Here is a 144,179-nt window from a genome sequence, read left to right as displayed (position 1 = left end):
GTGTGAAGGATGTGTGTTCACAATAAAGTAGGCCGGCCCTGGGAATTTGTCAGCTAGCAGCGGCAGCTGGTCGCACGGCCACACACCGCAAAACGAATCTCCCAGCAGATGACGCATCAGGCTCTCAATTTCATGATTATTCATGCCTGATTAGATTAATAATAATCCACCAGCACACGCCTCTTTGAATCAATCTCTAAAATAGAGTCATAACAAGCGTAGATGATCAGCATGGTGGTATGAGGCAATGGGTTTCTGAAGTGCATTTCCAATCTTAAATTCCCACTGGAAACTGGAGATAGAGCATCTGTGTCCTCGCCCGGGTTAAGATTAAATGTGAATAGAGAGTATCCTTGATTAAATTCCTGACTTGTTATACTCAGTGGAAGATCTTTTAGATGTCGTCCTGTAGCCGTAAACAAGTTGTAATACTCTCTCACTGAATGACCTTGGTTAAAATTGGGCTGGAAGGCTTTAGCAGGAATTTGTCTGCCATCCTTACACAAAGCTAAATATTCCATATCAAAATGATTAAAGTCAAACGGATTGAGATTGCGTGTTCCTGTAAAAGCGTCATGATCCAGTAACGCAATCACCACATACTTGGGAAAGACACCTAAGAAAAGATTCTCTTGGTTGCATACCCTTGAATTTTCAGGGATGGAATATGTTTTTACATTCACACGTGAAAGTGGATACAGAGCATTTGCTTTCATTAAAGCTGAAGCGTGCCCCAGTCGTACAGCTGGAGAGACAGTAACTTTTTTGATAAAAAGAGATGCTCCTAATATCCTGAGTTTGTAAGTGGAGTCTCTTGCTGCCATGAGACAAAAGGCATCGTTGGCTCTTGTAAGTTTAATTTTAAGGTCAACAGAGTTTAAAAGAAGTCTCTCGCAGAAAAATATGTCTGCATGCAGGGGGCCTAGGGGACACCTGCAGTGTCTTTATAAAAAAGACCAGAGCTAAACTGGGTTTTTAAAGAATCCTCAGAAAAGTTTAACAATGTCTCAATCATGGCTCTATATGGATGTGTAGCGCTGGATTGTGAAATCATTCGATCTCCGAGAGTGACGTCACACTGACTGAAGATGGTGTTTAACGGGTAGTTGATGAGCCCTACAGGTGCATCATCTGGCAGGTTTGTTCCATTCTCGTTAGTAATTTTCACTCTGAGATGCAACAGCGTATCGTTGAGATCCAGATACTTTTCTCCGTCTCCCGGAATGAAAAACTCAATCGGCCCTCCATCAGTGATTGCTGATAAAGGCTGGATCTCGGTGTAAATTTTATCTTCGATCGATAGCTGTGTCATCGGGGCAGAAAATAAGTCCAACTCTGCCAGCGTGCACTCTGATGATTTGTTATGTAAAAGAGCCATTATTTAAATATATAAAAACTTGCGGATGACTTCCTTCCTCTTCGTTTGTCAGCTGCGACTGATCTCCTTTTTCGCGTTTGTTGTTGTTTTTTAACCGTCCTTAAACGATCACCAGGGGGTCTTGTTCTGGGTCTTTTGGATAAAACCATAATTCCTGAACCTTCTTGACCATCGGTGTGTGTAGAACCACTCATTTTTCTCACGGCTCTACCGATGACATCCGAAGCGATATTTGATGCAGCCGTTTTAAGATGGGGTTTTGCAATTGCAAATCCTTTTTTAACCAGAGGGGATACGAAGCGGAATAATTTTGAAAATAATGATCCAATTCCACGTCCGTACATGACCGGGGCCCCATAAAACCCTGGCAGATTACCGCCTGATTGACTTACATAGTAATTTACAAAGCGATTTGGATCACGTCTCAGATTTAACTGTGCCATGTTCTCTCTTTCCTGCTTGATGCAGTGTTGAATGACCAGCGTAATATGAATGATAACCAATCAATCTTAGAGGTTATATACATATCTCTGGAATAGTTTATACAAATAAAATTTATCTCAGGCTACGTTGTGATATCACCGGTCTGAAGTGTAGTCTTATGACGGTCTTTCCATAGACGAAATTTACAGGAACGTTTTGGTCCGATTTAATTTCTATATTGATATTTTCAATATGTCTTCTGGAGACTGGAAGGTAGTGGGCGGGGTTAAACGTCTGAGTAATCATATCACTGAATTTGCCTTGTACTTTGACGGTCCGCAGTTAAGGTGCAAAAGTGTCGCCTACTATTTGAGGGCTGACCACGTCGCTGTAACAGTATAGGTGATAGAAACCAGCCTTTATATCCGCCGGAAAAGGAGCCAGTTTTGGTTCAGAAACATGAATCCATTCCCCTGGTTTCACGTCCATCATATAAGCTAGAGTGTTGAAGAAGCGTATTTCATACGGACTATTTGCTTCAAATGCAAATCTCTTTTGAACTTTGCTGAATTTAATGCGTAAACCCGATTTCAATTTTTTGAAAAACATTTCCATCTCTGTCTCGAGTTGAATAACGCTGTTATAGTAGCCACTTCTGATCCTTTGCGTATTGATCTCCACATCACCAACCTTCCTCCATTCAAAGTAGGCATCATAATCCGGTAAATTATGCCATGTATGAGGATATGAAATCTCGGCTAATGCAACCATCCATTGGCCTTCTAAATCAATATGTTGAGCTAAATTTACACGGAAACTTGAACTGGTATTATTTTTAAACACTTCCATGCTAGCATTAGATGGAAGAGTAACGTAAAAGCCATCATCCTCTACCTGACGGTTCATGATGCTGTGTCAACTGTGAGGTTTAGTGCAAACCTTTTTTATACGTTTCGAAGTTCATCAAACTTGATCCAACTGTTGAATTTCTCAGGCCAGTTTTTCCAGCGTACAAAAACCTGTTTGACTCCCTTGACCGTACGTTGTTTTAATATTTTTTCCACTTGATACATCTTGTCGTTAAATATTTTTACTTTTTGAAGTTCCTCAGCGTAAAAGGAACCCTCGATAGGTTCTCCATCCAAATCTTTGAGTTTGTATACAGGAGGAGAACGGGGTATCCGGTCATACACTGTAAACACTTCATCCGTAAAACTCTTTTCGTAATTTTTGTCAAACACTCCACGGACCTTGGATATTCTGACAAGATCCCCTTGTTTAAACGTTGTCACTGAGTCCTTGCAATATCTGTTGGACTTGACATCATACAGATTCTGAAACACTTGAAAGGCATTTTCTGGGGTCACTTCCATAGGGCTCATTTTAATGCTGGAGTGGTAGGAATGGTTGTAGCTTCTAGCTAGGTTTTGCAGTACATCGACGTACCGCCGGGTATTGTTAGCTGTAAAATATCTCCACATCCTTGTTTTTAATGTGCGGTTAAATCTCTCGACCACTGAAGCTTTTGCTTCACTCGCTGTGGCAAAATGTTCAATACCGTGTTTCTCCATTAAAACCTTAAATTTCTTGTTAAAAAATTATTTACCGGCATCAGTCTGAGGTTTTTTGGGGATCTGACTTTCTGTAAAAACTGATTCAAATGCCTTTACCACCTCAGCGGCTGTTTTCCTCTTCAAAACTCGTACATACGCCCTTTTTGAAAAGATGTCAATGACTGTTAATAAATAATTATAACCATCATTTTCCATGGCCAGAGCTTGCATGTCACAGAGATCAGCCTGGAACTGCCTCAATGGTCTGGTGACAAAAACTCTGTTTCTCGGGAACTTTATTCTTGCAGGTTTATGTAGAGTATAGGTATCTTCTCCTGATAAAAAATCTTTAACTTTTTCAACCGCAACCTTCTTTCCCGTTTCATCTTGCATAACCCTCCTCAGCCTATCTACACCCCCAAAACTTCCCGGATTTGAAGGGCTATAATATACTTTCTTCATCAGCCGTCTTCCTGCCATCTCTGCCTTATGCTCACTCTGCCGATTACTTGTTAAATAATGAGAAAAAACACACAGGAGGGTAGATATATCCTTATTTTTTTTTATTTTTGTATTTAATATAAACAAAAAACAACCAGAAAACAAAATCAGATAAAATGCAGATGAATTCAAACACTACTAGCTTTTAAACAACACTTTTGGGAAAGGTTACTATGTTCCTACTTTAATTGTATTTAATAGTAAAAAGAAAAAAGAAGAAAAATCATATAATGCAGATTAATTAAAGTACTGGAATACTAAAAATGATACAAGTCATCAAACATGTGAGATCAGTTTGTCAGTCCATAGCACTCTGAAACAGAGTTAAGTTGTTTGAGGTGTTTCTCTTCGACCATACGATCATAAACGTGCGCTATTGCACTGTGGATGCCTTGTACCGATTTCAGTTCATATAAAACCGTCTTGGCAATCGTCTTCACTCTGAAGTCATCCGCTTGTATGCGTCGAAGTACCAGAAGATTCTGAATAGCAGGAACGAGTTTGGGGGTTACGAGTCGTCGTACGATGCGTTGAAAGTTGACCTGGTAATAATCCTCCCCCAGTACCTCCAGGCAATGGTGTTGACGCTGGCTCGGGTGGTTCGTTATACATCCATAGCAGGTTTCTCTGAGATAGTTCAAAGAGGTTATGTTGAATAAATGAAGTATCGCTGTTTTCACCGTATTGATGAGGGTGGTTGAGAACCAACCGTCAATTTCGTCCTCCTGGTTACTCTCATCCTCTGCTGAAGGCTGAGAGTCCTCCATCGGTTCCAGGGTTTATGTAGGGGCTTCGGTAGAGGGTGAGTAGCCGGTGGCTACCTCCTCCTCCACGACCACCTTCATGTCTTCAGGCAGGACATTCGCGTCTACAGACTCAGCCATGAATAGCGGTGATGGTGAGCAGAGGTCTGGAGAAAGCGGTAGATATTTCATGTTGTATCCTGTAGGTGATGCAGGACTGAAGTGGTTCTCTGAGAATGAGGATGTTGAGGTGGATGGTGAGAAGAGGTCAGGGGAAGGCGGATGATATGGTCCAATGTTGAAGCTTTCATCGTGCTCAGGAGAGAAGTGGATCTCTGCTCGGTGGTTGTAGAGATCCCTGTATGGTGTCGGTCCACTCATTCTCATGATACGATTCTCAGTGTCTGTGAGCTTGCAGTTATCCCCCCATATATATATCATAGGAAGGGGCGTGTCCTCAGAAGAGGGTTCGTTCTAAATGTAAAACAGGAAACGTCATCGTTTTTTTCACTGACATGACATCGATCCAACTTCGTGACTTGTGGAAAAGGTCGGAAAGACGATGTCCAATTTCACTCATCTTCTCTGCCCAAGCTTCAAACGGCAGAGCCAGCATTGTCTTGAATACGCCGCAGTCTTGATTGAAAGCCTCCAACACAAACAGATCTGAGGGACTCGTCCAGTTGTTCCTGCGTCTGCTTGCTCGAAAAGACCAGCGGCCATTTGCTGTGGTTTTTGACCCCCACACTGCGCTAAAGAGAGGTTCTCTCTCAGCTATTTCAACATCGGATGGTATATGAAACATTCTCGCCCGTTTTACAGGTCGAGGAGACAGTTCATTTTCTTCTTCTTCTTCTTCCTCCCTCTCCTGCCTTGAGACTGTTTCAGGGCTATCATTAAGGTGCGGGATTGCAAGCCTTAACACAGCCCAGTCGCTGTGGGTGAGAGTACACAGAGCCAGTGATCCATTAAATACCTCATCTTGATCCAATTGATACAGGCAAAGCTCTCCTATTTCATACATGAAAATATAACCCCAGCTGCCAACCAGGCCATATGGCTCCAAAGACCATTCTTCCTGCAGAGTGTCGAACGGGGGTCTTTGTACCCTGCAGATGTAGTATGTTGATTTCTTAGGAGCATTCAATTCACGGGATGAATACTGGTAGACGGTCACTGGGGTTTCGCACAGAAATGACATACCTCTTGGCCGAACCGAGGTCTGATTTTCAACCATGGTTGTTGAAGTTGATGTTGGATCCTCATCATCGGTAGAGTATGTCATGACGGGAATTCCGATAGGTATCTCCGTTGAGGAAGTATATGATGCAGTTGCTTGTTCATCATCATCATCTTGGCACGTGTTGCGTTTCTCCTCCGCTTGACGATAAACTTTCTTAACTCTAGCCATTGTTGAACGGGTGTTCTTTTTTCCAACGAATGCTGCATGTAAAGTGCAGAGTTTTATCTCTGTATTTAAAGTAAACACTAAAGCACGCCCTATTGTTTTCATTGGGTTATTCAAGGTTTAACGATGCTTACAAACACACCCCTCTATTTTTAATTGGTGCTGATGCCAAACAGTTTCCGATAATACCATATTTGTCTTGTTCTATTTATAACAAACACACCCCTGTGTTTTAATTGACTCATTTAAGGTATCGCAACAAACACATCATTGCTAGAGTCAATTTTTAACTTGGAAACAGTATACTGAAGTTCTTTTTTTTTTCTGTTAATCTCATATTCGTCTTACCTCTTTCAGCTGCTTTTCCAGTATGTTGACGCAGAAGCTGAAGGTTTTTCTCGTTCCATCGATGTAGTGAAGCACAATCTTTTAATTTACTTTTTAGGTCTTTTCTATTTTGAACTGATTTAGACTGGCTCATATATTCAATAAATAGGTCCTGCTGTAAAGCAAAATGAACTTACAATTCTGTCAGGTTACACAGTTCATTTATTAGGATTTCATGTGATAGGTCAACATTAAGTTGATTATACCTTTAAAATATAAAAGGATGCATGTCTTTTTTTTGTTTTTTAGATGTATTAACGCCTGAAAAAACATAGATTATTAATAACACCCTTAAACACACCCCTGTGTGTTTTAATTGGCTCATTTAAGGCCTTCCCCGTAACACTCTTAAACACACCCCTGTGTTTTAATTGACTCATTTAAGGTATCGCCCCTAATGACGACAACCAATCACCATCCACTGTTACGCCCCCTTGGACACACCCCCCTGCTTGACCACGTGACCTCCTGCCCACATGGCAACCACATGGCGTCCACATGGCCCCCACCGGAAGTCCCGCCCTCACCGGAAGTCCCGCCCACCTGTCAAAACGTTTGATGAAAGGGTGTACTTAAATTCTCTATTGCCCACCACACTGTGTACATATTTTAAAGATTTTTCAAGCCTAAAGGTATGTAACGCCTACATTTTTCCAGAATTCTTAGAAACACATGATTCAGAACGCCCTTTCCTTCTTTTACCCAGAAAAAACACAGAGGAGTAAGATCCGACATTCTAAACATTTTTAGTAATAAACTGCAAGCACACAGGTTGACAATATTTTTTCTTTGACCACTTTGGAAGTTTAGCTGTTCAATTAAAAACATGTTAGTCTAGTAAACCATAGCTTCATGCTACAGTTCTCCTCTTTGGCTCCCCTTATTGTAGAGCAATGTAACACTACTGTTGTAAAACATTTTCTCCATGCTGCATTTTGACAATCATATATTGCAAATGAGATTTTCTATTCATGCTAAAGACTTTGGGAAAACACCAACAAAATGTTTAACGGAAATGTATGGTAATCCTGCGGGACATGACGATAAAAATGAAAAGATAGGTTCATTCTTCTTATAGCTCAGTGTTTCACCATGTCTATTTTTATGAGCTTTATGAGCTTTAGCATTGAACATGCTAACTAAAGGCTGTAAAGTTATGAGGGAATTCGGGTTTTTGGGATTTTTCTGCCTTTGTTAAAATGCAGGATCTCTCTCTCTCATCACCAATGATGAATCATCAAAAACCAGTGGAAAAATCCAGAAAGCTGCTCAGTAATTATAACTGTCATGATGTGAGGGTTGTAGCAGGACCAACAGTGCAGGCAGGAACTCCAGAGCAGGATGATGAAGAATTTAATGATGACAACAGCAAACTTACAATAACTCACAGGACACAGAGCACAAGTAGAAATACCAATGAGACCAATGAAGAGAGACAGAGATGAGGGAGAAGAGTAAATGAGCAGGAGCAGACAGAGGAAGACACAGGGAGGATATCTAGCAGAATAAAAGAAAAAATTACATAAACACTAAACTAAACCTGGAGGTAAAATAGAATAATTAAACTGAGAGAAACATCTAACAATAATGTACACAGGGAAATTAACCAACATGGCAAAACCCAAATGGCAAAGACTACAATCTCTATGGCAAGACATGTTAGAACATAATAAACAAGGAAAATGCTGAAAAGCATGATCACAAATGATAACCATAACCTAACACCTCAGGATCGTGACAATAAGGGGTAGATTGCTGTAATGCCACTAAAGATTTGTTTCCATTATTATTGGGAAGGATATACAAACCGTTTGACATGCAGTTTAACATAATGTAAAATATATATATTTTTTACAGATCCTATTGTTCACTGTTTTATTATAATTTTGGGAAATCTCTGTCTCAGTTCATATATAAGACAAACTTCTTGGTTGAATGAAAAAAATGTAAATCTAAATCTACCAGAGGTATGAATAATTTTGGACCACCAAAACCCATCTGATGCAAACAGAGATTCACATTGATCTTGGGTTCAGTCTGACTGGCAATTATCTGCAAACCAAATCTCTGTTTTGTTAAGGTTAGGGTTAGGAGGTAACTAATATAGTTACCTGCTACAGGCAAGATATTCTCAACAGTATTAAAACATGTCTTTAATGCCAATTAAGGTTGCTAGCTCTTCCTCAGAAGCATTGTTGTTTTCCAAAGCAGAGAACAAATTATGCTTGGTTGTCTATTTACGCCAGGCAAAAGGTCTACCAATGGCCTAGCCTGTTGGCTAACGAAGGTACATCATCATTTAACTTCTTTAAGAATTCCCACAAAACAAAAAATTTCAATGAAGTCGAAGTCTGGATTTTTAAAGGGATTGGGGTTTGTCAGAAATCTGAATCAATTCCAAAGCTTTCTAAACATACCAACTTTGTACTGACAATATTTGTTTTCTGAGCTCTTCAGCCAAGTAAACCATGTATTGCTTGCAGATTAAAGAATTTGATCTCCAAGTGAGACCTTTAGGTGAGTGATCAATTTATGTTTTTTGATTTACTTTAGCAGGACTTTACAAGTTAGACACTATGTTAGGTCAAAAATGTGCTATTTTTAAATTCTCCCAGTAGAACATGCTTTTTGGACTCTAGACAGCTCGCTTCTAAGTTTGTACCCTTGTTTAAAGAATGCAAAACACTTTCTACTGCCAAAATTAGGGAGCTCAGGAAATAGGAACTATTGATTTGCCTGACCAAATGTGAAGCTTTCTGAGGATCCAAATATGTTAAATGGTAACTAGACCACATTTATACAGCACTTTTCTAGTCATACTGACCACTTGAAGTGCTTTACCGTAAAGCCACATTCACTCAGTCCCACTCACAAACATGCATGCATTCATAAACCCATATGCAGATCTATATGCAACAATGGGTTAAGTGCCTTGCTCAGGAGCCCTTGGACATGTTGTAGGTAAGAAGCTGGAATCAAACCGACAACTTTTTGATAGCAAACAACTACTCTTCCCATTAAGCCACAGTTTCCCAGAGAGGTTTATTATTGGTGGACATTAGTTGATTCAGTTTAGGGTAATCACCTTTATTATTCAAAGTCTATTTGTCCTTGTGTCTCACCAAAATGTGACAGGTGTTAAATGTCAGAGAGGACTCAGTCCCACACATTTTTCTTTCTTTTTAGGTTATCTAGATAAAGGATATTCAACTGGTATTCCAAAGCCTATGGGGGTCATCGTCACCTAAAGACTTGTATTACAAGGATGGATGTCTCCCACTTGCTTTTTTTTTCAACTAGAACATAGATATGGTCTCAGTTTTTCAATTCCTTGCTTCTCTGGGACAGGAGGATTTCAATAACCCCACTAGCAACAGATTATTTTATGTTATTTGTGTCCATGTTTGTTATTTGAATGTTTTGGATAATTGTTTATTGTATTATATTGTAATAAAAAAAAAGACATATATAAAAACACATTTATGAAGACAGTGAAACGTTATGAGAGATTTCTAACATCTAAGTCACGTCATGCTGCCACATTTCGAAATATTGCTACACATTGGCTTATTCACTTTAAGCCGCTTAGCTAATACAATCTGGAATCAATGATTTGAATTAGAAAGTAGACACATTTTTTACAAGAGGAATTGAACTTTAGGGCTTCCCTATATCTGAACAAATTTTCCAGCCAATTTTTTGTGTTTTTGTTGCTTTTTGTGGTTGTTGTGCACTAAAGCCACAGAGATGACAGTGAAGAATGAGTGTGATATATGAAGAGTGAAATACAGCTAAAGTTCACAGCCAGGACAAGATCCAACTGTACTATGGCTCATATTTGTCACCTCTATTCCAGAGTCCCAAGAACACCTTCTGTCCTACAATGCCAATTAATAACACAAACTCATGCTTATTACTTTCTGAACTGTTAATCTAGCAGCAGATGATAATAATCTTTTTTAGTCATGTAATTTCAGCTATAAAAACCAATCCTTGTCATTATCATTGCATACAAAGAACCAGTTAACAGCATGAGGGTATATCAAGTTTTAAAAAGCTATATCCAGCACAGGGTAATTCAACACTGCCCCTTCCCCACCTGTTGCTGCACACTGCAAACAACAGGTAGGAACAAATTCAGAAACCCCACCCATCAGTTTTAGAGCAGAGTGCAAATGTATAATATTCTGAGCAATCAAATTTAGCTGATATTTATTCTATAGTTTTGCTTAAAGCTATTTTGAATCAAAATAACAATAATGTAATAGCAAATAAACAAATTCAATATTCATTATGTGATGTTGTTAATAATTGTTGCTGTTTTCTCTTTTAAATATTTGTGTAAATAGCATGAAACTGTAGTGCTTTAGTCTAGATTCAAAGAGAGAATCTCAAAAAGACCCATGCCTGATAATTAAAGAATTTTATTTTGAATTTTGACTGATTTTTAACAAATTATTTACTGGTTTGTTTTATTCGTGAAACTAAATCAAATAATTAATTTGCTTGAGAAAGATCAAACTGTATTCATTAAATATCAGTGTGCAACAGCAACACACATAAGCATCCTATGTTTGAATGGATTAGTTTGCTCACTGCACTTCAGCTCTTTGACACTGGAAGGCACTCATGTTCCACGGGTGAAACATGCTCTCCTCAGGGGAACGAGGAACATACTTACTAAAGCATACAGCAGGTTGCATTATGATGTAATGTTTTATACATCCTCATGCCAGATGAAATTACCTGACTCAGACTTCGTCCTTGGAAGTAGTGAGGCTTCTTCTCACTCTGTCTCTGCCTGGTACTTGGACGGGGAGGATTAGCAGGCTTGGAGGAAGGCAGACAGTCACAAGAGCTCATCATCATCATCACTACCTTTAAATGTGGCCGTAAGTCAGTTTTGCTGTGTTTGATGCTTTAAGGGAGGTAGCTATATTGCTGTAATATGAAATAAACCTGTCTTGGTGCATTGCTTTGACTCAAACGTGCAGGCACAAAGCATGCTGCATCACCCTGACCTCATTAGAAAAAGGTTTCCCAAAGCCTTCAACCTACTCACTCACTCCTTGGCTTTTATTCCTCCTAGCTGGGGCTCATGAGGTCAGGCTACATGGGTCTCCAGGGCGAGCTGGTGGATGCACAGCTCACATTGTTGATGGTGGCAAACCCAAGAAGACTAAGATGAGAGTGAGCACACGATTCTGTCAACTGTGTGTCCATAAAAGGCTCTGACAGAACTCTAGAAAGAGGTAGAAAGCTCTGTTGCTGCATTACATGAGATGAACAAAAGATTTGCAAGATTTTAGGCATTCACTTACAATAATACATATATTATTATAATTAATTAATGTTTTATAAAGTTTAATAAACAATACTGAAAGTATTCAAAACAGCTGCTTGAAGTTTTTTTGATGTGCAGTAGTGCATGAGAATAAGTTGCAAAAACAAGTTAAATATGAACACATACCATCGTCATTACATTTTTAAATAATGTTAAAAGAAATTATGTAAAATGGAATATTTGTTCATTTTTTGCACTCGTTGACTCAAACAAAAAGTAGCTACTTGTCCTCCATTGTTCTTTTTAGATACTAATAAAATAAAATAACCAAACACCTCATAAAAAATTTCTAGCTAATCTGTTAGAAAGTAGCTAGCTCATAATTTAAACAAAAAACAGTTGCAAAGGATCTTTTATCTTTGGATTCATGTTGTCGACATGATCAGTTTAATTGTAAAAGTCACTTTTCTTTTCAGCCCAGTTTCCATCCCAAAGAGTTCATGTATTTTTTGGAAATGTTAAAGAAATAAAATACTTCGTAAAATAAGGTGACCAGATTTCTGAAATCAAATCCAGGGACATTTCCAGCTCAGAGATTAAAAGAATTAAAGGTTTTAAAGATATAATGAAAACATTGGTACAGTTACGTAGAAGATGGTTATTTAGGTGAGAAACTAGAATAATGGTAATATAATCCTATAAATATTAACTTTTGTTTAATTATTAAACTATTTTCCTCACTTGATAAAATTGTCAAAATTGCTATATTTAGCGAAAAACCAAACTATTTATTCTTGGAGCTACAGGCTAATACCACAGAAGAAGTGCAAGAAGTGTAATGGGCAAGTCACAAAAATCTCCACCTATGGCCACGTCAACGTCAAAATGCACCCGTTCAGAGTGCTCAGCCAGCACCTCCACTATCTCTCCAGAGAAAAGCTATGCTGATGTCCTGGACTCTATTGACAAGAAGCTAACCAGCCTGGATGCTCGTCTCACCCTGGTGTAGATTCTCCACAGGGAATTTCAAGCTCTGAGGGAGTCTCTGGAGTTTAGCCAGGAACAACTCGCTTATCTCACAGCTGAGAACCAAACGCTGAGGGATAGCGTGAAAAAAACTTATCGATGGAATGACGCAGCTGTCCGGAGAAAATAAAAAAATGAAGTAGACCGTCCTGGATATACAGGCTCGGGGTATGCGGGACAACCTTGTCTTCTCCAGCATCCTAGAATGGGCAGAGGAGGACGCCGAATCCACGGTCCGTGAATTTCTCCAGCGTCAGGTGAAACTCCCAAGTGATGAGGTAAAAAACATCACTTTCCATCATGTTCACCAGCTCGAAGTCGAGGAATGCCCAATCACAACCAAAGTTTGAGTACTACAAGCAAAACGAGCAGGTCAGAAGTCGGGGCAGAGAGCTACAGGGAACGAATTTCAGTGTTAATGACCAGTTCCCAAAGGAGATCCTCTATTGGAGGCGAGTTTTATTCCCAATCAGGAAGAAATATATCACCGAAGGCACCAGGTCTACAGTGGCTGTAGATTAACTTCAATGGTCAATGGTCAGTTGTTCAGGGACCAGGAGATCACTCCATGGCTTTATTAGAAACGACAGCAGCTTAATCTAAAACATGTAACACTGGTTAGATAAGAGGTTAGGTAACTGGCAAATGTATTCTAATGTAAAGCACTGCTCAGCATGATGTTTACACTGTTTGATGTAGGCGGGGCCAATGCTGGGCTTTTGGGTGTCCGCTCCTTTTTGTCTCTCATCTACCTCTCATTTACTCTCCTTACCACACCTATCTGTCACTCTTTTTTCTTTCTGTCACACACAAACATGCACACTCTCACACCAACACATATATTTCTTAACATAGCCTTATATCTCTCACCCCCTCTTACCCCTAGCACCTTCTTAATTTTCTCTATCTAATTCTCTGCTATTCTCTGCTTCTGGACTTTATATCAGGCAACCCAAAGCACTAACTATGATTTCAATCTGAAAAGACTCACAAAGAGAGGGATGGCAATTAGAAAAGTTTTAATGATGAGAAATTACATAATTATTTCTTTGGCGCTCGGACCTGGGAGGAAGACATGAATGCTGAGAATGACATGAGCTAAGATGATCATTTGTAAGGCTTAGATTTAAATATGTCTTCTCCCCAAAAATAAGGGCCGAGGCCGGGACGAGGCCTAATAGAGTACTAGAGGGGCATGTATCAAGAAAGTGGAACGAAATAAGAAAGAAAAAGAGAAGCGAAAGCCGCAGGGAAGATTAAAAGCAGAGAAAAGAAGTTTGTAAATAAGCTATGAAGCAAGGAAAATAATAAAGACGCAAAGCAGATGGAAGATATGCCGAGAAGGGCAATGCGAGTTTATAGATATGCCGAGATGGGCAATGCGAGTTGATAGATATGCCGAGAGGGGCAATGTGAGTTGATAGATATGCCGAGAGGGGCAATGCGAGGTGATAGATATGCCAAGATGTGGCAATGCTTGATTATGCTTAGAGAGTAGAGCAAGGTGATAGATATGCCGTGTTGGCAATGCAAGTGATGCAACGCTTGATGAAAGCTTAGAGAGCAGAGTAAGATGATAGATATGCCGATGTAGGCAATGCGTAATTAGAGGTATATCCGCTGAGGATTTGAATAAAAGATATGAAGTTATGAATGGATCAACTAGTAAAGAACCAATAGAACGGGTAATGAAGGAATAAAAAGATGAAGGATGAAGAAAAATGAGATGAAGATATTATGGAAAGCTATGGGGTGCTGAAAATGCCATTAAAGAAATGCAGATGAAGATAAGAAATAAGGTTAAAATAAAGATCTATGAGTCGGGGTTGAGTAATTACAAAGTAAATGCGGGAAGATGAGTAAAGTAATGATATCCATCAGATACCGTTCTGTATTAAACAGGGGAAACGGTATCTGACGGTCCTCTAAATTCCATCAGATACCCTTCCCACTGTATTAAACAGGGGGAATCTGACGGGGTTTATAGTACATTTATAGGACCATTATAGGACCATGTGAAGATGGTTCAGCTTCATTAGCCAGGGGACTCCGTAACAAGGCAACCACCCCTCTGGCAGGGTTTTGTAACTGTGCCTGTTATATAGACATAAACAAGAAAAAAAGACATGCTAGTCAGCTAGCGTTTGCTTACATCATGTTTACAACTACAAGTATTTCATGCACTACCGATTTAGCAGGTTTTACCACTTGAAAAGCATGTAGAAGTCCTGCTTGCGAGGAGAAAAAACCTGCTTGCTCACACTCACAGATCGAAATCCTGCTTGCTCACACTCACAGATCAAAATCCTGCTTGCTCACACTCACAAATCAAAATCCTGCTTGCTCACACTCACAGATCGAAATCCTGCTTGCTCGCATGCGCGCGAGGAGAAAAACACTGCTAGTTTACGTGTGCAGATTCCAATCCTGCTTGTGCGGATCCCTGTTTTTGCTCGCAGAGTTTTGGCAGTAATATGTCTTGGTAGTGTATAACTCTATCAGCTGAGCGATCAGCTATTGCTATTTCAGCGGATTTTTCACCTCATTCAGGTGCTGTCGCTTGCCTGACATTTCGCCACCAATTCTCGTGGCCAGCGGGTGACAACGCTCCACTCGGCCCCTTCACAGCGTCATAGGAGGAGCTTCTATCTGCTGCTTGCCGGTTTCAACTCGATGTTCCTGGGTTCACCAGGGACAGAACCAGTTTGGAGAGTACCACCACCTACTCCAGGAGCAGCGTCTGGATGACGATCACTTTTAGTGGTACTTCCGTCTATCCAGGTCCCAGTTCGTTGGGGGACGAATCAGCCTCCAGGACACCACCTACAGGCGCTGCATCCCCGCTGCAGAATGCCTGCCCATCTGCCTTTAGTAAGTACATAAATCTCAGCTCAATAGATAAACAGCCAGATTGTACTCTCCACATCTTCTAAATATAATAAACATTTTTGTGCCTAAGCATATAGACGAGGACTAGGAAAATACACCAGGGATGAGCTGATATGTCAACAGAATGCAGCATGGTAGCATATTGAATAATTATGTAACAACGGCTGATCGGTGACCTAGAATTCAGGCATGCTGACATATGCATCTGTAAATTTAAACACATATGAATAAAATATCATTTCCTACATGAACATAGATGTATGTATGTGGGATACATACGTGTCCCACATACATACATGTCCTGCCTCGTGTGTCTCTCAATGGAGACAGGCCGTGTGCAGAGCGGAGAGGTGGACAGGCCGGCTAACCAGGTAACAAACAAAATGAATGTACAGGTCCTTCTCAAAATATTAGCATATTGTGATAAAGTTCATTATTTTCCATAATGTAATGATGAAAATTTAACATTCAGTCCAGTGCTGCTTCTCTGTAGCCCAGGTCAGGCGCTTCTGCCGCTGTTTCTGGTTCAAAAGTGGCTTGACCTGGGGAATGCAGCACCTGTAGCCCATTTCCTGCACACGCCTGTGCACGGTGGCTCTGGATGTTTCTGCTCCAGACTCAGTCCACTGCTTCCGCAGGTCCCCCAAGGTCTGGAATCGGCCCTTCTCCACAATCTTCCTCAGGGTCTGGTCACCTCTTCTCGTTGTGCAGCGTTTTCTGCCACACGTTTTCCTTCCCACAGACTTCCCACTGAGGTGCCTTGATACAGCACTCTGGGAACAGCCTATTCGTTCAGACATTTCTTTCTGTGTCTTACCCTCTTGCTTGAGGGTGTCAATAGTGGCCTTCTGGACAGCAGTCAGGTCGGCAGTCTTACCCATGATTGGGGTTTTGAGTGATGAACCAGGCTGGGAGTTTTAAAGGCCTCAGGAATCTTTTGCAGGTGTTTAGAGTTAACTCGTTGATTCAGATGATTAGGTTCATAGCTCGTTTAGAGACCCTTTTAATGATATGCTAATTTTGTGAGATAGGAATTTTGGGTTTTCATGAGCTGTATGCCAAAATTATCCGTATTAAGACAATAAAAGACCTGAAATATTTCAGTTAGTGTGCAATGAATCTAAAATATATGAATGTTAAATTTTCATCATGACATTATGGAAAATAATGAACTTCATCACAATATGCTAATATTTTGAGAAGGACCTGTACTTACTTCCTAAACTTCAGATGAAAAAGTTAAAACTTCACTTGCCACCATTTTATCTAAACAAAACAGGCCAATCAATTGCATACCTTTACCCGCTATGTCTTCTAGGGTCGCCACCAGGCGCCAGGAGAATGTCAACGATTTAACTCTTAGATTAAATTAGAAGAAATAAATTAATTCAAATCTATCTCATAGATTATGTATTACATTTGCTATAATGGTCCCTGATGACTTCTGTTTGACTTATGGTTATTTTAAGTGCAAATAGGGCCAAATGAGCTGGTTAACATTACAATTCATACACTACTAAAAATACCTTTAATAAAGTTCAGTAAATGTGGGGCATGTAGGCTAAGATGTATTTTCTACTTCTGTGTGTGTAAAAATTATGTGATCAGAGTATTTTAATTTCTAAATAACATACATCTTATCAGTTCTCAGGACTTGTAATCTCATTAATTTTTATTCTGTAAGAGTAATTTCTATCATATATTACACTGGCTACTTGCTACTTCTTCTTATGATCATATTCTCTGCTGTTGGTTTCATTTTGACTATAAAGATTTTATGACTTATTTTCTGGGTATAGTTGATTTACATTGTACAATGGTCACTGGTTACTCACATTTCTGAAGATAACTCATTTAGTGTGACCTACCTGGTAAATTTGGCAGTGTAACCTGCTTTGCTACAACATACGGTTATGTGGTGCAGAAGACATTTTGTGAAGTACAGAATGATATAGTCAAGACAAACACGTTGTGCTCAATTTGTAAAAAGAAAAAAAATGAAGGATAATGTAAGTTTCAAATTTGACTCAGGAAGTTCATGTTAAAGGCTGGTTGTGAGTCAGAAATCTAGCTTTAAATCATTCTATGATAATTTTGTTGCCTTATTAATCTTAAGAATTTTGTAAAATGCATTCTTGTTTTGAGTTTTATTTCCTGGGTGGTCATTTCCCTACATCCCACAGTTTCTTTTGTGGGTGCTTAGTAATACATATAAATTATGTTCATGCTGTGATAAATCTCACACTACAAAGGCAACCGACAGCTCTATGTACCACACAAGGTGCCCTTTTTTTCCATTTGAGCACCAAAATGTCTATGCACGCCACTGCTGGGGACAGATCGTCTAAAACGGGCACTGTTACCAGAAATCGGGGACGTCTGGTTACCCTATCGTAAAATATTTCTAGCTAGCTATTACAACAACCCATTGTTGTCAATCAGTCAGTCATTTTCTACTGCTTATTCTATAGTGAGTCGCAGGGAAGCTGGTGCCTATCTTCAGCAGTCTACGGGCAAGAGGCGTAGACTGCTGGTTGCCAGTCTATCCCAGGGCAACACACAAACAACCATGCACACACTCATTCATACACCTAAGGGCAATTTAGAGAGACCAATTGACCTAACAGGCATGTTTATGGACTGTGGGAGGAAGCCAGAGTACACAGTGAGAACCCATGCATGCATGGGGAGAACATGCAAACTCCATGCAGAAAGACCCACAGTTGGGAATTGAACACAGGACCTTCTTGGTGCAAGGCAACAGTGCTACCAACTGCGCCACCATGCAGACCAGCATTCTTGTCCACCTATTACACTTAATTGTAAAATTCACTCTTATTTTTAGCCCAGTTCTGATCTCCAACAGCCCATATAAATTATGGTACTGTTCAACAAAAAAGAAAATACCTGAACACCTCATTAAGCAGGGGTGGGAAACCTCTTCTCTTTCTGGAGCCTCTTACATTTTTTTAAGTCTTCAGAGGGCAACACGGAATTTTTAAACCCACACATTCCAACAATTACAGGTTCTGAAAACCATAGCCATATATTTTTTTCAAATATTAATTTTAAAAACAATTGTAAATCCAGTTTGTAGTTTTGTTTTGTTTTTGAACATTTGCTGTATTTTGAAATGTAAAGAATGTAAAGATATAATACTTCCAGAAATAAAAAGAGGCAGGTAAAGTAAATGATATATGATACAGATAACGGTAATAATTGTATTTTATATTTATGTTATAACCATTACTGTTTGAACTCAAGAGTAAAATATTTTTCTTTTAACTATCTGGTGTTTTGAAAGCTTCAATGAGCAGTTTTTAAAGCTATATTCATGCATTCATCACTCTCATCTAATGTGATGGCTGGAGTTGCTTCTTTTTAGTCAGGTGGCCTTGGCCTTATCAGTGACTGTCTGTTTTGTTCAGAGCTGTTTTTCTGAACAAACTGATGCTTTCAAATAAGTTCGCTGTGTCGGAGAGGTAGCTTTGCATTTCTTCACAAACTCTCCATCTGCATGATGCTTGGAGTTTTTTTCTAATATAGTTACCTCAAAACTTCATCTCATAATGTCTCTTTCTTTCAGTGGTCTTGTAAACACTGATTGTTCTGCACCCAAACTCCAACAAAGCATGGCAACTCTCTTGTTAAGACCTGTAATACCTCTCCAGATACTTCTTCATCACTGACAGATCCTCGACACAAATTTGAATGACGCCAAAAAATGAATATAGCTTGTCCATGTCTTAAAATGCGACATTCGGCATCTACTTCCCTTTTTTGCCAGTTGCCATTATTGAACATGTCACTCTACCAGCTTATCAGCACTCTACCAGTCATGTTTTGCATACTTACCCATGATCCTGGTTCAGATATATACAGTGCTTTCAATAATCACAGAAGAGCCATTAGTTGTCAGAAAATTTCAATCTTAATTTTTTAATTATTGTACATGTTTTTTATTGCTAACATGTTAGCAAGTGGCTTGCTAATAATTTATCAAACAGTTATTTTTATTGGACACATGTTGTTTTTCATCAGAAAGCCAACATTTTGTAGCAATTTTCATTATCCTGTGTAGCAAAATCTTAATTCCCTACAGACAATTTTTTGTACAGCTAAATTAAGATAGAAAATATCCATATAGCATATTAGCGAGCAGCTGGCAAATATTTGAATCAACAATTGGAAAGAAACATTTCCATTTCCATTGGACTTCTTTTTGTCCCAGTTTTTATCCCCAACAACTAATGTATTTTTGGATAAAATAGAACTAAGAAATAAAATACCCTAACAGTAACACCTTGTAAAACATTTTTTAGTTAACATGTAAGCAAGCAGCTAGTTTCTAATCAGAGTCAGGGTCTATAAAGATATAGTTAAATAATTATATATATATATATGTGTATTGTTTTGAATTAAATTTATTTAAAACAAATACATTTGATTAATTAATTTATTAATTTAAAATGTATATTTAAATATTTAGTAGTGCATTTCATAATTGAATGGTATCTTCAATTAATTAATTCATTCATTCGTTCATTCAATCATTCATTCATCTTCTATACCACTTCTTCTATAGCGGGACACGGGGGAAGCTGGTGCCTACCTCCAGCAGTCTATGGGTGAGAGGCAGTCTCACCCATATACACTCTGGACAGGTGTAATATCCACGGTGGTTGTGTGCAGGCTGGGTGCAGTCTGTGTGTTTTGTGCTGTGTTTCTTTCCTTCTACTCAGGGTGTGACTGGCAGGTGCTTCTGTGCAGCTGTTGCTCATCAGGGAGCAATCACCCTGGGCTTTAAGAGAAGTGGAGAACCAGAGGGAGGTGCCAGCTCATTGTCGCATATAGCGTGGTAAACAGCTAGACCTCTGCTGCTCTGCAGTTATTTCAACTGATCTCTGACTTTTTGTGTTTTCTCCTCTGCCTCTTAGGAAGACATTTTTGCCGGAGATTCTGTGAATCTTTTGTGCTTCCGGTTAATTCTTGCCATGTTCTGAGGTTCAAGAAAAATTCAAGCCTTCTTCCCAGACCCAGGTTTCTAGAGCTTTGATTCTCCTGCTTCTGAGAACCTTCCTGTCCACCCTCCCACAGAAATACCCCCTTTATGGAAAGGATCAAAAGAAACAAAGAAACATTTCCCTTCAGCTGCACCCATCTGCCAGCCTCAACCATTGTGGAACAGCATTATTCCTCCTAGGTTTGGCTGAGAGTTCTGCCTTCGTAAGTCTAAACCAAAGAAACTATTAAGTATTTTTGCCATCTTATGCAGGACTTCTCTAAGCCTCTCTTTTCTCCCTAAGTGAGACCCCAATCCTGTTGCTGATCCAGTCCTGGTTCCTGATCACACTTACTCCTGTAAAACCTAATAATGTCACTATGTTCGAAACAGCTCTGACCCACATACAGAGAAAATCTCACTGTAGGGAGAGAAGTGAAGAGAATGGATGAGTACGGGTAACGGAAGGTAAGACAAAACTAAGAACAAATAATTATCATGAATTTGAGATCGGCTTACTGGGTTATGGTGGTCAGGTCACCAGGGGAAATGAGACTCAAGATCTAGGTCTTAAGCGGAGATATCCGTAGAGAGTTCACTTGGTGCTGTTCTGTGTGAGCTCGGAACAAAGAAACAAGTTCGATGTGCTCTGGTTTACGTTGGAGGGTGAACAGGGTACGCTTGTGGCTTGGCTCAGGAGACGGAGAGAGCAGGAAAGCTGCCAGCTTGATGTGAATCACTGGAGACTACTGGTTTGATCTGGGAGACATGGAAGGTAGGATGGATACGAAGATTTGCTGGTAGGCGAAGACAAACAGCAGACGGATTGATTACCGTCTCGATCTTGTAGGGACCAATGAAACGAGGTGAAAGCTTCCTAGACATAGACTTAAAGGGCACGTCACGTGCCGACAACCAAACCTTTTGTCCAGGCTGATACTCCGGTGCAGGTCTGCGTTTGCAATAAGCAAAACGCTTGTTTTGATCTGCAGTTCGATTGAGTCGAGTCGAGTTCCAAATGGCCTTACAGTGGCGGACATGTTGGTGGATAGAAGACACAGTGATTTCTTTCTCATCAGCAGCAAACGGGTGGCTGATAGCCCAGTGAGGCCTCAAAAGGTGAACTTACAGTGGCAGAGGAGATGTGTGAATTTAGTGCATATTCTACCCAGGGTAGATATGCACACCAGTCAGAAGGGTTAGTGGATGTGAGACAACGTAGGGTTGATTCTAGCTGCTGATTTAGCCTTTCGGTCTGACCATTAGACTGTGGGTAGTAACCTGAAATCAAAGAAACTCTGGCTCCAAGAGCTAAACAAAACTGTTTCCAAACCTGTGAAATAAACTGTGGACATCGGTCAGACAAGATGTCCTGTGGGATTCCATGGAGACGAAAAACGTGTTTAGTGAGGAGTTTGGCGGTTTGAAGGGCTGAAAGAAGTCTTTGAAGAGGGATGAGAAGGAAGCTTTAGAAAAACGGTCCACAATAGTGAGAATAGTTGTCATACCTGAGGAGAGAGGAAGACCAGTAACAAAATCCAGAGCTATGTGAGACCAGGGATGACTTGGGATGCTCAGAGGTTGGAGAAGACCAGCAGGAAGCTGGTTGCAAGACTTATTCCTAGCACAAGTAGCACAACAATGAACAAATTTCTTCACATCTTTATGTAATGTAGGCCACCAAAACCTCCTTTGGATCAATGCAATGGTTCTACTAACACCTGGATGAGCCAAAAACCTAGCTGTGTGTAGCCAATTAATTAATTGAGCTCCTACTGTTGATGGGATGTAAACATGGTTATGTGGCCCATTGCCAGGATCAGGTTCCTGTTGTTGAGCCCTTAACACCGTGTCCTCAATCTCCCATCTGAGTGCCCCGACCGTCCAACTGGGCAGTATGATGGGTGCAGGTTCCCTCACTAAATCGTCTGTGGTGAATTGTCTGGAGAGGGCATCAGGGTTAATATTCTTTGGTCCAGGCCTGAAAAAAATACACAAGTCAAAACGAGAGAAAAAGAAGGACCAGCGAGATTGACGTGGGTTTAGCATTTTGTCCGACTGTAGTTAAGCCAAGTTCTTGTGATCAGTCCAGACTTGGATGGGATGTTTGACCCCCTCAAGCCAGTGGCGCCATTCTTCAAGGGGCAATTTTATTCCCAGCAGTTCTCTGTCACCCACGTCATAATTTCTTTTAGTACTGCTGAACCTGCGAGAAAAGAAAGCACAAGAAAGAAGTCTCCCATCTTCAGAGTTTTGTGACAGCTCCGACCCCAATATCTGAGGCGTCGACTTCCAGGATAAACTGTCTTGAGGAGTCTGGATGGACCAAGATGGGGGCACGTGAGAACTTCTCATTGAGAGTACAAAAAGCTGCTTCGGCTTTGGATGTCCAGGAAATAGAGATCTTTGAAGAAGTCAGAGCAGTTAGAGGTGCAGCAATGAAGCTATAGTCCTTGATGAAACATCTGTAAAAATTGACAAATCCCAAAAAACGCTGCAAAGACTTGCGTGAGTCTGGCACCGGCCATTCTAGTACAGCTCTTATTTTTTCTGGATCGGAACATACCTGTCCACCCTCAAAGATGTAGCCCAGGAAGGTGACTGACGACTGCTGAAACTCACATTTCTTGGCTTTTACGAACAGGCGGTTCTCCAGAAGACGTTGAAGAACTTGGCAAGCGTGTTTGCGATGCTCCTGCATATTCTTAGAGTAAATCAGAATGTCATCTAAGTGTACGAAGACAAAAATTTTCAAAAAATCCCTGATAACGTCGTTGAGCAAGGCTTGAAAAACCACAGGAGCATTACATAGTCCAAAAGGCATGACTAAATCCTCAAAGTGACCCAACGGCGTCTTAAATGCCGTCTTCCACTCATCCGCCTGGCGGATCCTGACCAAGTGGTAAGCGTTACGAAGATATAACTTAGAAAAGACTGTGGCACCATAAACTGGTTCAAAGGCAGAGGTGATGAGGGGAAGTGGGTACTTAATAGTGATCTGGTTTAGGCCTCTATAGTCTATACAGGGATGCAAAGAACCATCCTTCTTCCCTACAAAAAAGAAACCCGCCCCTAGTCGTGATGAGGAAGGCCGAATAATACCTGCTGATAAGGAATCATTTATATAGTCCTCCATTGACTTCTGCTCAGGACGTGAAATGTTGTAGAGCCTGCTAGAGGGCAGAGGTGTGCCGGGAAGATTAATTGCGCAATCATACGGCCTGTGAGGAGGTAAGGATAGAACCTTATTCTTGCTAAACACTCCCTTAAGATCATGGTATTCTAGTGGTACCCGAGTTAGTTCGATCCTCTCGTTCTCACTGCTAGCGTGTGGAGGCAGATTAAGGAAAAAGGCTGATCCAAGACAGGATGAATGACAATCAGCAGACCAAGACTCTATGCGACACCAGTCCAAATGTGGGTTATGTTGCTACAACCAGGGAAAACCTAAAACTAGAGAACCTTGAGATACTGGAAATACAAAAAAGGATGTATTTTCTCTATGATTGCCGGATAACAATAGTTCCACTGGTTTAGTTCGGTGAGTTATCTGTTGTAGTCTCTTACCGTCTAGAGCTAGAACTGAACATGGTGATTCAAGACTTTCCACTTCTATACCTGCCTGGTTTACCAAATCTAAATCTATAAGATTTTGTTCACAGCTGGAGTCTATAAGTGCAGAAACAGTCAATGTACGCTGACCAACTAAAAGAGTAGCAGGCAAGCTGAATCTGGGGGCTTTACAATTTTGGGCTTGGTCCACCAACCTCCCCTTCAAAGCCGGTGGACCCTGTCTTTTAATGGCCCGGGACAGGCAGGACAGGTTGCTACGAAATGATCTGCGGACCCACAGTAAAAACATTGCTTTGACACTCTGCGCTTCTGTCTCTCCTCAAAAGATAAATGTGTACCTCCTAACAGCATGGGCTTGGGTTCTGTAACTGATTGCTGGGGTTAGGCCTTTATAACGGGTGGAGGATTACTCCTTAACTGGGAATGGTAATTAGTCATTTCTGTTCGGGCTCTCCTTCTTTCTCTTATTCTGTTGTCTATCCTGGTTGCTAATGAAATAACCTCATCTAAGGTAGGAAGCTCCTCGACCATAGTTAATTCATCCTTCAGTGGATCGTCTAAGGCATGCAAATAGGTAGTTTATAGAGCTTCATTATTCTAGCCAGATGTAGCTGCCAATGTACGGAATTCAATTGAAAACTCTGTAATGGGTCTGTGACGTTGCTTTAAGGCCCTCTACTTTCAGCCAGCACTGGAATTGTCTAGTACAGGCGAAAAAGTTTTTCTAAATTCTTTAACAAAGTCATCAAAAGTACAACCAAACTCCCTGCAATCAGGGAACCGGGCTTCGGCCCACTGCAAAGCTTTGCCGGTCAGTAATCCAGTAATATATGAAATCTTTACATTATCATGGTGGAAAGAGTGGGGGATCGATTGAACACTAAAGAACACTGAACAAAAACCCCCCGCAATTCCCTACCTCACCAGAGAATTTTTCCAGGTTAGGGGATGTGACGTTACGAAAATGGAGTGACGCTAACTATTCTGGAAATGCGGTTGCGCCATCTGATGGAGTGGTAGATGAAGTACCTAGCGTTTGTTGTAACATGGTAGTGATCTGTTCTAGCTGTTGATTGGTTAGACGTTGCTGTTCTGTAAGGGAACGGAGAGAAGAATCATGGACTTGAATCCGGTTAGCATGTTCAGAGAGAGTCCTCCTGAGTGCTTCTGCTGGGTCTTGTTGGCGAGAGTGTTCTGTCATTATGTTCGAAATAGCTCTGACCCACATACAGAGAACACTCAAGAGGAGGAAGTAAAATAAAGACTGTTTTATTGGTGATGTAAACAGGAACGAAACAGATGAAAATCTCACTGTGGGGAGAGAAGTGAAGAGAATGCATAAGTACAGGTAACGGAAGGTAAGACAAAACTAAGAACAAATAATTATCATGAATCTGAGATCGGCTTACTGGGTTATGGTGGTCAGGTTGCCAGGGGAAATGAGACTCAAGATCTAGGTCTTAAGCGGAGATATCCGTAGAGAGTTCACTTGGTGCTGTTCTGTGTGAGTTCGAAACAAAGAAACAAGTTCGATGTGCGGTGGACAGGATACGCTTGTGGCTTGGCTCAGGAGACGGAGAGGACAGGAAGCTGCCAGCTTGATACGAATCCAAACAAAGGCAGATGAGAGGATAGGAATCCTCATAACGAAGATAGGCTTGATCATCCAGAATAACTTCCACAAACAAAGTCAGAGACTCAGTGACATAGATTCAAAGCATAGGCTTTCAAAATCTGAAGAAGAGCAAAAACAAAGTTAATCGAAGGTCGAAGAACGAAGCATAGACTTAGAGTGTGGCTCGAGTTTGTACCACTGGTGGCAAAACACTCTCGCATTGAAGTGTTGGCAGCCTCCTGCTTAAGAACTCTTCCTTGTAATCAGTGGAACAAGTCGCACCTGTCACCCAGCACACCTGAGAGCTCCAGCACAGTCTGAAACAAAACACATGTGGCAAGCACAAACACAACCCAGATCCTGACAAATAAATTGTTAAAACTTTGCCTTGGTTTACTTGTGGTTGTGTTATTCAGAGTCTGGTAAAATTCATTATGACAACAGGTCGTCAATCCATTGCAGAGCAACACAGAGACACACGTGACAAATAACCATTCACAAACTCATTCACACCTAAGGGCAATTTGGAGAGACCAGTTAGCCTAACAGTCATGTTTTTCGACTGTGGGAGAAAGCCGGAGTACCCGGTGAGAACCCATGTTAATAATGTATTGAATAAATTATTTAATGGGACATTGAATGGTACATGTATTTATATCATAGGACATTCACCTTTATTGATTTTATGATGTATTTATTTAGTTTTGTCCCTTTTGGCCCTCCATTCTAGGTGAGAGAAAAAATCCTTTTTTGTTCTTGAGGAGTATGTATTGGCCTTTAGTTTTGGTACTAAAGGACAGCATTTCACAGGTTTAAATTGATTATAATTAATATAATTAGTACTATTATGCCATCATTTGTAAAGACAATAAAAGGTAGAAATATCCTCTTTAAAGTAGTACACTTAATTTTACCCTATTAGGCTCTGGCACCATTGAAAAAGAATCTTTACAAAACTACTTCAGTTCATTGAGTTTTCCATTCTTTTTAAAAGTTAGTGTTTCAGTCAGATTTTATTTCTGCATTTCTTCAAGCAGCATACATGATGTGAAATCAGCCAGGTCTTGATGAGTGTCCATTTCTGGGAAGCCAGGAAATGCCGCGATGTTCTCCACTTTTGAATAATTTCTCAAAGGAAGTCCATGCAACATATTTTTATATTTGTTTCATCTTAATTGTTCTTTGCTTAGAAATATTCATTAAAACTGGGCTTTTTTAGTCCATATGATACCTTCACATAAAGTATATATATATATATATATACAGGGGTTGGACAATGAAACTGAAACACCTGGTTTTAGACCACAATAATTTATTAGCATGGTGTAGGGCCTCCTTTTGTGGCCAATACAGTGTCAATTCATCTTGGGAATGACATATACAAGTCCTGCAAAGTGGTCAGAGGGATTTTAAGCTTCTTCTTGCAGGATAGTGGCCAGGTCACTACGTGATACTGGTGGAGGAAAACGTTTCCTGACTCGCTCCTCCAAAACACCCCAAAGTGGCTCAATAATATTTAGATCTGGTGACTGTGCAGGCCATGGGAGATGTTCAACTTCACTTTCATGTTCATCAAACCAATCTTTCACCAGTCTTGCTGTGTGTATTGGTGCATTGTCATCCTGATACACGGCACCGCCTTCAGGATACAATGTTTGAACCATTGGATGCACATGGTCCTCAAGAATGGTTCGGTAGTCCTTGGCAGTGACGCGCCCATCTAGCACAAGTATTGGGCCAAGGGAATGCCATGATATGGCATGCCAAACCATCACTGATCCACCCCCATGATTCACTCTGGGCATGCAACAGTCTGGGTGGTACGCTTCTTTGGGGCTTCTCCACATCGTAACTCTCCCGGATGTGGGGAAAACAGTAAAGGTGGACTCATCAGAGAACAAAACATGTTTCACATTGTCCACAGCCCAAGATTTGCGCTCCTTGCACCATTGAAACCGACGTTTGGCATTGGCATGAGTGACCAAAGGTTTGGCTATAGCAGCCCGGCCATGTATATTGACCCTGTGGAGCTCCCGACGGACAGTTCTGGTGGAAACAGGAGAGTTGAGGTGCACATTTAATTCTGCCGTGATTTGGGCAGTCGTGGTTTTATGTTTTTTGGATACAATCCGGGTTAGCACCCGAACATCCCTTTCAGACAGCTTCCTCTTGCGTCCACAGTTAATCCTGTTGGATGTGGTTCGTCCTTCTTGGTGGTATGCTGACATTACCCTGGATACCGTGGCTCTTGATACATCACAAAGACTTGCTGTCTTGGTCACAGATGCGCCAGCAAGACGTGCACCAACAATTTGTCCTCTTTTGAACTCTGGTATGTCACCCATAATGTTGTGTGCATTTCAATAATTTGAGCAAAACTGTGCTCTTACCCTGCTAATTGAACCTTCACACTCTGCTCTTACTGGTGCAATGTGCAATCAATGAAGACTGGCTACCAGGCTGGTCCAATTTAGCCAGGAAAACCTCCCACATTAAAATGACAGGTGTTTCAGTTTCATTGTCCAACCCCTGTACATATTACTTTTCTCAAATGATTTCTGTAATTTATGTACATGCCTCTTGATTTGATTTGTCTGTATCTGTGCTGTATGAGTTCTGTTCTGTTATTGTTCTTGTTTTTTTTCTTTTCTCATTTCTTTGTATTAATAATCAAAATATCTAATAAATATAATATTAAAAAAATATCACTTAGAGGGTTAAATGTTATAGAAGTACAGACCAAACGTTTGGACACACCTTCTCATTCAAAGAGTTGTCATTATTTTCATGACTATAAATATTGTACCTTCACACTGAAGGCATCAAAACTATGAATTAACACATGTGGAATTATATACTGAACAAAAAATTGTGAAACAACTGAAAATATGTCTTATATTCTAGGTTCTTCAAAGTAGCCACCTTTTGCTTTGATTACTGCTCCGCACACTCTTGGCATTCTGTTGATGAGCTTCAAGAGGTAGTCACCTGAAATTGTTTTCACTTCACAGGTGTGCCCTGTCAGGTTTAATAAGTGGGACTTCGAACCTTATAAATGGGGTTGGGACCATCAGTTGTGTTGTGCAGAAGATGGATACACTACACAACAGATAGTCCTACTGAATAGACTGTTAGAATTTGTATTATGGCAAGAAAAAAGCAGCTAAGTAAAGAAAAACGAGTGGCCATCATTACTTTAAGAAATGAAGGTCAGTCAGTCCAAACAATTGGGAAAAGTGTCCCCAAGTGCAGTCGCAAAAACCATCAAGGGCTACAAAGAAACTGGCTCACATGAGGACTGCCCCTGGAAAGGAAGACCAAGAGTCACCTCTGCTGCGGACAATACGTTCATCCGAGTCACCAGCCTCAGAAATCGCAGGTTAGAGAACAGGTCAATGCCACACAGAGTTCTAGCAGCAGACACATCTCTAGAACAACTGTTAAGAGGAGACTGTGTGAATCAGGCCTTCATGGTAAAATAGCTGCTAGGAAACCACTGCTGAGGACAGGCAACAAGCAGAAGAGACTTGTTTGGGCTAAAGAACACAAGGAATGGACATTAGACCAGTGGAAATCTGTGCTTTGTTCTGATGAGTCCAAGTTTGAGATCTTTGGTTCCACCCACGGTGTCTTTGTGCGGCGCAGAAGAGGTGAACGGATGGACTCTACATGCCTGGCTCCCACCGTGAAGCATGGAGGAGGAGGTGTGATGGTGTGGGAGTGTTTTGCTGGTGTTGGGGATTTCTTGGGGATTTATTCAAAATTGAAGGCATACTGAACCAGCATGGCTACCACAGCATCTTGCAGCGGCATGCTATTCCATCTGGTGTGCGTTTAGTTGGACCATCATTTATTTTTCAGCAGGACAATGACTCCAAACACACCTCCAGGCTGTGTAAGGGCTATTTGACCAAGAAGGAAAGTGATGGGGTGTTGCGCCAGATGACCTGGCCTCCACAGTCACCGGACCTGAACCCAATCGAGATGGTTTGGGGTGAGCTGGACCGCAGAGTGAAGGCAAAAGGGCCAACAAGTGCTAAGCATCTCTGGGAACTCCTTCAAGACTGTTTCAAAACCATTTCAGGTGACTACCTATTGAAGCTCATCAACAGAATGCCAAGAGTGTGCGTAGCAGTAATCAAAGCAAAAGGTGGCTACTTTGAAGAAGCTAGAATATAAGACATATTTTCAGTTGTTTCACACTTTTTGTTCAGTATATAATTTCACATGTGTTAATTCATAGTTTTGACGCCTTCAGTGTGAAGCTACAATATTTGAGGTCATGAAAATAAAGAAAACTCTTTGAATGAGAAGGTGTGTCCAAACCTTTGGTCTGTACTGTATTTGTTACCATCAACAGAAAAAGCTAAAACCTGTTAAAACAATTTTGCTAGGCTTTAGACCTACATGAAGTAATAAGGTGAACAAAATGCATTCTGATTCCAGATGTTAATGTGTTTCATTCTGTTGTGAAGTGGAAGTAAATATAATGTGACATGTCTTTTAAGTAGCTACTTACTGGAGGTCAGTTATTGGTGCTTTATAGACACAGCTGGTTTGCTCCTCAGATGCCACTACTGTGTCTGTTCGTGGATGTTGCTGTTGGTACAATGGACTAAGCCATAATACCAACAATAGTGGGGGATTGGGCATTTTTATTTTTAGAGGGTTTAAACATTTTGTCAGGATCTGCCATTTTGGGTTTTGTGTTTGTTTACTTAGTTAGGTGTTTCTATACCTTTGGGTTTAGTAGTTATGTTTGTTTATTGAGGCCTGCCACAGCAATGCATAGGAGAGCAGTGCATTGCGAAGTGTGCTATTACTTTTATTGGCGTTTCGAGTTACCATGGCGACGTAATTTACGAAAAACCACCCCCCCAAAATCCCCATAGGAATGAATGGAGTCAGGGGCGAAGGGATCCTCAAAATTCACTGTTTTTGAGGCTCTACTGTATCGCCATACTTTCACTTAGAAACACAGTTTGACTTTCAGTTTGTAGAAAAATCCGCTGGTTCTTCAGAAGTGAAAACGGTTTGTTGATAACTGCTACGGTTTCTCTAAAATTTGACTCCAAGCGACACAAAGTTTGCGAGAAAATCACTCTAAAAGTGGAGATGGCAGTTACTAGAGTGTAGAAAGAGGGGATTTTTCCAGGAAAATTGAGTTTCAACTGGCCCTCACGGCCACAGATTTCCCTCTACAGTCACAATTTTCCGTCAGATTGTAGGGCCGGGCCTCTACTTTCACACACTAATTTCAAAATTGTTCTAGGTCTCATAGTTTTCTGTCAAAACCCCCTCGATCGCCAAGACTCACAGGAATTCTGTAGGCCTCCCATGTATTTTTCAATGAGAGTTTGACCAGTAATCCATGACTGACAGCATTTCTTTCCATCATCCTATTTTATATTGTGAATGACATAGAGCTATGAAAATCTCCATGATTGGGGACGAGGGATAGCTGTCGCCCACAGTTTAAAAACATTTCAAATACCATGTACAGTTTCCGAGATATTAGACTTTGTTCGGGAGCATGCTCAGGCATTTTTGTCTTTTTCTCCATTTTCCCCCTCTTTTCACACAGTGTTGTACCTTTATTATTATATTTTCAACAGAAATGTGTTAATATTCTCGATCCCCTGTCCGTTCTGATAAAAACGGTCCAAGAATGACATCGATCGCCCCTACGGTTTCCGAGTTATGGCCAGTCGTTCGGGAGCATGCGCCTCCATGTTATAAGGCCAGGCCAGGGGGAGACACAGAGTGAGGTGCTGCGTGAGTGAGAAACGTTGGTTACGTACTGTAACCCCAGATTCTATGAGTATAGGCGCAGCCCTTTAAGGCTATCGCTAGTGGGTTTATCCCTTCGCACGCAGCCCAGCACTGAAAACTTTAGTCCACGCCCACCTGCTGTGTGGGCCCCACCCCGGTCCGTATAAATTACGGTGAGACCGGACAAACGGCACCCAAATAGCTTTTTCTTCAGCCATTCAGGGACCAGTGAGGCCCAGAGCTTAAAGGGCTGCGCCTATACTCATAGAATCTGGGGTTACAGTACGTAACCAACGTTCTATTTCGTATAGGCTTCGCCCTTTAAGGCTATCGCTAGTGGGTTAAAGGCGAAGCAGGATGTAGTCTATGCCTCACTGGGTCCATCCAGACCACAACTGAACATCTGCTCGCCTAATGGCACCAAAAAATCAGCCTTCTGAATGCGTCATGACGCACTCCAAGCGTCTTGCGCATCACAATGAACAGAGAAGAATATCTCTGGTCAAGGAAAAAAGGCTGAAATAACAGACCTGCTGCTGTAATAGGAAAACGAAGGTTACGGACTGTAACAGTGTAACGATGAGCGGAGCAGGTAAAAACATCTCCATGAGGAAACATGGAGACAGATCAGCAGCTGGATCATGCGTAATGATGCAGCAGAACAACCTCGTGTGCCGCAGACAACACAGCAGAGGAGAATAACCTCTGTTCACACGGAGGCTTAATGAAATACAGCCGCAGTGACAATAACATCATAAGTCACGAACCGTGGCTGATAATAATATTACGACACCCTGCGTCTGCATGCAGGAAGGGTGACGAAATAACAGTCATTCTGTGAGAACCCTGAGAACAGAATGAGTCATGGAGAAACCTGACACATCTCACAAGTAGAAACGAATAAATGAGCATGGAGATGACCATGAGGCTGCTGTGCAGATGTCCTCCACTGTCATTCCTCCATGCAGAGCCGTGGAGGATAAAATCCCCCTGATTGAATGAGCTCTGAGATTCTCTGGAGGATCCAATCCAGAGGAAATATAAGCCTGTGAAATAGCCTCACACAGCCAATGTGAGAGGCGCTGGACAGATAGAGGACGTCCTGCAGAGTTTTCTCTGTAATGCACGAACAGACGCTGGGAGCGGCGCAGTGCAGCCGTGCGCGCCACGGAACATGAAAGCGCGCGCGGGACAGAGGAGATGAGAGGTGGCCTCCTCTTCAGAGTTATGAGGAGGAGGATAAAAACCATCCAGAGTTATCACTCTCGATCTGAACGAACTTGTGATGCTTTTAGGTGTAAAAGCAGGGTTAGGACGCAGCACAGCTGAGCTGCCGTCGGCTTGTATTCTGAGACATGAAAGAGCGACAGAGAGAGCAGATAAATCGCTCACTCTCTTTGCAGATGTCAGAGCTAACAGCAGGGCTGTTTTAAAAGACAGAAATTTTAGTGGAGCCTGATCTAAGGGCTCAAATGGGGCTTTAACCAGTGCGCGCAGGACAAGCGCTAAATCCCACTGAGGGACTAGGGGGCGTGACACGGGTCTGTGTCTACGTACACCCCGCAGAAAACGCTTCATCAGCGGGTGGTTAAAGACCGTTCTGTCACCAAAACCTTCATGACAGGAGGAAATAGCTGCAGCATAAGTTTTAATGGTGCTGAAAGCTAAATTTCTGTTCATCCGCTGCTGGAGGAATGACAGCCTAATGAACATGAAAAAGGCTCCGCGCCTTTCTCTGCGCACCAGCGCTGAAAAGCTGCCCACTTCGATGCGTATGACGCTGTGGTAGAGGGGGCTCGTGCACCCTGAATCATGCGCACCACATCGTGCGGGAGACCCAGCCTTTCTAAGCGCTCCCATTCAGCGGCCAGACCCAGAGATGATGACCTAACTCTGAGACGCTCCTGATCGCCCCTCCCGCCTGGAGGAGTGCATCCTCTCTCCACGGCAGCTGCCACGGGCGACCTGACACCAGCTGCTGCAGGCTCGGAAACCATGGTGCGCTTTTGCGCTCGGGGGCTACGAGAATCACTGATCCACGGGATCAGCGGAACTGGTGGAAAGGCATAAAGGAGCGTTTTCGGCCACGGGCTGTGAGCAAAGGCGTCCACTCCTAACGGTGGATCCTCCCGTGGGCTCAGTGAGAACCACAGCTGACATTGTGTGTTCTCCCGTGTGGCGAAAAGATCCACTGCTGCTTTCCCAAATCTGCTCCAGATCTGAACAATCAGCTCGGGGTGTAGACTCCAGTCCCCGGGACGAGGACCACCTCTGGACATGATGTCCGCTCCTCTGTTCAAGACGCCGGGGATGTACACTGCTCTGATGGAGAGCAGGTTCATGCGCGCCCAGCACAGCAGCCGCCTGGAAATGTTTAACAGCTGAGCCGAGCGCACACCTCCCTGGCGATTTATGTAGGCTGCTGCCACTCTGTTGTCTGTGTGGATCAGAACATGCTGATCCCGCAGCAGAGGAGCAAAATGCTGTGTCACCTTCCACACTGTGAGAAGCTCCAGCACGTTTATGTGGAGAGACATGTGGTCTGGCTACTGTGCTCCCACCGCCTGAGACTGACACGTTCCTCCCCATCCCGACAGGGATGCGTCTGTGAACACTGAGACGTGTGACGCCGGTCTGCTGAGGGGAACTCCCTCTGACAGGATGCGGGGATTTCCCCAGTGGGCCAGGTCGGGTCCCACTGAAGGAGGGACTGAGATCATCCGCCTCTTCTGATGCACAGGATCTATGCGCAGGCGGATGAACCATCTCTGAAGACGTCTCCTATGAAGCAGACCCAGCGGAACAACCATGTGAGCCACTGACATCATTCCCAGTAATGGCATAAGTGACAGAGCTGTCACTACGCTGTGAGGTTTGACACGGAGGAGAAGCGCTGACAGCGCGTCTGTTCTCGGCTGAGAGAGCCGGGCTCTCATTGTGGCTGAGTTTAACTCCACCCCCAGATAAACGATCATCCGGGATGGAAAAACAGAACATTTTTCCCAGTTTATTGAAAAACCCAGGACTGTCAGATGTGCGGCCAGCTTCTTTGTCTGTACCGCTGCCTCCTCTCTGGACCGAGCCAGCAAAAGCAGGTCGTCCAGATAAAAGAGGATTCTCATCCCTGCCGAGCGCAGCGGCTCCAACGCCGTCTCCACACATTTGGAGAACGTGCGTGGGGCGAGAGAGTAACCGAACGGCAGGCGGTTGTATTGATATGAGATCCCCTGATAAGCGAAACACAGATATTTGCAGTGTTTCGGGATGATGGGGATGTGAAAATAAGCATCCTTCAGATCTATGGAGGTGAACCAGTCGTTCTGGTGAACGTTCTCCATCACCTGTCTGACTGTCAGCATGTGGAAACGTCTCTCCATGATCGCTTTGTTGAACAGGGACAGATCGAGAATCGGTCTCATTCCTCCTGTTTTCTTGGGAACCAGAAAATACTGGGAATAAAACCCCGTGTTTTCCTCTCCGCGAGGAACCCTGGAAATTACCTTTTTTATCAGGAGCTCCTGCAGTTCTGACATGAGAACGGAGCTCTGCTCCGGGGAGGACAGGACTGTCTCCAAAATCCCTCTGAACGGTGGGGGCGGAGACAGGAACTGCAGCGTGTAACCTCTGCTGATCAGTCTGTCCATCCACCTGTCCAGGGAACATACGCGTCGCCACTCTGAGTGATGCTCTGAGAGCGGGCACGCATTTATCTGCGGTGCCGTGGTGCTCATGAATACGAGCCAGGCTAAAGCCCCTTCCGCTGTTACCCGACTCGGATTCTGATTGGAGGTAACCCATGGGGGGCTCGGATCGAAAGGGCTGTAAACCAGCCTCACCACGGGGATATTCACCCAGGCTCGCAGCTCGGTGTTGAGTGGGGGCATCACTGATGCGCCGCTTCGTGGGGAGCTGCTGTTGTGCATCCTCTGGGATCTCACCCACTGACAGTTGGGGAGGACAGGAGGGAGAAGGCAGCGAGCGGAACTCTACCGGAGCAGCACAGGAAGCTCTCGTGGAGTCATGCTTAGAAACTGTGAGATCGTGGAGCCTCTTAAACGGCCGTTTAAAAGGGGGCGTCTCATTAGGAGTGGGGAATGTGTTTGAGGGAAACACAGCGAGATCGTACGATCTGGCTGACCTAGAATAAAACGGAAAATTGCTCCTAGAGAAATTTATGTGTTTTATTTCAAAACAATCAGTCATTTTACACACATCCCCCCCCACCAGTAATTTTTTAAATCTCCGCCGTGGCTCCTGCGGAGGGTTGGACCAGGCGCACGCCAACTGCCGACCTCTGCGCTGCTGCTGCGGCCGAGTAGACGGAGCAGTGGGCGGAGGAACTTGGGGAGCTGCGGCAGCGGCCGTGGAGCGTCTCTGCTGCTGACGCTGATCACGGCGGTCCCGCCAGCGGCCGGTGTGAAGGTGGAGACCGGTGCCTTCAGCTGTAGCGGCTCGGCCGCTGCTCCCGACAGGTAAGTTGTTACCGCCGGAAAACGGGGCCAAACCGGATCTCGGCGAGTCGAATGAGCCGGGGCGAATTTTCCCGCCAGGTCATCCGTCGGCAGCTGGGCTAGAGGCACGGGAACAGGGACACCTTTAGCCTCAGCTACTTTAGCAATGATGTCCGGCAGCGTGCTAACAAGTGCGCCCCTTGCCGGAAAGGGGGTGGTCGCCGACATCGGGAGGCCCTGAGCCTGGACTGATTTAGTATCTGCCTCCGCGTCCTCCGTCCGGAGGAAGGGAGTGGAGACATCAGTCGCTACTCTGGGGAGGAAACGTCCGATTCCCGCCCAACACCAAAGATGTCCAATGCCTCATCGAGGGAGCATTGGTCCACTATGGGGAATTCCCCTTCTAGCGGGGAGAAAATGGCTAGACGCTGCTGCTTCTCCTCTTGAGGCAGACGCCTGCAGGACGGGCAGGTGGACCGCGGGGTCAAGGCCAGGCTTGCATGATCGGGACCGAGGCAGCCCTCGCAGATGGCATGCAGGTCGTAGGTTATGATGTAGCCTGTGTTGCAAGCCGGGCAAAGGCGGATAGTGCCGACGTTAGCCATGGTTCTTCTTGTAATTACTGCTGTTAAGCTGTTCGCTGAAGAAAAATGGGAGTCGTTTGTCCAGTCTCACCGTAATTTATACGGACCGGGGTGGGGCCCACACAGCAGGTGGGCGTGGACTAAAGTTTTCAGTGCTGCGCTGCGCGCGAAGGGATAAACCCACTAGCGATAGCCTTAAAGGGCGAAGCCTATACGAAATAGAACAGCAGGTGTCAAGTTACACTGACGCTCTTTGCTGATTGGCTGATTCATTCCTCACTGTTCTATTTATAGCTCTGTGTATCTCCTACTGTATATGTCTGGATATGATTCTGTCTTTCTTTCTGCCTCTCTGTGTCTCACACTGGGACACACACCCACACATACACACACACACACAGAGACACACAGACATATACACATACATGGATTACTATTTTTCTGAGGACTTTGCATTGACTTTCATTGATTTTCTTTCATTTCTATGGCTTAAACCTGACCCGACCCCTAACCCTTTGACCATCTTCATAGGAGGCAACTACATGGCGGCCATGTTGTGTGGGGAACTTAAACAGCATGTACTGCTGTTCCAACATCCACACAACAGTGATTAACCCTAAAGGTCAATTTCTTTCATCAACCATCCATGCTTTCTAATGATTATTTAAAGCTTATAATAACATACACAATGGTTTTAGAATAGCAAGCATGTTCTATATAACTAATAGAAATAACCCAGACCTGAAAGGACAACCATGCTTGATTTTCAAAATAAGACAAAACATGATCTACAAAATAAAAGCCATTAAACAATAGATAATTGCAGGAGTGGGCTTCACACTACTGTTGAAGCTCCCCCAGTGATGGGAATGGGACTATGCTGGTCCTTTGAAACATGCTTACTGAAACTTCCAAAATAAAAGCCCACATCTTCCATAGTTACTATGGATTTTGTGAGCTGACAAGTGCATAGAAAATGATTTTTAAATAGCAAGCGGGTTCTATTTAACTAATGGAACTAACCCAGACCTGAAGGGACAACCATGCTGGACTTTCAAAATAAGACAAAACATGCTCTACAAAATAAAAGCCCTTACATTTTAAACTATAGATTCATTGAAGGACTGGCCTTTACACTATTTTTGAAGCTCATCAAGTGTTGGAAATGGGACAATGTTGGCCCTTTTAAAATAAGGCTTACTGAAACTTTCAAAATAAAAGCCTCAGTCTTCCAGAGTTACTATGGATTTTGTGAGCTGACAAGAGCATAGAAAATTATTTTTAAATAGCAAGCGGGTTCTATTTAACTAATGGAACTAACCCAGACCTGAAGGGACAACAATGCTGGACTTTCAAAATAAGACAAAACATGCTCTACAAAATAAAAGCCTTTGCATTTTAAACCATAGATCATTTCAGGACTGGGCTTCACACTAATGTTGGAACTCCCCCAGTGTTGGCTTTTTAAAATAAGGCTTACTGAAAATTTCAAAATAAAGCCTCAGTCTTCCAGAGTTACTAGTAATTTTTTTAAATTGATAATAGCATAGACAATGAATTTTAAATAGCAAGCTGCGGTCCGAGAAGCACGCACCAAGAAGTTTTCTAGTTCCTTCTGTCATCCTGTTTTGTTCTTTCTCCTGCCCGTTAGTTTTAGTAGTTCTTTCTCCTCTCGCCTATAGTTCCCTTGGTGGTTGCTTTCTCATTTATTTATTACTTAGAATGGTTTTCTCCTCTGGTTATTAGGACAGTTGTCCTTGCTTCTCTAGGTTTTCTAGTTTAGTTTCCCGCTTAGTTTTTCTGTGCTTGTTTACTGTTAGGTTATTTATTCTTGCTGTATTCTTCTAGTTTATTAGTTCCTTTTTCCCATCTGGCCTTAGACCCCCTTTTGTTATTATTTACCCAGTTGCTTGTTTCCATTAAGATTAATTGGTCTTTCCCAGCCTTGATCTTTTGTATAGTTCCTCTTGTCCTTGCTTTGTCTAGTTAGTGTTCCTTCCAGATTTAGCCTCCTTCCAGATTTAGTTTCCTTTCCCTAGCGTTGTCTTTAGTTTAGTTTAGTTTTCCCCTCCTGTCTCTGCGTTCTCTAGCTCCCGTTTTCATAGTAACATATTCCCTCATTTCCCTGCATGTTTTCTCTGATTAACTGCCTCCCTGTCTCATTGGTCCATACTCCACTTCCCTCAGCTTATAAACTCTCTAGTTTTCATTGTTCCCTGCTGGTTCCTTACGTTGACAACCCTTGTTGTGTTCCCGAGATCCTCCTTATGGTTTGTTTGTCATTGCTTTAATATTAAAAACGTCTGCTACTCTCCATGCGGCCTCCTCGCCATGATCTGCATTTTGGTCCTGCCACCAAACCCACAACGCTGACACATTTAGGTTTCTTTAATGATGTATTGCGGGGAGGGGGGCAAATCTATGTCTTTCCCAGGTTGAGGGAAAGACATAGATCCCCCCATCCCCACCGTAATTTCCGCCTATGATTGCAGGTTTAGTGAAAACATTTTTAATCTGGTTTAGACGTTCATGTTGAGAATGTCAATCAGGGAACATAATTTGGGACAATCATCAAACAAAAGTAAATAAAAACAAAACTATCTAGAACAGCATTTTGACATCGTAAAAGAAGTTCCCGAGGCTGCTGAGATGCTTGTGTGATGGTGATAGATCACGTTTTGTGCAATGAGTACATCTTGACAACTATAAACTATGACCCAAAGGGGCATTGGCCCCTTCTGAAATCTGACTTGCCCTGAAGTGCCCATTACCAGTCATTGGTGGGGACACAGCTCTAACTTATACTGCTGCTCTGTCCACTCTACATCCAGTGCATAATTCTTTCAGAACCCCATGTTCAGTGCACACATAGTTTGCAAACATAAACATCATGGTGGGGAAAACTAGACGAGATCTGGGAATATTTCACAAAACGAAAGATAAAAACAATGACAAACATACTGATGTTGCATTTCTATCTTGGGGAAAACAAGGGAGGAAAGGAACATAAATCACATCTAAATGTTCATAATAATAGTAATAAGTGAATAGCTAGAATACCTGGTCCTCATGGCATGACATCAAGTATACAGTGTAGATACATGAAAAAAAAGATATTTGAGGATGCTCTCAGAATTCGAACAATGATATTTCTATCTCAACGAACAGCAGTACATTGTTTGGACTGGATCGCGCAAATACACATAAGAAATTTATGATGAATAGGTTCTTTGTTGAAAAAAATTCATTTAGAAACATCAATTTATTAATTAACTTCCATTACCTTTGTGTTCAATATGTGAAATGCTTGGTGTATTTCAAAAGTGCCCCTCATTAATTATTGTGTTTTAGTCTGAAACATCTGTGTATCTCTCTGCTGTTTTTTATCACTACCTGATTGTAATTAGTTAGCTGATAGTTTGTGTTATACCCAGTGCTGTTGTACATATATCATTATAATGGTATATAGTTAAAAATAAAGTAAATAATCATTTGCAGTTGGGTCGGTGATCAGTTCACAGAACCTGACTGCGTCTGATCCAACATGTTTTTGTGACTGTGACTGAGGTCGGGTCAGGTTGGTTCCCACACCGACTGATTTTTGTGCTGAATCGCCCAGCTGACTGTCCACAGCTAGTGAAGACTGGTGCACACTTTCCCTGACTGGGAGTATTGGGTAAAATCGTTCAAAACATACCTACATACCAACATACATACATACCTACCAAGAAATGGCAGTGTCAACATGTCAACAAGTGGAAAAGTTTACGAGATTTCAATACTTTAAGGCTCTGTAAAATGAAAACTTCAACTTTACTATGGACTTTGGCTCAGACTAGGGCTGCAACAATTAGTTGACGTTGTTAGGGTTTTTAATATTTTTATATTGTTTATCACTTGTGTCTGCCCTAAGTGCTTTCTTCCCCCACATGCCATAGACAAAGAGATAAGAGAGAAGGGTGAGTTATGCTATTATCAGCAACATCTAGGGACTGGCACCAATCCTCACTCCTTTCTCTCTGCTTAAAATCAAGACACATGAACCCTAACCTTACACACACCCACACACACACACACACACACACACACACACCTTGAATGTTGTTTGAACTGTGTGTGACCAAGCATGTATAAATAAAGAGGGAGGAGTGTTAATACTTTGTAGATTTGCACTGCAAAGTGTGAGCTACCCTTGCCGCAAGTAAAACTGACTCTGTGTCGTTCCTTACCTCTGAGTTGATTAAATAATACCTATCAGACGTAATCAAAAAAATAATCAATAGAAAAGTCGACTATTAAATGATTGATAGTTGTAGCCCTAGCTCAGACTCTCAAATACCTGTAATAATTCTCTACATTCACTTTAATCTAAAAGAACAGTAGTTTGAGGTTCAGAAGAAGCAACTCAATCTGCTCTTTCAGAGGTTAATTTTCCTTTGGTCTGTGGGTAAAATCAGACTGTTAAGCTGTAAAATGCTCCACCTTCTTCATAAGCTCTGCTCTTGGAAGATGGCTGTTGTTGGTGTCAAAGAGTATGTGTACTGTGGGGTTTAGTGAAGTTTGGCAAAGCATTACTGCCTTTGGTGGCTAAAAGCATTTCAAAATCAAACCAAAACAAGGGGCTGTGTGCAAATGAATTAAGAAATGGCATGAAAACTTTATTTTTACATTGTTTTTCTGTCTGTACTTTGTGATATTATTTATGAAGTGTTTCCTTCTCACAGAAAGTTCATTCTGGTTCTTTGCACATATTGTGACTTTTGATCTTATCATTAGTTGCTCATAGTAACAGCAAAAGAGGGCACTGGACTTCTGGTACTAATTGGAAACTAGCCTCAAGGGAACTCAGTTTCTTTTTCTCTCAATAGAAGCTGAAAAGGAGGCTGCTGCAGCCAGAACAGGCTGAGGAATTGATTGGTTAAATATGTTTTTTTTAGCTGAAAGAATTAGGCTGAGACAAAGCACTGCAGCAGACTCTTTTTAATCTCAACAAGAAGTGGAGGAAGCAAACCTGCCTGACATCATTTACTCAATCTGTGGAGAGCGTGGTGTCACAGGTACCGCTTACCTGAACCCTTGTCAAGGAAAATACTACATGAATGCCAGGCCAAAAGCCTCAGGTTTTCTAAGGACATTGTTTAAGGACATTAATAATAGATGTCAAAAAAGCTCCCGATGTAAATCTCAGCATCTGCGTTCATAAAATTCAGAAATGCAGTGAGACTGAAAGTTGATGACACAAGGGAACTGTTTGAATCAAGCAATGGTGGGTCTTACAGGAAAGGTGCCCTAGGTGAACACCTCTCTCTGCCTCTTCACCTCATATATATATACATATATATATACATATACATATATATATGTATATATATATATGTATATATATATATATATATATGCATATATATATGTATATGTATACATATATCTAAAACACTTGGATGGGAAGGACCTGAACTGGATTGCGCTATATGTACATATATATACATATATATATATATATATATATATATATATATATATGATTTTGGCATACAGCTCATGAAAACCCAAAATTCCTATCTCACAAAATTAGCATATTTCATCCGACCAATAAAAGAAAAGTGTTTTTAATACAAAAAACGTCGACCTTCAAATAATCTTGTACAGTTATGCACTCAATACTTGGTCGGGAATCCTTTTGCAGAAATGACTGCTTCAATGCGGCGTGGCATGGAGGCAATCAGCCTGTGGCACTGCTGAGGTCTTATGGAGGCCCAGGATGCTTCGATAGCGGCCTTTAGCTCATCCAGAGTGTTGGGTCTTGAGTCTCTCAACGTTCTCTTCACAATATCCCACAGATTCTCTATGGGGTTCAGGTCAGGAGAGTTGGCAGGCCAATTGAGCACAGTGATACCATGGTCAGTAAACCATTTACCAGTGGTTTTGGCACTGTGAGCAGGTGCCAGGTCGTGCTGAAAATGAAATGTTCATCTCCATAAAGCTTTTCAGCAGATGGAAGCATGAAGTGCTCCAAAATCTCCTGATAGCTAGCTGCATTGACCCTGCCCTTGATAAAACACAGTGGACCACCACCAGCAGCTGACACGGCACCCCAGACCATCACTGACTGTGGGTACTTGACACTGGACTTCTGGCATTTTGGCATTTCCTTCTCCCCGGTCTTCCTCCAGACTCTGACACCTTGATTTCCGAATGACAGCGTTTTCTGCCACACTTTTTCCTTCCCACAGACTTCCCACTGAGGTGCCTTGATACAGCACTCTGGGAACAACCTATTCGTTCAGAAATGTCTTTCTGTGTCTTACCCTCTTGCTTGAGGGCGTCAATAGTGGCCTTCTGGACAGCAGTCAGGTCGGCAGTCTTACCCATGATTGGGGTTTTGAGTGATGAACCAGGCTGGGAGTTTTAAAGGCCTCAGGAATCTTTTGCAGGTGTTTAGAGTTAACTCGTTGATTCAGATGATTAGGTTCATAGCTCGTTTAGAGACCCTTTTAATGATATGCTAATTTTGTGAGATAGGAATTTTGGGTTTTCATGAGCTGTATGCCAAAATCATCCGTATTAAGACAATAAAAGACCTGAAATATTTCAGTTAGTGTGCAATGAATCTAAAATATATGAATGTTAAATTTTCATCATGACATTATGGAAAATAATGAACTTTATCACAATATGCTAATATTTTGAGAAGGACCTGTATATATATATACATATATATATATATATATATATATATATATATATTTATATACATATATATATACGTATATATATATATATATATATATGCATATATATGCATATATATACATATATATACATATATATATATATATATATATATATATATATATATATATATATATATATATGTATGTATATATATTTGTATGTATGAAGGAGCAACATAAAGGTTCAATACATCTAAAATATGTTGGAAAGAATATCTGTTCAGTTTAGCGCAATCCAGTTCAGGTCCTTCCCATCCAAGTGTTTTAGATATTTCACTAGAGATGATCAAATGCAGTTCAAATTCGTTTAAAAACAGTCAAATGGCTCTTTAGCTTTGTGCTGAGTTGAAGCCTCATATGAGACACCAACTTCAGCTCCAATAGCCAGCTGATGTTTTAAACCATATTTTTCTACAGGCCCTATATTGGGCTCAACATAGCAACCCCACCCCCATGCCCAATTGACTGAACCAGCAAATGAGCAGTAGAAAATACTTTTTTAATTTGTTTTTATTTAACTGAATGCTTGCACTCTCTCTTAAAGGCCTGCGCCCTGGGTGGAGAGCCATATTGTCCATATCAAAAACTGCCACCAACATCAACATATTTGCATTTCTTGAATAAACAAACTTAACTTTGATGAATGCGAGCTCGCACTGGGACATTTGTCCTAATCTGCATGGATTGCAGAGAAACAAACCAGCTTCATGAGGTGCCTGAGTGTCCACTGATGAGCGGGTAAAAAAAACCCAAACAAATGTGTTTACAAGACTGAGCAACTGCTGAAGCAGCAGACGGCAAACAGTCTCTCAGTCTCCATCCTCCGTTATCTAATTTGTCTCTGTCCCGTTTGATCGTGTCTCTGCTTTGTTCATTTTTTGCCTCCATCGTCCTCTTCCTGTGGGAGCTTACTCGGCTGCGCTCAAGGTTGGTGAGGGACGGGAGAGCAGAAAATTAGCAAACACACCAAAGCTTGTAATTGTTAAATTGCAGCAAATAGAACCCATGTGGACTGGGCCAAATAAACTCAGAAATCAGCAAAGCCTACCCAGAGCCGGTTTATCTAAATTCCAATAGTATGCTCAGTAATGGAAAAACACTGTAGAAATGCCATTTCAAACAGACCCCAATGTAATCCCCACAACCCACTGGGGTCCATTTAATCAATGCTACAGACATGAGCATGGAGGAGGAACAGTCCGCAAATGGAAGTGGAGTTCTGAGTCAGCTCACAGGAGATTAAAAAGTAGAGGTGGATGAATAATGGAGGAAGAGAATGGTGGGAAAATTGCAGAATGTGGCGAATCATCAATAACGCCTCCTGTGAATAATTCTGAAGGAAAAAAAGACTTCTGCTGAAAAGGTGTCTGTGCCCACTGAAAATGAAATTGTCCTAAGTAGTTTTTGCTGTGTATTGCCTCACTTCATGGATGAGCGCTCATTATTTCACGAATATTTGTACCTTCGATTACCTGCGGTCCTGAAAGCTCCAGCTGCAACCCCCATCCTTTCCCCTGCACCCCCATTCTGAGAGTCCTCCACAATAACTGACAGCTTTCCACTCATTAGCTGGGTGAAGTCAGAGGAAGTGTGCAGGCGGTGCTCGGTGGAGCTCTGCGCCCTCACCTGGAGCTCCTGCCGGCTGTGACATCTTCGCGAGTTGATGCTGGGAGCAGTCTCACAGAGACAAACTGAAACCAACACCAAATCATAATCAATCGGCGGCACTCTGAACAACACGGTGACAGGCGTCTGTGAGAAGCCCAGCAGTGTCTTTGCCCTCCAGCAACATCCAACAGGGAGCTCTTTGTCTGAGCATAATCATGTACCATTTCCTCAGCAATCAGTGAGGACTCTTTATTTTGTCCTTGTAACAGCAGCAAACAAGAAATCCAGAAAAATTTGACAGTTATGTAAATATATGTAAAATCACTCAATGAATTCTTGATTATTTCCCCCTCATTATCCGTCGGTTTCACCCCACACGCAGTTGATTTCCTGGTACTTGTTGGCAGATAGTGTTCTGCTGGAGAACCTCACAGCTAATTAGTTTAATTGGCAGTGGGTCAGTCACATGACTTGGGTATTGAAAGAGCAGACCAGAGAGGCACCAGAAATAACGACTGTAATAAGAAAATAGTTCATTGATTTTAGAATAAGAGCTACAATATGAGTTTGGTTATTTAACCTCATGATGTACATCACAGGGTGATATACTGTATCTTGCAAAATTATTATTAACCATTGAACTTGTTCAAATTTTGTCGGCTCTTGAACACAAATTTCTGTGCATTTTCATGAGATTATTAGGGTGTAAGTAAAAGAAAAAAAGTAGATGGTTTTCCAAGTGTTTCAAAAATAAAAACATTTATCACTGCATAGATCTACAGCTGAGGTGAGAGACAGTGTGATAGGATAAGTATTAGTTGTTGTGGCCACATACTGCCACAATGAAGAAAATATATTTCTAATATAAATCTTAGAAGAGATTAAAAAAATAAAGAGATAAAACCAATATAGTAGCTGCTGATGCTGTTTGTGTTGTCAATATACCCCTGTTTAATTGATTTAGCTGTATACTCAACTGATAGTCGGTTCCAGATATTTCTGGAATGCATTTCGACATCCACAAATGAAATAAAAGAAAATCTTAAGCTTCTCGTGGAACCAAGCCCATTTTAGTTTAAATTGGAAACTTTATGTACCAGAACCTCTGGGCTAAACAGCATATAATATGGATTTGACTGTTGAATATACAGTAGATTATATTTCAGAGGAGCATTTAATCCATATGTAATCCTTTTTTAAAAGGTTTTCTTTAAAGGCAATGAGAAAAAACTCAAAAGAGAAATGGGAACTTACGCTGAAGAAAAGACAAATTATGTTAAACAGGGAAACAGTTTACTTTAAAATTTCAGTTTTGTTGGTTCCTATCTTCTTTTCTGTTGGCTTCTCCCCTTAACAATAGTGGGTCAACTGCTTCGAGCATCCCTTCACAACTTCCATTAACCTTCTTTGTGGTCTTCCTCTTTACACTTTCTCTGGCAGCTATATATGTCTCTCTGACCAAACCCAACCAACAATCAACTTTAGTTATGTTCATAACATTTATTACTCGTCTCCTGCCCCTGGTTAACCAACCTATCTTCTCCTTCCAGTGTCAGCCAGGGTTCCTGTTGGATACCGAAGAAAGATAAGTGTTGGCTGGGGAAATTAGGGTGAAACCAGACACAAAAACATGTTTTGGGTTCTTTATTCCCAGACTGCTCTGCAAGTGTGGAACAGCATTTAATAAAATTTGGAATTATTAAAGTGCATAAACCAACGGTCAAGATACGAAATGAGCATAAACAACTGCAGTGGTCACTGCCTGCAAATATACAAACAAAATGAACAAAATAACTGACATGGTTTAACTTACATCAGACATTCAGTTCCTGTGACAAAATGATGTTACAACATAATAGAAAATACTCACAAATGGCCTCAGTTAGCTCAAAAATGACAGGTAAAACCAACTGTCCATTGATGTAGTGAAATGCTACAGTAAGAAAACAAAAATATTTTCACAATGTCACATCACCTACACATTTCTGCATGGTTATCAAAAGAAACATATTTACAGCATAAACTCACATCGATGCTAGAATGTTCCACCCGGCTGGCATGCAGGTAACCATTCTTCCCAACGGATCTAAGAAAATCAGCCACATCCAAACAGTACTCTCAGCAAATAATACACCTCCTGCATTTTAGTAATCAAGCTCGTTATTTCAGTTGACTATTTTTGGACAGCGATAAGGATTATTAGATATTTACCGTTTGTAACTTAAACCTTCCTCCCGCTGAGAGCTAATAAGATGCATGCGCTCAGAGCAACGGCACTTCCGGTTCCATCTAACTTTCTGTTGACTTCCGGGCATACTAGTAGAGAAACAGTGCACTCTAGTGGTGTTAAATTGTGATGTCCTACATTTTCACTCGGCTACACACTCCCCTGCTAATAAGGCAATGTCCTCGGTGACTTAATCTAAACCTTTAACTTCTTTCACAGCTTCTCTGAAGTACACAGCACCCATACCAGTAAGTAACTGGGACAAAGCATCATGGCTAAGTGAGACGGAATGACATACAGATCTAGGGATATGATTACAGTTTGACTGCACCCCTGCACTCATCCTCTGTGTTCTCTGAGGTGGAGATATACAGGGGTTGGACAATGAAACTGAAACACCTGGTTTTAGACCACAATAATTTATTAGTATGGTGTAGGGCCTCCTTTTGCGGCCAATACAGCGTCAATTCATCTTGGGAATGACATATACAAGTCCTGCACAGTGGTCAGAGGGATTTTAAGCCATTCTTCTTGCAGGATAGTGGCCAGGTCACTACGTAATAATGGTGGAGGAAAACGTTTCCTGACTCGCTCCTCCAAAACACCCCAAAGTGGCTCAATAATATTTAGATCTGGTGACTGTGCAGGCCATGAGAGATGTTCAACTTCACTTTCATGTTCATCAAACCAATCTTTCACCAGTCTTGTTGTGTGTATTGCTGCATTGTCATCCTGATACACGGCACCACCTTCAGGATACAATGTTTGAACCATTGGATGCACATGGTCCTCAAGAATGGTTCAGTAGTCCTTGGCAGTGACGCGCCCATCTAGCACAAGTATTGGGCCAAGGGAATGCCATAATATGGCAGCCCAAACCATCACTGATCCACCCCCATGCTTCACTCTGGGCATGCAACAGTCTGGTGGTACGCTTCTTTGGGGCTTCTCCACACCGTAACTCTCCCGGATGTGGGAAACACAGTAAAGGTGGACTCATCAGAGAACAATACATGTTCACATTGTTCACAGCCCAAGATTTGTGCTCCTTGCACCATTGAAACCGACGTTTGGCATTGGCATGAGTGACCAAAGGTTTGGCTATAGCAGCCCGGCCGTGTATATTGACCCTGTGGAGCTCCTGATGGACAGTTCTGATGGAAACAGGAGAGTTGAGGTGCACATTTAATTCTGCCGTGATTTGGGCAGCCGTGGTTTTATGTTATTTGGATACAATCCGGGTTAGCACCCGAACATCCCTTTCAGACAGCTTCCTCTTGCGTCCACAGTTAATCCTGTTGGATGTGGTTTGTCCTTCTAGGTGGTATGCTGATATTATCCTGGATACCGTGGCTCTTGATACATCACAAAGACTTGCTGTCTTGGTCACAGATGTGCCAGCAAGACGTGCACCAACAATTTGTCCTCTTTTGAACTCTGGTATGTCACCCATAATGTTGTGTGCATTTCAATATTTTGAGCAAAACTGTGCTCTTACCCTGCTAATTGAACCTTCACACTCTGCTCTTACTGGTGCAATGTGCAATCAATGAAGACTGGCTACCAGGCTGGTCCAATTTAGCCATGAAACCTCCCACACTAAAATGACAGGTGTTTCAGTTTCATTGTCCAACCCCTGTAGGTGGAACAATGCCCACATCCCTAAAACAGTCATTCGTATTCACTTGATCCAATCTTAACACTTCAGGTACAGTCTCAGTGAAGTCCCTGGTTACACATTCAGGGCCCTCTGTCCAGTCTGCAAAGTCACACCAATCACCCACTGATTCAGTTCCCAGAAAACCTGGATCTACATCCAAACAAGGGGCTTCTTCCAACACCACATACTCAGGATTGGTACTGACTTTGACAAAATCTGCTGGGGCCTGAACCTCATTGGTTGAAGGAGCAACACTATCCTTTCTACAAGGTTCAGGAAAATGAGCTACACAAGGTCTGAGATCACCCCTATGAATCCTCTTAACAGGACCTCCTTCAACTGGCACCACACTGTAAGTTGTTCCCTGAGTCTCAACCACCCTATGAACAACAGGTCCCCAAGCATCTTGGATCTTGTTCCTTCCCTGTGGCCTATGTCGTAGGTAGACTAACTCACCCACATTTACTGGTGGACCACGTACTTAGCATTTCACAAGTGCAAGTCTTTCTACCAATTTCTGTTCTGTGTGCTTTTTAGCACAAAGATGAGCTTCACGAAGGCATTCTTGATGGACAGTCAACCAGTCACTCTACGTTTCTGTCACCTGATCTGTACATAACAAAGCATCAATGGCGAGTCTTGGATGAACCCCAAAAAGTAGATGGGGAATATGGGGAGTACCCAGTGGTAGCATGTGTGGTTATATTGTAAGCATAAACTAACTCAGGCAGGTGTTCAGGCCATTGACGTTATTTTTCTGGTGGCAGAGTGTGCAGAAGGTCATGGAGAGTCCTGTTAAATCTTTTACCTTTTGCATTCCCCTGGGGATGATGAGGAGTAGTGTGAGATTTCTTTACCCCATACATTTTACACGATTCTGAAATTACCTCACTCTCAAAGTTTCGGCCCTGGTCAGAATGCAGCCTCTCTGGCACACCGTATTTCAAAAAACATTCCCGTAGAAGGATTTTGGCAGTAGTCTCAGCCCTCTGATCATGAGTAGGAAATGCTTGAGTGAACTTGGTAAACACATCTGTTACAACGAGAACATTCTCTTGCCCATCTGAGGCAGGCTCCAAGATGGTGAAGTCTACAGCAACAACCTCTAGTGGTCGTGTAGCCAAAAATGACTTTACAAGAGCATGTATCATAGGCTGGGGTATTTTACTTAGCACACACCTTTGACAGTTTTTAACTCATTCCTCGACATCATCATACATCCCAACCCCGAAAAACTTTGTTTGAGAAGACTCTGTGTGCATTCTATGCCCTGATGTCCCATACCATCATGAACACTCGACAGTACTGCTTCCCTCAAACAAGCAGGCAATAGGAGTTGATGACACTCACGTAGGCGCTCATCCTCTATCACCCAATAGAGTAAACCATCTGCCTCTTGAATTCAGTGCCACTACCTGAGTAGAGACATCACAGTTTTAGTAAAACCTGGCCTCTCTACCAGTGGGTTTTTTCTTCCTGTCCCAGAATTTGAGGAACATGGTGAGCGTGGGGTCTGTGCTTTGAAACTGGCGTAACTCTTCTTTGTTATAACCTGGTAGAGTAGGGGTCTGACCTTGACAATAGCCGTCTTCCTCACTTGACTGTCTGTGAAGCACGAATCTGCCTGACCTGACAGCTATTAGTCCCTGCCATTCCAAGCTCAGGACCCAAAGAAGTTCCTCTCCTCACATTACAAATGGCAACACACTGATCAACATCTAAGTCATTAGGGTCTGGGTCTGGCTCCCCTGCTAATGGTTGCCTAGAGAGGGCATCTGCTGCAGTGTTACAACGCCCAGGACGGTAAATAACTTCAAAGTCAAATACAGCTAGCTGCGCCACCCAACGCTGTTCAGTTGCCCCCAACTTGGCAGTCCTAAGATGACACAGTGGGTTGTTATCAGTCAAGACAGTACATTTTGAACCAAGCAGGTACCCTCGGAACCTCTCAGTGACTGCCCACTTGAGAGCAAGCAGTTCCAACTTCATACCGCTATAGTTCCTATCATTCTTCTCTGCATTCCGCAACCTTCTACTAGCATATGCTATGACTCTTTTCTTTCCTTCTTGCTGTTGGTAAAGGACTGCGCCTAGTCCTAAACTACTGGCATCCGTCTCTAAGACAAAAGGTAATGAAACGTTAGCATAACCCAGTAATGGGTTACCGGTGAGCCTCCCTTTTAGGAGCTCAAATGCTGCTTGACAATTCTCTGACCACAACTGCCCCATAAGCCGTTTCGAGTCAGATGTTTTAGCGTCTTTCAGGTACACATTTACCAAATCATGTAGTGGGCCTGCTATTTGGGAAAACCCCTCAATGAACCGTCTGTAATAGAGACTGAAGCCCAAGAATGATCGCAACTTGTTCACAGTGCAAGGAACCTTCCAGTGTTGCACGGCTGCAGTTTTATCAGGGTCTGTACCAATACCTTCTGCAGATATCTGGTGACCCAGAAAACGTACTTCTGACTGAAGAAAATGACATTTGGCTGCTTTGACTCTAAGGCCAGTGACCTTCAGACGCTGCAGTACAAGCTCGAGCCTCTAGATGACCCTCAAAGGACTGTGACTATACCAAAATATCGTCCAGGTACACCAACATGATTTGCATAATCATGTCACTCATGGTCACCTGCATTAGCCTCTGAAATGTAGCGTGACCATTGCACACACCAAATGGTAAATGAGAATACTCATACAAACCAAAGGGTGTAGTAAATGTCGTTTTATGTCTGTCCTTCTCATCCACTGCAACTTGATGGTAACCCCTTGCAAGGTCAATGGTAGAGAAAAACCTTGCACCATCCAGAGCATCAAAACTCCCTTCAATGCGCAGCAAGGGGCAAGCCAGTCTTTGCATTTAATTTTCTGTAATCAACACAGTGTCGTAGGCTACCATCAGTTTTCCTGACCAAAACCACAGGAGAAGCATATGCAATTGTGCTCTCCTGAATGACACCCTTTTGCAGAAGCTTAGCAATGTACTCTTTAACTTCATTGTATTGTGCAGTAGGTATTCGGTGATATGGTTGGGTTACAGGTGTATCATCAGTTAAATGAATTTCATGTTTGACTCGGTCAGTATAACCTAAGTCTTCATCCTGAAAAGCAAACACATCACTGTACTTTGCTAAAGGTTCAGCCAACTTTGCCTTCTCTTCCTCAGTACCACCTATATGAAGGTGGTTCAACATTGACTTCAAGTCTGTATCTTTTATTTGTTTCTGTTTCGGTTCGATAGTCACTTTCTCCTGACCAGCTGAAATGCGGTTAAAACGCACCTCGGTCTCATATGAGTCAGCACCTTCCACAATAGATATTATTCCAACCCTTGTTTTAGGATGCACCCACACATCCTCTTCTAAGAGGTTTATCACCTGTATGGGAAACCACGCATTGTTTGATTCTATTAAAGTAGGCATCACAACCAGACCACTTGGTAAATGTGTCCGTGCTGGCTCCAACAACAGAAGTGCGCTAGTGTCAGAGGTCGACTTGCTCCTTTTGGCAAAAACAGTAGTCACTGACCAGGCAGGTACATGGACTACACCGTTGTCTGACATTCTGGCTGTGCTTCTTCTGTCTGTTAATTCATGTCACTGCCCTTTGAAATGCTTCTCTCCAATCGGGATCAAGCTGTCCATTCATAGTGGTGTCAAACTCGGCAATAACCAACTGTTTACATCTCTTTATAATGTTCATGCCAACGAGGCCTGGAACATGTTCCTTGGATGTTGAGTGTTTCGACCCTGTACCTCCAACACGTGAATCCACTGAGACTGCGTCTTTGACGATTAAAAATCCACAATCCGCAATGGTGAAACCCATAGTTTCTACATCCAACTCGATATACCCTTTATAGGGGATTGGCAAAGATTTTGCTGCTGTCAGCTTCAGCCATCGAGTAGTGGAAACTACATCCTCTTCCTTATCTAACAAATGTTCTCTGAAAAAGGTCTAAGAGGTGGTGCTAACTTGACTCCCTATGTCCAAGAGGCATTTCACTGGAACTTCACTGACCTGAATAGTGACTTCACGACATTCACCCACAGCATGCCCAAGAAAATGTTCCTGATTAAGGATCTCAGAGCCCTTGGTTTCACCTCGGATTGCCCGGCTCATAGCATCCAAGGAAGCTAGTTTTCCTGAAACGGTCCAGGGTTTGCTGACTGACTTTCTGTTTTCTGGAGACTACAGGCTTTTGCAACGTGGCCCACTCCTTTACATTTAAAGCAGATAGGTTTGCCATCTTCTGTATACTGAGGTCTGAATCTCGTTTTCCCACCCCTTTCTTTGCTGAATTTGTCTTTAAGAGCTATACTCTCTTGGGTCAATTCTCCAATAACTCTGGTCTGTTCAGATACCACTTTTACAATGTCTTCTATTGTGTGTTTCTGCTTCTCCGGGTTACCACCAACAGAAGTCTGTTCCGGGTTACTTTCACACACTACATCTTTCTCTGGATCATCACTAAATGGCAAGATTTGTCGCTCTCGTGGCACATACACATATGACCGATTGTTCATGTCTACTATTGCCTCCTTTGCTTTATCATGTTTCTGACTCAGTTCATGAAGCGTAGCTTGTAATGGTTCAACTGGATCAGTTCCTTCAGCAGAGCTAGCACCATGCTCATTATCCCTCTCTGACATGATGAGATGTCTCTGTGGAGACTTAGCTTGAGTGGTATAAAACAGTCAACGTTTGAATCTAGATGCTCTGAAGTTTCGCCAAACAGGATGGTCTCCCTCTGTGTTCTGGTGTTGTCCGAACTGTAGCCCTTGGGTCCAGCACTCGCATGGGGCCTCACCGAGCAGATCTCCCCACCGTGGATCCTCTGCAGCCCGGAGGAACAATTCGCCACCACAGTTGTTTATGCCCTTTAAAAATGTTTTTTTTTTTTTTTTTCTTCAACTCCAAATATGGCAACCCCACTCCTGGTACCAAAATGTGGGCTGGGGAAATTAGGGTGAAACCAGACACAAAAACATGTTTTGGGTTCTTTATTCACAGATTGCTCTGCAAGTGTGGAACAGCATTAAATCAAATTTGGAATTATTAAAGTGTATAAACCAACAGTCAAGATAAGAAATAAGCATAAACAACTGCAGTGGTCACTCCCTGCAAATATACAAACAAAATGAACAAAATAACTGACACGGTTTAACTTACATCAGACATTCAGTTCCTGTGACAAAATGATGTTACAACATTGTAGAAAATACAAATGGCCTCAGTTAGCTCAGAAATGACAGGTAAAACCAACTGTCCATTGATGTAATGAAATTCTACAGTATGAAAACAAAAATATTTTCACAATGTTGCATCACCTACACATTTCTGCACGGTAATCAAAAGAAACATATTTACAGCATAAACTCACATCGATGCTAGAATGTTCCACCCGGCTGGCATGCAGGTAACCATTCTTCCCAACGGATCTAAGAAAATCAGCCACATCCAAACAGTACTCTCAGCAAATAATACACCTCCTGCCTTTTAGTAATCAAGCTCGTTATTTCAGTTGACTATTTTTGGACAGCGATAAGGATTATTAGATATTTACTGTTTGTAGCTTAAACCTTCCTCCCGCTGAGAGCTAATAAGATGCATGCGCTCAGAGTAACGGCACTTCCGGTTTCATCTAACTTTCTGTTGACTTCCGGGCATACTAGTAGAGAAACAGTGCACTCTAGTGGTGGTAAACTATGATGTCCTACAGTTTCACTCGGCTACTTAAGTTTTTTATTTATCACCAATAAACATCTTGAAACTGCTTTGGTTGTGTTTGTGATTGGGTCTGTGGTAGTCTAAAAGCAAACACATCAAATCAATGAAGTGTATTGTTTCTAATTTTGAAACGTTTTATGCAGTTCAAGTGTACTGGGATAATGGTGCAGCATTCATTGGGTGCTACTTCCCAACAACAGGTTACTTTTGCTCTGACTTCACCATCTGCTGTCTTAAGGATTACCTGAACTTGGACTGAATGCTCCGTCCTCTATCAATATTACAAAATCAATTATTTTGATAATTACCCTGCAGTTGGGGCCACATCAAGCATTCAGCATGCCAAGATGAATGAATCTTCGAATATGTTAGAGAGCGTCTGCATAGCTTTGCATGGGATTAAGTTATATGGTGCATCATTGCTGCAACATTTGAGGACCACTTCCATAATTTATGTCATAGTGGTGCAGATTAGCAGTACATATGGCCTCTCTAAGTCACTAAGAATTATTTAACATTCCAGCAAAATGGTAGACGGCATTGGAATGGCATGATAGATATGCAGTAGTAGGGATTAGCAGTACAGTACCAATACAAGCTAATAACAATGTATTTCCTTGTATGTTATGCATTCAAACTCTAGCAACACTTTCACCAACAGAGGATTAACAGCATTGTCTTTGTGCCAAATTTAATGAGAAACAAATCGTTAGAACTGCAAATAAACTAATAAACCAATTAATGAACTTTTGAGGACAACACAGAAATGTCATTTTTCTCTATATAGATCTGACCCACATACAGAAAACACTCTGAACTAAAGTTTAATGTGTCTTTATTGTCAGCAAAGTAATCAAGGACGAGAACTGGAAACACCAACTGTACGGGAAAAAAGGAGAAGGGACTGGTGAATAAACGGAATATATATAGCAACTGATAAGAGATTTGAAAAATGGCTTACTAAATTGCTGTTGCTTGAACCACCAGGGGTAGAGAGATTCAGAGTCTTAGCTTGCGAAGTGAGATTGCTCAGTTGTTTTCTCAGCTGCTGGTTTGGTGCAAACCAGATGAAGCACAGGTGCTGATGCTTGCGATGGAGGGTGGAACAGGGTATGCTTATGCCTTGGTCCAGGAGTTGAAGGAAGCGGGAAGCCGCCAGCTTGGTCCATGTCCGAAATGTGCAAACAGTTGGGACGGAAATCCACAAGGAGGTAGATCCAATACTCAGTAGATGATTATCCAGATTGCTCAGAGAATCTCTGGAACGAAGTCGGGTCTCGGCAAGGTAAACAAAGCCTCAGGTAAAAACCTGCAAGGGAGCAAATACAAAAGTTACTAGAAGTACATGAACAAAGCAAAAATCAGTAGAGGCTGAGCTTGTTACCACTAAGGCAAACACTCTTGCGTCGAAGTGCTGGCAGCCTCCCGCTTAAGTACTCCTCTAGGCAATCAGCGGATAGGTCGCACCTGTCATCCAACGCACCTGAGAACCTCCAGCACCAACTTAGTAACACTGAAGCCATGAATACAAGTACACCATCCACACAACACCAGCACATACACATACAGACACACACAGACACAGACTCTGACAAGAAATGGTTTACCAGGAACATGGCACTGTAGGTTTCCAGACCTAAATCCTGCAAACAAACTGTGGGCTGAGCTGAAGAGAGCAGAAGAGAGAACACATGACTCTGGATGATTGAAAGAGATTGTGCAAAGTGGAGTGTACGGTTCCTTGCAAAAGCATTCACCCCTCCCTTGGCTTATTACATTGAATAACTGTAATTTAAATGTTTTGATCTGCACAAAATAGTCTAATTTGGACAAGTGAATTAAGAAAAATGTAAAACAAAATAAAAAGCTGAAAATTGTATGTAACCCTTTGCTATGAAAAAATGAGAAGGCATCTTTTGAGTTTGCGAAAAGGCATATGGGCAACTCTCCAAATGTATGGAGGAAGGTGCTCTGATCAGTCAGTCATTTTCTACTGCTTCTTCCATAGTGGGTCGCGGGGAAGCTAGTGCCCATTTCCAGCAGTCTATGGGCGAGAGGCGGGGTACACCCTGGACAGGTCACCAGTCCATCGCAGGGCAACACAGACACACAACCATGCACACTCTCATTCACCCCAAAGGGCAATGTAGAGAGACCAGTTAACCTAACAGTCATGTTTTTGGACTGTGGGATACCCAGTGAGAACCCACGCATGCACAGATGCAAAGAAAGATCCCTGGCTGGAGTCGAACCTAGGACCTTCTTATTTTCAACAGTCCTACCAACTGTGCCACCGTGCAGCCCTGCTCTGATCCGATGAGACCAATATTAAACTTTTCGCTCAATCAAAAAGCTATGTCTGGGCAAACTCAACATATCCCGTCACCCCAAGAAAACCATCTCCACAGTAAAACATGGTGGTGGCATCATCATGCTGTGGGGATGTTTTTCAGCTGCATGTATTGAGAATCTGGTCCTAGTCCAGGGTAAGATGGATGGTACTAAATACAGGGATTTTCTTGAGAAAAATCTGTGCCAGTCTGCCTTTGATTGGAGACTGGCAAAGGTCTAAAGCAACACTCGAGAAGTTTTAGTGGAGATATTTAAATGTGTTGGAATAGCCTAGTCAAAGTCTAGACCTCAATCCAATTGAGAATCTGTGGTAGGACTTGAAGACAACTAATCACAATCAAATACCAACCAACATGAAGGAGCTGGAGCAGTTTTGACTTGAGGAATGGGTGAAAATCCCAGTGGCAAGATGTGTCGATCTCCTAGAGACTAATGCAAAGGCACTTGCTGCTCTAACTGCTGCAAAAGGTGGTTCAAGAAAGCACTGACTTTAGAGGGGGTGAACAGTTATGCACGCTGACATTTTCTGTTATTTCAGCCAATTTGTTTTGCTTCACATTAAAAATATAATACTTCAAAGTTATAGAAATGTTCTCTAAATGTAAAACAATCCATTTTAATTCAAGGTTGTAAGGCAAAAAAACATGACAAATGCCAAGGGGGGGTGAATACTTTTGCAAGGCACTGTATGCTCCAGCCTAGTGAAATGTTATTGTAGAACACCAAGTGCTGTACTGGCAAAAGGGGTTTTACAAAGTATTGACAGCAGGGGCCAGGGTTGTATTTAAAGGGAAATGGGCAATGTTGGTACCCCACCCCCACATCTTCCGCATGCCAGTTAAAATAGAGTGATGGTTATGTACATGTAAACTTACTTTCTAATCCCTGTACACATGAAAATACAGTCATTTCAAAACAATCTTTCTAAAAAATCTCTCATAAACACACTAGAATTTCTGCAAATCTGTAAATTCATCAATACAACTATTAGCCAAAATGTTGTAACTCTCCCAGGCCTACATGAGCCGATGTAATGACGTCACCAAAAACAGCGAAGGCAGCATGAAGCATGTGCTGAAGCTTGCTGTTACATCTGACATGTGAAGGGATAGGTTAGAAATTCATGCTATGAGATCATCATGTTCAAATAGTAGCATTAATCAATGAATTAGATCTCTAACTTTGTATGGGATTGCACTTAAATAACATACACATACACTGCATATCCCATAGCGTTTACTACAGGCTCAGATCTTTTCTGCTTCGCTCTGTTTTTCTCCAGGAGCAACTACTGCCATTAGCTCTTCACTTTTCTTTAACATAGAAAGTACTCCTAGTTCAGTGCTTCTGTGCTATTTTGTCTGCTTTGTCTTCTTAAACTCCAGTTGGTCATTGCAGACGGCCGATCTCACTGAGCCAGGTTCTGCTGGAGGTTTCATCTTGTGAAAAGGGAGTTCTTGCTTCAGACAATCAACAATTGTCAAAATAAACTAAACTGCATTGTTTTATAACTAGGATCGGATTGAAACACCTGTAACTGACTTTGACTTGGTCTATTTAATTAGACTGAATTGACTAAATATTTTCTTAATAGCATCTATTTGTTTTTTAAATAAATAATAAAATTAAGTAGGATTTTTTAACATTTTTCTATATGAGATTATGTTGCTGCAATAAAAGATGCATTTAATTAAAGGCTTTTTACAGATCTTTACCAATGGTGCTGATACATTTTTCCGAATCTTTATTTAGCAATAAATCAAATGGGAGTTTTTTATGAGTCAGAAAAAAAAAGGAATGGGATTGCATTTATATTGGCTTTTTAGCCCTTAATTAGAAATATTCCACACGCTGAGTTCTTTAAGATACCAAGGGGATTGAAAGATAAATTCAAAAGTAGATTTGTAAATTTTGTCAGATTCGCTGTTGGTCTCTGGGGAGCTTCTTAGAAAACACATACAAACAAGCAATCAGTAGTCAGTGGGGGATATTAAAAAGACTAATTAGAAAGAACTGCATAGCAGCAGCAAACAGTGTTTGATATCGCCTGGTCACAATGACTGTACTGATGCTGGCCAGTATGACAGCTGTTTTCTTATTCTCCTCCTCTTCCTTTTTTCTTTTCTAATGGTTAAAAAGAGCTGTCCATCAGTGGTTTCCGTAACACAGGCTGACCCGAGCCTGCTGGGAGCTGAACTGTAGTTAATTAGTACACAAAGCCTTAGAGACAAAGAAAGTTAGTGAGGTGGAGGCAGCAGTGGGGGAGTTGTTTGGAAGTGTGTGGCTGAAGCCTAAGGAGGGGGGTGTCTTAGGTTCGTAGCACACAGAGAAGGACTTTTTTTCCTTTCAGGAATGGGTTGGACTCTGCATGTGTGTGTTCCTGTAAGGGGACTCAGTGGGAACAGAGGCTCACAGACAGATGAATTAACAGTGTGAAGGGGAGCCCGGTCCCTAAGCTAAGGGCTATACTACCAGCACACACACACACACACACACACACACATACTCTCCACTGGAGCCCATCAAGGGACAAAAAAAAAGAGCTTGGGTCTGGGGGAAAAAAAAAAGGACCCAAAGGGAGAAATGTGAGAAAGAGACTGCAAAAGGTCAAAGTATGACAAGAACTAATGAGGGAAGGTCTGTCAGGACGTAGCTGAGAAGGTACCACTCCTGGTGACTGGTAAACTGGATCTTCTTTCATAAACTGCTCAAAGAAAACATGATCTGCTCCAGCAAAATGTGTCTATGGTGGCACAGAGCTAGGCATGAGCCTATAAGATTCTCACTCTATGATAAGCTTGAGTAAAAATAACACAGTTTCACTGTATTTAGATACAATAACACACCAATGACTGTGTATAACATGATCTAACTACTTTGATTTAAAACAGAAATGCAACAATAACACCCACTGCTGTTGAAATACCATAATTATTGACCATATAATAATATATTGAGTGCATATAAGAATCTATTATATTGATTTATTATTTTTAAATAAAAATATGCTAAAATGATTACTTGTTTTTAAGTAAACATGCTTATTGTGTTGAGTACTATTCCTTTTTAACCTCCTGAACAAGTTAAACAAGCAGATATAGGCTGGTTAACTCATCAGGTTTTTTGCTCTGGTAGTTTGCCAATTGTCATTTCAAAGCCGGGTTTGCTGAAAAAGAGTGTTGAGTGGCGCTCATTTGATTTTCGTGCATCATAACTGTTACGGCCATATTTGTCTAATTTAAAGGGATGATTTTAGTGGCCTTCTATCAGCCAGCTGACCTGCAGTGCACAGCACCAAATAGGGACCTCATAAAACAGCATTACGTGAATATTACTGTTGGGTGGGGTTTTGTAGCCTTCTTTCAGCCAGCTGGCCAGGAGTGTGCATCAACAGGTAGTTGAGGGACATAATTGCTTTAATCCAGGCTTCATATAACAATGTAGAAAACTCCAGTCATTCCAGCACTTTCTCTGGTATCTCTTTAAAACGACTTGAAAACAGTATCGTAGAAACTTTTTGCGTTTTAAAATACTGTTGAGATTTAAATGAGTCAGTCAGTCATTTTCTATCGCTTATTCCATAGTGGGTCGCGGGGAAGCTGGTGCCTATCTCCAGCAGTCTATGGGTGAGAGGAGGGTTCGCCAGTCCATCACAGTGCAACATACAAACAACCATGCACACACTCATTCATACACCTAAGGACAATTTAGAGTGACACCGTGCAGGCCAGTTGGTAGCACTGACTTAAATGACTTTACCCTAAAACAATTCAGCCCGTGCCTTCTTTTTTTTGTAATTCCTCCTAATATTATCCAATTATGTGCATAGGAGCCGTTCATGCTGGGCCAAAGTGAACTCTGTGGATTTGCTTCTGTTAAATCCAGTGCAGCTGAACTAAGATCAGATGGTTATTATGGAGTATCAGCCTCCCAGGCCACTCAATAAGCCGCGGGAAGCGCTGTCTCCGCCGCTTTGACCGCAGTCCATTTAATGCCAGCATCGACCGGCGGTGCAGCGGCGCTGTGCGTAGCCTCCAGACCGGTGTTAAGCGCAGCGGCGGCCGTCGGCAGGTACGAGTCTGCTGGCCGGGTACACACACAAACCTCCGCCGCCACCTCCTCATCCTCCCCACTCAACACTCTTTTGTCCTGCACCCACTTCCAAGCTCACTCACAGCGGCGTCGAGCTCCATATGAACGGCTTGGACATAAACGGAAGTTTGGGGGGATTTGTACTACAAAGTAAAAGTCTAATTTTCTAGTCAGTGACGTCAGAATTTGTTAGGTTGTGGCATTTTTGGTGTAAACTCAAAAATACCAGTCGATATACAACAACAAAAAATTAGCTGTAAGAAAATTAAAGGGATAGATTAATTTCCTAGATTCTGACTCTGTATCTACCAACAATCTGCTGGTGTATGATTTGGGTATCTTGGATCACATTGTCATCTCTTTGTTGGTCTCCAAGAATCCTCATGAAAGTTTCCATAATGAAACACTCTACTCCAATTCTTCATAAACTTTACTAGCTCTGTATTACGCACAAAATCCATCGCAAAATTGCTCTCATCATCCACCAGTGTACTCATGGCAATGCTCCACAATACCTACAAGGACCTCCTCACACAACCCACTCATCTGTCCGCTCCCTCCGTTCACATTACACCAACCTCTTTCATCCGCCTTGCATATTATAGTGGACAACGGCTGACTGGGCCTTCTCCGCAGTTGCTCCTTGCCTTTAGAAATCCTTGTCCGACCACCTGAGAACTCCACAGACGCTGCTTTTAAAGACTCTCCTTTTTAAACAAGCATTTTCAACTGATCGCTGAGTTTTTAGTTGATTGTATTTTTATTCTGTAATGTTTTTATTGTTTTATTATCTGGCACTTTGAGATTGTTTTTAAAATTAAAAGTGCCTAATGAATAATATTTATTATTATCATTAATATTATTATTATTATAGTTCAGAAACTAAGTCTAAAGGTAGTGCGGCACGAATTATTGTGTCTGAAACATGTACTAGGAATAAAACATGTAACCATTTTCCTGCCAGAGTCTAATATACAAGTAAGGCAGTGTAAAAACCAGTTTGGACAAACCAATGTAATATTTTAACACGTGTCCCGAGTTCACCCTGCCTCCTACCTAAAGACTGCTGGAAGTTGGCGCTTGCTCCCCTGCAAGGATAACAGATAATTTATAGATGGATAATTGCTTTTATTCAAAAGAGAAAATCAACGATTCTTCTTATTGCTGGTAAGACAGCAAAAGCAGCATTATCCATACTCCTAATTTTTCATGACAAGGGTTTCTCTAGATTCCATGCTGTCAATGTTTTTATGAAAGGAAATATTTCTAAACAACTTTCACTGGAAGAATGAAGGAAAAGGTGTACTACCACTTTTTCAGCTGGCTGGCAGTTTGCAGCAACACTTACGTAAGGGGGACCTCTGTATTGTGCAGTCAGATGTAAAATACACTGAGTAATTTATTTAGTTTGCAATAAATGTATTATTATTATCATTATTATTAGATGCTCTTAGTTTGACAGTCTTAAATGGAAGCATGGGTCTAAAAATGTCTGCCTTGTTGCTCCTGGAACCCCGCCCCCCACCCCCCAAACTTCCTCCCCCCTCCCGTCGCTTTAACCCCCTAGGTGTCTCAGTTGCCATTCCGACGCGCATCCCTAGCTGAGGAGCACTTTTCTGGCGGAGCTGGACAGGGCGAGCTTCTCAGATCCTTCTGCGGAGAGAGGACTTCACCCAAGGGTTCCCGGTTCCCGTCCTCGCCTCCCCCCCGGGAGAGCCCTCGGCGCAGAGATGTGCCCCTGGAGCGGAGCCCGCTGTCGATAAACTCACACAAAGGGAATGACACTGTGAAACGGCGCAACATTCACCATCCAGGAGGAGTAATAACGGCACCAATCTGCATGGTTTTATATTGAGGATCGTGGGCTCGAGCGGGGCTGTAAGACCCCCCCAATCACAGCTAAAGACATGAGAAGAAAAAGCTCTGCTGCGGCGCTCTGCGTTTGAGTCTCAGTCCATCCAGGGGGGTCCAGTCTGCACACCTTTCTTCATGTTGCAAGCGCCTGGTTTATGACAATGGATTACTTGCTTTGGGTGTGCAGCCTTGTTGTCCCTGTGGTCCTGGCTGTAGAAGGTACGTCGTTTGATATTTTAATGTCTGCTTTCTTGTGCTGTTTGGGTGCTGACAACAGAAAAACAGGCACAATAACTCAACGCGCACTAGAGAGATCATTTGGAAGAACTGAACAGGAGAAGACCATCCCATGTTTTAATTACCTGATCACTAATGTTTATTATCTCCATGGGAAAAACCGGTCCTGCTCATGTTTTCCTAATTAAACCCATTACACGGTCCAGTTAGAGTACCAACACATGTAACAGCCTGCTCCATCTCAGCAGGATCTTTCTGTGATGACATCCCGGTGTTTGTGATGCGGCTTTTGGGACATGCCCCTGTTGCTATTGTCCTTGGTGTAACACCCGCAAGTGGAGTGAGGGTGCCCCACCTGCCCCGCCTATCCTGCCCACGGCTGAGGAGGTTCGGTTTCCCTCCACGGAGACAGCGCAGAAGGGCGTCCCTTCGCCACTGCCTAAGGACCCAGATGATGTGCTCTGGAGGTTTGAGCGCCCTGCTCTCACCTGCGTCTGGGCTCCTTAAGCACGCACACCTCAGCGGATCAATCCCGCCACGGGGTCGCACATGTAACATATTAGATGACAAGTGTTTATTAAAGGTCAATGGCTTAACAAGTGCGCTGGGGGCCCTCGCCATCAACAAGAGGGAACGTTGCCCCAGAGAGAAGCCCACCCTCGCCCACATCTCTCTCTCTGCCTTTTCACCCTCCTCTCTCCTCCTCCCCATCCAATCTGCCTCTGCTGGACCGTGGCCAGCTTGATCCCTCATCAGTTCTGGTGTCAGCAAGTAAATCAATGCAACGGCGGCAGCACCGAGAGTCCCAGTGGGCTCCCACACAGAGACGATCAGCCCCCTGGCTTCCCCATGCCAGCCTGTTACTCAAAGCTCAGGGGTTAACTAATGTTTGTCCTCTGAGGATAAACATGAAGGGCAGATCATCAGATGGGTTTAAATGAGCTGGAAGACAGGCCAGCCATTTTTCTCTTGGTTGTTGTTGGCATGAATGTGGCATCCTGTTTTTGTTGCCAGAGTTTGTACAAAAACTGGTACTTAAAGTGAGTGCCTCAAAAACAAATATTTTTCCAAAAATAGAACATGCACCTTATCAAAAAGGCGAGTTTGAAACAACAGTTTTTCATTACTGCATCTTTGCAGCTAAACACTCCAAAATGTTGCCATATCTACCATTTTTTGAAATGTAAACACACCAATAATTGATCTAATAGAATTCTAATAGTTTTTAAAATAGAAAAAACCAATTTCAAAAAGCTAAATTAAAAATCAAAATTATACTAATTGCTTTTTGGGTTTTGCAAACATAATTAGAGTTTTGCGTTATTATCTGAAGATGAATAATTTTTCTAATGTAATTCTTTTTTTGGCGATTATGAACAATACAGAAATTTTTCAGTGTTCTCCATCGTTGGTCGTTTGTGTGATGTGCATTTTACGGAATTTGTTTTTTGAGTCAACTCATGAGCCAACAAGGAGTCTTAACCACACTTCACATTAAAACCCAGGGGGAGATGATTTGTTGAGATCTTTTTGGGAACATTTACAGTATGCATATAATGTGAGTTCTCTACAGACACCAGCAGCTAAAATAATTATTCTTGTACCATAAAACTATTTGGAAAACTCGTTTTATAGTTTAAAAATAGTTAAAATCATTTAAGTTAGCTGGTTCAAAATCATTAGCAAAATCTGAAAGTGTTTCTAATCACAATGAGAAGTCAAGTGCTATCGTGTGGCCCCTGCAGGTTTGCTTACCCTCAGTGGGGGCTTCATACGCTTATGCCTTGGGTTGGCTCTGGTGCCTGTTTGCAATAAACTATGTTGGTGTCTTATCACCTGTTTGGACCACAAGACTGCCTTGGTATCTTTGACATTTTTATATTGTAATTCTCTCATTTACAGTCAGCGTTTACTGTCCTCTTATTTTAAAAGCTAATAAACCAGATGGATGAGCACTCGGAAAGGGATTTTATAAAGCAATATGAAGGATCTACATGTGTCTGTGTGCTTTGGGTGTTTTTTTTTTTTTTTCATATGAGCAGGGGTGATCGTCAGATTTTTCAGCTCTCTGTACGTTTTCATATCGAGTCAAACCATTATTTGCTGACCTGTAAAAGCAGATTCAAGCAGGCCCGGAGAGAGACTGAATTAGGTCAGCTCAACTTGTTCAAAGAGCTGCTTCTCAAGCATCAAACTGAGGATCACTATCAACTCTAACCACTGTGATTAACTCCAGAGAGACATGCATTCCAGTGCATATGAAGCTTGTGGGGATTGGCCCATATGAAGCCTTTCACAGTATGATAATCTTACAATGGTTTGACAGTATCATGGTATTTACACCAAAATTTAAAAAAGTGTAACATGATCTAATTGGTTTTATTTAAAACAGAAAAGCAACAATTACTACTTTTGCCAAAATGGTATCTAAAACCTTTTATTGTTAGTTAGTTTTTAAAACAGAATTTATTTCAAGGGTGATTAGCTCAAAATATTATACCTTTTAGTGTTGTGCTCTTTGTAGAGTAACACAGAAGTATAACTGTGTGTATATTAGCTGGTTAATTAGTTGGACTGTCCATTCAGGGAGCCAGCCTGCAGCCAGCTGCTTTACAGACATGCCGCCAGTAACCTATAGGTTTCAAACAGTGTTAGCTTGACAAGATTTCTGGTTTGTGGTCTTTCAGAGTCATATTCAAATAATTAGAATATATTTTCTGGAGTTGCTTGTTTGTCAGATTCAAAGTAGGTTTTTAAAATCAACCTTTAAACAGGTATTAAACAGTTTTTATTTGCCCTAAAATTTTTATTAAAATGCTTTTTAATTGGTCTGATCTAATATTCTGAGCCTAAATGTCATGTCTTCATTAGCTCTAATCGGAAAGCCATTATAACTAACTGAAACAAAGGCCTTAAAATGTCTTTCTGTGTGTAATTAATCTATATAATGTGTTTCACTTAGTAAATTCAGTTACTAAAATACACAAACTTTAAATAATATTCTAATTTATTAAATTGCTTTATTGTCTATTTTTTCTGCAACTAAAAATATGTCCAAACAGTCAAATTAGTCTTTCTTGTTAGGAAAGGAGTGTAGGAGACTCCTTTCAGCCATCTCACCAGCAGCCTGCAGGTGTGCACTATGTACTCACTCTGGCACTTTCTCTGGTATGAAAAATGCCATGCTATAAGTTTCAAACATCCTGCATTCAGAGGTGAGTGAAGCATCTGGGTAGTGATGTCATTATTGAGTAATTGATTTTAATCTGAATTTGTATTTCAATCACAGTTACATTGATTCTAAAACCATGACGTATATGTGCAGTTTTCATGGAATGTGAAAGCTGTGGTGTTTATGTCTAAAATATCTGTGGCATCCTGGCTTGTCTGGTGCTCAAAGTATTTGTGCAGCAGTCTTAAATGTATAGTAACATGGTGCATTATTTTCTAATGGCATATTGTCTCCCATTAAATCTTCTATTAAAATAAGAAGGCTGAATATGGAATAGGGTGATGGAGGGTGTGGCGCTTCTTTAGCTTCTACACCATGGCTATTTGGGGTTTGCGCAAATAGAAATATGTAAAAATAATCTTTTAGTTGTCTTGCCTGTAAGCAAAGAAAAACATAAGGGGCATTCTTTTAGCCAGCTGACTGGGAGTTTGCAGCAACAGATGAGGGGGAAGTTTGACACCTTGCTACTCTATGCTCTATACATTTGGAAAAAACTCAGTCCGCCTCAGTTTTTTTTCTGCCATCTCATTACAGGTACTTTAAACCGTTGCTGAAATGGTTGCTTTTTAAAAACCTTGACCTATAATTCCTTGATACGCCTTCCCATGCCTGAAAGCTTGATATATTTCTTTATTCACTGCTGCAGAATTAATCACCACTGATCATTTGTGATGGTCATAATGATGATATTTGTCTGTTAATATTTCATGTGTTTGCTGGCTGGCTCCAAGCGTCAGTGTGATAGGGATGACTCCCCTTTCATCATGCCCCCTCTCTCACAAAGTGAATAAAACATCAGCATGCATGAGCTCCCCAAGCACTAGGAGAATACAGAGTTGTGTGGCATTTTGGCTACAGCGGGCGATCAAAAAAAGCAAAACATTAAATGCCACTAGTGGTGATGCTCTAAAGTTCCCACTACTGCATTGTTTTCTCACCCCATAGGGCGACTGACTCCACCTCTGTTGCAGTTTTATGAGTGAGGTAGAAAGAAAAGGGATGGGGGTGTGGAGGGGGGTGGGAATCTGGATTTGAACTGTAGAAGCTCTGCCTATCTCAGGGGTGTTGTAAATTTAACAGAAAAGGGGGAGAACTGTGGAACAAATGGGATCTTTTTCAACCCTAACTGGTCTCTGGGAATTAGTGAGTCGACACGCTTTGGAAAGGAGAGTTACTAGCTAACGGAAACCCTTTTTTATGCTGCCATTTTAGTGTTTTACGGCAGCACATGAGCCGGGAGTCCGCTTTACGCTTGATGATAGGCATCATTATCCTCTCTTTTGTTGGCTGCAAGGTTTTAACAGTTTTAATGATTCTGTAGGCCTGCTAAATGGGCGTCATTTTGGTACATTTTCCTAAACACCATCAAATAAGTGTAAGAAGAAACAACATTTTATAAATAAATAAATCAGTCAGTCAGTCATTTTCTACCACTTATTCCATAGTGGGTCGCGGGGGAGCTGCACGGTGGCATGGGGCATGCCACCGTGCAGCCCTAAATAAATAAGGATTTCTTAAATACATAAATGCACCTTAGAGAAAATAAATGTGAGAAAATTATTTTGTAGCAATAAACATCTGGATATACAGCATCCCTTTCATGTACAACAAAATCAGGTCAATGCAAATTAGCTCAACAATAGCTGGTAGTTTATTACTATATGAGGAAACATATTTCTTACCAGATCATATAATTCATAATAATAAAATTAGTACTAATACTATTGATGGCTGTATTTGTTAAACTACGCTAATACATGCTTGTGTTTAGTAAATAATAAAAATAAATAATATAATAACAAATAGCCAAAATACTGTGGAAAGGATAGAGACATCAAAAAGCAAAATAACTTAAAAATGAAAAGGTTGAAAAAAATTGTTCTGTTTTTAAAGTTGAGTTGTTTTAATATATTATGATGAGAAAATACCAGCAGGATTTGTCCTCTAGCATCTGCACTTTGAAGAAACTGAGACTAGTTTGAAAGCTAATGTCTAGCTAACAGCTATTCAGACTGAAGCCAAGAAAAAGGCAAACTTACACTTTAAAAAAAAAGATTTTTCTGGCACTAGTGGTATGAAATGATCAGTAATTCAACAGGAAAGAGGTTGGAGAAAGAAAGAGAAAACATGAGGATTGAGAATCGATCCATCAGATGTTGAAGACTGTAGCTTCCGCAACTACCAACTGAGCCACCCAGTGACTGGCAAACCTCTACTTTTGCGTGTCATATTTCATCATACAAATGCCTTTATACACCTTAGATTGCAGTGACGTTTGTATTAGAAGGATGGTTAAATAGTGTTCTACAGTTTTTTTTTTATCATGTTAAGTGTGTGGTTTGCATCACCTTCCTATTTGAAATGGTTCATGCAGTGTGTGGCTAGTATATACGGCCAGAGTAAAATAACTGTGGACAAAGCTGTAAACAACCGTGTAATAGAAATGTGAGGGTGATTTACAGGTTTATAAAATAGTGTTTGCATTACTACTTTTGTTTTCAGATGGCACTGGCTTTAGTCTCTGTTCTGCTCTGACTCACTGTTAGCTCAGAAACTAATGACTGTTTCATTAAATTGAAGCCATTAAATCAGCTGCAGGCAAGATATTCACTAGTAAAAAACCTCTTAAAGCCCACATCACCAGTCTCATCACTGTCTACTGTAACTTAGCCTTTTGTAGTCTTTTTGTCACTGTTTGTGCCTTCCTCATACCATATTTTTTCTAATTTTTTATACTTTTTTATATCAAAGATAACCTCAATAAAACAAAATGCAGTTTCCAAATGCTGATTTCATGTATCCAGGGGAAAAGAAATCCAAACCAACCTGACTTTATGTGATAAAGTAATTGCCCACTACCTAAATACAAACACTTGGCAGCAATAATTGCTGCCAAGTGTTTGTGATAATTGACGATGCATTTTTAACTTCTCTGTGAAGTCTTGTCTCACTCATCTTTGCAGAATTGTTTTAAATTAGTCACACTGGAGAGTTTTAAAGCATGAACAGCCTGTTTGAGGCCACACCACAGCATCTCAATCACATCGGAGTCCAGACTTTGACTAAGCCACTCCAAAAACTTACTTTTAAATTTTTTTTTTCTTGGCAATTCAGAGGTGGACTTGCTGTTGTGCTTTGGATGATTGTCTTGCCTTCCTGCAATCTGCTAAAATCACAACCTTAATTTCTAAACTGTGTTGAACATTGAACTCTCTTTACAATACCAACCAGCATTTCTGATCTGTGATAAATACAGATAATGAACAGAAGAAGAAAAACAACAATGATGCTTGTTTTTACAAACTACAGTGTTGGGATATCTGCTGGTTTTTAACTTTAATTTATTTACCAGGAAACTCAAGGATTTCCTGGTACAAAATCAGTTTATTTTCTTTTCAGTTCTTCTGTTACTCTGACTAGACAGGGTGAAAACCAGCATGTTATTGCCTCCTATGAGGCTGTAGTAAAAACCGTATATCTGAGTGAAAGGCCATGGCTCAGCAAAACTAAAAGTTGAAAGAGACAGGTGCATTCACGTAGGCATGGACTAAGCAGCTTTGTTCATAGACACATGTCATACACGTTTGTCCAAAGCATTAATTTGCTCATGAGGCTAAAATTGGCTACACTTTAAATCAGGAAAAAATATTTCATAAAAACATTAAATAATCTAAAAGAATTTGCCCAAATTTTATATAAAACCATATTGCTTAAGATTAAACTAATTCTGTAAACCTAATAACACTTGATACCAACTAGACATTAGTCAGTGTTCTGCCCCACTGTAAGATTAATCGAAACTTTCTTTAAATGTCTTCATAGATTGGAGCGAGAATGCAATTGGAATGAAATCGGTTATTGTGATTGGCTGAAACATTTAATAGTTATTCCTATGTTGGACATCCATTAGATGTCCTTTTTTTTTCACTATTTCTGGTCAGCAAGTTATTATCCCCCATTTAGCTAAAAAATATGTTGAAAATGTGACTGTTTTAGCCCACGTTTCCGGTTCAAATTAAGCTTAAACAAAGATGTTATTTTTGGTTAGTCCATTTGATCAGCAGCAACCTTTACATAGACAGCTTCATCTTTCTCTTTTCGGTCACATTTACACTTCAGCCACTGTTTGTCTCAGCATCCAATTTTTCTTGAATTCACCTAACTTTTTTCTAGCAGTCAAACTTTAACCTATGTTCTCCTGCCACATGGACTTGAATATCTGTTTACACAAGGTCTTGAGCCGAGCTGTGGAATAGACTTGCAGCCCATGCATGTGTGCGCTGTGAAATGAAGCCTGCTTAAAGAAGCAGCAGTTCAGACCTTTGTTTAGCTGAGGGTGACTGATTCTGTCTCTGTTGCCTTAAGGCACCTGGCAGAGCTAAGCGAACTGTGGGGGCTGATGCACCAGATCGCCCACTCGGGGGACAGGCTGGATGCACAGCTCGGCGCCGTCCCTGTTCAGCAGTACTCGCTCAGCTGTGTGCCGCAGAGGGCCGAGTGTGGCCAAGCAAAGACAACGGGCGCTGATTTCGCTGATTAGTTCCTCCTCCCTGGCACAAGTCGTGCTAATCAGTAAAACAACCTTGTTCACAGGCATTTATTTGGGTTTAACAACTGAGGTTATTAGCCGCTGTCACTCATTCCTTTCTGCAGACAAGCACGAAAAAATGAAAAGGCTTTTAAAGCAGAGCAACAGCACTTAATGTAAATGTGGGTTTTCTTTGGGCATAAATATTACTTATTAATCATCCTGCTGAGGAAAAAAGGAATTTCTATTGTTAACAACAATGGAAGGAGACACTTATTCTTTCAAATTAAAGGATTTGTGCTCTTCCAGCATATTATTCCAGCCTACAATTTGCCTTTTCTTTTTTCTGAATACTTTGATCTGTTCACAGAAAAATGCAGCTTGACTTTAAATCACATCCTTAATATATAATTTATCCCCCTCGCCATTATCTGCAATTAAAGCTGCCATAAGGTTGTGTTATTACTGACTATTTCGTGATTCCTCTCTAGTGGTGGTTAATAGTAATAATAGAAATCTTATTCATTAAATTGTGTGCTATTTTCCTCAAAAAAAAAAGGGTTTTCAGAGCTTTACCTGTCCTCAAAGATATATGAAGCAAAGCATCTTCATGTTGGCTGCATGACCCAGTGATTATTGATGGTAGCTAAGGCATCACAAGGCATTAATTAGTCATATGAGTGACATGAGCAGTTCAGAGTGGTGAACAGTGGGGATTCACGATACACAGCGCAGTAAATCATCATGAGTCGTTAGAATCAGCGGAGATTTATCTCCTTCCTTGGTGTGTTCAGCCCCGTGAGGAGCTATTTGCCAAGAAATACCTTCACATTTTCTCAGCTATCTGTTTGCTCTTCATATGCTTTTAATCTCATTGTTTTAGCAATGTGGAATATAATATGCTGGGGGTGCTGTGGTTTTGAAAGGGTTGCGATACAGTCTATTTTACTTACATTGTGTTGGTCTATCAAATAAAATCCAAATAAAATATGCAGAACGTGTTGGTGGTGACAAAATAAAAAAAAGGTTAAAAGGGTATGAATACTTTTGCAAGGTAGAATACGTTCTATATGAGTCTCCCCCATTTTAAAACCCTTCATGTATCCTATACAGTATACGTATTTGTCAGTGCAGCAACTCTAAATTGTTCTCAGTAGTTAGTATGGACCCCATGTGCTTGGATGCATGCCTGACAACGTCGGGTCATGCTCGTTATGAGATGACGGATGGTGTCCTGGGATTCAGATACTGACCAGGGCATCACTAAGCTCCAGGATAGTCTAAGGTGCAACCTGGTGGTGTCAGACGGACCTAAAAGTGATGTCCCAGAGATGTTCTATTGGATTTACATCAGGGGAGCGTGGAGACCAGCCAAAGTTATCAAACCCTTCATAATCCAGGAACTACCTGTATATTCTTGCCACATGAGGCTGGGCGTTATCATGCACCAGGAGGAAGCCAGGACCCACTGCACCAGCAAAGGGTATAAAAATGGGTCTAAGGATGTCATCCTAATACCTAATAGCAGTCAGTGCGCCATCATTTATTTTGTACAGGTCTGTGCGTCTCTCTGTGGATATGCCTCCCCAGACCAACACTGACCCACCACTAAACTGAACAATAGTGCAAGCATCATAACGTTCGCCGCAGCTTCTCCAGACCCTTTCGTGTCTGTCACAGGAGCTCAGAGTAAACCAGCTCTCATTGGTGAAAAGAACAGGGAGCCAGTGCCGAGCCTCCAAAATCCTGGTGTTCTCTGGCAAATGCCACTTGAACTCCATGGTGCCGAGCAGTAGCGCAAAGACCCTACTAGAGGACGTCGGGCCCTCAGACCACCCTCATGAAGTCTGTTTCTAAAAGTTCGGTCAGAGAAATTCATACCAATGGCCTGTTGGAGGTCCCTTAGCAATACTCATCCTATTCCTCCTTGCACAAAGGAGCAGATACTGGTCCTGCTGATGGGTTAGGGACCTCCAATGGCTATGTGCAGCTCTCCCAGAGTAATTGCCTGTCTGCTGCAATCTTCTCCATGCTCATGAGACTGTGCTGACAGACACAGCAAACCTTCTGGCAATGGAACATATTGATGTGCCTTCCCATCCTGGTGGAGATGGACTGCCTTTGGAACCTCTGTAGAGTCCAGGTATCACCTAATGCTACCAGTAGTTACACTGACCCTGGTCAAATGCTAAACTACTGAAAAGCCATTTAAAAATAATGAAGAGTAACAAAATGCCGGTGACCTAAACCTGCAAAACCAATTGTGTTTTGGGGAGTTCTCATTGTTGACCCTTTAGTGCAGCTGTTGTTAATTTCATTAAGACCTAAACAGTTGACACTGATTAACAACCCCCCCTAATACTAAATGCGAGACCTGCAAGGGGACCTGACCACACCACCAGACGCAGGCATTATCATCTGCATGGACCAGTGAACAGATACTCTGTACGAGGGACCAGTGGGCCTCAGTTCTGTTCTCTGATGAAAGCCGATTCAGGTTTACCAGAAATTGATGGCCGCTAACGATGTTGGAGAGGTCAAAGAAAGCGCTATGGATCAGCCACTGTTGTCACCTGACAAGCCTTTGGTGTTGATGGTGTTACAGTGTGGGCAGGTGTGTCTTGTCAATACAGAACTGCGCTACACTTACTGAATACTACAGTGACAATACTACCATACTACCTGAATAGCATCATTAATCCAGTCACTGTGCCCCTGCATGAACAACATGGGCCTAATTTTATCTTTATGGATGATGATGCTCCAGCTCGTCAAGGTCGCATCATTAGGGTACTGAGACTGAGGTACCTTGAAAGCAGTGGCCTGCACTGTTTTCAGATCTGAATCCCATAGAAAACCTATGTGATCAGCTGAGCCACCATCTAGAAGCCCGTAACTCTGTACCTCAAAACCTCAATGATCTGAAGACTGCCCTTCAAGAAGAGTGGGATGCCATATCTCAGCAAACAATAGGTCAACTTGTCAACAGCATGAAACATTGTTGTCAAGCTGTAATGGCTCAAGGCCACATGACACATTATTGAGATATTGACATATTTTGTTGTGGTATACCCACCACTGTTGTTGGCTTTTCTTTCATTAAATTGTTTAAATGATTAAATCACCATTGCTTGCTTCCACCTAAATGCCATACTTTTATGATACAATATCACTGTAGTGTGAACTTTTTACTTTTTCCATAAATTTCCCCTAAAAGCTAAATAAGCCAAAGTTTTTGTGAATAGAGTATATGCACTATAATACACTGGATGCACATATTCAAAATAAATATGTCAATTTAATTTAATTCATTCCATCTATTGAGCAGGTTTCCAGTGTGTATGTCACAGTACCAGTACCAACTAATTCCAGTCCTCCCATCTTTATATTCGGATGTGTTTGTCTTTTTTCCGCTTGCTTTGGTGTTGTTCTTGTCAGATAGTTCTCATTAGCAGTTCTAAAGTACGAAAACTTAAAATACAAATGAGCTCACAAAGCTTTTCTCGTGGTTTATTTGAAGCTTTATATCGCAACTAGAATATCTGATCACTAGTGAAATCCCAATATAAAAACAAATACAGGAAAAAAATCACAGAAAAAAGAAACAAACAAAAAACAAATTTCAAACATCCAAACCCCTTTTTAAAACTTATTGGAAGTTCCTCATCTAAGTGCTGTTAGAAAAATGTATTTAATTTAGGATATACTTTGGCCCAACATCAGTAAGCATGGCCGTTGATGATCTTTTGACATACGGAAGAACTAGAAAAACCAAAGAACCGTTATGAAAAAGCTAAAGCTTAATGTGCACTTCCTTTGTGAACTAACATAAGCTAGTCGAAGGATGGGAGTACATTGTTTTCAAAATGTTTTGCAGATAAAACTTTGTAAATGGGGCAAGCATATGTGCTCTAAAATCAACACCTTGTTGAACTACCTTTTGCTGCATTTCTCCACCACCATTACACATCTATACTGAAAATGTGAGCATTCTACTCATTAAAATAGGCCAAGCTTAGTCAGATTGAATAGATAGCATATGTGACAATTCATTTACCAAAGATTCTGAATTGGATATGGGTCTGGACTTTAACTGGGCCATTCTAACACACAAATATGCTTTGATCTAAACGTTTCCTTTGTTGCTCTGGCTGTATGTTTGGGTCATCGTAATGCTGGAAGGTGAACCTCCACCCCAGTTGCAAGATGTTGCAAACTCTGACAGGTTTCCTTTCAGAACTGTCCTGTGTTAATCTCCATCCAACCCCGCAGTATGAGGCTGTCACTACCATGTTTCACTTTCGCGCTGTTGTATTCAGGGTAATGTACAGTGTTAGTTTAAAGCAACACTCAATGTTTTGTATGGGGACTTAAAAGTTCAGTTTTGCTCTGATCCAACCAGAGCGCAGTTTTTCATCTTTTTGCCCTGTCCCCTGCTTGACCTCTGAAAAACTGCAAACTCATGGCTTTCTTCAACTTTGGCTTCATTCCTACTACTCTTCCATTAATACCATATTTGTGTAGTTCATGAATAAGTGAGACTCCAACCTATTGATGAAATTTAGATGTTGAGTTTTATCTTTAGCTTCTTGCAGCAATACCTTCATCTGAACAAAAATCCCATAGTTTTCTAGTAATATACAGTATTAACCAAGTCTCTCTCCCTCTCATAAAGCAAGAAAACCACAGTGATAAAGTCATGGCACATGCTGTAAATGCTGCCTAAATCTGTATAGGAGCTGTTTCAGTGAAACCACACAAAAGCAAAGGAGACATTGTATTCTAACGAGTCTGCCACCAGAACAGAGCCACATTTCCTAGAAGGAGTTCCTCTGCTGTTTCACACAGAGCACGTTATTTATTTTAGCCCTCTCACACCCTCCTTCACTGTTATCAACAACTTGTGAGCAAATGGTGCACAGCAGGCGCCATGTCATTGAGTCTCCATGAAGAAAGTGTAATTGTTTCACTGATTATGCACTAACAATAACAGAACAATGGGATCCAGTGTGGTTGCAGCCATAAACAGGGTTCATTCGTCCAAGGTGAGATGAACTGATCAAACCAAAACCCAGGTGGTCCCTGAGTGATGCCGTAGGATTACTGATTCTGATCTGGGCTCCTCCTCCAATTGTTTGAGCTAGGCGATGAAGGCGTCTGGTTGATAGAAACACCCATTAACACTGATGTGACAGATATCAACTAGGAGACAACATGTTTTCTGATTTTGTTTTCTGTCAGCCCCTCACCATGTAATCCCCCCTCCGACTGATGGGCTAAAGTTTCTAAAGCTCCGGAGACCTCTCTGAGCCAGTCAGAGCTAATGGAACCTTTCACTATCATGGCATCCAGGAGGATGCTTTGTTCTGAGATCCACAAATGACTAAGAACAGAGAAGTGAGTGCCAGGCATGTACACACAGTGCTGCACACAGAGTCTTAATTAGGCTGCATCACAGATCCTCTATGACTGTCAGCGCTTTCCACAACTGAGCACACGTGGGCGAAGGTTATGATAGAGAGAGGGGGGCAGGCCTTACCTGCCTTCTTTGTCTTGCACAGGGAACTTGTGTGTGGTCTTAAATGCTGTGCAACAAATTTTCCTGCTCACACCATTTAACTTAAGCTGCTGTTCCTCCCTCCTACTCTTCGTTTGCAGAAACCCTCATGGACAGTCGGTGGGCTACCACAGAGCTGGCTTGGACCACATTTCCAGAGAGCGGGGTGAGTTGGTGTGCTTATGCATTGAATTTGCTTTGTGCATTCTGTGTTTTTCTTTCTCCTCCAGCAGCATTTGTTCCATTTGCTTGTTAATAGAGCCCAATCTGCCTTGAACACCAAACCTCCTGCTGTTTTATATCTTTGTTTTTGCAGGGAATGTTTACTTTCTTGGATAGTAAAAAGCACACAGTGACATTGTGTGAAATAAATGTGAGATTTCAGTGTGTAGATCATTCAAAATTCTTAGAAAATGTAGAATTTGCATGTGTAGGTTCTACTTAGTGCCATGAAATGAGCAAACATCAAGAGTCAAGGAAAATCTCTATAATGTGTGAGGTCTAATAGGTGGTCTGTACCTTCCATCTCTCCCCAGGAAAGAGGGCCTGGCAACCTGAAAGCATGTGTCTTTTATAATATGGGCCCCAGAGCACATTACAGGCAGAAATTAAGATTTTTCAGTTGATACCCCCTGTAGGAATTGTGAGAAAATAAAACAACATGAATTTGACCCCAGGGCTAGCAGCCTGACAGACCTCCCCCACACCCGGCCAGTGCAATTTGTCTTCGCTACGTGAGCGCAAAGTCAGTCAATGGAAATGCTTGGTTACCATGGAAACCATCTCCACCAGCTCCCTCTTTTTTCACTCCCCCCTTTACTCGGACTGGCTCTGAATGTCCTGGCATCCATGAAGTCATATGTCAGGACTGTTGAGGCGGCCCCCTTCTCCTCACGCCCGGCAAGCCCGTTCGTTCAGGGGCCGGCAATTATCATATTTGTCAGGTAGCGCATCAACGTGTTGCTGGTGATTTACGATGTCTAATGCTGACTCTTTGGGCTCATCATTTGGGGATAAATTGCCCGGCAGCCAGGAGACGTGAGATGAGTTATGCATTATTTTCCTCCAGTTGAAATAATCAATTTCTGGGACGGTCATTTGTTATGGAAACAAAGCATTCAGTTGAACTAAGAACTAAGGGAAAAAAACAGAAACATTGACTTCTCACAAGGTTATTTCCTAATGGACTGAATTTATTGACCAGTGGAGACCATATATAATGGCTTCCAACATTAGTTAGTACATACAAACATCACTGTTAAATACATATATAGCGCTTTTCAAAAAATATTTCCACACGTTTAAATAAATAACTATGAACTTATGAACCATTAATAATGTGAAAAGTGTGGTCTGCACTTATATTGTGCTCCTAATTCAATACTATAGAACCAACTGTGAACCTGTGAACCTTAACTTTGTCTTATCACAGTCCGGCCTTTGACTAGGCCTGTCAAATTGTCAAGTTGTTTGCGGCCTCTACCAGGTTTCCTTCCAGTAAGGCCCTGAGTTTGGCTCTATCTGTCTTCCCATCAGCTCTGGAAAACATTCCTGTCCCTGCTAAAGAAAAGCCTCCTCACAGCATGATGCTGCCACCACCATGTGTCACTCTAGGGATGGTGTGTTCAGGGTTCCACCACATTTTGCATTTAGGCCAAATTGCTGAGTTTTGGTCTTGTCTGACCAGTGCAGCTTCTTCCTCATGCTTGCTGTAGCCCTCTACACGAATTGTGGCAAACTACAAACAAGACTTCTTATGGCTTTCTTTTAATAATGGCTTTTTTCCTGCCACTCTTCTAATAGGGCCAGATTTGCAGAGCGTACATGTCATAGTTGTCTTGTTAGCAGATTTTTCCACCTGAGCTCTGTGCTCTACTGCTCATCTGGAGTTTTAATGAGAATCTAAGCTGATGAAGTTTCCTTTCGCCTGCCCTTTCAGTCTAGAGGGACAGTCATGACTTGGCAGAATTGCAGTTCTTGTTCTGTTTTCAGATAATGCATTTATGAGTGCTCTGTTAGATGTTCAAAGCTTGATTGCATTGAATTGTATTTAGAGATATCAGGGTGAAGAGAGGTGAACACATTGTAATGCCTCATTTCTTATTAACTTCTTATTAGCTTTTTTTAGAAATCTTTACAGTCTTTTTTTTCTTTTCACTTCTTCACAATTAAGCACTATTTAGTGTTGGTCTATCTCATAAAATTCATATAAAATACATTTAGGTTTGTGGTTGTAATGAGACAAAATGTAAAAGTTTAAGGGGTGTGAACACTTTTGCAAGATGCCGTGAAGCCGTACATTCTCATTACTGTTTCATTAATGCCCACACAAAGTCAGAAGTTACTTCCATTTTATCATCATGGTTGTTAAATCAGCTATTCCTGAGCTACAATTCAGCGTGTGGCAGGTTTATGAACTAATATATGTAAATATGCGCACTGATGCTTAATATGTAGGCATGCAGGGAGATATAGTACACAACGTTTACATAGCTCGAAGCGCTCAGGCGTGCTGCCGCTGCCCAATTACACGGACAGCGTTTCATTTAGATGGCCATTCATTATAGATACACAGGGAATGTTTGAGTTTAAAAGGTACAGTCTGTTTTAGAGACCAATTCTCTTTCCTCAAGCTGAATCGATTGCACTGCATCAGATATACCGACAGGTCTTTCTCCACTTTATGCTCCACCTTCTGAGGGTAGGATTTTATAAAGCTTTTAAATCGACACATTTGCTGTGATCACAGCTGAAGAAGTACCCAACCCAACCCCGTTTTCTTTCTTGCAGACCTCCGGCACGCGCTCGGCATCAGAACTAGTCAAACAGATAGAATGCGTGAAATGTGTTTTAATGGGAAAATGTTATCTATTAATAGCCCATAATGATTGGAATTTTCTGAATGATTCATGCAATTAGAAGCGTTTTAGCTGCAAATTATTCCTCGCAGGCCTCGTGTACACAGCACACTGCAGGAATGTGTGTCAGTGTGCGCGTGTGTGTGTGTGTGTGGCTTCTTTTTTTGTAATCGGTTCCAAGCACCACAGGACTGTTTTGAACATCTTCCATGCTTGAGCAGTTTGGATTAGGAAGCCGTAGTTAGTATCAACAAACAACGTATTAGATCTTTGAGTTTTATTAAGCAGAGTCGGCTTTAGCTTTCTGGTCAGCGTTACCTACAGTCATCGTTTGTAGTGATAACTAGGATTTGTTTTGACTACGATCCTCTGTGTTTCTCTGTTGTTTCCGCAGTGGGAGGAAGTGAGCGGCTATGATGACTCCATGAGCCCGATCAGAACCTACCAGGTGTGTAACGTCCGGCAGCCAAACCAGAACAACTGGCTGAGGACAGATTTCATCCCCCGCAGAGGAGTGCTGCGAGTCTACGTGGAGCTCAAGTTCTCCGTCCGCGACTGTGCGAGCATCCCCAACATCCCGGGTTCCTGCAAGGAAACGTTCAATCTGTTTTACTACGAGTCAGAGGGGGACATGGCTACAGACACTAGCCCTCTGTGGAGGGAGAACCCTTATGTGAAGGTGGATACTATTGCTCCGGATGAGAGCTTCTCTCTGCTGGAGGCTGGCAGGATCAACACCAAAGTGCGCAGCTTCGGTCCCCTCTCCAAGGCAGGATTCTACCTGGCCTTCCAGGATCTGGGAGCCTGCATGTCGCTCATTTCGGTCAGGGTTTTCTTTAAGAAGTGCTCCACCACCATTGCCAATTTTGCTGTCTTCCCTGAGACTGCAACAGGTGCAGAAGCAACTTCCTTAGTAATCGCACCGGGGGCCTGTGTGGCCAATGCCATGGAGGTTTCCGTCCCTCTGAAGCTGTACTGCAACGGGGATGGCGAGTGGATGGTTCCTGTGGGCTCTTGCACCTGCGTCGCTGGCTATGAACCCTCTGCAGACAGCACACAGTGCCAGGGTAAGAGTGAATAACAGACATGGGTCTGAAAAAAGATTTTCACCATATGATAACCTTTAGAAAACAAAAATGTGGAAATTAACTAAGCCCCCCACCTTCAATCAGAGAGTAATGTCTGTCTATAAAAATGCGAGATAAAAAAATCGAGAAGTTTTTTGTTACCGTCTTCAAAATCAGAAGGTTAAATGCATTTTCTTGGTATTTAGCAGAATTGGGTGTAACGTTGTAAGACTTTCAAATGTTTTGGACATCCTTCCACAAGCTTCTCACAATAGTTTTTTTGAAGTGCACCAGTCCCTACTGCAGCAAAACATCCACACAACATGATTCTGACACAGATGTTCTCAACAGAGAGGTTTGCAAGCTTCCCCCTTCTTCCTCCAAATGTAACAACGCCCATTACGGCCACACATGTACATTTTAGTCTCATCAGACAGCAGGACTTGTCTCCAAAAATTTCAGATCTTTGTCCCTGAGTACATTACCAAACTGTAAACTGGCTTTTTGTTTGGCTTTTGGAGTAATGGCTTCTCCCTCTGAGTAGCCTTTCAGTTCATGTTGGTACAGGTCTCATTTCACTGTAGATAATTACAGTCTCTTACCAGCCTCAGCCAACATCTCCACGTTCTTTTTCTTTTATTCTGGGGTCAATACACACATTTTACACTGGAAAAACCTCTCCTTTCAGAAGGTGGCACCTTCAGGCATCTGGAAATTGTAGCCAAGCATGAACCAAACCAGTAGCAACCCACAGTTCTCTACCTGGTGTCTTTTGGTGTACTATAAAATTTCCCAAATTCTTTAAAAGCACAGTAATCTTAGAGCCTTAAAACGTTTGAATTTGAAGATGTTAATAAAACATTCTCTCATGGCCTTCGGTAATAGAAATATTTGTGTTGATTATTACTGATCTAAACCAAACAAATGTTTAAACTGATTTCAAGTCAGACAGAAAAAAGTATTATGTGGCGTATGTGGTCCACCTTGATACTGGTAAGCAGACCATGCCAAGTACAGTATTTAACGTTTTATTTATTTATTTTTTCACTTTTGTTCAACTAAAGCTCTTTTGTATGCTCAGTGCAAGTCACCTCAGCCTGTGCCCTCTTCTCCGCATTTATTGTGTGGCTCCTGAAAGGGGGAGGTGGGGGTGAAGGAGGGTGGAGGAGAGTATGAATTAATGAGGTGTTGCAGAGAAGAGCCGCATACAAATATTGTGCAAGCAGGACAGGAGGGAGAGAAAGACAGCCGGATGGCAAAAAACCGAGAGCCAATACATTTTTTCGAGGCAAACACAGATAATAGAATAGAAAGATGAATCCCAGAGAAGAGAGATAGCATGGGGGGTGGAGAAAGTGTGAAATGCTAAAGCGCGGAAAGAAACAGCTGCTAAAAGCAGAAGAATGAAAATGGCAGCTGGTGGCAGGAAGTCAGAGAGGGACATGCAAAGCCTTCTCTCACCTGGGCGTGAGAAATGGCATTGAACATGCGCCGGAGAGCTCATTCGTTGTCATTTGGCTGCTCAAGGTTAAAAGCTTGCCGCCGAAGCCTGATAAAAAGCTCTCCAGGGCCTTGGCCAGCGCTTGTGATGAGGAAGTGTAATTTCCTCCGCGGCCAACCCGTTAGTTAATCTACAGGCGGCCACACTCATTAACACCATTCAGACCAACGTGAGCCAACACTGCCACGCTGACATTAATCATTCAGACGTTTCATTTCTTACCTCCGTCTGGCCGCTCAGAGCCAAACGCTCCATGAGATAGAGGGAGGAGGACAGAAAAGACAATAGAGGGAGATATGGAGTATCAAAAACAGCAACATCACTGTGCCCTCTAAAGAGGTTAATTAAAACAAGACAAAGGGGGTGACTCAGCATCCACTCAAAAGAAATAAGAGGAAAATAAACAGAAGGAAAGGATGGCACACTATGTCTCAGACAAAGGAAAATAGGGATGCTGACTATTTTGTAGCTTTTGTAGTTTTGGTTGTTTCTTTTCCAACTTTTTGGGTACAAAATGGAAACAGCTGGATGTTTCTCACCGACCTTGCATTTTGCCGCAGGGAGACAGTTAACCACACTGATAACCAATGATTTCAAGTAAATTAATATCTTCTAATGGTCTGCTGTCAGAAACGTATTATTTCCTGCGGGGGGTCACAAGCTACGGTCACTGTTGTGGTGCTGTGGGCGTGGGTGGGGGAACAGGCCCCCAGTGTGGATCTTATGTATGGCTCCTGTTTGTTCCTGCCTCTGTGCCTGCGGTGGCTTGGCAGGCACTGGTGGTGCGGGCAAGCCACTGGCGGTGTCACTGGCTGGCCTTTTTTCTCAGGGATGTGTCGGGACAGCTGTGGGGGACTGAGCCTGGCTCTGGTGGGAATTCATCCCCTTGGCCTCCCTGGGTCTATCTAACCAGAAGGAATGGCACTTCCTTCCTCCCATAGTCCTTTTGAGTTCTAGCTGCTGGGGTGGGCCAATTCCTCCCCAGCAGGTTTGGGGCTCTGGGGGACTTTCACCTCCTCAGTGCAGGGCCGTCTTGCTGCTGGGGACTTGTTTTGGTACCTGGCTGCTACGGTGGCTGGGTTCCAGGCTTGGCCTGCACTGGAGCCATTTTCTGCTCTTTGCCCACACACACATACTGTACATTCACGCACCCATGCACACATACAAATAATGGTTGAAGGTCATCCACACAGAGGTTCCAGTCTACTTTCAGGATAGATCCAGTCTTGATTTAATAAAGTCAATCACACCATTAGGAGACCATCTTCCCATCTTTTAGAGCAAAACCACCCTGCCAAATGTAGGCAGCTTCCCTATATGGTATGCCCACAATGCCAAACAGTGGACCTAAACAACGACCAAAATAAAGAAGGTCAATTACAGAGTTTCCAGAATATAATGCAAGTAAATATAAAAAGTAAATATAATTTACTTGCATGTAAGAGTTTATCATATTAATTATTATTTATCTCCTAAAAATACTTAATAGGTATAAACATGACATTTTCACGGTATAACAACTTTCAGTACAAGTACGACAGTACTTACACAAAAATAAAATAACCAAAATAAACACCATGAAATGCTAATTGCTTTTATGTAAATCAGGTAGGCATGTGGCACGGATGGTAGCAGTGTTGCCTGTAGTCCCTCCGGTCGTTCTGCATGGGGTTTGTATGTTCTTCCTGTGCACAGGTGGGTTCCCTCTGGATACTTTGGTTTCCTCCCACAGTTTAGAAACACAGTTGACTGGTCTATCTAAATTGCCCTTAGGTATGAGTGTGTGCATACATGGTTGTTTGTCCTGTGTGTCTCTGTGTTGCTCTTTGATGAACTGGCGTCCATTCCAGAATGTACCCAATAACCACTTGAGACAAAACAACATTCTTATCTTACCTTTTGTGGAGTTTTATTGTGCAGTGCCACTACAGGGCTGTTAGCTGTGCTGGCTTGTGTAAATATGCCATTGTTTGGACTTTGGGTGGGGTTGTAGCTGAAACTGAAAGCCCACTTAGCCTAACTACTTAATCACCCTCTGCTCTCCTCCCTCTCTCAGGCTGGGTTTTATGAGCCGTCATGCTGAAAGGACAGATGTTTGCCAGAGACCCCACTTTTACACCACCGGTTTGGAATGTGGCAAACAGTTAAACCAGCGGCTCCCGAGACAGATATAGTCAGACCTTTTGCTGCTAATCCCCTTTATCAGAATCCTTCTTTAGTCTGGGCTTACGCAGATTTATCCTTAAGACTCGATATCAGCCAACTTTTATCCTGACACTTAGGAATTTAAATTAATCTCTTGGATATCGCCTCAGATTACCGTACTTTGTATACTCTTCTCATAACTCTGCTGAGCTAATTCATGTCTGTTCTGATGTCCTTTCATTTGTATTGATTTATTGGTTTATTATGGAGCTCTTCTGCATGCATGTGGAGGCCTTGTTTGTATTCAGCGACGCAGTTTGAAGAGCCGTGAGGAGCTAGCAGACACTGATTGATGGGTTCGGGGTGGATCCCTTTTCGCAGAAGCATTCTCCATCCTTGTTTGTCTGACAACAGCAATCTCCTGTCAGCAGTCGGTCTTCATCTTTATCCTCCTTTTCCTCCTCTTCAACATGAAACTTTGCTGTCATCTCGACTCTATGTTCAGAGAGATTAATGTCACCAAGCACAGAGGATGAAAATGAAAAAGCAAATGCATAGATAAGTCCTTCTGCTTAATGCGAACATTTCTTTCACAAATATTGAGCTTTGTAGGTACTTCACAAGATGTGTTTCTGTTCTGGGTCAGATGCGACAGCTGCTGGTCTTTTAGATAAGTGACAGCACAGCGCCTTATTGTTTCCATGTTTCTGGACTACATATTGTCTTATCCATTTTCTTTCCCATTCATGCAGCTTGCATCCCTGGGACCTTCAAGTCAAAATTTGGTGAGGGAACATGTGCTCCCTGCCCATCCAACAGTCGCACCAGTTTCCGAGGAGCCAACATTTGTCCCTGCCAGAATGGTTTCTACCGCGCTGACAGTGACCCACCGGACTCGCCCTGCACCAGTAAGTCATGCTCCACAGCATAGAAAAAGGAAAGAAATCCACATTTCTTGGGCTGAGGTGTCTCTGCAACAAAGGTCTCAGGTAGCATTAAAGAATTGGGTCTGAAATTAAAACGATATTTCAGAATTTAACTATTTAAATTATATCCTACCTGCAGTAGATAACTCTCTCAGCGAATAACTCTTCATTTAGGATAAATCCAGATTAGTTGGTTGTGGATACTGAAACTAGTGTTTGGACTGGGCAGGTATTTACTCGGAGGCTGAAGATTATATACCAATCCTCTTCCTTTGAATCTTCAACTTAGATTGGATTATCTTAAATTTTTTCAGCCTGAGTCATAACCTAAGACAATGTAAAAACATTGTTTAACTCAGGCAGTCCGCAGTACACAACAGTGTAAAAATTATGATGACTATAAAATATCAAAGAGAAGAAATATGCTGCAGGTGACATTATAGAAGTATAGGTTGTGAATCCAATTGTAAGCCAAGGAATTACTAGAATATCTTATTTTATGCATCAAAGCATATATCCCTAACATTTACCTGATTTTTATGAAACTCCAAAAAGTGCATGCTGCTGGTTGATGCACTAAATTTATGAAAGTGTTTAGTTTTGATGCATTTTATAAATGTAATTTACCAGTCAGAGCTGCTCTATGAAAAATCGGCTGTTTCTGATCTCTGGTCAATGGATTGTTGCATCTCTACTTAAACGGCCGTAATATCTTTGCTGTTTACACGGCTTTACTCTAATATCAGACAGTTACTTTGAGTAGAAACTGTTTAAATGTTATGTTCAAAATACGTTTCATGCAGGAAGTTATTTGGTCCTGCACCACCTCCTACCTCAATTTCCTGTTTAAATACTCCTCGGCTTCCTTGTAAACAACATGCAAACATGACATGACAATTTTGTTTACCTAAACTGCTATGCCGTTTTCTGAACTGGAGTATTACAATTTGATCTTGGCCCCTTCTGGACTAGCCGTTAGCTTCGGCATCCAGGACCAAATAGTCACACTAAACAGAGGATGTATACTGAATTAAACGAACTATACTGTTCTACTACTGGCAGAATATTAGTTGTTTGGAACTTTTTAACAAACAAATAAACTTGAAAATGCAGAACTCTCCCTTTAAGGTCTTAAACCTATCAGGAAAACATGTTATTGCGATATTATTTCTGAACAGCAGTGATGATATCGCCTACTGTTACCCTCCACTTTTCTTTCCCTTTTTTATTCTTTTCCTTCATCTCTCACTCTTAGTGAGCTTTAGGATCTCAGCCACTGAAATTATTAAACAAGTGTTGGCATCAATGGCAGTGAAAGTCTACCCAACAGGCCAGATATATTATTGGCGTATAATTTGCATACATGGCTCTTGAAATATAATATCAGACCTATTACTGCACCCAAGCAGTCCTTTGCAGTTGGGAAATATTGAGATGACAAACACAATTTGATGTGTTGTGCAGCTCTTACTTTGACTAATTCTTTTGGAACCTTATAAGATCCTCTTTTTTAAATAATAGACAGACATATTGCCAGCTTGATGGTCACATAGTATAGCACATACATTTAAGAGAAATTAACTATTCTCAGTGTCATAAATACCCTTAGCTCATTACCATTCCAATGCCAGGTGCAAATTTTGCATTTTAGTTGAAAAAAAGTTATTAACAATTTTTATCTTCCAAACAGGTTGTTAGACTGGTAAGTTTAGATAAAGTTGACATGTTGTGGCATGAAGGCTAGTTGAGTATGACTATGCATTCTGTGTTGTGATTTATTTGCTGGGCCAATGAAAAAGAGATAAGTAACGCTAGCTAGTAGAGGGTGTAATGGTGGACATAAATCACAGTTTGCTAACTTCCCCGCTTTTCAAATCACCGGTCAGCGTAGGTTGGTAGAGCAGCAAAAAGAAGCCAATGCCAAATGCTACATTTATATTTTCTTTATTTAAAACAGATTGGGGGGGAATGAGGAGGCTATGAGATGGGATGCTGTGTAGAGCAAGGCCAGGTATTTCCATCAAGTTTAAATGAAACAGAGCCCTACAGGCCACATGTCAACAAAATGTTCTGCTTAGCCCAAAACTAAATGTTATCACACAAAATAAAAAGGAATATTTTTTTCAATGAATTTGGCCTCATCCACCAAATAAAACGGAATACAGAATACCCTAAATATCAAAGCAAAGTTTCAAACCGGACAAATTTTGACCCTTTTGGCTTTTCATATACAGTGCCTTGCGAACGTATTCGGCCCCCTTGAACTTTTCAACCTCTTCCCACATTTCAGGCTTCAAACATAAAGATATAAAATTAAATTTTTTTGTGAAGAATCAACAACAAGAGGGACACAATCATGAAGTGGAATGAAATTTAGTGGATGTGTCAAACTTTTTTAACAAATAAAAAACTGAAAAGTGGGGTGTGCAATATTATTCGGCCCCTTTACTTTCAGTGCAGCAAACTCACTCCAGACGTTCAGTGAGGATCTCTGAATGATCCAATGTTGTCCCAAATTACTGATGAAGATTAAATAGAATCAACATGTGTGTAATCAAGTCTCTGTATAAATGCATCTGTTCTGTGATAGTCTCAAGGTTCTGTTCAAAGTGCAGAGAGCATCATGAAGACCAAGGAACACACCAGGCAGGTCCGAGATACTGTTGTAGAGAAGTTTAAAGCTGGATTTGGATACAAAAAGATTTCCCAAGCTTTAAACATCCCAAGGAGCACTGTGCAAGCAATTATATTAAAATGGAAGGAGTATCAGACCACTGCAAATCTACCAAGACCCGGCCGTCCCTCTAAACTTTCATCTCAAACAAGGAGAAGACTGATCAGAGATGCAGCCAAGAGGCCCATGATCACTCTGGATGAACTGCAGAGATCTACAGCTGAGGTGGGAGAGTCTGTCCATAGGACAACAATCAGTCGTACACTGCACAAATCTGGCCTTTATGGAAGAGTGGCAAGAAGAAAGCCATTTCTCAAAGATATCCATAAAAAGTCTTGTTTAAAGTTTGCCACAAGACACCTGGGAGACACACCAAACATGTGGAAGAAGGTGCTCTGGTCAGATGAAACCAAAATCGAACTGTTTGGCCACAATGCAAAACGATATGTTTGGCGTAAAAGCAACACAGCTCATCACCCTGAACACACCATCCTCACTATCAAACATGGCGGTGGCAGCATCATGGTTTGGACCTGCTTTTCGTCAGCAGGGACAGGGAAGATGGTCAAAATTGATGGGAAGATGGATGGAGCCAAATACAGGACCATTCTAGAAGAAAACCTGTTGGAGTCTGCAAGAGACCTGAGACTGGGACGGAGATTTATCTTCCAACAAGACAATGATCCAAAACATAAAGCCAAATCTACAATGGAATGGTTCACAAATAAACGTATCCAGGTGTTGGAATGGCCAAGTCAAAGTCCAGACCTGAATCCAATCGAGAATCTGTGGAAAGAGCTGAAGACTGCTGTTCACGAACGCTCTCCATCCAACCTCACTGAGCTCGAGCTGTTTTGCAAGGAAGAATGGGCAAGAATTTCAGTCTCTCGATGTGCAAACTGATAAAGACATACCCCAAGAGACTTGCAGTTGTAATTGCAGCAAAGGTTGGCGCTACAAAGTATTAACGCAAGGGGGTTGAATAATATTGCACGCCCCACTTTTCAATTTTTTATTTGTTAAAAAAGTTTGACACATCCAATAAATTTCATTCCACTTCACGATTGTGTCCCACTTGTTGTTGATTCTTTACAAAAAATGAGAATGTTATATCTTTATGTTTGAAGCCTGAAATGTGGCGAGAGGTTGAAAAGTTCAAGGGGGCCGAATACTTTCGCAAGGCACTGTATGTACCAAATGCTTGCCACTGCTGCCTTTGCTCCCAAAATGTTTTTACACTGCTATTAGAAAACAAGTAGGTCCGATCTGCAAGCTCCAGCATGACATCTCCCTTTGTTACATTGCTTTGGTGTGAGGGCTCTAGATATCTTCTGCTCTTGTTTTTTTTTTTTGTTTCCTGTAGAAAAAAAAATACTGCTCTTATATGGATGACTTTCTCAATGGCAGTGATCACCAACAACTATTGTTTTTGGCTGATTGTATGCACCTGACTTCTGTATCATTGTTACCTACTAGCTAGCATGAATGGGTCAGTAAACTCAGTTATTAAAAGAATACTGGTAATCAGCTGTAGTCAAATTTCATCTGAAAAGCTCCACTTTGGCTCCTGTCTCTGTCTGCAATTTGTATTGTTTGTGGATAGCCAGATGTGTAACTATATATTTCCGTCAAGCCACTTTTTTATTTATACATCTATTATGTGGCATTTTTCCTGAATTGAAAAAGCAAACCAAAAAGAGTCTCTGTTTAAAATCAATGCATAGCATATAGAACTATTTGACACAAAATGGATCCAGCATAAAATTCACCCAAAATAGCATTTACTCACTAACATCTAAGATTTGTTGATTGAGGAATTTTCAGAAAAAGAAAAATATGTTCATATGTTCAAAGTGTCACTACATTAGGTAAAGACATAAGGCAGCTGCAAACAGCAGCTAAGAAAATTGTTGCCATTTAGTGATATATAGTGTTTTTTCTACGACTTTAAAGTTGACACTTGCAGTACAGTTCAGAATTTTAAGTCAGTTTTGCTTTAAAATGATAACTCTGTTTCTAAATATCAGTATTTGAATGTGAAAGATTTGTTTTGTGGTAAGCAGTCTGCTCTGCTGCTGACAACAGGGCCTGCTTGTTGCTCTCAAACGAGCGACAGAGAGAAGTCCCTCCCTGGTGGTGCTGTTTTAGAGCGACATGAGCTGCTAAAGTCGAGCCCCAGGGGCCTTTCGGCACGTTAAATGACACACACTGTCTTCCCCAGATCCTCGTCACAGGAACACTGTGGACTATGACACTAACCAGCGCACGCTGACAGGCGGGCAGGGACACAACCACCACCTTCCACTAAACACGCAAACACACACAAACAGGCAGGCTTGACAGCTCTGCCCCTGCGGCCTGTCAGAGCTGGTGCCAGGACGCCTGAGTTTTGTTTATGAAGCTGCACATTGTACAAGAGTGGTTCGGCCAGTCAATAGACGGCAGCTTGGACTCAGCGTGTGTTTTAGATGAGTGTCCAATTAGAGGACCCTCAACTCTGAACTCCGTCTGCCTAATTAGAAAGGATCGGGTGAGACAAAGCCCGCTCAGAGCATGGCAGCTGAAGAGGTGGACTCTGCGGACTGCCAGTTTTGGCCGTTAAGAAACAATAGCCTAAGAGTCTTTCCCTCTCTGTCTGCTGTGAGACAGGTTAGACTTTCTGTTGCTGGAAGTTGAGAGGCAGAGCACCTTAACAGGATGAAAAGTCTGTTTGCAGAAGGGACCTTTGTTGCTTTCCTCTGCACTTATCACACTTTATCCTGATTTCAAGAACTCTCACTGAAAACGATGTACTGCTTAAAGAAACATGATGGCAGTTTGTGAAGTAGCATGCTAATGCTAGCTCACTGCCATTCTGTTTTTAAATTACTCTGGTAATTCAGTTAATGTTTGCAGGTAATTATGTGCTCTATCACTGTTCTTTTACAATACACGTAATTATAAAGGTCCTAAAAACTTTGAGTTTGTTATGGAAAACTCAGATTAGTTTGCTTGTATCAACAAAAAAGCTAGTTCCGCGATATTTGGCATTTCAAAGTAATTTCCTCCATTCTTGCTTTCTGCATTGCATATGTCTTGTAGAAAAATATTTAGGCAAAGCAATTAAAATAATTTTGTTGATTATGTTGCTTTCCTTATTGTTTATAAATGGCATTGCAATTAAAATAAAACAAATTAATTGCAGAGACCTAGTCTTCATTCAGTATAATTGAAGATTAGTTGGCCCTGGAAGCTAAAGCTAACATGTAGTCCGACTGGGGCTCAGACTAAACTGGATGTCTTCGGTCTTAAAACAAATCCAGTTTTATTGTGATTTATGCAAACAATATTTTATGGAACTTTAAATAGTCAGTTGTGGACAGTCCTTTACAGAGAGGCCCACAATTATTTACACTGGAAATGGAGGAAGGAGGCTGTAAGCTTTAAATGATCTTTATGTCTGAAGCAGACACTGAGAACAGAACATGTGAAGCATTTCCATAGAAAAGTCAGGCAGTCAAGAAACCTTTTAAACAGTGTTCATGAAAACTGCTCTGATTTTTTGTTTTTTTACAGTACTTTCCTGCTATATAATTTAGTAACTCAGACCGGAAACATTAAAACATGTTCAGTTCTGAGTACACACTGCCTCCAAACTCCGTTTCCTGTTTAAATTACTATTATCGTTCAATGATGCAAGCATGTCTGCAGTTTAAAAGCGCCTAAAACAGTGTTTGCATGAACAGCTTTGATGTTTTGTAGACGTCCGCTCTGATCTTGGTCCCTCTCTGACTAGCGGTTAGCTGCAGCCTCCGGGCCAACTAGTCTGGATTTATACTAACTAAAGATGCCAATAGAGATATATACTGCAGGTAAAATATTAATGAATATACACTTCAATCAGAACCTCACAAATTCTGAACTATCCCTTGAAGACATGTCCATATATTTTATTTGTGTATGTTCACTGAAGTGTATATTTTGAGGACGATTTTCTAGCTCTGTTATACTCTATTTTCAGCTTAATTGCTACCTATTGTTTGCTTTTTATAAAGCTGTTAAAACAGTTTCTTTAACCACCAGTGGAGGATACTATCTGCACTGCACAGGGAGGATGACTAAACCCTCATTTGTGTGTTTTAGCACAGCCTGCCCACCTTACTCAGTGCCTACGTGTGTGTGTCTATGTGTTCTGTGCAGCCATCCCTTCAGCCCCTCGCAACGTCATATCCAGCGTGAACGAGACCTCTCTGTCCTTGGAGTGGGAGGAACCCGAGGACACAGGCGGGCGGGGGGACCTCGTCTATAACGTAGTGTGCAAGAAGTGTTTGCGCGACCGGAGCCCGTGCACACGCTGTGACGACAACGTGGACATCGCTCCGCGCAGACTGGGGATGAGGCTGCGGAAGGTGGTGGTGAGGAACCTGCAGGCTCACACCCGTTACAGCTTTGAAGTCCAGGCTGTCAATGGTGTGTCTGGGAAAAACCCTTCCTCGCCTAACTACTCCACAGTCAACATCACCACCAACCAGGCTGGTGAGTAGATCCATCACTGACTTAGGATGTGTCGACAAGTTAATTCATAGAGGAGCTCCAATCAATACCCTTTAACATAATGATAGCACAGGCTGGTTAAAGGTTCCTACTTTCAGTCATTGTCAATGAGCTTCTTAATGATAGTTTGGTGTCTACAGAGGTTCTAACACAAGGAGTAAACAGTGTCGAAGATGCTCATTGAGAGCGACAGCTGGACAAATGCGCGGCTGTAGCTCTGCTTTTCTGAGACAGTTTCCGGGAGGAGGCAGATAAATTCTGTTTTATATCCCGACTGTCAGCACTCAGCAGACTAAGCAGGCTTCTTATCATACATCTTGACAAATGTCACCTTCCAACATTGCCACTTAAATATATGCAACATCATCATCAACCAAACTGTTCAGTGCCTCTCAGACTGCAATTACTCTCCCAGTTAACCTGCACTTAATCACCTTGCTACAGTATATGAACAAAGCTCAGTGACTATCAACTGAGTCAGGCCTAACAAATCAATAGGCTGCAGAACAGTAAAGGTGAATCATCTACTTTTTCTTCTAAACTGCCCAGGTGGGAGGTGGTAAAAGTTTGAATATTCACCATATTTCCTTTCGGTTTACTTCAAGCGCTTTGGGTACCAGGCCTTCCTACTGAACGATCGACATGATTTCAACACTGAAGCTATGCTTAATCCTGTGACTCAAAGTTGAACCTACACAAAAGCCTGATTTAGACCTAAATATTTCTTTTCACATTTAGACCACATTTCCAGTGCCTTGCAAATCTTTAACACTCCTTGAACCTTTTTGTCTTCATAGTAATTTCTTAGTATTTTCTGTAACAAACCAGTACAAAGTAGTGCATAAATGTGAAACAAAAAGAAGAGGATATATGGTTTTAAACATTTTTACTGATTAGAATGGATAACGTTTGCTGTGCATTTGTATTCAGACCCCCCATGGGCAATATTAACCATTTGCTGCAGTTACAGCTACCAGCCTTTGGAGTGTATCTCCACCATCTTTGTACATCTAGAGAAAGAAGTGTTTGCTCCTTTCTCTGCAAAATAGCTCTGGCTCAATCAGACTGGATAAAGACGATTTGTGAACAGGGATTTCCAAGTCATGCAACTGCTATGAATAGGTTTTGATCTAAACCATTCAGTTGTAGCTTTCTAGCTCTCTAGTTTAATGTTGCCCTGCTGGAAGGCAAACCTCCACTCAAGTACCTATTCATCCTCCTGATCAATTCAATTCAATTCAATTCAACCCTACCCCACTGCATGCTCCTGCCACCACCATGTCTAACCATAGGTTGGTGTGTTCAAGGTTATGTGCAGTGCTAGTTTTCCTCCTTGTACACCATTTTGCCAGTAGGCCAAACAATTCAGTTTTGGTCTCATTTGACTCAGAGTTGAGGGGACTGAGCGCAAATGCTTGCCACACTTTTCAGACTTTTATTCTGAAATATTTAAAAACCATGTACCGTTTTTCTTACATTGCATACTATGCACTGCTCTTTCTTTGTGGTTGCAATGTGTCATGTTTGCAAGGCAACGCAGCCCAGACAGTTCAGGCATCTCCTGGATAACACTAACTTCCAACCAGAACATCCAATATCCCTCTGCAGTTACTTCCACCAATAAATGAGGTGTGCTCATTACAGAAAGATGCTCCGCTTGTAACAAGACGCCTCCTGAATTTCATGGAAAATTTGTAACCAGCATTATGAAACAGATGATTGTTCATAAACTCATGCTATAGTAGCGCCATGGCTGTGCAGCCAGTCAACTCACTGAGATAAAAGGCTCTTAATGAGTTTGATCCATGACCATGACACCATTTATCCATTTATAGTTTGTTGTCAATCAGGCTGAATGCAGACGTCTAAAACCATTTATCTTCTAAACTTCATTTTCAGAGCGGATTTAGCCAAGACGTCTAAGGCCGAATTTGGTGTTGTTAAGTTTAAGTAAAAATAACCACAGTGGGGTTTATTATGGCCAAGTACTATTATAAATGTGGCTTGCCATGTCTATTCTGCTGTAACCTAATAATGCTGACCTATAATTTTTCCTCATTCATTAATGGGTCAACATTCCCTAGAGAATTACCGTAATGTCTTAAAAGGAAACTCAAACTACAGTGTGCTAAAATATTGGGATAATTGGAAATAATGAAAAACTGAATAAACTCAGGAGCATCTTAACATTAAGGCTTTATTAGATTGTCTCAGGGTCTTTCTGTGTTTTTGTGGTTGTTGTTCATGTGTCTGTTTCTTGCTCAGTTGATTTTGCTTTCAGCTTCCATCACACAAACTTCCTGTTTACTAATTACCAGCACTGGATTCTTTACTCATTATCTTCTACTGTGTATATTTACCTTAGCAGATCTTCAGTTGTCAGATGCCCATCCTTCTTCTGTCGTGTATTCCTGCCTTGCTCACTACTCTTCCTGGATTCCACCACTGAGCCCCATTTTCTACACTCTTAAGTCTTTCTGCACCAAGCCAAATTTAAATCTCTTCTCTTTTTAATCAGATAGAAACCTTTTCGAAGCATGGCTTTTACTAATCAAACATAGGCATGGATGTTGTTTTACAATACTGACCCAAGATGTTCATGTATGGCCTTATAATGGCCATTTAATCATACCACTCTAATGAACAGGGTTCATTAGCTTAAACTAATAACAATCATAATCCTGCTCTCTACCTTGCATCTTATGACAATTATGCAAAACCCCAACCCTCTTTCTTATTCCTTGTTCAATGGCACAGCTTGACCAATGGTAGTTATTTTATTTGAGGAAATCCTCCTTTATTAAATTGCACCTGATTTTAAAGTAAGATGCACCAATCAGAATTCTGATCTCCGTTTTTTGGAGAGCTTTTATCTGCCGATTATTTCTCTTCTAATGGCCATCTTATAAGAAAATGTTAGGGGCCGCATTCAAGGTATCTTTCTAGCCTTACAGCCATTGGAGGTCATTAATCACTAATATTCCCACCATGTGTTTAAGGGAGCTGACAGAAAAAGATTGTAACTATTTAGGCTTGATCAGGCTGAAAGTTGTCTCTACTACCGTTTTCTCAGTGCATCTGTGAATTAAAGCTTTGAAAGAAACTCTGTTAAGTTATACCATGGTAATATACTGTCCTTTTTGGCGTCTCCCTGCAGCACCTTCAGCTGTGCCAACAGTCCATCTGATGCGCTCCACCGCAGATACCCTCAACCTGTCATGGCTGCCCCCTGAGAAACCCAATGGGGTCATCCTCGACTATGAGATTAAATACAAGGAGAGGGTAAGCCCTGACCTCCTGCTTTGTGTCACATCAAATGTTTAAACAGAAATACAATATACTGCATACTGACTTCATTGTTTCCGATGCTAACTGAATAGAGTGTGATGCATGAGGGTGTAGGGGATGAGGGTCCATATTTTAATTGTAGCAGAGTCAAACTCAGCAGCTTGTAATGTGTCCATGCTGAATCATTAGCAATAATCAATCCACTAAGAACACCCTGCAGACATAATGCTGCTAATTTGTAACCTTTGATGGCTAAACCTTTAGGCCTACTGACCCCACTATTGCACTATTGCAAGTCAAGAGTTAACTTCAGCTATTTCAGCAGCTCCAGTTTCATGACTTACTCGGCCTTAAAGGCACATAGGTATTTCTAACCCAGCAACAAAGTACTTCACTAATAATATAACATCAATTTGACATAATTTATCCATCATTTAAACCTCCATCTCAGGAGCTGTAGTGTAAATAGTAAAATGATTCTTATCGTGTTCACAGAGTAATTTGCAATAGATTAGCTTCACAGGAGGATTTCACATACCAGCATGGCAGGTGGAGGCAGAACAGCATTTTGAAATTAATTATGCTTCACATTTTAAAAGACATAATGAATTTGAGTGTGAATAATTCACTTAAAATGTCTAGGGTCTGTGCTTGTTTTGGTAATTGGATTTTTTCATCTGAAACAGGGAAAAAGCAGTGGTTATTGGATTTTTGCTTTAAAATACACAAAAGTATGCAATTTAACTAGAAACTCTTTTTCTTTTTGTTGTCAAAAACAGATGTGCAAAAATGTAACTTCTTTCTTTATGATTTCTTATGTAAAATAAAACCACCATTAAACCTCTAGTAAGTGAACATCTTGCCTTTGCAAAGTAGGCAGTATGTCACCCAATACAGTTAGTGGTAAATGTTTTTGAAATGGAATGTGTAGAAGTGTTTATATAATATATGTTTGTTCATCTATTTTTGTTCATCTATTTTTGTTTTGCAATGAATATTTACGTGGGACAAGATCTCTCAGGTGGTCAGAAGAAACAGAATACGATTTTTGCAGAATCGTGTGACAACACAAGTAACAAACTGAGCCTTAGTATTGCTTTTGTTGTTGAAAATCTATAAGAATGATGACCAATCTGCATATGACATTATCGTTTGCTTCTCAAAAAGAAGTTACAGCTCATTGAGCGCTTCGCTGAAGATTATTACCCACTTGACTTCTTGTACCCTAAATATGGGTACATCTTAGAGTAAGTCTAACATACCTGCAGGCTTTTAAATCCACTTAGATTTTGATTCCTGAATTTTCCTACTACAAGTATCAGGAAGGCTAATTTCCATTAGGTTTCAATTTCTGAATGTTGTTTGGTAGTTCTAAGGGTTTTAACAATGCTGTCAGTTTTTTCACCATAAAATCAGGAAGGAAGGAATTCCTTAGAACCCTTCTGGTCCATTACGCATCTGGGTCATGGGGGAATATTCCTGTAAAACCTGTCCACGTCTGGACCGAGTGTCAGAGGCATTTCAGGGGATCTATATCCTACCCCTTAACTATGGTTAGGAGAGCCCAGCTCAACCACAGTCTGTTGGGGACAGGTCTTTTACAGGAAACAGCTTCTCGCTGTTCACAGCAAGGTCCTTTATGCTGTCTGTTTCAAGGTGGAAAATCCTAATTAACCTTTATCCTATGGAAGTAAAATAGTCTAATTAGAATCAGACATTTTTAGACATTGAATTTATAACACTGAATTTTTATCCTGTGCAATTATGTATGTGAATTTGTTTTGTACTTAAAATTTGCCAGCGAAAATTCGCCTGAAAAAATTTGCCTGCAAAAATTTGCCTTCAAATGTGTTGACTTTCTGGTGACTCAAGCTAAAGCAATCAGCACTCGATTGAGGCGAGCGTCTTTTAGCTAATCAGATTACACTTATTTGATCACGTGACACACCATTGCCTTCGGCAGAGACGAGTCTCTTTTACTTCCATATTATCCCCAGTAGAAACTTTTACCAACCTGTTTTACTTAAAAGTGTACAAAAGCAACTCAGAAAAATTTGTTTTCAACCTTGACTTAAAAGAAGCATTTTTGCAGTTTTATGGTTTGTTTCAGATTAGTAAAGCATAAGAACTAAATGCTGCTTCACCATGTTTGGTTCTGGTTCTGGGGATGCAGAGTAGGCTTGAACCAGAAGACCTTAGGAGTGGTCTAGAAGGTTGATACAACGGCGAAAGATCTTTAATGTATTTTGGTGCTAATCCACTCATTGACTTCTAAACTAACAGAAGTATTTTAATGTCTGTTCTCTGAGTTACAGGGAGTCTGTGTAAGGACTTTGAAACTGGGGGGGATGTGCTCTACATTCATAGTTTTAGTGAGGACACGATGAACAGCATTCTGGATCAGCTGCAGCTGTCTGATAAAACCTGTGAAGACACCGCTGCAGTAATCAATTCAATTAAAGATAAATGCATGGATGAGTTTTTCAAGATCCTGCTTAGGTATTAGTCCTTTAAGCCTGGAAATGTTCTTCAGGTGATAGAAGGCTGATTGGTGACTTTGTTCCTCTGCAGGTTCAGGTCTAAGTCCTTCACTACACCCAGATTTCAGACCAGATCTGTGGTTTCTAGCTGTAGTAACTCAAGCTGTCTGCTGACCCCTAATCGCTTCTCCTTTGGTCCAAAGATAGTTACTTCAGTTTTGTTTTTATTTAACTTGATAAGAGTATGGCACTTCCATGCATGGATTTGTTCTATGCATCTACTCAACGCTTGAATAGGTTCTTAGTCACCTGGTGACATTGTAATGTAGAGCTGTGTGTCATCTACATAGCTACGGTAACTTATCTTGTCAGTTATGATCTGAGCTAGGGGGAGCATGTATATACTGAATAGACGGGGTCCCAGGATGGAACCTTGGAGAACTCCAGATGTGATCTTTGTCAACTCTGATGTAAATTAACCTATTGACACTAAAAGGTACCTGTCCTTCAAGTCAGGCTCAGTGCTGTGCCAGAAAGACTGACCCAGTTCTCAAGTGTTACCTTTGATTTACCTTGATCAATAGTGTTGAATGCTGTGCTGATGTTATGCAGATGTCATTGAACATCTTGCTCAGGTTCAGTCTTGGTACTATGGTGAGCACGGAAACCTGACTGGAATACATTGTTAAGAAGGTATTTAACTGTTGAAACACAGCTTTTTCGATAACCTTACTGATGAATGGGAGATTTGAGATGGGCCTGGCATTAGCAACTTGTCCAGATTATTCTTTATAACAGTGGTTTGATAGTTGCTGTTTTTAAGGCCTGTTGGAAGACACCTGACAACATGGATGACATTATTATTTGAATCAAATCAGATGCTATGACAGGCAAAACCTTCTAAAAGAGAGCTGTGGGTAAAATGTTGAGACAGCAGGAGGAGGAGTTTGGTTGATGTATAATTTTTTCTAAGTTTTTGGAGTTGATTTGGTAAAATTGTCTTTTCGTCAAAATAATTTTGGTTGGATACAGCATTGGTGCTGGACTTGATATTGATGTACAGGCTACTCTTCTAATCTTTACAATTTTCTCAGTAAAGAACTTAGGACATTAATTGCAGGCCTTGTTACAGTGGAGTTCAGATGCAACAGACACATGAGGGATTGTTAACCTGTCGACCGTAGAAAACAAGGCATGAGCATTATTAACGTTGTTGATGATGATTTCTGAAAATAAATATTCCCTCGCATTTTATATCTTGTAAGTTATATCTTATCTCTTTATAGATGTCATAATGAACCTGGAGTCCAGTCCTTTCTCCACCTCCTTTGGGCTTTTTGAGACTCTCTGTTTTTCACTTCTTACCACTGAGATTTTTTCCCACCAGAGACATCCTTCACCTCAATAGGAGCAATGGAATCAATGATGTCTGAAATTTTAGAATGAAAGTTATCTACCAGCTCATCATAAAGTGGAAATGGAAGAGTAAACTTGGTTAAAGGTTTCAGCTGCAGTGTCCTTAAAAGAAATTGTTTTTATACAATCTCTTTGGCTAATTGAGTCAATGGAAATGATGCTTTCAAAAATAACAGAAAAGTGGTCAGACCTTGGAAATGTTCAGGCCCTAACTGACGAGTAAGTCCAAAATATGTCCTCATTGTGTGTTGACTATTAAAATGTTGAGTCAAACCAAAATTTTTAAGTGTATCACATAGTTCTTTTGCCCCTCTGTCTTGATGTTCCTCAAAATGGATGTTGAAGTCTCCTACAATAATTAAACAGTCGTAAACAATACACATCACAGGTAGAAGCTCATTGAAATCATTGAAAACGTTTGCTTTTGATTTCGACTTAGCTCTAACTGGGCCCTTTACCTGGACAGCCAGATACTCAAAAGAGACATATTTGCCCAGGAACACCTTTTTCATGAAACAACATGGCCACACCTCCCTCTCCTATGCTCCCTGCTCTAACTTAGAAAACTGTGGTTTGGAGGCGCTGACTCTTATCAGTGAAGGTGTCGCACTATTTTCATCTAACCATGTTAAAAACATAACATCAAGATTATGCTCAGTAATGAAATCATTGATTAAAAAATATTTTCCTTTCAAAGACCTAATGTTTAATAAAGCCAGTTTAAGTGACTGGTAATATTTCTGTGGCAACTTGCGCTTGACAAGGAATGAATTTTAAGTTTAATGTCTGTCTGTTGTTTCTTATCTTATTAGAATTCTTTTGGTTACGCACAGAGATATTACTGCATTCTCCCATCAGGGTCCCAAGGTTTTCCTGGAAATAATCATTGCTGGTAGTCTTATTTACAGTGGCCCTGTACATATCACATATGTTTCTGAAACATCCTGACCACAAACAGGCTTGTCATAAGCTGGATGATGATAGGGGTTTTATGGAGAAAATGTGAGATTTTGGTGCAAAGTTGTATTCCGATCTAGAAGAGGGATGTCTTGTCTTAATGGAGATAGATAGGAGACAGCTAGGTTGGGTCTGGGGGGAAGGAAGTTTGGGGTCTTCTGTTGGGTCTAAGGGGGTCCACTTGTCTTCGTGAATTTTGGGGAGATTCCATTTTTTTGTAGTGATGAAGAAGTCTCTTTCTATGTCATTTTTTCTCCATGCTTCGTCCTTATCTCAGCAGGCAACAGTTGTCCTTCAGAACGTCGCTCTATCAGTTGTTTTGTCCTCTCTTGTCCCCTGTTTGTGACCAAGGCAGCTGATGTCTGATTCATAGAATATAACATATTAGAAGTCAAGAGTTGTATTCCATACTTATTAAGACAAAATCCATCTTTCTTGATAAGATGCCTTCTTGGCATGAAGATACTGAAGTTGTTGATAAAGTTCACAGATTTTGCAGGACATGCTTTTTAAGCCATTAGTTGAACATCTGCAGTCTAACGAATCTTTCATCTCCAGCCCAAACTGTCGGTAGAAATCCACTGAAAAACACCTCGAAATTGATACCTTGAACTTTGTTCAGCAACGGCATAAAATCTTAATCTGATTAACCTTAGGTCAAGTTTAAACAGACTTTTATTTTTCGCTTCCAACTGATTTGGATCTTGTGTTATTTTTAGTTAGCCAAAATGCTGCCAGTGGTGAGGACGAGGGTTTCTGCTGTGCTTTTCTACCTGACTAATGCCATCCAGCACCAGTGCCTTTATTAATCAACTTCATTGATTAGTTGTCATCACATCCAGATGGCACAAGAACTACTTTCTTTTTTACTTTAATATGAGAGTCTCAAACAAACATATAGGTTTCAAACTTCATGCACACACCTTTATACGGTACAGACCAAAAGTTTGGACACACCTTCTCATTCAAAGAGTTTTCTTTATTTTCATGACTATGAATATTGTAGCTTCAGACTGAAGGCATCAAAACTATGAATTAACACATGTGGAATTATATACTGAACAAAAAAGTGTGAAACAACTGAAAATATGTCTTATATTCTAGGTTCTTCAAAGTAGCCACTTTTTGCTTTGATTACTGCTCTGCACACTCTTGGCATTCTGTTGATGAGCTTCAAGAGGTAGTCACCTGAAATGGTTTTCCAACAGTCTTGAAGGAGTTCCCAGACATGCTTAGCACTTGTTGGCCCTTTTGCCTTCACTCTGCAGTCCAGCTCACCACAAACCATCTTGATTGGGTTCAGGTCCGGTGACTGTGGAGGCCAGGTTATCTGGCGCAGCACCCCATCACTCTCCTTCTTGGTCAAATAGCCCCTACACACACTGTATATGGAGCTCTTAACAATACTCTTACATCTACAGGTGAAGTCACATGCTGACTTCTGTGGAGACCAGCAGTTTTTCATGTATGATAAAATTCACTTGTAATATTCATTAAATACCACTGGGAGACATATTGAATAATTTGTTCTCATGTTTCTCTAAGAATTGTGACCCGCAAATACATCTGTTTTAATGATCCTCTGTTTTCTGTTAGGGCCAGGTGATGACTCACACCGTCACATCCCAGCACAGCTCGGCCAAGGTGGAGGGGCTTAGGCCAGCCACAGCCTATGTGGTGCAGGTCAGAGCCCGGACCGTCGCTGGATATGGACGATACAGCAATCCCATGGACTTTAGCACCAACCTGCACAGTACGGATGCTTTCCTTTCTTCTTTGCTGTCTGTCCTTGATTATCTGCTTTCGTAATGAAGGATCAGGTTTAATAGTTTTTATTACCGGCTGAATTGGTGACCATTACACATGCAACTCAAGTGCCCCTTTACTCTCTCTGCTGGTATGTATTCCTGTGTGTCTGTGTGTTTGTGTGTGTGTGTGTGTATGCATGTGTGTGTATTTTTGTGTATGTGTGTGTATTTGTGTGTGTGTGTGTGTGTGTGTGTGTACTTGTACTTGTTGCTGAGTGAGAACCAATTTTCGTATTTTTATCGCAAAGTGAGGACATTTTGACAAAGTGAGGACATTTTCCTGGTCCTCACTTTTCCAAATTCCGTTCTTGGGACAGGGGTTAGGTTTAGGACTAGGGTATGAATTGAGTTATTGTTAGGGTTAGGGTTAGGTATTAACTGGTTAGGGTTAGTGTGAGGGTCAGGGTTAGGCACTAAAAATCAAGGAAAATGAATGGAAGTCAATGGAAGTAACTGAAAAGTCCTCATAAAGATAGTAAAACACGGATGTGTGTGTGTGTGTGTTGTGCGATCCAGGTGACCCCCAGAAGTCGGCACAGGACCAGTTGCCTCTCATCATTGGGTCTGCCTCCGCTGGTCTGGTAGTCGTTGTTGCCTTGGTGGTTATTGCTGTTGTCTGCCTTAAGTAAGTGTTTGATTTTTATCCCTGACAACGTGAACTACATGTTTCGCCGTGTTAATTAGACTTTGAACAAAGAGTCTCATTAAATTTTAAGATGAATTCAAAGGGTGAACGCTTCCATGCAACTCTTGCTTCTTAAGCTCCAAGGAAAAAGATCTGCAAGTTAAATGCCAGAGCTGATATTCCTCAGCCTGTGTTTCCATCTGATATTGGAGTCATTTATTAGCTTGATTCACTGTACCTGGGAAAGGGCTAGGGCTGATTATGTGAATGTGACTTTGCTCATGTGCTTCTTGTTTACAGGAAGCAGCGCAGCGGGTCAGAGCTGGAGTACACCGAGAAACTGCAGCAGTACAGTGAGTTTCTGTGTTCTGCTTGAGAACCTGCTCCTCTGTGCTCCTATGGTCATGCCAGTACAGTTAACCAACTGATTTGCTCAATTATCCCATCACCTGTTTGATCCAAAAAAACATGTCCCTGTTAGCTCAGAGGAAGTCGGACCTCACAGATGAGCTGCGATGAAAAGCATAAAGTAGATGCATGTGCTGTCGTAGGGTTATTGATTATCGGGAAAGGAGAAATAAGCCAAAGAGTGAAATAATGGTTTTTATTGATCTGCATTATTTTTCCCTACAAGCAGAGAACATTTTTGGCATGCACACAGCAACATATTTACTTTGTTGCTATTTTATCTTTGCTTTTTATTGTTTCATTATTTCATCGTTTTTCTGCTTTTTTCCTCAACAATGCCAACATAAACAAACTTACCCATCTTATTTTTAATAACTAAAGATTATGATTTGTTGAATCCAGAGGAACGTTTACAACTGAATCAAAATATGAGGGGCGATTCCACTTTCAAAGAAACTGCTAAATGTAATGTAAAAATACCTTTTTCTATACCTTGGTGTTGCATCTCCTGATCTTGGCCTCTCAATGTGAGGTTAGTCCAAGGCAAGTTTTTTTAAACAGTACCATTCATAGCCAAGGCAATTCAAAGTTCTTTACAGGATATACATACAGTCAGTGGAAGGCCGAATGTCTGAACTAGCAGATATTTGAACTCAAATCAATTTCATGTCATTTAATTGCATGCTAAATAGTGTGGAACAATAAGAAGGTAATTTACTGTGAAAAATCAATAGATATACAATACAAAAGAACAGAGATAAAAACACTGATGTGCATAAGTGCATAATCTTAACAACAGTGCAACAATTGAACAACTTCACACAGGAAACTGTGCAGTTGTCTGTTGGTTCTTATTTTAATGTTGTGTTAAAAACTGGCTCAGAGCGTATCTACTTAGCTGTATTTTTCTCCTAGTGGTTCTGAAAAAGATCCTGGATCAGTCCAATAACCATTTCTGCTTCTGCAGAAAGGATTATGCTTCTGCTTCTGCACTAACCTTTGCAGGTCTCTTGTGTCTGTTTTACTGCATTTTTATATTGTTTTAAATGTGGAAAAGTTAATATTAAAAACATAATTTTGACTGAATGTGAGTGTCGATGTTGCAGCAATACTGTGCAGCTATGCTGCGAGATTATATGAAGTATTACTTTGAAGTAAAACTGATGTCAGCTTGTAAAGGTGCTCACAGCGCCAACCTGCAGATGTTTTCAAACTTTTTGGGTGTGACAGAAATGTTGCGTTAGAATAGATTGACATTTTTTGATTTTTAAGCTTCTGTGATATAATCAGTTCAAATATTTTTTAATTTTCAATGGCTTTTTATCATCATGTACTTAGAATGATATAATAGTTGATTTTCTAATTTCTACCATTAACACTAACATGCTGAATTTTAACTTCTACGCCACATCCAGATGGATGGTGATTCATTCTTGTCTTCTTCGTGCTTGGAGTTCATCATGTTTTGTTGGCTTTAGCATCACCTCCTTTTTTCCGAGAAGTGACCCCTGGTTCTCTGCGGGGTTAGGATCTGGGTATTTTCTTAGTCACAGATGGAAAATTTTAATTTCTTTTTATTTCAAAACAAGGTGCTTCAATTGGAAAAAAACAACAGGTTATCATGTTCAAGTTGTTCCTGGATTGGTATAAGTTGTTCTTGAAGGATGGTTTGATCCCACTTTTTATTCATGCCCATGTTCTTGGGCCAAATTGAGTAAAACCACTCCCTTGGATCAGAAGCAACCCCACAAATGGACTGTATCAGAATGCTTTATTGTTTGCACAATATAGGACTCGTGGGAGCAGTCATCTTTTCTGCATGGGACATTTTATTTTCCAGATATCTAAACAATCAGGAGGATTCTATACAGAAATGAATTTTTGACCAGATTTCTGCTGCCCATTGTTGTGCTTCTTCTTCTTGCTTGAGTGTGGTTTCTTGGACAGAAGTGACTTCTTTGCCTCCCTTGTTGTTACAAGGCTGTTGTCCAAATGTTTTGCCTTACTTATGCACAGACCTTTCCCAGCTGTCAGTGTTAAACAAGCTCTGCACTGGTGGAAACTCGATTCTGTAGCTCAATTCTCAAGAGTAGATCTCCCTGGTGGTTCCATGATATACGTTTGAATGTCCTCAAGCCTTCTTCACTACAGTAGAAAATCTCACCTAGAAGTTTTGGATTAGGTTATTCATATCAGCAGTTTTGCCTATGTGAATGCCAATATGAAGTAATGAGCCTTGTAGGGTCTTAGACAAAGTAGTGGACTTTAAATGTAGATTTTTGGAGATCACATAAAAATTTGAAGTTCTTCAGTAAATTTTCAGACTATTCAGTCCAAGATGCTAGCATAGCTGGAAATCCTTTGCCATGTACCTTTTTTACTGGAAATCTGATCAGAGTTGTGTTTTTAGCCGTCACTCTTAAAGTTCTGCCTCCACTTATTCAGTCCACATGTGAGATTCTGATCTTTTATTTTTCTCTCCTAGTTTCCCCAGGGGTCAAGGTGTACATTGACCCCTTCACCTATGAGGACCCCAACGATGCGGTTCATGAGTTTGCCAAAGAGATAGACATCTCCTGTGTGAAAATCGAAGAAGTCATCGGTGCAGGTAAACACAGCAACTGTTTTTGTTCAGAAGGACAGAGATGGCTTTAGTTTTTATTCCATTGAGCCTCAGAGTGCGCCCTGTTAGAGAGTCCTCTCTGGGAGAAAAAAGGGTAGCATTCAGAGTGCCCTTGAAAGCTGGGAAGTACTGACGTGACTGTTATTCTTCCCCCTCTAGATTGTTTTCTCTTTTCCTGTTTCCTCTCCAGCAGCATGTTTTGTCCTGACTTTACCTCAGATAGTTTGGTCCTGCTCGCTCAACTTTCATCCAACCATATCTTTTTTTCTCTCTCTCTCTTACTTCCCTGTAAACATACTTAGACACTAGGAGCAAAACCCTCAAGTATTTCGCCCATCCTCTGTCTCCCTGCAACACTCCCAGGTTGCACACTCAACCGATACCAGTCACTCCCTCTCTCCCCAACATCTTTGATCCCTGAGTCCCCCTCCACCCCTGCGATTTCCTCTTTTTTTCTAAATACGTCCCTCAGTTGAAGCCGACCCTCAACTCTTTCAAGTCAGCTCCTTCACACCCAAATCCGACCAGTAACTCTCCCTCCCTATGCATTTCCCCAACGCCCTCTTTCCCTCCACCTTCCCTCTTCTTCCTTCTGCTCACTGAACCCCTCCCCACATCAACCTCCTCCTCCCTCCCGCCCCTTTGCTCTCTCACTGCAGGTGAATTTGGCGAAGTGTGCCGTGGCCGCCTGAAGCAGGCCGGCCGCAGGGAGATGGTGGTGGCAATCAAGACACTCAAGGCAGGCTACACTGAGCGCCAGAGGCGAGACTTCCTTGCCGAGGCCTCCATCATGGGTCAGTTCGACCACCCCAATGTAATTCGTCTGGAGGGCGTTTTGACACGAAGCTGCCCCGTCCTCATCATCACTGAATTTATGGAAAATGGAGCGCTGGATTCCTTCCTGAGGGTGAGCATGCTGGGAGATGCAAATTGCAACACCTCTGACAGGGAAGATTACTTTCTGCTTGTGTCAAAGCTGAGAGGAACACACAGAGACAGTGAGCCACAGTACCTGTGGGTTATTGGAATGTTTTAGTGTGTGTAAAACAGCCTGAGGCGATCGCTTGCTGAGTGATAGACATTAAACATGTAATAGAAAGCTTGAAGACAGGCATTGTGTCTTTGCTTGACGCAGCTGAGTGATGCTGACAGCCTTTCCACAGCACAAACTCCTGCTGGATAACTCGTCACACGCAGACTTCCGGATAAGTTTGCTTTGGTGTATTAGAAAGTCATTGTACAACCACTGAATACATTACCGATGAGAGTTCTCTGTTCACACCAAACCGCCTACACAAAATGTTGAACAAAGGCAGGATGAGAAATGAGATGTCACAAGGTACATCTCCAACTGCGTGGGGGCTATTACATGTCATTTACATTCAATAACGCTTGTTTTACTGCATGGCTGAACTGTGAACATGGCTACTCACTAAAAATGGGAGGTGGGGTAAACGAGGTTACTTCATGCTAGGTATGACTCAGGACGGTGTTGCTTGAAGTGCATTGGCTACCAGACACATTGACTAGGTTCGTTCAGGAGCCTTGACATTTACCAATTTGTCTTGATTTCTTTCCATTTCATTGGATTCCATTCGCTTTAAAAAAAAAAAAGTTTCCACTGCAAGATTTTTTTTTGTAGGGACCAGAGTAGTTTTCTCAGGCCCATCGAAACTTTACTTGGGTAAAAACAGATTACCAGGAAAACTGTCCTGATAGTGAAACATTTACTAGGAATTTTAGTATGGAGTTCTTCGCAGGGAGATTGTTAAGCATTGTAAATTAGTTGAGTTTTTTCCGCATTATTATACAGCCAATATCAATTTAAAATAGTCAACAACTCATATTTTTTGTAGATTTGATGACCATTATTGGGGAAAGAATTGGTAAATCCTTTATCCAAAGCAATATTTTAGGGTTTTAAACCATTTATGGACTAAGTCACAATAAAGACAGTGATAACCCCCATGAATTCTAATACATCCAAGATGCCTGTTGATGCATATTTGACACACACCAAGAAACGTAATGGACGCACATTGTCATCATCAAGTAGCCAGAGTGTGAACAACCAAAGCAACAAATTCTTTAGTGACTATTATGCCCACTTATGGCTTATGTCGCTAATTTGCATCATACATTTGTTTTATTTCAATTGTATGTGCTGTGTTTAAATTGACAACATAGAATCTGCTCAACAGTAAAAACTGAATTTTATTTTATATAACTGTCAATAAATTCATGCACTAAGGAGTTGAAACCAAAGAACAGTGTGGTCTGTGAATTATGCTCGCTTTAGACACATCACACACACAAGTCCCACCAGAGACCAAAACACACTGGACCATTGTTACACAGCTTTAAAGGACTCATATCATGCTGTTACCAGGGCTGCTCTGGGTTTTTCGGATCATTACCTAATCCACCTCATCCCAACCTACAGACAGAGACTAAGAGCTTCCAAACCCAAGGTTCACACTGTTAAGAAGTGGACTGAGGAATCAAAGCAGATGCTACAGGTCTGCTTTGAATGCACAGACTGGACTGTTTTTGAAACTTCAGCCACCGACTTACACCAACTAACTGATGTGGTGACATCATACATCAGTTTCTGTGAGGACATGTGTGTGCAGACCAAAACCTTCTGCACCTTTGGCAATAACAAGCCATGGTTTACTCCACACCTCAGGAATCTGCGCATGGAAAAGGAAGAAGCTCACAGCAGTGGAGATTGGGCACGGTACAAGCAGGACAGGAACAGACTAACAAAAGAGATCAAAGCAGCCAAGAGAAACTATAGTGAGAAGCTTAAGAACAGCCTTTCTACTGGTGACACTTCAGCTGTATGGACTGGTCTGAGAAACCTGACTGCCTACAAGAGCCCCTCCACCCATCCTGAACAGAGTCGTCTCCTGGCCAACCATCTGAATGGCTTCTACTGCAGACATGACAAGAAGCCATTCACACCTCAAATCATCCCCTCCACATCCCATTCAGGAACAAATTCCTTCCATAAAGCAACCAACCCCCTACCTTCAGATCCTCTGCCTGCACTAAAGATCTCCGAGGAAGAGGTAAACAGGCTCTTTCAGCGCATGAAAACAAAGAAAGCTGGAGGACCTGATAACGTCTCCCCATCATGCCTGAAAGCCTGTGCAAATCAACTCGCTACGATCTTCACCAGGATCTTCAACAAGTCACTGGAGAAATGTGAGGTCCCCTCCTGCCTCAAACGATCCACCATCATCCCGGTGCCCAAGAAACCCACCATCGTAGGATTAAATGACTACAGGCCTGTAGCTCTGACGTCTGTGATCATGAAATCCTTTGAGCGGCTGGTGTTGAAGCACCTGAAAGACATCACAGGCCCCCTGCTGGACCCCCTGCACTTTGCTTACCGAGCAAACAGGTCAGCAGATGATGCTGTTAACTTAGGTCTAAACTTCATCCTGCAACATCCCGACCACCCAGGGATGTACTCCAGGATCCTGTTTGTAGACTTCAGCTCGGCCTTCAACACCATCATACCAGACATCCTCCACCAGAATCTCACCCAGCTCAATGTCCCAGCCTCCACCTGTCAGTGGATCAACAGCTTCCTGACAGACCGATAGCAGCAGGTGAGACTGGGGAGCATCTTCTCCCGATCCAGATCAATAAGTACTGGTGCCCCCCAGGGGTGTGTTCTATCCCCACTCCTCTTCTCCCTGTACACAAATGACTGCACCTCATCGGACTTGTCCGTGAAACTCCTTAAGTTTGCAGATGACACCACTGTCATTGGACTGATCCAGGATGGTGATGAGTCTGCATACAGACAGCAGGTGGATCGGCTGGTACACTGGTGCGGTCAGAACTACCTTGAACTGAACCCACTCAAGACTGTGGAAATGGTGGTGGACTTTCGGAGAACACCACCCCCATACACCCCCCTCACCATCCTCAACAAAACTGTATCGGCCGTGGACCACTTCAGGTTCTTAGGAACCACCATCTCTGAGGACCTGAGATGGTCTTCACACATAGACACTGTTCGAAAGAAGGCCCAGCAGAGACTTTTCTTCCTGAGGCAACTTCAAGAAGTTCATCCTTCCACAGGAGCTGCTGGTGATCTTCTACACTGCCATCATTCAGTCTGTCCTGTCTTCATCCATCTCAGTGTGGTTTGGCTCATCCACAAAACAGGACAGGTCCAGAATGCAACGAATAAACAGGACTGCAGAGAGAATCATCAGGGCTGACCTTCCCTCCATCCAGGACTTATACAGGTCTAGGGTCAAGAAAAGAGCTGCTAAAATCTCTGCAGACCCCACACACCCTGCACGTAAACTGTTTAGAGTTTTACCTTCGGGCCGTCGCTACAGAGCACTGTTTACTAAAACCAGCTGCCACAGAAACAGTTTCTTCCCCCAGGCTGTTTCTCTGATGAACATTTAATAGAGTACAAAACAACAGCATACAGATGTTGCAAATGCACCTTTTATTATATATGTGTACATTGTAAATTGTAAATTTGTATATTCTGTAATGCAAAAACAGAACAAAAGAGCAAAGTGTACCGGAGTCAAATTCCTTGTTTGTATGTACGAACTTGACAATAAAGCTGATTCTGATTCTGATTCTGATTCTGATCACTCGCTTTGTTTATGAAATATCTCTGAATGTTACAAACATTCTCTGACTCTGAAGTGATTAGATTTTAGTTTTCCAGTGTAAACACTGTGAAATAATCTGTTGTTTATGGCCAAAACACTGTTTTTAATCCCAACCAGCGCTGTCCTTTCTCTACCCTCCTGTTGTCAAAAGAACAAATAAGCCTGCATCAGCAAAATCTCTTTTCAATTTTTTCCAGTTACACCTTTCTCTATACTTTGTAGTGACGCTATTGAAGTTATCAGTGTAGTCCCTTAACAGGATTATTTGTCATAGCTTTATTGCTGAAAATGATGGCTGCTATTTTTGCAACTCACTTGCTGAGCGAACTTGGTTGATGTTGCCACGGTGGGAGGATTGACCCGCTCAGCATTTGACCCTGTTTTGGACTCCATAGTGCAAATACTCACAAAGAAGCAGCCGGGAAATTTAAACATTCATTCTCTCATAGTTGGATTAAAGCTGATTTGACTTCTGTTTCTTTTCCCCTATCTTTGCTACAACACTATCTATTTGTTTGAACTTAATATGGACACTGTCAAACAGTAAGGAAATTTATTTTTAATAACTGATTTCAGCCAGTTAGGGCTGAATGATAATTTGTTTTCAGGGCGTTTTTTGGTTATTTATTCCTTCATCGCAGAAAAAACTCAAACAAAAACATATGAAAATGATAAATTAAAAGGATATTCTTAATCATCTTTGGTGGTAAAACTCTGTATAGTAGGGGTGTAACAAGGTCTTGCGATATTAAAATCTCTTGATATATATCTGATCAAAGTGAATCCTGTGTCTTGAATCTCTAAGTTTGACACACTGTCTCTGTTTGCAGCTCTCATTTTGAAATAAGAAAGGAAGTAGCTCTTCAAATGCTAGCAACATGTTTAGATGACAGAGCTGATTCATAAAGAAAGCTTGTCGAGCAGGTCGATAACAATATTAGATTGTGTGTGTATCAACATTTTTGGGGCACGGTAGACAAAAGAATCAGTGACACAGAGGGTGTGAGTGATTTGTAAGCACTGTAAGAACACTGCGATAGGCTAACTGTTAACCGCTTTGGAGCTTCCAATGGGTGCTCCAAGACACTGACATAGTAAAGGGCTATTTAACTGTTTTTGAGGAATTTAGACTATATTTGACAACCCCTAGTTCAAAATCTAAAATACATAGAATTGTACAATTCTTTACTGAACAGATATTCTCTAAATCGGGACTAGCTTAGTATTAGTCAAGCATAAAAACCACAATTTGGGGACTGGTCAAAAATTGACTGGAATATTCTAGACTAATTACAGATTCTTTCATTTGTGATTGATAAAACTTTCCTCCATTTGTGAAAATAAAAACAAAAAAAATAATTCACCCATGTCATTTCCCTCTTTAATATAACATTATGTGTCTGTGTGAGCACAACACGCGTATAATGACCAGCATCCTGTGAAAAACCTATAACCCAAAACAATTTAGCTGATAACATTAATTTAGAACTAAAAATTGAAAGACAATTATTGACATTTCTTTTTAATACTAATTGGTTTTTGTAACTATAATGTCTCCAGTGTTTCTCTCACTGCTATAGAACTTTATTTAAACTTATGTTTATTTTGGGTGTGCTCCATCCAGACTGGAATTAATTCCTATTAAATTTCACTTCTGATTTTCTTAAATTCTTGCATTCGTTCCCACTTTCCTGGTAACCAGAAAGGCAGGAGTCACTATACATACCAGGGAAAAAGCAACATTCTTCTTTCTTATCATTCCATGTTATTAATCAGTCCATCATCAAGAAATGACAAATTCTTAACAGAGTTAAAATGATAAATGTTGAAATTTTATTTTGTTGCTGCACTGCCAACGTTAAAAAAGTCATCAGAATTGTTTTATTTATTTTTGTAACATTTTAAAAATTATTCAGCACCTTCTATGCATCTTGTTTTATTATATGTATATACAGATGTTTTCATTTTACTTATTGTAACTAATTTTGCGTGGATATGTAACTAATTATTAATATTTGTAAATTCTTAGGTTATTGTAAAAGATGTATAAGGAAGCGTACATAAAATTGCAGTCTGAGTAAAATCATCATACCCTTTGTAGAAGGGCTAAATGAATAATCTCAATTAAATTATGAAGAGATTGCGCAATTCTGGCTTTCATTGATTAAAACTATTTCAGTCCTTGGAGTTAGAGGCACATTTCAGGTAGTAGGAAAAGGCAGTTTAATGGGTGGAGTGGGTGATGAAGCAACCTGAGGTTTAGGATGAACTTAGGCTTCTTTAAGCAACTACCAAACCATCCTACCCAGAAGTTGTGTAACAACATGAGGGGATAGTGTTAAACTGTATCCTGCTGATTGTGTTGGGCCAAAGTTTCGGATAGCCACAACTTTCTAAGATAATCAGGTAAGTGTATTAGTTTTGTTTGGACTGTGAATGTCAAGCCCCCATTGTAGGACTGTGAAATAGGTGTCAGGCTCACAGGCTGAGTAAATAAGTAAAACCTGGCTCTTTATGTCTCTAAGTTGCCGCTCTGTTTTATGTACTTTGTTTGAAATGTGGTGATTGGTAGACTGTCCCCACTCTTGCAGCCCAAGCACAGCAAGCTCAGTGAAAATTACTGTGTAAACATGGGTGTTCGGGTCCTGTGTAATGACTGGAGATGCAAATGTTAGAGGCCCCTGACTACTGTTAGACAGAACTGAATACCAATTAAACCCCCATTTATTGTTCTTGAATGTTAGCATAGAAGGTTTGTTGACCACATTATAATTATCTTAGTGAGGTTTTAATTCAATAAAATAAATAGTTTTAATACCGATTTCAATAATCTTTACAGTTATTCGTACCATTTCCTAGTGAATTTTGTTCATATTGCTGCTTACTTTTTTAACCAAAATATATTTAAAGAAAATCATCCTAACACATAAGGGACGGCTGTGGCTCAGTGGGTAGAGTAGTTGTCTTGCATTTGGAAGGTTGTAGGTTTATCCTGCCACATTTCTCTGTTCCGCTCTTTTGAGAGTAGCTCTAGTTCAGCAACCTGAGATTTGTTGGAAAGTTAGTTTGAAAGTGGCTCAGGAAGCAACCCTGCATTTAGCAAAAGAAATGCAACTTTTAAACTTATTTAAAAATGTTAAAACAGTGTTACCGTAAAAGGTACGGTTCAGAATTTTTTAAGTGTGGTTGTGTTATGTTTCTAAGCAGTTAATATTTTACCTGCAGCAGATAACTCATTGGCATCATTGTTTAGTATAAATCCCAATTAGCTGGTCCCTGAAGGTTAAGTTAATGTCTGGTCAAAGTGGGTCTAGGACGAAAGTGGTCTTCTACCCTCTTAAAGCCATTCCAAGAAATCACAGAAATGTGATGTTTTAGCCAGCATTGTTTTATAAACATCCATACTGTATATGTATCAGATTGTTATTTACAAAAAGGCTGAATATATACACAGGACATGGAGGTAGGAGGCGGTGCAACACCAATAATCTTCCTGTATCAAACATGGACTGATACAGGGACATGTAAAGCGTTTCCGGTTACGATAACCATCTGACATTAAAGTGGTCTAAAAAAACAACTAACAAAAAAAATACAGCGAAAAATGTTTTATTAATTTCTGCTCCGTCTTACTATCCAAGTATGTTTTTACTGTGAGCAGGAATGCTCCGCATGTTCTGGAAGATCATCCGTGGAACACCACCTCCTTCCTCCAAAAACTGTGTAAATAACGGCCCAATCACAAACATAATGACAGACAGAATGCTTTCTAAGATGGTTAAAGTTCCCTCTGGGTTTTGGCCCCACCTGGACTAGTTAGTTTCACTGTCTGAGACCAACTGATCTGGATTTATACTTAATGAGGACACCAATAGAGTTAAATACTGCAGGTAACAGTTGACCGGCTTAAATCCTTGTAAGAGAACAATCCCAATCTATCGCTTTGATAAGAGTAATGAGTAAAGCTCCTGATAGTCCGTGTTTTTCGGCCAATTTGTCTTTCTTTTTAGTGAAGGAAACCTAAAGTAGCCTTCTTTCAGCCAGTTGATCAGCAGTGCGCACAAACAGGTGGGAGAGGGGCTCCACGCTGTTCTCCATACAACCAGACTCTGTTCTATAAAGACGACTTTAAACCACTGGGACAATATGTTGGGAGATGTTAGGTTTTAAATCTAGACCTTTTTAAATCCATACGTAAAGCTGATAGAAGGTTCATGGATGTAGTGAAGGATTAGTGCAGTTGCTTTGTTGACAGATGGTGCTAGGGATTTGAGTGATCTGGTGTGGTGACCCCTAAAGAGTGCAGCTAACAGAAGAAGAAAAGGTAACCTGAAGTACATTATAATATGTTTGGCCTTTATTTTTCAGAAACCACTGCATAAAGCTAACCTCTTATCCAAAGGATTTCAGATGCGTTATGTGGAAATTACAGTTTTGAAAGAAAACAGTCAGTAGTTGTAGCTCCATCTCAGTGTCTCCAGGCTGAGAACGTCTCTACTCCTCATCACTCACTCCTCTCAGTCAGCTGTCCCACAACGAATAGAAAAAAAACCCTGCCTGCTCGGTGCTCGCCTCACCCTCTCTCCACTCTCCTGCCAGTGTCACTCAGCCTGCCAGTCAGGGGAACTCAGAGTTCTAGTTTAAGGAGGAAACTACTGCGCTAACAATCCCACACACATATTTATTTATTGTCCGAGTGCGTCACTGACAGGAAAATCTGAACTTTAATTCCCAGAAGACCTACTTCCCTGCTTACAGCTGTACAGATGCACTGAAATAACACACACGCATACACATGGCTTTTTGAAGGCCTACAGTGAATCATGGCTGTTTATACATCCGTCCATCCTGGCCTGTTTGGCTGTCGGACTCCACTGGAGTGTGCAGACTATAAAGCGACATGTTTACAGTTTCTGCCATGTCACATCTTGTGTTCATTCTTTTCTCACAGCCGAGTCAAAGAAGGCAACAATTAGGCCGAATAGTATTGCTTTTCTTTTGGTTGTGTTAGATATTCAGGTCATGTGAGAAAAAGCTCACAGCTCAGCTTGATACAGCTCTGCAGAAACTTCTCTCCAGTTTTTTAATTGTCTATCGACGTTCTATTGATTCGTTCCAACTCTCACATCGTCAGGGGTCACGAGTCTTCACAGGTCGGAGTGATCATCTATTATAATCTCCACTTCGGTCATGCTTCACTAATGTGGAGATTTGTAAAATGAACCTTGAAAGTCTCAATTTAAGATTTGTTTCATGCTTCTTTATTGGCAACAAAAACTGCAAATGAAGGACTTTTTGGTGCAAGATGCAATTTAAAGCTGGTTTCGCCTTAATGTGTTGTTGTTTTTATGTTTATCAGAAATTCGCTTCAGTAACAGTGTGCATCTCCAACCAGCCTGTCAGTTTTCTTTTATCTTGTTTTGTCAAATCGGTATTAGACGCAAACAGCTTTAGTGTAGCAATAAAGTGTATAATTAATCTACTAATTGGACAGCATGTGTAAAAGGTCAGCTGCCAGTGAGTGTCAGCAGCAGCTGTGAAGCGTTATGACAGATGTCATGTTTGTGTGGCTTCAGTGACTGATTGGCTTCCCTCTGGTGTTGTCCTTATCTCCTATACTCCTCCTATATTTCCATAATCATCACATCCTTTCTCTTTCTTCCCCCCTCTGTTGCATCCCTCTCCTCGTGCCTCGCTACCGCTCTATCTGCAGCTCAACGATGGGAGATTCACCATGACGCAGCTGGTAGGCATGCTGCGTGGCATTGCTGCAGGGATGAAGTACCTGTCAGACATGAACTATGTACACCGAGACCTTGCTGCACGGAATATCCTTGTCAACAGCAACTTGGTCTGCAAGGTCTCTGACTTTGGCCTCTCGCGCTTCCTGGATGACACCTCTGCTGACCCCACTTACACAAGCTCCCTGGTTAGTCATATCAGAGTTGTCTTTATTATTAAGTCAGACAAAAAATGTTAATTCTCTTCATGCAACTGTTTTGCTGTTCCTACAACCACAAACGTTTTGGATTTTATGTTACACACCAATACAAAGTTGCTCATAGTTGTACAGATGGAAGAAACTGATATGTGGTTTTCACATGTTTCACAAATATTAACCAGAAAAGTGTGCTGTGCATTTTGTATTAAAGCCCCGAGGCAATACTTTGTTAAACCAACTTTCGCTGAAATTACAGCTGCAAATCTGTTGGGGTTTTCTCATCTAGATATGAAATTGTTGCCCATTCCTCTTTACAAAGTAGCTGCATCTCATTCAGATTAAATGGAGAGTATCTGTGAACTCCTAGAAGCTACACCTGGCCTGACTCTGTGTCTACCTGTGACACCTTTCTGGAGGGGGGCATCATCCAAGCTTCTGCTGGCAACAACTTAATGCTCACCCTCTACCGATGACTCACATAGCCCTGTCTTTCAGTGTTTAACCCTTTCTCTCTCCTAGACATGGCAATTGACTGAACTTTGACTGTAACTAAATGTATGTGCTCTCTTTCAGACTCTAACCTTGAAAACTGGCTCAGAGTTTATCTGTTCTTTCTTTCTAGGGGAAACGACTAAAGGAGATACATCCATTAACATTCACTTTTCCTTCCCATAGAAAGTACTCCTGGATCAGTGCTTCTTTGTTCTCTTTGTGTCTCTGCTCTGTTCTCTCAAACCCCAGTCGGTCGTAGCAGATGGCCGCTCACACTGAGCCTGGTTCTGCTGGAGGTTTCTTCCTGTTAAAAGGGAGTTTTTCCTCTCCACTGTCGCTACATGCATGCTCAGTATGAGGGATAGCTGCAAAGTCAACGCCAGTGACTGTCCACTGTCTCTACATGCTCATCCAGGAGGAGTAAATGCTGCAAGTCACTGACTGGATGCAATCTGCTGGGTTTCCTTAGATAGAAAAACGTTTTATCCAATTTGAATAAATAACTGAATCTGACTGCACTGTTCAATGATTAGGATTAATTGGAATGTATGTACCTGACTTTGTGAAGTGCCTTGAGACGACATGTGTTGTGAATTGGCGCTATATAAATAAAACTGAATTGAATTGAACAGATTTCAAATCTTGCCACAGATTCTCACTTTGATTTAGGTCTGTAATTTGACTTAATCATTCTAACAGATGATTATCTTGATTTAAATCTTTCTATTGTAGCTCTGGCTGTATGATTAGGGATCTTTGTTCTGCTGGAAGTAGAATCTCCATCCCAGTCCTGAGTTTTTTGACAGGGTTGTCCTTATTTAGCTCCAATCATTTCCCAATTACCTTTCACCAGCGTCCCATATCCTACTGAAGGAAAGCACCACCACAGCATGATGCTGCCACCACCATGTGTCACTAAGGGGATGATGTGTTCATGGTGGTTTGCAGTGTTAGGTTTCTTTCTCACAAAGTGGTTTGCATGTTTATTTTTTGTCCTCATCTAACCAGATTTCTGTTGGTAAAACATTTTAAGCCATGTGACATTTTCCTTACACTTCAAAATTGTGTGCCACTTTAATGATTTAAAGATTTTCATTGTATAACGTGACAAAATGTAAAGAAGTTCATGGGGTGTGAATACTTTTGCTGGGAACTGTGTTTCATTTGAACTTCTTTGGCATTACCCATGTGCAAACTATCTACATTGTGGTTTGCTTTTGGAGTACTGTATATTCTGTAGTACTAATGTGCTCCATCTTCGTGTGTGTGCATGTGAGCAGGGAGGAAAGATTCCCATTCGGTGGACGGCACCAGAAGCCATCGCCTTCAGAAAGTTCACCTCTGCCAGTGACGTGTGGAGTTACGGCATCGTCATGTGGGAGGTGGTGTCCTACGGAGAGAGGCCTTACTGGGACATGAGCAACCAGGACGTAAGTTAGCTGCACAGTCTCATGAGCATACACGTGTCTGAGGACCAAATCCATTTGTAAAGAGTTTTACAACCAAGTTTAGGGGCCGACTGGGAGTTCTTCTGAACTGCCGTGGCTTTGATTTCCAGAGTGACGCGTTCGAACTGGCTTTGTTCTGCATTCTTTATCTCCTCTCTGCAGATGCAGGTGCAGTTGTGTGCCTGTGTTCCACTTTTTTACCACCTTATTTACAGCTCAAGCCTGCCTACACCCTACAAATCCATACTGCAAAGCCTCCCTCCTCACACTCACAAAGGCATTCTCAGGGAAGGCTTTTTTATGGGCCTTGTTACCTGTCGGCTATCTGCACTGCACAGACACTGGAGCAGCAGCTCTGAGCTTTGTAGGAAAGGAAAAAGAAATCTCTGGTTTCCTCCTCACTGAGCAATGTGCTGAAGCGGTGTGTACTGTACACCTCCACGTAACTCTCTAAGGAGTACCTGCTCTGTATTGGGCTTCAAAAGGAGACATGTAACACTGATACTAATAAAGCAAAAAAGCAACCAAAATGAAAAATGGCATTAATGTATGTATAACTTTCACAACAAAACCCTAACGCAGTAATGAAAGCATCAAAGCAGAAGCTCTCCATTGTTCCCTGCAGCCTTTGTGCCACAGCCATTGCTCAATAAGCAACAGTCAACAAATATGAGATATAAACAGAGGTAGAGAGGCTGGGGGCATGACACAAAATCAAAGGACAAGCAGCAGGAGAAGAGGAGTGCAGCAGAACTGTGTTATTGTTCCCAAATGCCAGTTTTTTTATTGAAGCAGGGAGATGGAAACCCATACAGAGCTTATGGAGGCAAATGCGGTTGCTAGGCAAAATCTAATCAATGAGCCAACCTGCTCTTACTTGACTTATTGTTTCTCGCGTCAGTCACAACAGTTCTGAAGTGACAAATTTGGGATTAGTTTTTAGAGTTTGGTGTAGAAACTGAAAGGAAGGATGGAATATCTGACAGCATGAACTGAGCAGCTGTCAAATGCAGGACATAATACAGAAACTAGCGATTATTCTTCTGTAACGCCAACAAACGCTAAACAGAGGGTCTTTATGTGAGTTAGTCACAAATACAAGGTAGAAAATGATGATGTTTACTTCAGCTTGTAGCCAAGGAAATGTGAGTTTTTATTTTAAGTTCCTTTTCTGACGCATGCACAGAAAATCCTAAAACTATTAGAGGACACAATTATAGGTTAAAGATCGCTGGTTCTCAGACTTTTAGGACAACCTCCAACTCACTTAATACTAAGATTTCATAAGTGGAATCATGCTCCCACCGCATTTTTAAACAGTACCACATCAGCAGAGGTACTTTTCAGTTTTTTCTGTTTTGCCACATAAAAGAAAAGCATGTTGGAATTACACATGTCCAAGTTTCTGAAGAATCAACAGGCTAAAGGCTAACTCACACCTGTTAGCCTGCTCTACCCTTGGCTCGAATGTAAAACTTATGTACATTTTGTCAGCACAAAATTCCCCTTTAAAGGATGACGGCAAATGCACAGTAAATACAGAGAGCCACGAATCAGATCAGATCAGATCACAGTTAGAGGAAGATAAAGATGCTTGTGTTCAAGAAATACAGTAGGTGAATTTGCTGTTTTCCCCATTTTGGATTATTGATCTGTCAAGGACAACAGGGACACACAAACTTCATTGGTGCTTCAAGTCTCTTTTCAGTTTAGTTCCTTCCCTCCTCTTCTCTTCTGAGTTGATAGTTGTCAAACCAGTGCATTAGGAGGCTGTAGTCAGAATAACAATCTGAGTGAAATGCTGCAGACCAACTGACCCATAAATAGCATGAAAATGGCCATGTGTGTCAGCGAGCTCCAACTGGCGCATGTTTGTAGACAAAGATAAGTACACACCTCATCTGGAAAAATTGGTACCACTCTGTCTGGAGCAGGCCGTCTCTCAGAAAATATGTTCTTTCCATTTGTGCAACCCCCCAACCCACTTTGTGTATACCTAAGAAACAAATAGTAAAATCCTCCCCACTTTGCCTTGCACTTGCAATGTGTGTTCCACCCCATGACATCGTGTCCTACACGTTTTAGGGCTGTGTGCTTTGGACATCCAGCTAACAGTGCAAAAGAAGAATTTAAATACTTACACTTATCCAGATCCATCAGATCTTTACCTCTTAAACATTATCAGTTGACAATAGATCCAGTGTCTAAATGTTCCATAGAAATCATGGCTAAGATTAGTAAATATTTGATCTAAAAGTGAAAGTTTTTTAATGTCTAAAATAGACTAATTGGAAGTCTAATAACAGACCTGTTTTGGTTGAGATTCACAAGAATAAAAAGAAAAGTCAGTGGAATAAGCTGGGCTCAAACTCAGAACCTCCCAATTACTAACACAACAGCTGTACTACATGAGCTTCACATCATCACACTTTGAGACATTATGGCATCTTCTATCTTCAAAGAGCAAGTCGATCCAGGTGCTGTCGCTGCATGGAGGTGTAGTTCTGGCTGATCTACAGACATTACTCTGTACTGAAAACAAACTGAACATTGTCTCAATGTAGAAATCAGGTTCATTGCTCAGTGGGTAGATAGTTATTCATTTAAATGTTCATGTCCATTAATATTTGTTTGTGGTTGAAAAAGCATGTGGGACTACACCTTTAAAGAATGTTCACAGATGTTCAGAAACAGATGTTGCGGAGTACTGCATCCTACTGATTTATTGAACAACAAACTGTTTTCAAATACAACACTACACTTTATCAGTGTAGGTCTCTATTTGTGTTTGAAGCATGGCAGCCATATTGGAATTGAGTGTGGGCTTTGGTGAGGAACCTCAGACCTTCCCAGTTGGTTTCTGACCTCAGGGGATGTTCCTGCAAAACATTTTTCAAGTTGGAACTTTGAGGACTACCTGGTTATACAATGTTAATGCCATAGTGTTAGCACTTAGCTTAAACTCTCATTAGCATTGCTAAGACACCTTTACCTTTCTTATGAGTCATTTTCTGTCTCTCAGGTGATGACTGCAGTAGAGCAGGACTACCGGCTGCCTCCACCCATGGACTGTCCCATGGTGCTGCACCAGCTGATGCTGGAGTGCTGGATGAAGGAAAGAAACCTGAGGCCCAAGTTCTCACGCATTGTCAGCACCCTGGATAAGCTGCTCCGCAATGCCGCGAGCCTCAAAGTGGTGACCAGCAGCTACTCAGGGTGAGTCAGACATGTAAGTTTGATTGGACCAGAGCTACTTAGATCAACACCCAGCAGCATCAGTTAGAACAACCACAGTTGTTATTGCTTTAAAAATGTACTTGTTTTTCTGAGCTATAAAGGTCAGTTTCTTTCATCGACTGGCTACCAGGCTGGATGTGGATCAGTATTTACAGTACAGACCAAATGTTTGGACACACCTTCTCATTCAAAGAGTTGTCTTTATTGTCATGACTATGAATATTGTAGCTTTACACTGAAGGCATCAAAACTATGAATTAACACATGTGGAATTATATTATATATAAAAGTGTGAAACAACTGAAAATATGTCTTATATTCTAGGTTCTTCAAAGTAGCCACCTTTTGCTTTGATTACACTCTAGGCATTCTGTTGATGAGCTTCAAGTGATAGTCACCTGAAATGGTTTTCACTTCACAGGTGTGCCCTGTCAGGTTTAATAAGTGGGATTTCAAGCCTTATAAATGGGGTTGGGACCATCAGTTGTGCTGTGCAGGAGGTGGATACAGTACACAGCTAATAGTCCTACTGAATAGATTGTTAGAATTTGTATTATGGCAAAAAAGCAGCTAAGTAAAGAAAAACGAGTGGCCATCATTACTTTAAGAAATGAAGGTCAGTCAGTCCGAACAATTGGGAAAACTTTGAAAGTGTCCCCAAGTGCAGTCACAAAAACCATCAAGCGCTACAAAGAAACTGGCTCACATGAGGACCGCCCCAGGAAAGGAAGACCAAGAGTCACCTCTGCTGCGGACGATAAGTTCATCCGAGTCACCAGCCTCAGAAATTGCAGGTTAACAGCAGCTCAGATTAGAGAACAGGTCAATGCCACACAGAGTTCTAGCAGCAGACATATCTCTAGAACAACTGTTAAGAGGAGACTGTGTGAATCAGGCCTTCATGGTAAAATAGCTGCAAGGAAACCACTGCTGAGGACAGGCAACAAGCAGAAGAGACTTGTTTGGGCTAAAGAACACAAGGAATGGACATTAGACCAGTGGAAATCTGTGCTTTGGTCTGATGAGTCCAAGTTTGAGATCTTTGGTTCCAACCACCGTGTCTTTGTGCGGCGCAGAATAGGTGAACGGATGGACTCTACATGCCTGGTTCCCACCTTGAAGCATGGAGGAGGAGGTGTGATGGTGTGGGGGTGCTTTGCTGGTGACACTGTTGGGGATTTATTCAAAATTGAAGGCATACTGAACCAGCATGGCTACCACAGCATCTTGCCGCGGCATGCTATTCCATCCGGTTATTTAAACGGAGCGGATAAAAATATCCAAAGTTCACTGTTAGACCCCTGCTGCAAAGAGCGACATCTTGGAGAACCATGAGATAACATCTACATTCTTTACAGTTGTTTTGGAGTGATTCCAGAAAACACGTCTTTCTTTGTTCTACCATCACAAACGTAAACAATGAGCTTGCTAATCTATTCTAGGGCTTTACCTGGAACCATGTGCTTTGAGTAGATGAGATTTGGGGTTTACAGCAAAAAGCACCTCACGTCCACTGTGAAGTAAGGTGGAAGATCTGTGATGCTGTGGGCCTGTTTCTCTTCCAAAAGCCCTGGAATCCTTGTTAGATCATTAACTCCTACCAGTGGATTTTAAATCAAATCTAGTGGTCTCGACCAGTAAACTGAAGATGGGTCATCATTGGGTCTACATCAGGTGTGGGCAGAAGAAGACTGTAATAGTGCATCCAACTGTCCAGATGTATTATTGACAGGCAGAGTCTGAATCAGTGACACTTGAGATATTATGGCCAAACATATTGCATCCATGCAGCCCTTTGAGATTGCTGTATTGCACACTTTAAAACATCAATGACAATATTTTCTGATCTAAAACAAAATAGCCAACACAGAAATGGTCCTCCAGAAACAATATTAACCTTCCTCCATTGTCATCCAAGTTCCAAGGAATCTGGACCATCAGTAGGGATTGGATTTTTTTCTTTACCGAATAATTGTGCTCAAAAAAAGATTTTAATGGTTTCTACACATCTTTACCAAGAAATCTGTCTGCCTATTTATGAAGGTGTATGTAGAGGTGCCTCCAGACATGATGCTTGGTAAGGCATTTGTCTTGAAATGCTTTTTAAGACCAGACTTTTTCTCAAATGGATGTTTGTCTGGAGGTTATTTCGGCACCATCTTTTTTCATCTGTTTGCTCTGACAGTTGTCACTTTACAATAAAAGGCGCTGTGTCTTAGATGGAGGCAAGTTGTGTTGTGGGTAACTTTGCTACTGTGAGCAAAATTTGGCAAATGTTTTATCAGCACTCAAAATGGTCTGGAGGTTGTTTCAGGATGGGAGCAGAAAATAACACTGTGATGCATTTTTCTTCTCCTTGTGTGAAATTGTCTTCAGTATTGTATATGACTGCCGCTCAGTGCAAGATAAAGATTGCTGCAGAGACGAGCAGCACTGTGCCTCTGGGTTGCTGAAATAAGATGTCACAGAAAAAAAAATTATGTCTAGCCTAAAGAGAAGCACAACAAGGTGCGTGCTTGTTGGTTTTGCTTTGTTTTATACTCTGTTGACTCGATAGGATACCTCTCTGCGCTGAAGGCCTTTTTGCTGCCAGACAGATGTCTGCCTCGGTGTCTCTGACACTTCTTGGTGGAAGTGGAGATGTAGACTCGTTTTGTAGGGAGCTGTCCTCGCCTTGAGGAGTTGTTTTTCCGCTTTCTCACTGAGTTTGCCGACTCGTAACGCTCTGGCTTGCTGACGTGTTTGTTCTGAATTTTGTTAGCCTGGAATTCAGTCAACAGCATTAGTACAAGTTCAGATGCTGGATTGGCAGTGATGTATAATGAATCAAATGCAGATCTTCAGCACTGTGTCTCTGCTGCAGGCTGGCTGACAGACACATAAGGCAGAATTCACACATTCAGTTTCCAGGTGGGGTACCAGCTCCTTGGCTCACAGTTTCACTCTAACACGGAGTCCCCGAGGGCATTTCCTGTGCCAGGATTTGGGCTCAGTGAAGCTAATTGTGTGTGGAAATGTAATGGCTGACCTCGCTTTAATTCCCCTTACACTTGGCTGGATGCTGGAATGTAGGTGATAGGACAGAAAACAGCACGGGCTGCTGATGTAGAAAAGCAGGAGGTGATGAAGTGTGAGTAATAAGGGGGATTGAGAAGAAGCTAAAAGAGAGGAATGTGTTTAATTAGGTTGCTAATGAGCTTTTTAATACATCAGGGGAGGGCGCACCCAGCGCAGAGATGGGAGAACAGGAGAAGGGACGCGTGCGTGTTTGTGTTGTGTTGGGTGTGCTTCTGTATGTTTCGCTGTCGCTCTGTGCCGATGACATGCCAATGATTAATTTATGGCCTCATCTGTATGCAGCGGCAGCAAGTGATAGATGGGGAAGAAACGCGAGAAGGCGAGGAAGAGGAGAAGAATCATGTTGTCAGAGCATGATTTAGAGAGTGTCTGCTGTGTCTGTGTCCGAACGCTCGCTGCTGTTCGCTTGCCATTGGCTCCTCCATGATGGTGGGGCAGATAAGGGATGTAGAGAGGGGATATGAGATGCAGTGCTATCTGCTGAGTATCTTCAGCCGCGTGGGCCTTAAAAACAAGGACGCTGACCGAGGAACAAAGGACACTTGGACGTTGCAGCGCTGCTTCCCAAGATAGACGAGAAATATGTTGAACTTTTATTAAAACTTAACATGTGATGAATAGATTTGGCCTGGCTCTGGAGTTGTTTTCAGCACATGAGGCTTTATATCAGCACTTTTAAAGTTTATTCCCATGAGGTTGTATTTCTTATTATTTGCAATCATGAGATCTAAGTGTGAGGACTCTGCAGAACTGAGCAGCTCTGACATCGAGATGGATTAGACCTTTATTCACTTTCAACAGAAAGCACCTAGAGGGCTAACTCTGACTTGCAGCTTTAGTGTAAAGTAGCTTTGAACCCGCTGCTGACCTGTGTACTGTTGTCTTGGCAGGGATCTGTTGCGGCTGGGAGGAACGCTGCCGGGACACAACAGGAAGAGCCCGGAAGACAGTCAGGAAATCATCCGCCAACAGATGAGCCAAACTCTCCCCATCAGAGTGTGAACTGCTGCAAAGCATACTGAAGGACAAGAAAACTACCTACAAACTGACGTGGAAAATCTGATGTACAAAGTTTTAAAAAAAAAGCGAGAGGGGAATAAAAGATGAAGCCAATGAAAGTGGACCAGGCTGGAGACTTCCTTCCCACTGGAGAATTAATGTCTGTATAAAGAGAACTTCCCATTGCGATGTGTGTGTTCATTACTTGACACTTGTGGATTTGTGACTGTTGACATGAAGCCAAACTTCTAATTGGACCCTCTCAGGTTGTGTTTGCATGCCTGCATGAGTTTTTTTTCTTTCTGCTGGTTGGGAATCAGTATTTCCTTCTCCTCACTGTCGCACCAAGGAAAGCAAGCTGGCAGAGGCTATACAACTCCCCGTCTAGATGACGCTACAGTGCCAAGATGAAGCAAAGCCAACCTTCAACACAGCTTGACCTCTCTATACCTTCAATCTGCTCGATCCTTTTTTTTCTTTGGTTAATCCCAACCAAATATGTTGCTTAAGCTATTTTGGTGATGAGAAATAAGAAACCTTTCATCCTCTTCCTCTTAAATACTGTCTTCCACTTAAATGTACTGGGAGATCCTTGTTTTACAAACCTGTACAAAGCATCCAAGTCTTCACCCTGTCTCTCACTGTTGGAGGGGAGACGTAGCTGACACTGTGCGGGACACGTCATGTGCATGCCAAAGTGGAAACTCCTTCATGAGAAAAATAACTACCAAGTTCCACGTTTGCTGTTGCTTTGGTGGCATCTTGTATTGGGCTTTTTAACGTCCACGTTTTCTTAACCTTCTTTGACTCATAAACGCATTGTTTTGAATGCTAAGTTATTACCTGATACTGGATTTTTTTTTGTCCTTCTTTCCTTTTTTACTTGAACTTAACTTTTTTATTACAATGCCTGTTTTTTTTCCCCCCCACATAGTAAGAAACCAGACAGACGTGAATGAGTTAATTTAGAAGACGTTTGACTCAGACAGGCTAATTATCTTTAAAATCACTGAGGAGACTGTGTCAGGATCCATGTCAAGCCTCTTCTTGCTCAGGGCAGGAAGAGGCTTGACTCTGAAGCTTGCAGATTAGTGGGAACTTAAAACTGACCCAGAAATTTCAAAAAAAGCAGAACAAATCAGTCATTGTTTTGTTTTTACCTAATCAGTGTTTTCCTCAGAACGCCAGTTGTCAGTGCAGTTTCTATTTAAACTAACTGCCTGTATATAACACCATATTTGTATTAGACCAAACCACTGAGCAGTTACAGCTATCTGACCTGACTTTGGCCGTTTCTGTGGCCCTCATTTATCTGCCTGCTAGTTTGTTGTCATGAAGCAAACAAATGAGAAAACTTGAAGGTCATTACTAGGGATGTCCCGAAACTAATCCGAGTCATTGCAGAAAAGGCCTTAGCCGATCGAGTCTTAGTCTGATTCATTCTTAAAATCATTACCATGCATACCCAGTTTAAGAACAGACTGTTTTATCAAACGTTGTCTAACAGAAGTATAGATTTAGTTTCACTTAACTCACCCGCCAATGACGTTCCGGATGCTGCAATCTTTCCTATCACTTTTTCCTATTATTATTCAGAGTCTATACAGGTCAACATCAATATTCTGCTCCAACACTCAGAAAGTTCTAAAGTCCTGACAGTGCATCCCCTGAAACGAGTCATGGGCCAGCTACTGGTGTCAGAGTACATCAAGGTTTTAAAAGGTCAGATTTTAAAACCACTAAACTTTTATGTTATATTGTTTTCATGGTTTAAAGTCCTAAGATGCTAGAGAAACTGTTGCTGTGCACTGCTGGTAAGCTGGCTGAAGAGAGGCTTATGCACTTTCGCCCTGCCTGTTAGAAACACTGGAAGTATATTGGGTTGCAAAAACATAAAAACAATTATGCCTTGGAAAGTAAATGTAACAATAAACTGAATATTAAAAAAAAACATGTTACTGCTATCACACTATCTTAAAACTACACTTGCCAATCTATTAGTGACAGGTCTTTTAAAAAGCCGTTTGCAGGCTGGCTACTTGAGCAGATAGCCCGACTAGCTAACATGGGCTAGTTAAGCTCTATAAAGGGAAAAAGGTGTAACAATCTGCACAATAAGCACTTGAAAATTAAATTTAAGAGGATTTTATCCTCCTCCACGCATTAAAACCAAAATAATAAATGTTATAGACAACATTATTATAACTGTGTTACATTATTTTAGCAGGAGTGGCAGTTTTAAAAAAAGCAATTACACATTTTTTGGAGTTCATACAGTGAAACAGTGTTATTATTAAGGTTTATCACACTGTGAGAATCTCATATTGGTAAACCTGCATTGCTTCATTCTTTCTGTGATTAGATCTGACTTGACACATACAGTTCCTTTCTGCTAAAGCAGTTTGCTGATGGTAGACAAAAATTAGCATGTTTACTCAATGGTTTAAAAAGTGATTAGCTGAGAATTTGACTTGAAACATTTTTCATTGCATTTCTAGTTAACTGTTTGTGGACAAATATATTGAAGAAGTTATCCTGCTCCTGCACACCTCTGCTGGGACAGCTGGGCATATCTGAACCAAATGAACTAAGCAAAATATGACACAGACAGACCAGGAGCTGCAGCCGCCAACACAGTGTCTCATTCACAGTGAACTTCTTTGGTTGGGGTGAAAAAATGCTTAGATTGTCAGAAAAAATTGAGATATGTGACATCATCAAAATAATATGTGTGTGGACACTTATATGATTTATATAGATACAATATGTTGCTATTGTTCCTAATGCCTTACAAAATGCAGCCGCACAGCGATATAGAGTCAAAATTGCCGACAAGAGGCCTAAAACAGGAATCAGGAGCCGAGTGTTCTTGAGGACACTGGTAGCAATTACTGAAAAAAAGACTTTATTGGGAGCCCAAACTATTACCTGGGATCGCATCGGGACATCCTTAGTCATTCCATAACTAAAACTATACAGAATCTCACCGTGAAAGAAGAAAATGTGTCTGTTAGTGCAGACTTTTCCTGTGCAGTTAAAGGTGTACTAGATTGTAAAAAATGTGAGAAAACTAGAACAAAAATAAGCATTTCTCTTTCAGTATTTTTACGATAATCATATGCAAATAAATTATTAAACACATCTCTGGTATTCTCTTTGATTCCTTGGCGGGTTCACTGGGCCGAGGTTCCAGGTCTCTTCTGATGCAACCGCGGGATGAAGAGGGAATTGCAAGCATGTTTTACCTCCTCAGTCGGAATATCACAGCAGCTTTGAGTGAACTCATTAAAGTTTAAGATTAATCAAAGCCTGGACCGCGTTGCTCGCCAATTAGTAAGACCACAGGACTGTTCTGGGGATTTCAGTCTCTGTTGCTGCTGGAGAGGCTTCAAGGAGGCAAAGTTAATCTGGCTTTTCACCAAGTGTCAGTGTTGTTTGGCTGTAATCTGCCAACCAGGACACAGAGTGGTGCAGATGAGTAAAGACGTCACCCTGTGTTTTCTTGACTGAAAGGAAGCTTGCCCGTCAAGACTCTCCGGGGGGGATCATCCCTAACCATCTCTGCCTCGCTGTTCATGCAGCAGCTGCATGCTCAACCGCCGAGGGGAGGACTAGGGTCATGCTCAGGTTCTCTAATCATCTACGCCGCTCTCACAGGAAGCACAGCGACCCGGTCAACAGTTAGGCCTGTGGCATTTATCATGTGTGTCAAAGCTACCTGCTGCTAGAGAGCAGATAAATGCTTTGTGATGGCACAGCCGCTCCGTCTGCAGAGACATCCTTAAGCTTAGAATTAACATGAGCAGACTCAGCTTTTAATCATGTATATCATTGTTTGTATTTACTATTTCCTATGAGACCTGACACAATGTCAGCAGTGAGAATTTGCATCCTGTTTACCATTACACATCTGAAGCATTTACAGCTGTTCACCAGAGACAACATTCGTAGCCCTCCATCTCACAGAAGCTTTATTTTTCGCTGCTGCATCTTTGAAGATGATGCAAAATGGCAGCAAACCTGAAGGAAAATATCTCACCACTGTATTACAGGCCATTAGTGGAGAGAAATCAGCTGCGACGTGTTCTCACAGAGGTTTTAATGAGCACGCCTGGCAGAGGGGAAACTTGAGAAGCATCCCAGTGCCAGTGTTTTTATTTCATTGTCGCTAGTTGCTCATCTCCAACCAGATCATCAGCATCCAAGTCCCAGTCAAACGCTGGCCGAGACATAACTTCCACAGGAGAGAAAATGCACACAAATCTGCTAGATTGGAGGTGATCTGTCAGATTTAGCTGCATCAACCGGCGCACCCCTTTTGAATGCACTAGTCACTTCTCTTCCAGACTCAAAGGGCTCATTTGCCATCATGTCCAAAGCAAGTTTAATGCCTCCAATTACAGTGGGAGGGTGGGGTGAGAGCAGGCAGATTTGGAGCGAGGAAGCTTGGCAGGAGAGTTTGCTACGCATCAGGGCCTTTTAACAGAGTAGTGATTTGCTGCTGCTGGTGCTGAGGCTGCTTGTGCAGGCTCATCAATGGAAAACTACCCTCTTTACAGGGAAGGCAGGCAGCACTAAGCCTAAACTGTGAGGAGAGACACTAAAGTCTCAGGCTTTTTAACGACCTGCTACTGACTCTGCGTTGGAGGAATTTCTCCGTCTCTTCACCGAGAACACAAACGGAAATCAAAGTCCCTTCAGAAGTAATATATTTTTCATGCAAAATCGTTTCTGTTTTAATTGAATATTCTGAAATACACACAACAGCAAAAAGTGGAGTCATGGTTGTGAAGGTAGCAAATGATGGAGAGCGTTCTTAACAGCTACAGCTGTACTGATTATATCTGGCAGTCAAGGAAAAACGATTTAAAACGGTCCAACCTTCAGTTTGAGTTGCCTTTGACTGTACTTCAATATATTATTAAAATGTAAACTGTACATCAAATTTTGAAGTGTGTTGAGCTAAAAATCTGGATAATGAAATTGCTGTAAATCCATGTCTATATTATGCAGCAGGAAGAAAGATATTCACAATGTCACTGAAGCTCAACCTTAACATCACTTAATTCTCTGCATAAAAACAATCATTGCTGCACCTATAATGAAACGCAGACATTTGTTAACACTCTTCCCATTTTTGCAAAGACTAATAATCTCATTATTATTAGAAACTGAAGGGATGTAAGACACAGTACATCAAGTTAATAAGATGAGACAATACACTGTATTGTGTTCATGAGAATGTGATAAGATATAGTTTTTGGAAAACTATGGCCCTGTCCACACAGAAAATATGCGTCCAGGCGAGTGCACAGAGCACCACTGAAACCGCAGTAGTATGTATGCTAGTCCCATTGCTGGCCCTGTAGCACTGCCACAGAAACCCACCAATAGTGGGACAAAACACTGAGCATGCACAGACAACCAATGCGAGGGAAACACAGCAACATGGCGGCAAAGAGTTGCTTTGCTGGTTACAGAGAGAGGTGGAACTATGACGTTATTGTTTCAGAAAAGATGCATTTGAAACTCTTTTCCATATTTTTCCTACATTTTTTAAACTTTCCACTCAAAGACGATCGTTTTTGGTCTCCCAAAACTGCAGGTCCATGTAGATGCAACACCTAAATGACAAAATACCTTTGTGGATACACCTAAGATCCTAAGATTGTCTCCATGTGGACACAGCCTAAAAAACTAGTTTTTGTCTTCAAATGGCAACTACATGTAACAACTACCACTCTAGAGGCAGCAGATAGCTTTTAAAGAAATGTTAATTCTAGCATCATTAGCTGATAAAAAAGCTATAGCTAACACCATATTAGCATCAGAGCTAATAGCGCTAATCCTAAACCAGTCGTGATGTTCTCACAGTGCTTACTAATTGTTTGTCTTGTCTTTTATTCTTTTATCTTTTGTTTTTTCAACAGAAAAAGCAAGAATGACTACAGAATGTCCTACATCCAAAAATCTCTATCAAAATGACAAGGAGGAAGATGTTACAACCAGACAGCATTTTCACCAGCACTGTTCCTTACTGCAAACTGTAAATGCACAGGGAGGTCACAAAGTTCTTCAAATTTTTTATTCAACTGTCATCTAATAACAGTAAGAAAAAGAAAAACAGATTATTTTACATTAAATATATTTAATTCAATTGAATTCAGTTTATTTATATAGTGCCAGTTCACAACACGTCGTCTCAAGGCACTTCACAAAGGTCAGGTACATACATTTCAATTAATCCTAATCATTGAACAGTTCAGTCAGATTCAGTTATTTATTCAAATTGGATTAAAAGTTTTTCTATCTAAGGAAACCCAGCAGATTGCATCCAGTCAGTGACTTGCAGCATTCACTCCTCCTGGATGAGCATGTAGAGACAGTGGACAGTCACTGGCGTTGACATTGCAGCAATCCCTCATACTGAGCATGCATGTAGCGACAGTGGAGAGGAAAAACTCCCTTTTAACAGGTAGAAACCTCCAGCAGAACCAGGCCCAGTGTGAGCGGCCATCTGCCACGACCGACTGGGGGTTTGAGAGAACAGAGCAGAGACACAAAGAGAACAAAGAAGCACTGATCCAGGTGTCCTTTCTATGGGAAGGAAAGTAAATGTTAATGGATGTAGCTCCTTTAGTCGTTTCACCTAGAAAGAAAGAACAGATAAACTCTGAGCCAGTTTTCAAGGTTAGAGTCTGAAAGAGAGCACATAGAGTTAGTCACAGTAAAAGCTCAGTCAATCGCCATGTCTAGGAGAGAGAAAAGGTTAAACACTAAAAGACAGGGCCATGTGGATCATCGGTGGAGGGTGAGCATTAAGTTGTTGCCAGCAGAAGCTCGGACGATTCCCCTCTCCAGAAAGGTGTCACAGGTAGACACATAGCCAGGCCAGGTGTAGCTTCTAGGAAGAGAAAAGAGAGAGAACAAAGTTAAAAGCTGAAATATATTTGTTCTAATAATACAAAAAATAAGATTAAAATGATGAACAGCTTGGTTTTGAGGGCCATATCTTCTCCAGCAATAAACAGAAATTTGTTGTCTATTTCCTATATTTGGGGTGTTTTTTAAATGTTAACAGATTTTAGGTAGCAGAGACTTATTTTCATATCAAATAAGCAGATGAGAAAAATGAACTAAAGCCAAACCAGACACACATTCGCTTAACAAGTTCATGTGTATTCATAGTTAAAATTTAAATTATTGTTTAAAAACAATAATAATTCAGTTTTCACCTGGCAGCTGTTCCCCTTGGCTCTGTGACTCGACAAAACTGTTTAACAACCAATCAGTTGGAAAAACTCAGAACAGTCTTAAACTTACTGCTATTTCTCAAATGAATCACATGCTAATGATCATATGCTTACTTCAACAGAACCTAGAGGGGTAATTTGCATCCTGCTCACAATATTTACAATTCTTTCGGCTCTTGTCTATCACTTTGCTATTGTATCTTTCTTTAACCCACAATGCTTCCTGATAATTGACATAAAAGTGGTGGAGGTCTATTTAATGCAAAATTTTGTAAGATAGTTTTGTCAGCCATTCTGACAACTCAAGTCAACTCAATACCTACTTGAAATACTACTACTTTATTAATTTAAATTAAGAGTCTCAATAATATGCACAACAGTATGTCACAGCCAAAAACACACAGCTGCAAATCAGGGTCAATTATTTTAGTTCACACTCAGATTCTGACAGCAGCAAGGCAGACTTTACTTCAAGAAGAAATATCCTGCCATTTTAAAATAGAGAGATCTTGTGGCACGAGATCTTGTTATACTCCTAGTACCTCGTAATTAACCCCTACTGACCTGTAGTAAATATAGAATTTCTCAATCTGCCCCTTTTTAAAGACGGAAATTGGACATTCAGTAAAAGTCTTTCTTTGCTGAATCCTAACTAATAGATTACACCGAGCATTTCTTGTAACCAGATTACTGTAATCTCATTAATGATAATCCGTAACTCCCCCACCCTGCTCTTCAACTATTATGTGGGAACATTTTTAGTAAAACAGCTGGCACCGCATGCAAGTATAATCTTTGCTGAAGCTCCACATCTCCAAAATGTGGATCAGTGGAAAAGAAGCAATTTTTTCCATAAAATGATTTCTTCACGTTTAATTAAAATGGCTGCAATGCCAGAGTCCCCCCTCTCTTGCATGCATGCCTTTACACACACTCCTGTGATGGTAAATAATGTTTTCCAATTTTGCCTTTACCTTTCAGCACTTTTGTCGTAAAATGCCTGGGGATGAGTGATTAGCATAACAGTGCTTTTTTGTGCTGCAGGAGGCTTCTCCAGCTCTGTCAGCCTGTGGCTCAGGCTGTGAGTCGGATCCATTAAATAGGCTGTGCAGCCACTGCTATTGACTAACGGGTGTCAGTGCCCTGTCGAGTCTGAAGGGCGGGAAACTGTGCGGCAGAAAATCTGCTAAAGCCACCATCCCCTCCCCTCTCTGTCATCACCAGCCCTGATACACCGCTGCTGCTACTGCTGCTGCTGAGCCAGAGCTGCTGATCTCGAGGCCACAGCCAAAACAGGGGAGGAGAATCAGCAGGGACAGAGCAGCGAATGAGGTCAGAAGAAAGAAGGGAGAGGGAGGACCTAAGAGGCAAGGCAATATAGAAAGGTGGGAGAATTGTATTAGCATGTAGGTGTCATGCATTAGTATTTTTGAAAACATGCGTATTAGTGTTAGGGGAACATAGAATGATGTGAGACAGTATTTGCAATCCTTACAGACTTCTTCTGGTTTTGCTTTTTTAAAACCTACCAGGCCCTATGTGAAAAAATATTTATATTACAACTAAACTGTGGATAACCACATTTTGTTAGCTCATTTATTACAACTTTTTGTACAATTTTACAAGCAATACCCCGGCAGACTGCCCTGTGGAATCAATAAGTCCCTTAAATAGAACTAATAACATGATGTAGGGTAAAATATCGCAAACGGCAACACATTGTGTCCATTGTGATTTAAACAAATGTAAGGTCAGATGAGAAGGTCTATCAGTCTGGAGAGGGTTACAAACCCATTTCTAACTTGGCTGTGGTAGTGAATTCTGCTCCCTAGCAGAAAATCCTTTAGGAGAAATTCCAGCTAATAGTTTGTGACCTTAAGCTGAAGCAGTTAGGCTGGGCTGCAGGACAATGATCCTATAAGCATATGAAAAAGTTATTATCAAAGTCTGAGGTCTTTTCCACAAAGATCCGGGAGCCATTCCAAAACAATCTTTCTATGTGTCAATTCTTAAAAGTTTGTCATAAACATACTTAAATGTCTCAGTAAATGCAAAATCTCAGAAAATGCCACAAAGCACAACAGTAGCCTTTCCTGGTGGTGCTGTAATACTCCTATAGAAATAGATTACAAAAACTGAAGTAGTTAGAGAGTATTCAAGTATTCACATAACGCTTATGCACTAACCCTTTTGAGGTTGAGGGTTAGATTGGAGTATGGTTGGGGAATTTGGGTCGGGTCGGGTTTCAAGATTTTATGAAATGTTTTATTCAGGACCCAATTTAAAAAAATGATTTCCAGGCAATTAATCTGCGTTTTGTGTTCACCTTTTTGTGTTGTCCTTTATGGACAACACCTAAGTGTGGTTAGCTTTAGAGCCTAGTTAATAACTAGCTCTGGATGATTACTCTGGAGAAATAAAAAGAGTTTGTGTGCAACCCTACTCCTAAGATTGTTGTCACCATCGATACATAATACTGGAATAGACATTGCCTATGAGCTATTGATGGTGATGTGTGCACGCAGGCGCCATTGGTGTGCTGTGAGTCATGTCAACAAAACCATGCTGCAATTCTGATGCAGGATGTGCATATGTCACAAAAACGTTCATGGTACCCTTATTTCTAATCCGATTTTTATAAAATATTACTCAAATTACAGCTGAGAAAACTGCCAATGTTATGATACATAGAAATATGTATCATAATACATAATATACCTAAATATAAATCTATAAAATCCATGCTTTCAACTGATTTCTAAATGGTCAAGCTGCAAAGTTGGGATTATTGTATCAGTTTGTTGGATTCCGGCCTTGATGCTGGAAATTCTAAACTGATGTATTAAACAAGGGTTCTTGTAACTCCTGTCACCTAGGCCCAGGGGCGTACTGGCCATCGGAATCACTGGGAGATTTCCCAGTTCAACCGGGACCAAAGGATTGATTCATGTCCTGCTTGATTTTTTAAATAACAATACATGCCAGTGCAGAAACAGACACACCAGGTTCCGTGCCTGTCCCCATAGCTTGTAAAATGAAGCGAGAGAGAAACAGCCAAAGAGTTAGGGGATAAGAAAGGAAAAAAAGCACTGGCCGTTGATGCAACAAAGTGCTGTAAATCAATATTTGATCTTAAAGTGCCTGTGACACGGTTTTCCCACAAATGCAGAAATTGAAAGAAAACATCTTAATATTGAAGGAATTGGGCAGTAATTTACATGAAATTAGGATTAAAGACATAATAAAAAACAATTGTGACACAGACTAAGCATATTTCAATGTTAAATTTGGCAAGTCCAAAGTTGACCGCAAATGAGGTCAAAAGGGAAGTCTCTGGTCATTCACTGTGTGAGCGTCAATGATAAACGGTTCAGGTAGAAGCCAAGTTGCGTTAAAAACAGCATTAATATGGTGAAACAGTGCATTTCTAGTGGTGGCAGCAATTCTACGTCAGCAGCCGTCAGTCTGCACTACTTTCCTGCAGTGAAGAGGGTCAGAGCTGCCTGGATCAGAGCTGGAAAACTGACGAGGGACAGATGGGCTGGTCCCACCAAGCAAAGCCAGATGTAATTGGAGAACTTCTCAGCAAACTGCTTCGAAAAAGAAACCTCTGAATTCATCAGAGAAATTATGTCAGAGGTCAAGATATCTGACAGACAAAGGAGATTGCAATTGCAGATGCAATTGTTAATATATACACGTGTATATATAAATATATGTGTGTATTTATTAATATAGCGATCTCATCTGTTTTTAGTTAATTTTTCTGAAAATCCAGATGTTGTGCTCGTTCTGTTTCTCTCTCTGACATTGACTGAAATATATCTAGAGAAATATCAGATTCTTCGCTGCTATCTTTGTTGTCAGCCATTGTAGCAGCAGTCAGTTTACGTTCGGGGGTTTCCCTTTTAAGTCATAAAAGTTCACAAAATAGCAAAGGATTAGTCTGGAAATGCCTTTTTAGTTAAATTTATGACCATATATCTCAACAACTGTTCATTTCAGTGGCAGTAATTTACTTCTAAAAATATTTCATCAATGTTTTCTTTCAATACATAAAATTGGATTTATCGTGAAAATTCAATGTCAGGGTCACTTTAAGGGAGCAGGTAAGACATAAACAGTAGTGGTGAAGATGGAAAATAGTAGCATAGTCTATTTTAGCCTGATGCTAAATTGTCCAAGAATTTAGATTGTGTGTAAACTCCACTAATAAATTACTGTATATGATTATTGAAATCCTTGTATGGTATTATTTTAATTAACCTTTATTTAACCAGGTAAAATGTTTTTTTAGTATTGTAAACTCCTTTTTTATGGCATACCTGTGTACATTGCTTATGTTGTCTAGAATATTTAGCAAATTACATTTCATGTCAATTATATCTCAGTTACATTTAAGTCAAACTGTCGAAGCAATAAGTTATTCTACTCATAGAACTTTCTTGGCCTTTAAAAAGAACCAGTTTTGTGTGTTTCTGACACTGCTTCTGCTTCTCCAGCAGCCTTGACTTCTTGCATAGCAATGGCCCATGTTTGTCACGTGATAGTCACGTGATGTCCAATGCAGTAATATATATATCAGTGGTTGTAACATGTATAACATAACTAGTCCTGGTTATAAATTAGTGCAGCTCCTTCAGTAGCTGCATTTCCATTAAAAATGTGCGCAAAGCATTGAGGATATGCAATTAAAATCACATGTGAATACATTTGTTAATGCGATAACATCCTCCTACTACTTCCTGTCATCTTCTTCATCAGTAGTAACATCTGGTTTTTGATCACGTGACACGTGTGATGCGAAAAAGATGTTTCCATTGCACTTTTGCGAAATACACCAATTTTGATATGTACAAATAAATCACCTCATCGGAACGCAAATACTTTTTATTGAAAAACTGAAGCTTTTTCATAATTGCCGTGTTTCCATTAAGCTTATTTACTTTTGTAATTACAATTTGCGTAATTTGATGGCCAATGGAAATGCAGATAGTGTTATTGTCAGCCACGATAAAAAGTTTAGTCTTTTTATCAAGTATTAGTATTTATTAGAGAAATGTTCAGTTGTAATGTTACTGTTGTCCCATATTTTCTCAAATTATTGCTGATGAGATTCAGTTTGCAATGTTCTATACAGGATGCTGTGGAAATTGTTTGCTTTGAGCTTTTTTGCATGCTTCTCCTGACCGCACTTACTTTAAGTGAGTTTTAAACTCTTCTTTATGTGTTAGGACTTGCGAGAGAGATAGGACCCCAGAATGCAGACTAGAGGGCAGCATGTCGGTAAGTGCAAAAAAGATTTAATTAACAAAAATTCACTCTTAGTAAGAGGCAGGAACAAAATAACAAACGGGCAGGCAAGATAGGCAAGGCATGATCCGAACAAATAAGGCGTGATTAGGAAAAACTGTGAGAGAAATATAAGAAAAACCCAGAAACCAAAAACAATCCAAGCAGGGTGAGTGGCGGGGGTCTTGGCAGGAGGGCCAGAAACAGAAACAAAGTTCAGTTGGGTGACCAGGAGGTCGTCCCCAGCAGGCACAGAGTTCAGGCGGGCGACGGCGAAGGCGTGGAGACCTAGGCGACCGACAGCAAAGACCTGGCGAACCCTCAGAGGCCGAAGCAGAGCCTGGCGAACCCTCAGAGGCCGAAGCAGAGCCTGGCGAACCCTCAAAGGCTGAGGCAGAGCCTGGCGAACCCTCAGAGGAAGAAGCAGAGCCTGGCGAACCCTCACAGGCAGAAGCAGAGCCTGGCGAACCCTCACAGGCTGAGGCAGAGCCTGGCGAACCCTCAGAGGCAGAAGCAGAGCCTGGCGAACCCTCAGAGGAAGAAGCAGAGCCTGGCGAACCCTCAGAGGCAGAAGCAGATCCTGGCGAACCCTCAGAGGCAGAAGCAGAGCCTGGCGAACCCTCAGAGGCAGAAGCAGAGCCCGGAGAACCCTCAGAGGCAGAAGGAGAGCCTGGCGAACCCTCAGAGGCAGAAGCAGAGCCTGGCGAACCATCAGAGGCAGAAGGAGAGCCTGGCAAACCCTCAAAGGCTGAAAGAGAGCCTGGCGAACCCTCAGAGGCAGAAGCAGAGCCTGGCGAACCCTCAGATCTGGGTTCAGAGACCAGAACGAGGACAAACTGTTCCTTGAACCCCTCAAGAACAGGGTCCGGCGGAGCTTCCTCCTCGAACCCCTCGTCTCTGGGTTCAGAAGCCAGAACGAGGACAAGCTGCTCCTTGAACCCCTCAGAGACAGGATCAGGCAGCGTTCCTCCTCGAACCCCTCGTCGCAGACTAGGAGCAGGAGCTGAGGCGTCGCAGGGACCCTCAGTGGCATGAGCAGAGGCTGAGGCGTTGCTGGGACCCCCGATGACTTGAGCCGAGGCGCCCCTCTTACGACGTCCTCTGCGGCATGTGGAGGAGGTTGAGGCAGACTTAGGGTCAGGCGTCATCCCAGGCTGTGGAGTGTCAGCTTGTGGAGTGTCAGGCTGTGGACCTGACGTGGGCTGCTCTGCAGCAGCGCTCTGGAGACCTGATGTGGGCTGCTCTGCAGCAGCGCTCTTTAGACCTGACGTGGGCTTACTTGCTGCAGCGAGCCTGGGAGACAGTGGTGTGGCAGATGGAGATGCGGGCTTACTTGCCACAGCCCTCACGTCGGGTGGCAGAGAAACCACATCCTCACCAGCCGAACCACTGGAAGGTGCTCCACGCTGACGTTTCTTGCGGCGGGAGGAGGGCAAGGGATTTACTGCCGGACCAGAGTGCGCAGCCAAGGGAGCAGGTGGAGAACGGCGCTGAACCGCCTCCCGCTCCATCTGCTCCAGCAGCAGTGGAGACGGCAGAACCTCCAGGTCTTTGGGCAGATGCCTCATAGCCTCATCCATCTGACGCTCAACCCAGCGATCCAAGGCATCTGCCTTCGGCTTGTCCGCGGGGTCCGTGGTTGGTGGAGTCATTCTGTTAGGGCTTGCGAGAGAGAGGACCCCACAATGCAGGCTAGAAGGCAGCATGTCGGTAAGTGCAAAAAAAGATTTAATTAACAAAAATTCACTCTCAGTAAGAGGCAGGAACAAAATAACAAATGGGCAGGCAAGATAGGCAAGGCATGATCCGAACAAACAAGGCGTGATTAGGAAATGACTCCGCAATGACTAACTGAACAGGTGTGTATATATGGAGAGAAAACCAGGTGGAGCTTGTAGACAGATTAGCTTAGAGCAGGTGAACCGAATAACAATAATTGACAGACAGAACAGAATGTGGCTGGAGAAAGAACAGAGACTCATGAATACAAACAAAAACTAAAGCATGACCACACCAAAAACCAAACTTGACAAAACATGAACAAGACTAAAACATGACCAGAAAAATAATAAACAGAAGCATGATTCAAAAACTGTGAGAGAAATATAAGAAAAACCCAGAAACCAAAAACCAAACAACCCCAAATCATAACATTATGCTGACATGCTCCCCTTCTTGCTGTGAGCAACCAAAAACATGCACTGACTGAATCTTCAAACAAACATTGGTTCTGGCCTGGAACATATGAATTAACACACATTATATTCTCAATATAATATTTTTAACACAAAGATAAGCCTTTTTTCATGAAATATTTGAATATAAATTATTCTTTTATGTTACTTATATTACATTTAAATAACTTGTAAATAAAAAATTAACTCAAGCTGCATAATGATGACAGCTACACAAGATGTGAGCACAAAAGGACTCAATGTTGAAATGAAATCAAAAGGTGCTTCAACAAAGTATTAGTTTACGGGTTTGCACATTGACGCAAGCTGGGTATGCCAGCTATTTTTTTCTATATATATTTTGTTATATATCTGTGTTTTACTTTAATCGTACAACATTAATGTCATATGATGTGTAGAAAAAGTTATAAAATTACTGATAAAAAGTCTAAATATTTTTAAATTTCAAAAAAAGGATATATTAACAGAGGTGCGGGGGGGGGGGGGGGGGGGGGGGCACTTTTGAGAGCCGCTGTACTCAGGGAACCACAAGTTAACCTACAGTTTAACAACAACAAGGAACAAGGAACTGAAAGAACATTCTGTACTGTAACATAAGAGAGAGTGTGACTATTCAGAGCTTTACGTGTGCGAAAGAAAATTAAAACTTTGCTAACAATTTACAAGGGAAAATTAAAGAAAAGCTAAAATAGTCTGAATCTGATCTAACTCTCATAAGACCCCTTGCAGCAGCAATTTGAGTAAGCTGGAAAGAGAATTTCTTTGAGCATCTTGATACACAAGAATTACCCCAATCCAGCCTAGGAGTAAAATCACAAGGACTGGTATTTCTGCATCACTTTTTAGAATTACATTCACGTAAATAGGATGGAAGCAAAAGGATGAATTTAATGACACAAGTGGTTGAGTTTACAGTCTTACAACCAGAGTCAGCGATGAAGAAAGTTCTGACAGTAGCTGTCTTTGGGTTCATTGGGCTCCATGGTTCAGTGGCTACAGACAGGGGAAAAGAGCAAGCTAAGCAAAAGTGGAAGAGGGCAGCAGCAAAACCTTGCTAAAGAAAATAACTTTTTTTTTGCATTTTTTTTTGCAATGAAGTGAACATCACATCTTAAATCACATATTAAATAGGCTTTAAGCTCTCTAGAAAGCTGTTAAAAAACTAAATTTCTCACTACACAAAATTTAACTTGTCATGGTAGCCACAATGCTGTGTCCCACGTCAAGCAGGCCAGGGGAAATATGGGCACAGTGATGGTCCACAACTGGCATGCTACCCTGGCATCAGACTACAAGTAAAAACTGAGCCAAGCTTTTATCTTCCCCTTTTTAGGTCACCACACATGATCCACTGCTGGCCTAAATCCACACACAAAAACCAGACAAGTATTATTGGACCAGAGCTTGTTCTGTCAAAGTGGATCCAACGACCGAACAGCAACATCAGCTGTTATCCTGGTTACAGCAGCTTCTAAAAGTATTCACACTGCCTTAAACTGTATCATACTACAACTTCAAACTTTAATGTATTTTAGTGGGATTTTATGTAATAGACTGTTTTTTTCAGAATCAGCTCTATTGCCAAGCTTGTACAGACATACAAGAAATTTGGTTCCAGTACACTTTGCTATCAGTGAGGAATTTGTTTTGTATATATAAGTGCAAATAAAGAATATCTTTTTAAATGTACATATATACACAATTGACTTTACAATAGAATATAATGTGAGATCAGTTCAAGTATGCATGGAACTCCAACTGTCAAGTGTTCATCAGAGAAACAGCCTGGGGGAAGAAACTGTCTCTGTGGCGGTTGGTTTAAGCAGACAACGCTCTATAGTGCCGACCTGAAGGTAAAAGCCTAAACAGTTTGTGTGTAGGGTGTGTGGGTTCTGCAGAGATTAGAGTATAAGTCCTGTAAAAAGGGAACGTCAGACCTGATGATTCTGTCTGCAGCCCTGATTGTTCGTTAGTCTGGACCTGTCCTGTTTTGTGGATGTGATGTCCTTCAGGTGCTTCAACACCAGTCCCTCAAAGGATTTCATGACCACAGACATCAGGGCGACAGGCCTGTAGTCATTTAATCCTGTGGTGGTGGGTTTCTTTGGTACTGCGATGATGGTGGAGTGTTTAAAGTGGAAAAGAACCTTACACATCGCTCTAAACACTTGGAGATCTCAATGAAAATGGGTGACAGGTGGTCGGCGCAGGTTTCAGGCGAGGATTCTGCTCAGGTTGGGCAGAAGGTCTCCTGTAGGCAGTCAGGTTTTTCAAACCATTCCAAACAACAGACGTGTCTCCATGTGAGAAGCTTTTGTTTATCTTCTCACCGTAGCTTCGCTTCGCTGCGTTGATCTCCTTGGTCAGTTTGTTCCTGGCCTGCTTATACAGGTCCCGGTCCCTACTGCTGTGAGCCTCTTCCTTATTCCTGTGCAGCTGTCTAAGATATTAAGTGAACCAAGGTTTATTATTATTGTATGTGCAAAAGGTCGTGGTCTGCACACACATGTCCTCTCAGGAACTGATGTATGACCACCTCAGTAAGTTGGTTTAAATCAGTGGCTGAAGTTTGCAGTCCAGTCTGTGCAGTCAAAACAGGCCTGTAACATCTGCTTTGACTCATTAGTCCAGTTCCTAACAGTCTGAATCACAAGTTTGGAAGGTTTTCATTTCTGCCTGTAGGTTAGGATGAGATGTACCAGAGAGTAATCAGAAAGTCTCCAAGCAGCCCTGGTGATAGCATGATATGCACCCTATAAAGTTGTGCAGCAGTGGTCCAGAGTGTTTTTATCCCTGGTGGGACACCTAATGTGCTGTCTATATTTTGAAAGTTCAATGGAGATGTTTGCAGTATTAAAATCCCCAAGAACAATGATGAGAAAGTCTTGATGTTTTTTTCTATATCTGTTATCAGCTCAGCCAGTTGTTTTTCATCATCTGATGTGGAGCCTTGAGGTGTTATGTAAGCGCTAACCAATACAGACGAGGAGAACTCCCTTGGTCAATAAAACGGTTTACAGTTTATGAAAAATAAATCCAGGTTAGGACTACATGTCTTCTTCAACACTTCGATATTTCTGAACCAACCTTCGTTTATATAAAAGTAGATTCTGCCTCCTCCCTTTTTCCCCGAAAAGTCCTTGTTGCGGTCCACTCTGAACAGCTGAAAGCCCTGTATCAGAAGTGCGCAGTCTGGGGTGAAAGCGACCATCGAATGGTTGCAGAAAGCACCACAAAAACACGCAGGAAACAAGAGAGCAAAGCTCCGAGGCTGCCATCAGCGGCCCCATCTTGGATATAATGACGGATTATATATTGGATGTTATGGATAAAAAAGTGCGGCATGCATTTATATTCACCCCCCTGAGTCAATGCCTCGAAGAAGTACTGACTAAATCTAGATCTACAAAGGGAAATGTTTTCTATTTCTTTACAAAAACATTCCAGTTCAGTCAGACACGAAAGAAAGTGTTGGCAAACAACAACTTTGAAGTATTGACAGATACTAAATCGATGATGATGCTGCCACTATCAGTAACCACCAACAAGTAAAATTTTGGTTTTATCTTCATGGAGTACCATCTTCCCCATGTTTGCTGTGTCCCCTATATGGCTTGAGGCAAACTGGAAACAGGATTTCTTTTGACTTTTATCACCCAAATACTTCCTTTTTACCACTCTTTCCTAAAGGCCAGATTTATGGAGGGTATGACAAACAGTTATCCTATTGACAGATTCTCCCACCTGAGCTGTGGATCTCTGCAGCTCCTTACTGTGGGCCTCTTGGTTCCTTCTGATTAATGCTCTCCTTTCCCAACCTAATGCTTTCTGTTCTCTTATTGTCAACTAACAAACCTTTCAGGCCTTCACAGAACATCTG

The 144,179-nt window shown here is 41.4% G+C and overlaps 1 protein-coding gene across 3 annotated transcripts; it reads left to right on the top strand.

Moving 5' to 3' along the window:
* The first annotated feature begins 62,555 nt into the window (after positions 1 to 62,555).
* ephb3a (eph receptor B3a) lies at positions 62,556 to 128,700 on the top strand. Of its 3 annotated transcripts, none has more exons than XM_047368304.1 (15): positions 62,558 to 63,065; positions 76,502 to 76,566; positions 79,653 to 80,325; positions 84,724 to 84,879; positions 91,751 to 92,086; positions 95,262 to 95,386; positions 101,842 to 101,998; positions 102,570 to 102,678; positions 102,979 to 103,031; positions 105,572 to 105,694; positions 106,369 to 106,616; positions 116,078 to 116,293; positions 118,078 to 118,227; positions 121,268 to 121,474; positions 125,451 to 125,587. In XM_047368304.1, the coding sequence occupies exons 1-14, from the start codon at positions 63,002 to 63,004 to the stop codon at positions 121,463 to 121,465; spliced, it is 2,673 nt and encodes an 890-aa protein (XP_047224260.1). In that variant the 5' UTR covers positions 62,558 to 63,001; the 3' UTR covers positions 121,466 to 121,474; positions 125,451 to 125,587. The 3 variants fall into 3 exon arrangements, with proteins under 3 accessions (XP_047224261.1, XP_047224260.1, XP_047224259.1); XM_047368303.1 differs by having other exon boundaries at positions 62,559 to 63,065; positions 121,268 to 121,461; positions 125,451 to 128,700; XM_047368305.1 differs by lacking the exons at positions 106,369 to 106,616; positions 116,078 to 116,293; positions 118,078 to 118,227; positions 121,268 to 121,474; positions 125,451 to 125,587 and adding an exon at positions 106,012 to 106,348 and having other exon boundaries at positions 62,556 to 63,065.
* The last annotated feature ends 15,479 nt before the right edge of the window (positions 128,701 to 144,179 follow it).

Source organism: Girardinichthys multiradiatus, chromosome 6 (genome assembly GCF_021462225.1).
Source record: "Girardinichthys multiradiatus isolate DD_20200921_A chromosome 6, DD_fGirMul_XY1, whole genome shotgun sequence".
Lineage (NCBI taxonomy): Eukaryota > Metazoa > Chordata > Actinopteri > Cyprinodontiformes > Goodeidae > Girardinichthys > Girardinichthys multiradiatus.
Note: the sequence above shows the minus strand (reverse complement) of the source record. Positions and strands in the feature narration are given on the sequence as shown.

Excerpts from the sequence above, each read along its gene's own strand:
- ephb3a (XM_047368303.1), top strand. The coding sequence starts at position 63,002 with ATGACAATGGATTACTTGCTTTGGGTGTGCAGCCTTGTTGTCCCTGTG. Across the intron at positions 92,087-95,261 it reads CATCACCACCAACCAGGCTG|CACCTTCAGCTGTGCCAACA; the intron begins GTGAGTAGATCC and ends GTCTCCCTGCAG. Across the intron at positions 105,695-106,368 it reads CGAAGAAGTCATCGGTGCAG|GTGAATTTGGCGAAGTGTGC; the intron begins GTAAACACAGCA and ends CTCTCACTGCAG.